The sequence below is a fragment of the Indicator indicator genome, chromosome 1, assembly GCF_027791375.1.
Source record: "Indicator indicator isolate 239-I01 chromosome 1, UM_Iind_1.1, whole genome shotgun sequence".
Taxonomy (NCBI): domain Eukaryota; kingdom Metazoa; phylum Chordata; class Aves; order Piciformes; family Indicatoridae; genus Indicator; species Indicator indicator.
This window is the reverse complement of record NC_072010.1, coordinates 93,220,168-93,364,346: the sequence shown is the minus strand read 5'-3', so window position 1 is coordinate 93,364,346 and position 144,179 is coordinate 93,220,168. Positions and strand designations below refer to the sequence as shown.

The window sequence follows — 144,179 nt, the reverse complement described above, 5'->3', positions numbered from 1 at the left end:
GTGGCAGGGTGCAGATACAAATGCATAACAAAGAGGCATTATTTGTCCTTCTTTCATGGACAGGCAAAATCAGGAACACAGTTTTCTTGAAGTCCTTCACACTGACTCAGAAAAAAAACCACAAATGTCCAGTAGCCTTACTCTCATCTCCTAATCCTGAACTTCTTTTGTATCATACTCCTAGTACATGGTCTTCTGCAAAAACAAGGTGGCATATAGTTCCATCTAGGGCTCTTCTGAGAATAACCAGAACCTTACCAGAGGATGCCTCAGGAAACATTGCTGCTATCTCCTTCTGACAGGTAATCACAATTTAAATAAATGTGTCTGGGTGGAAAACTGATATGGCTGGGAACACTTGTCTATGATCCTTGATAGAGTCCTTGGATGCTTCACTGATTAATTAATTTCAGTTTTAACTGAGTTGCTTTACTTATCTTGCTTAACTAACTTGCTGAAGTTAGTTAAGTTTCCAAATGGCCTGCAATTGGATCTTAATCATCCATCTCAAAGATATGGGGAGGCAATATGAGACAACCTGATGACTCACTGTCATGCTAAGCAGGTCACACTTGTCCAAAAGGGTTGTGTAAGGGTTGGGGGAGGGAGTTCTCCCTGATCTGTGTTGATCTCAGTCAGGCTTCTGTCCAGCAGTAAATTAGATCCTGTAACACAAGTAATCAAAATAGTAATCTGATGTGCAAATGTCTTTGTGAGTTGAAGACTGTTCCTTTCTTTAAACAGCAGATTGGTAAAATGATGCCTCATGTAAACCAAGGTGGAAACAGTTTTAGTAAGGCCTACTGTATCAAGTAGATTTTCTGTTCATAGTGAGAACATTAGAAGTACCACAGGAGTTACTTTGTTGTCAAGTCCTTACACAAGGAGTGCCAGCTCTCTTATGCATATTCTGAGAAAACCAAGAGCCCACGTTTTAGAAGAAATAAAGAGGAAATGAGAAAAGTTGACTGGGGTTCAGTTTGTGCTTTCTATATTTATAATGGGTTCTTGAGCACTGGATAAATAGGTTTTCAAAATCTGAATAAATAAACAGTCTCTCCTCCTAGAGGATGTTTTGCTACAATACCTTCTCCAGGAGCCTTCCTTGCTGCTCCACAAAATTCCACTCTCCATTCCCTATCAATTTACCAAGGTGAAGCTTTAAACAGGGCAAGTTTGGTGCCAGCTGCATAGCCTCATGTGATAGAAATGCTCTCCCTTTCCTCTTTTCCTGTCATGCAGTCAGATGCACAATCACTACATGACAAAAATGCCAGCATCCCGCACCATGTGAGGTACATACAATCACATAACAGGAAGTATCATTCAGCCATGTGGTCAGTGCACTCCTTGTCACCTGATGGAAACAAAGGCTGTGGGGGACTTACGAGGACAGCAAGGAAATAACAGAAAAATTAACCCAGACTGCAACACTTTCTCTCTCCAGTGACTTCCGAAAACAGTTTCAGGTGGCACTTCCTCTTACTGATGGGCAGCTGGAAATCTGTCTCTAGCAGAGAATGCCTTCGCCATGTAACAAGTGATAGGACAAAAGGAAATGGTCTGAAGTGAAGAAACTTCTTCACTGAAAGGGTTCTCAAACACTGGAATAGGCTTCAAAGTGAGGTGGTTGAAAATTTACATCTTTGACAATTCGTTCAGAATGATTCTTCCTTAGCAGTGTATGAGGACAAAGAGAGAAATCTAAGCACATACAACTTCCAGGTAATAAACAATTTCATCAGATAAGGCCCTTCTCCTCTCTCCAGCCTCTTGTCTGCATCATAACTTTACCTGGAAGGCAACAATTTTTTGTTCTCTCTTAGCATAGGGAGATCTTTGCCTCCTCCAGAGGCCTCTGAGGTAATAAGTACAATGATGACAGTGATATATATTGAATTAAATCTATTGTGCTGGTCCCATTACTTTGCATGCCCCTAGACAAGCAATGGGAGATGTCAGGGAGCTGCTGCTTTAGCAAATGCTGATGGAAAGATGGTTGTTCCTTTGGGGCCTTGTAATCAAAAACTTTTGCCACCTCAGTTTGGTAAATTTTTTATTGCTTTTCCCTATCAGATCAATGCTTCTTTCAGCTCACAAGTGTCTGTTCTATCACTTCCTGTGAGTCACCTTCCTCTTCTTGTGTCTGCTGTTCCTGTCACAAGAACACAGAACTGTTGGAGTGAGTCCAGAGGAGTGCCACAAAGATGACCTAAGGGCTGGAGGATAGACTAAGGGAGCTGAGATTGTTCAGTCTTGAGAAGAGTAGACTCCAGTGGGACCTTATAGCTGCCTTCCAATATCTGAAGGGATCCTAAAGGAAGGCTGGAAAGGGACTTTTCATAGGGGTGCCTAGCAATAGAACAAGAGGGAATGGTTTTCAGCTGAGGTAAAGTAGGTTTAGACTGGATCTTAGGAAGATATTCTTCAGTACAATGGTGATGAAACTCTGGAATAGGCTGCCCAGGGAGGCTGCGGATGCTTCCTCCCTGGGGGTGTTCATGCCAGGTTGGATGAGACCTTGAGCAGTCAAATCTAGTTGAGAAGCATCCCTGCCCATGGCAGGGAGGTTCAAGTAGGTGATCTCTAAGGTCCATTCCAACCTAAGCCACTCTATGATTCGTGTTACAGCATTTCGCTTCTGACCAAACACTGGCCACGGGTTCAGGTTGGCAGCTGCAATCCTGCCACTGATCCAGACTCAAGATTTGTGAGGCATCAGCCAAACAGTTCTCCAGACAACATGTGCTTGAGTGGGGAGAATTTGGCATAATACGGGTTGATGTTCCACAGACTGAACCACATTAGTTCAATGAAACAATGTAATCAGTTGAGGACATGTATCAAGCTATTCACTGGGTTTGACTCTTTTGTTTTTTTTTTTTTTCAAGAGAGGTTTTTGTGGTGTATGTTTTCATTTGGGAACAAAAATGAATGTTGAAATATAAGGATATCCCAGAATGTCATGCAATGTAGGTAATTCTGGTGATCACACAGAATCCAATTACTGTTCCTTCTAATGGTAACTAGTTGCTTGAAACCAGTTGATGAGCTCTGCTGAATTTTTCTGAAGTGGAAGAACAAGTTTTATGTCTGCTCCTACCATCCATTACAGCCAACAGCTGGCTGAACATGAGCCAAGGTGTACCCAGGTGACCAAGAATGCATCCTGGCCTGTATCAGGAATAGCATGACCAGCAGGATCAGGGATTGCATCCCTATGCTCAGCACTGGTAAGTGAGGCCACCTTGAGTACTGGGTTCAGTTTTGGGGCCTTCACTACAAGAAAGACACTGTGAAGGGTGTCCAGAGAAGTGCAACAAAGTTGGTGAAGGGTCTGAACCCTTATCACGAATAGCTGAGGGTACTGGGTGTGCTTAGTTTGGAGGAAAGAAAGCTGAATGAGATCTTCTCACTCTCTACAGCTCCCTGAAAGGAGGTTGGAGACAGGTCAGAGTTGGTCTCTTCTCTAGGAACAAGTGATAGGACAAGACAAATGGCTTGCAGGTTGCACCAGAGAGGTTTAGATTGGACATCAGAAGAAACTTCTTCACTGAAAGGGTCCTCAAACACTGGAACAGACTCCCCAGGGAGGTGGTCGAATCCCTATCCCTGGAATGTTTCAAAGGTGCAGAGATGTGGTGCTGAAGGATATGTGTTAGCACCAGACTTGGTCTTTTCCAACTGAAACAAATCTATGGGTCTGTGATCACAAGCTGGCTTTAAAGTTTATGGGCCAGTCTGCAGCACCATTCTGTGAACTGCAGCATTTAGGCACAGAGATGCTTCCTATCCTTCCACTGCTGCTAAAAAAGTGGTGTTTCCAAAAAAGGACCAAGGCAGAAATGCCAGAGAAAAGCAGTAGCTTTGGCCGTCTCAGCAGACATTTGGTGTACTTTATCACATGAAGTTCCTTTACTTGCTGTACTGGAGGACTTGCATTCCAGGAGAGGCATCTGATTCCCTCCAGTTAAAACAATTGCCAAGATATTTCTGTGGTTGGTCTTTGGCTTTGCAACACAGATGTCTTAGCCCTCTGCTGACCTGGCAGAGTGTGCCTTTTGTTCCCTGACATCTGGCAGAACTCTGTGATATGACTTTGCTATGGAAGACTAATAAAAGAGGAATTAGAGTTTGGGTTTATGTGCACATTCCAGTACTTAGCTTTTAATTTCTTCACAAGTGTATGGACTGAGTTGAAGTATGGTACTTTCAATATAAAAATAAAATATATCTGAAAAATTCTAAATAATTCACTAAAAATGGATTTTTTATTATTTAGAAGCCATCTGGATATGCTAAAGTGTTTATGTTAATAATCATTATCATATAAAATTAATTGAGCAGTCAGAGTTTTTATCAGTGCTGAAACACTTTTCTGTGTGGCACTTCGGGAACCACATATGTTTTCCTTAACTGATCATTCTTTTTCTCTTACTGTTATTTTTCACAAAGAAAGTGAAAAAATCTTGAAGAATACTCACATCTTAGCTGATCAATCATGACTACCAAAACCAACAAATGAGAAGCTCTATATTTTATCATTTCACTCCATTACATTTTTTTAAAATTTTCTTTTTTAAAAGTATTCACAAAAATAATTTTAGGGGGAAAGAAAAATGGGCTACTTCAAACTCATAAGCCATTTGCTATTAACATTTTCCAACTTGAAATCATACTTGTGAGATCTAATGTAGAATCTATTGAGATATCTTAAAGGACAAGCATGACAGAACAGCAATGTAAGATTTCTTTCCTAGTGGGACACTTAACCTCAAATTGTTTGAGTCCAAAGTATTCTCAATGAGCTGATCTTAGAACTGGGAATGAAACTTCAGGCTTCTGGCTTGAATTCCACCATTTGAACACTATTAAAATAATTAATACAAATAATGGAGCAATAAATAGGACTGCTCCTGTGCCAGGCATCCCCAGATGACACTTGCACTTAGAGCAAAAACCGAGACATTTAATCATATGAAGATTTTCTGCATTACGAATTTTGGTCCCTGATAGCATCAGCATCTGAAGACAGCAGCTGTGCAAGCAGCAGAAGAATTCACTCTCCGCCTCAATGTCTGATCAGAGAGAATTCTTGAAACTTTGTCTTTTGTGAACTATATAAAAGGCCGACATTCTCAAACAAACAATCATGTGTCCAGTGCTTGACAGCCAGCACCTGACCAGAGGAAGTGCCTAAAAAAGTGCATTGATATTGTGAAGAACCCTATGAATGAGAAAGTAGCACATGACTATAGTAAAACTTTACTTAATAGCATGAGTACTTAAATCTCTCTTTCTTCTGCAGTGTAACTGTTATTATCTGAACTCTTCATCTTGGTTCCAAATATCTGGATTTTCTCAAATTCACCAATTTTTGAGAAACTACAGAATAACAAAATCCATTGAGGAGAAGGCAAGGAATTAAATCCTTCAGGAAAGTAACATGAAATCCTTCAGGAAAGTGCCTTTAAAGACCTGGAAGGAGGCTCCAATCTGGAGTGCCAGATTGCAACAATGGCAAAGGAAAAAGCCATCAAGGAAAATGCTGACTTCATATCACACCTGATGGTAACAAAGCCAGCTGCAATTTCAGAACCATACTTCTCCCTCATCACTTTAAAGTCTGCTCTGTTTTAACGTTCCTCCTAAATCTGACAGTGAAGGGGCATTTAATGGAATTGCTCCTTGCACCCTGTGTTATGCTTTAACCCTGGAATAAAACTTGCCAGTTTTGTTGAAGTCATGCCAGGAGTGTGGCAATGTGTGCTATGCATGATCATCCATTTGGGACAGAAGCAAGATGGTCACTTGCTCAGACCTGAAGATCAAATGACCTGCTGTGGTTCTAATCAGGGCTCAGCTCTGCAGGAACTGCCAAAACGAAAAGGCCAAAGGAGACAGAGAATTCAAAGTTCACATCATAACAGCAATCAAGAGGGGCCATAGTTGCAGGCAAACCACAGAAATGAACAGAGAAAAATAATTATCAAGCTATCACAGCCACATTAAAGCTGGTCACATTCCAAAGCACTCATTACAGCACTCCAGTGTGGCTCCCTGTACAGCTGGTCAAATAATGCTCATCAAATAAATGATTTGACAAACTTTACAGAGTTTCAAAAATAAATTATTTCCCCTCTCTCCCCCCCCCCCCCAAAAAAAAAAGGTGTGCTTTTTTAATTATTCCCACAGCTGTAGTCTTGCAAGTCTAGAAATATGTTCAGACTCACCTCTTTCCCTCAGCCTGCTCACTCTCTACATATTCTTAATTCATGTTCCCCAGTTGCACTTTCTGAGCAACCCTGTTAAAATAAGTCTCTGGGCACACATTGAAGCCTTCCCAAGCAACTCAAAATAGCAACGCAGCATACTTTGTCCAGTTCTCCTGTGCACCCCTAACTTTCAGTAATAAATCAGCATGTCAGTACACTTGACAAAGCCCAGAACCTCGAGGGTTTCTCCCAGACAAGTTAGACATCCAGTTGTACTTCATCAACGCTTCACTGAAGTTAATGGCACCATGTTGATTTACACTGGGTGAGGATCTGTTCCATCATCACAGTGATTCAGGTTAATGCACTCTGGAGAAAGAGTACTGCTGAGCTGCTTGCTTGAGTTTGCTTCTTGGTTGTCTAGTACACTGGAGTTTGTAAACGAGTACAATCCTGTAAATTTATACTTTCCACTGATAACCCTGTTTGGAAAAATAAAAAAGGCAAAGCCATTCAAACCCAGAGCATATATTTATTGAATTTAATCATTTTTTTACCCTTCCATTAGTGGAGCCATCAAAATGGCTATTTATATGTATGTATCAGTGTATACTGAGTGCTTCTCCCAAATAACTGTAAAATAGTGCACAGCCAAGACCTGCAGTCATCTCTGGAATGCTAGAGCTGATTAATTCTGTTCTCCATAGCTCTTGCTTCCGACCAAAGCTTTCCTCTCTTGAACAGAGAAATTGTCAGTCAATAGAGGGAGGCTTCTGATCAAGGCAATTAGCAGCATAGCCAGGACCTGGAGCAGGCTGCAGAATTTTACTGTCTGGTGAAACAACAGTGAATGTTGAAAATGAAATGCAAAACTCACTTGTTTGGAGAGGTTTGGCTTTTGGTTTTTTTTTAATAATACCATTTGTGACACCAAACTTTGCATTATCTTATAGAAAGGAATGAGGATAAATGGGTTTTATCACTTGCTACAGTCATGAGAATGAGAGATATACAAGCATCAAATTTATCAGCAAAATCATATTTGAACTGCTGGAACATCATATTTAGATTCAGGATGAACCTAACTCTTCACTGCTGTCCACTGAAGAATGTGTATACTGCTGATAGAAAGCACACATTAAAATAAGCCTCTCAAAATTTCTCATCTCTTTTTGACTATTTTTCCAAACTCAATGAATTAACTGTGGCTAAAAAAGGACACTGCAGAGATAGGTAGGCATTATTTCTTTAAGCCCAGAGCAGGGAAAGTGACATGCAATAGTAAGGCCAGCAAGCTGCTTTGGAGACAGATAGATTTTCCTTAATCTAAGGAAGTCGAGGGGCAGGGAGAGGGTGCCTGTTCTGATCCATATCATTCCGGTAGTTCAAGGCCCTCACAAATCCTCTATCAAAATGGGTGTTAAGCAATGTTGCAGTCTCAGTGGGAAATTAAATTGTGGATTGTTTTTGAGATTAAGACAGGAAGAATGGTGTGTGCTGATGAAGGCCATGTGGGTGATTTTAGGCACATGGCCAATATATATGTGTTAGAAACTGGACAAAGATGTGCTAGTTCACTCCATAAAAAACTCCAGTGCTGTCAAAGCAGTTCAGTAATGTCAGTAGGAAATTAAGAAAAATGAAAAAAGCATAAGAATTCAGAAACAGAAATGAGTGGAAATGAAAATGTGTATCAAGAATAGAATCAAAATGTTAAAAGCAGAAGTAAGAAAAAGAAAAAATATCATTTTGACATGTCTGATTCTGCATGCACTGCAAAAATTCTTAAAACATAAAATCTTATACATTTTACCTTTCCTTCTCTTTCCTCATTTGTGTATATTTTTATCTTTTTATATCTTGCTACATGGGAGTGGATTCCAGCATCACTTTCATTATCCAAGAAGAAACTTCCAATTCTGTCAGAATATTCAGTCCTCAGAATATGGGAGAGGGAGGGGAAAGGAAAATGATCTAGGGCTGAGATGCCAGAAGGCACCAAACCATTTTTTCCAGATGCAGAACCACCATCTATTTTGATTTTTATAGGCCAGTCTTGAAACACAATGGATATACTTGCATTTTACAGGATTATAATTTGGGACTGTTAGATTTGTAAATCCAAAGTTTGCAAACATTTTGGGGGACTCCCTCCTCTTGTACATGAATTGGTTGGATGTGAGCTCAAGTGCAGCTGCCACATAATCTCATAAGTCTCCCTAGAAGCTGAGTGATGAGGAAACTGGACCTGATACGTGGCATTGATGCAGCAATTTTGATACATTGATGTAGCAATGTTTCTAGTAATTGTCTGGGTGGCAAGTCACTTCAGGTACACCAGCTGTTGCCACAGCTTCATGGGTGAGGAGAGCTGTGAAAACTTTTCCTTCCCCGGGCCACTTGTGTAAGTAGGACTCAGAAAACACACTTATTTGGGGCAAGAAAGGAGTGAGCAGAAAAAGGCAAAAAAATCATGTCAAAGGTAAAGAAAGCACAGATGCTAAAAAGGCTGTTAGGAAAGAAGATTCTAAAAGGGCTAAGAGACAAGAGAGGAAAAAAAGAAGGCAATGCTTCGCAGAAAATATGCCTTACAAGCAGCGACTGCGTCAGTAAGGACATTGGGCTAGCATGACGAGAATGAAAGCAAAACAAAATCTACACTCAGATGAAAACACCACTCACGAGACCAGTAAAATCATTCAACATAGACTGGGCATATAGGATGAGGGACAAAAGAGGTAGCTAGATAAAAACATATGGAGTGAAAAACCAGAGAAACTGGAAAAGGAACAGAGAAGGTTCATCAGCAACAAACAACCAGAATCATCAGGCCAGTTGTCGAGTCAGCCGTGTCAGCAGGAGAGGACTTGGTCTCAGTAACAAGAAGGTGGACCAAAGAGCCATTGCAAGTTCTAAATGGCCTATTTAACTGTCAAGCAGGGGGTTGAGAGAAAGCAAATGAAAGGAAAAGGCATAAAGCTAGAGAGACTATGTCAAGGAGAAGTGAAGGGTGTGGGGAAAGCCTGATATTCAGAACCCATGTATTTCTTCCTTGAAATGATGAGGCAATTTATTGTAGTGAGATTTATATTTTGTGGAAGAAAAAAGAGCTGTAAATGATTTGTCTTACGCAAGTTACGTTTGAGCCTTCGGTGTCAGGCAGCATGGTAAGGGTTAACTTCAAGTCCCACCAAGTGGTTGTACAGCTGGTGAAACGCATCTGTCAACAAAACTATTACTGTCATCCCCAGATCAGCACAATGTCCTTGACCCTGGAGGTCAACTGCGAGGCATTAGCTGTTACACTGACAGAGCTGTCATGCTCTGCTGGGAACAGAAAGGTTACAAGACCAATTGGATCAGCCCAAGAAGTAAAACTATTCCTCCTTAACCAACAGCAGCTTAGAGGTGCAGGTGAAGTTCAGTATGATCATCACCTTTTTCCCTTGGAAACCTAGTTTAAACATTCCCTTTCAAACAGGCAAGGAGAGAGACTCTGGTTATCGTCCTTCATAGTCCCCATTTATGTGGATTACAAAACCATTGTGTAGTCTGCTGGTGCAAAGCCTGCACTAGACTGGATGGCTGAAGGCTGGAAGTGGGTAGGAAGCAGATTTGGAGGGGAGGACCACAGGGGTGGCACAGCTGCGTGGGAGATAAGCAGTGTGGGATGGAGGTGTAGAACTATAAGAGTGAAGAACTGAAGGAGAGAACTAAGATGTTTGTGCTTTTAACCATAAGAAGATGAACACAGGGCTTAAAAATGCATTTTTTTAATAAATCAGTGGCACTCTCATTGACTTCAGCATTGGTTTTTATCATATTGTTTATAGCACAGTCACAGAAACAACTTCTCAGTCATAACAGGGGCAGAGGGCTCTTAATGTCACATTTATTTCTCTGAAGGGATGTGAAGTCTTAAAGCTAATATTTCATTAGTGAACAATTTTGTTAAACCTCCTCTGATGATATATATAGCCACCTAATCCAGCACTGTTCAGCTGCCAAGACTGGCAATTACATCCCAGCTTAGCTGTAATATTATCTAAATTACATTTTTAAATGGGTGATTGACAGTGGAATGGCAGCCTTTCCCTCAATACCAGAACATGGCAGTGTGGAAGGAAGATGAGCAAGCTATGGAGAAACGAGGATGCAGAAGACAGAACCAGAAAATGTGAAAGGATAAGAAAAATTAAACAGGTTCTCTGTTGGATTTTTTAGTAAACTGATTGTTAATCTGGTAACACATTGTCCAACTTGTAGAAGTGCCTTCCATCTTGCTCCTCTAATTTACCCTCCTGCTATGTCTGGGGTTGTTTTATTTTTGAGGCAACCTGCGTTAGCAAGACATTTTTGGGTTACTTAAGTCATTGCCAACCTCCCACTGCATGCCATGCAAGGAGAGGACTCCACCATTTTGTTCAACATCTCCAGGTTCTGCAAATCCTGCAGCATTTCTGAAGTCAGCTCAGTATTTGCAGCAGGTGGAAGCTCCCAGCCCCGCAGCAGCCGTGCACAGCCTTGATCTTCACGCTTTCACACAAGGTCTTCAAAATTCCTTGCCCCAAGCCTCTTTTCCCTTTTCTTTTTTTTTTTTTTTTTTTTTTTTGGTTTGTTGTTGTTTGTTGGTTTTTTGGTTGGTGGTGGGTTTTTGTTGGTTGGGTTTGGGTTTTGGTGGGATTTTTGTTGTTGTTGTTGGTTTTGATTCAGTTTGGTTTGGTTAGTCTTTTGGGGGTTTTTTTGTAATGTGAAAAGCAGTAACCCTCTGGCCTGGCTAGCCCCCCACTATCAGATTCCACAGGAGGAATTCTGGGCACGAAGGTTCACAGGGAAAACAGGTCTCTTGCTCTCTGTAAATGTCTTCACCTCCTTCCCTCTCTCTCTATGGGAGAACCCACCCTTATCCACTGCAGTGGGGAAGATATTTTTGAATTGTGTTTATTTGTTGGCACCCTGGCACCCTGAAAGCGTTTCCCATCAACTGCATATTAATCTTGTCAGCAGTTTGTGAACATTTTCCTCGCTCTCTGCCCTAACTAACTGATGACTTTTGGGTCTCTTGCTACCTTCCATCCTCACCTCTCACTGTAATTAGAGAGAAATTAATCTTCCTGATTTTTGTTAAAGTGACTCCAACCATGTCAAAATGGTAAGAAAGGCACTATTTTAGCTTTTTGAAGAGTGAAGTTAGGAAAGCTGTAAAGTGACTTTTAGAAAAGCATAGGTGGTGATACAGGTATCTAGCTATTGCACGTTCAGATGATCTTTAAAAGTCCTTGGTTATTTGTCCCTGTACTTTTCCATTATCCACAGTCTCTGATTGGAACCTATACTGTGTTTTCTTGAAAAACACAGGGACGCTGCAAACACCCAAAACTGTATCACCATTATCCTGAAATCTTTGAGACCACTAGCTATATTCATCAGTACAGCCTTTTAGTCACTATATCCATCCATACATCAATACTTCTGTTACTCAATTACCCAAACATGCCTGGGCATTTTTTGCAATTCCAGACTCACAGTCCCAATTTCTTGGGTAGACAGCCCACGATGATTTTAATTTCAGAGTGGTTTAGGGGAGCTGAGTTTAATTTATTAGCTCTGACCAGTGTTATTCAGGAAAAGGCACTATTAAAAGCTCCCTAGCTGGTGGAGGCCAGGCCAGATGGTGTGATGCTGTTAATGCACTGGGAACTTTGACTAGTTGCAATCCTTGAGGAGGTAACTGAGTGTTCCCAACACAGGGGAAGTGCACATCCCACCAACTACCACTTTCTTCAGTGAGGAAGGAGGTCCCTCCATCCCCTTGGCAGGATGAAACCACTGGAAACTTTGTTTCTCTTTTTAACTCATTTGATGGTTGCTTCTGATGAGACGTTCCAGCCTTTCACTTTCCTGAGCTAAGGAAAGTTTACATGTCCACATCAGTGTGGCCCCAGATGGGTCCTGGGCCCACTACCAAAACACTCAACTGTATCTAGGATGGATACTGCCAGTTCGAAAAAATCTCTAGATGATTAAAAGTGGAGCTGCATGCTTATATAGCGTCACAGGCTGTATTTACCATCGTATTTTCCCAGGAACCTGATTGAATAGCCCAACCAAATGCAGAGCTTCAGGTAACACCTTCTAGTTCCTCTATGGTAAGAGCCTCAGTTGACTGGAAAATTCAGCACATGCAGTCTCAGCCTTCCAGTTGTATAACACAGATGGGCATAATTCACAGAAGCCTCTGAATTATGCCCATCTGTGAGCTAACTAAATGTCTTCGGTAGCTGTTTGGCATTCATGCCATGATAGTAACTCTCAGCCTTTACCACCTACATCATGGTGTGACTTTTGCAGGAACCTAGCCACTGCACCATTCTGATTCATACTTTCATTACTTCAGAAAATCTCTGTTAAGTACTTGGGACAGGGTTATACTCCGAAAAAAATCTTCAGAGATGGGATTGTGAAGTGAGTACTTGCATTCTCAAGCAGCATCTTCCTGACTCCAAGTCCCCAGGGCTCTGGGATTTGTCCCACATGCCTATTAGACTTCAACTTTTCCCCTTTGATTCAAAATAGCCAGGACTAACCTGCACAAAGCATCCTCTCTTCACTGCATCCTGTTTCCACTGAAACCAGGGAATGTACTTTGACAAATCCAGACCCTTAGCATTCCTGGCCACAAGAACACATTGCTGACTCATGGTGAACAGGTTGTCCATCAAAATTCCTAGGTCCTTCTCCACAGAGCTGCTTTCTGGGAGGCCAACCCCTGACCTATACTGGTGCATGGGGTTATTCCTCTGCAGGTGCAGGGTTGAACACTTACCCTTGTTGAATTTCATGAGGTTCCCCTACACCAGACTCTTCAGCCTGTCCAGGTCACCACCATTCCAAACAGAAAGGCTGAAAAATTAAGAACTGGGGACTGAAAGTTTGATTTTTCTTTCTTGGCCAGGTTTTTCTACCACACAGTGGAGCTGTCTGCTTCAAGAAGGCTCTGCCTCAAGCAAGCTCTGCCTCCTTTAGAATATTAAGAGAAAGATCATTCTAAGCACTCAACAGTGCAGCAAGGTAGTTTTGTGCTAGTTGAAGACTAGAAATGCAACAGGCAAAGGACATGTGATGCTCTAGACACTTTAAATTGAGCTAATTCCATAACTTAGCCTCTTAATGCATAGATTTCATTTGCTTCTTGTCCAAATACTCATCTCTTCTTTCTGCTAACACCCCTAGCTTCCCATTCGGAGCTATGACAGTGTCTCTGCTACCAAATTTACACAAGTTGCAAGTGTGTCACTTTGTTATTTATGTCAGTATCATCCTGGCTGGGATTAATAAGGCTTTATGAACCCCAGGGCTGCAGCTATTTCTCTTATTTGCATTAATGAGTCCTGCATAAAATGCTTCGCCAAAGTCTAAAGTGTGAAATTGATGACATAATCATGGGAGAGTCTACAGGAATATTAAGAAGGATTAGGGTACTATCAACAAATCAGGTTTTAAGTATTGTTCCACTGGGCAAGGAGTGTTTTCAATTAATTTGTAATTAAATAAGGGAAGCAATTTACTGAACTCAGAGAGATATTCCAGCAAACGGTTTATCTCATCAGTCTGAACCTCACATTCCTCCAGACCAGGATCATTGTTTAGATCTTGGGCATGTTACATGATCCAACCTATAGGAGTAATTTAATAAAACATCAATATTTTCCTTCTATTAACCCTCAGTGTCATGCTGAATGGAGAGAGCTCCCTCTGCCTCCCTTCACAGTCCCCATTAGATCTGTACCCTCTCCAACTAGTTGGACAGGTGTTATCACTAAGCCACTTGGGGCTTTCAAACACAGACAAACCAGACACATTCTCCAGCAAATGTGTAGCATAGCCATAAGATATGGAGGAATGGAGATGAAGTAACAGACAGACATATAGAAAGGACAGGGAAGATTGAAGGGAACACACCCTGCTTCCACAGTGGAAAACATAATGTCAGTTGTAGAGATTTCCAACTAAGATGATGGGATTTGCTCATATTTTCTCAAAATATCTCTATAAAATCCTTTCTTCAATTAAACCCAGAAGCAGTTTAAGAGTACCCGAGGTGGAAGATGAGCAATTCCAGATGGGATTCTATGCATAAATATATTAGGGCAGGCAGAGCAGGGATTTGTTGATTGCTTGAAGGGCTTAGTGCAACAGCTGGGTACATTTTGTGTATCACTGAAAATAAGAGCACAAATGAATGTTGATGTCCAGACATCTGTTATTGTAGCTATTGTCTTTTGCTTTTTTCTTTTTCATAGCCACAGTTACTCCATTGAGCAGATTGAGGAGGGAATAAGAGGAATGGAATGAGGGAGAATGAGCCAAGAGAAGAGACGTAGGAGATAATTAAAAGGTAGAATAGGAAAGAAAAACAAAAGAATATAAAGAGTGGGAGATGAAATGAGTACAGACCTGAAGAACAAAAATGTTTGGACAAGGAATTAGAGAAGGAATTGAATCAAGTAGGAGGAGAAAAGAAGCAAAGGGGTAAAGAGAGTATCATAACAAACATGTTATAGACTTACTGCAACCACTGATAAAGAAGGAAAGACATGGATACCTTTGGTATAAATTTCTCCTTTTTCAAGTCTCTATTCACTTTAGCTTCTCCTCTCCCTCACTGTCCCTAGCCTGCACTGGTCACTCTCATATTCCTGATAAGACACTTGACTGGAAAAATCAACTTAAAAACCTGAAAATTTAAATTATGGACTTTCTTTTTTCCGTTCTTTTATTGAACATGTTCTGATAAACTTGTTTATTTTAGAAGCTGTAGTGTTCTTCTTTCTCTTCTTGTGAAAGCTTCAAAAGCCTGGGTAAGTTGGAAAGGCCACATTTTGATATGTGCAGGCCAAAGCCTTGCAGGTGATGTCACGAAAGACTTTGCGCATGCTCTGCATACGTAAGTCAATTAGGTTGCTTTTAACAGACACTGCTCCTAAAGTTAATAGTGGTAGGGCAAACTCCCACAGAATTGTGATGACTTGCAAATGGCACTCAGGAAACATGGTGAGGAGAACCTGTTGAATGAAAGTGGATGTGGATGAGAGAAGGTAGAAGTAAAAACTAATTGATACAGATCAGGAAATTGACTGGAGTGTAGAAATTGCAAACAGGAGTTGTTTGGATAATGCTTAGGGCAGGGATCTGAGGAAAAGGGAAGGCCACAGTCAGAAGAAAAGAGGAGAAATCTGAGGAAGAAGACTAAGTTTGGGGAGAAGGCTGGAGCTATAAGGTATATTGGAAACCTGTCAGATGAAGAGGCGTGGCAGGAGAGAAATTAGTTCCAGTAGTTGTGTTCAAGGTAAAAGAGTTGGTCTAGACAAACCTAGGGGATGGAGAGGGAGCAGAGACTATGGAAAGAAAAAAAAAGGTGAATGTCAAGGGTGAATAGAGTCTGAAGAGCTGGAGCAGTACAGAGCAACAGAGATTGAGAGAAATGCAGGTAGGGAGAAATTATTGTAAATTGTGAGTGGCACAGAAACATTGACCAGGGAACTAGTCAATGCTGGTGACATAACCCAGGGAAAGGAGTTAAGGACAAGCTGAACCAAGAAACTGAGGCAGGTATGGAGAGAAGTGATTGAACTACAACATGTATTTAACAATGGGGAAAAGACAGAACTGCAGCAAGAACCAGGAACAGAGGTGGGGCACAAGGATCATAGCATGTTTAGAGCTGGCAGAGAAGATCCCTTTTGATCACAGTCCCCACATCTCACCATTCCCTGCCACGGAGTCTCTCTAAAAGCCAATAGTATGTGGTAGTACACATTGTATGACCTTACCTCTTTTTAATGCTCGCTCACCTACTAAATAGCAAACCTCTGCTGTTACCAGTTATTCCCATTAGCTCAAGTGACAGAGGCTGCTGAAAGTGATCTTAAGTTATCAGTTGTGGAGTTCAGGATGTCAGCATGATCCTACATTGCTGGCTTATTTTTCCTTGAGTTCACCTTTCCTCTTTGAGGTCTAAGAACATAAACTCAGAAAAATATTTTAAGAGAATACTATCAAGCTGTTAAGGTCAAAGACTTTAAGTTGCTTAAAATAAGGTCAGCATTGTGAGGCGTGGATCAGGTCAAAAGTATGAGATTATGCTACTGTAAGAATTTTACTCTGTTTTTCTTATGATTTCTCTGTATTAATTTCTACTTTCTATCTACAGTGAACTAAATGTCCTCTCTGACTTTCAGAACCCTGAGACAAAGCATTCAGCATATCTGGAAATGGTTAAAAAAAATTTGTCTGTGCCCTTCTTCAAATACACATCCTGTAAGAAGAAAACGCCTACGACAAGAAACATGTGATATAGCTTTTGGAAGTTCTCTAGAAACCCCTCCTTTCCCACTCCAGCAGCTGTTGTTCACCCTGTCCCTCTCAAGCTCCTAGAAGTAGGTTCCTGTAAGCTATACAGTGGCCTGGGTACTTTAAATACAGTTTAAAGAACTGGATCATATTGGCCAGTTGCCCAGTTCCTTATCTGAATGTGGTTCAGGTTCTGTGCCCATAGCTGAAACAACCATGTCCTGCTATGTATAATTTGCCTCAGAAACATGGCTTTCCTTCTGGAGAGACCAGGCAGAACTGGATACCAGAGCAACATAAAACTGACCAACATAAAACTTCAGGCACATAAGAATTGCTTTGGTTGTGGCACTACACTTTGGTATTTATATTCTTCCCAACCCCAGACACTGAATTCAGCCACAGACTTGGCTTGTTTTATCACTTGGCTTGTTTTATCTTTGTTTTAGTTGCACCAACACCTGCAAAGGAAACAGAAACCCCAGAAAAGGGTTTCTGAGCTTAACCACTGCTGAGCTTTTGCCCAGATGTACAACCTCTGGCTTTCCCTCAGATAATTATGGAAGGACCAGAGGCTTGAGCCTCAGTCACATATGAATTTTCTCCTCTGCAGAAGGAGAATAAATAGTTCTTAAGAGGAGCCAAACAAGACCAGATGATTAGCCATAGGAAATAACAATGCATGGAGCCTAAGTTAGGGGTTAGGCAGGGCCTTGCTGGCATCATTTGTTTCCATTACAGAAGATAAAGCCAGGACAAGCCATTGTAATCATCTGCTCCAGTGTCCCGCATAACACAAGGCATAGGACTTGCCTAAACTAGCTTATCTTTGAGCTATAGCATCTGTTACAGGAGGAAAAAAACATCTAATCTTGCCTGGAGGCTTTCCAGAGAAGAGCTAATTTTCCCCAGTGATTAGCTGTGTTCCACATTAAATACGTGAGGCCTTGTTTCCAGTTGGAACCAGTTGGTCTTCAGCTTCACCCACTGGTACCACCATGCTTTTGTTTGAAGAGGTCCAGTCCTCACTCTGCCTTTCTCGTACCTCTTAAATGATAGGATAGCTCCACTGAATGGAGTCATCCCTGCAGTGCAGCTCCATGAAAGATCAGGGACTTGAATACCGGTCATGAATGACACCCCCCCATCTCCTTACCAAGGGTTGTAGAGCATCGTTGTGAAAGCTCATTTCTTTTAAAGTCCATGGGGCTCCTAGTGGGAAAGACATGATGACTTTCAAAACACCGAAAATTGTTTATAATTGAGGTGGTCACTTATAAATAGCTCTGTCTGGTTATCATGTGGGCAGCTTAATAAAGTAGCGCAGAGTGTGTGCGGTCACTCACCTCAGCAGAAAAATCTGTATTGGGTCTTTGCCCTAATGTGAATTTCCTGACCTGACAGATGGGGATTGAGTGTCTGTTCATGCCAAGAGGAGTTTGCTAACATTTTTCCTCTAATTACTAATTATACCAGTGAAAGGGGCTTTACCGCCAGAGTCCTGGAAATGTGAAACTTGATCATCACAGATTTGCAGGAAAGATGGAAGATTGATGGGTGACATCAAACAGCTGACAAGGAGGCCAGGGCAGCCAGACGGACAGCAGCTGCTCCAAGGAGCTTCAGAGGTGGCAGGCAGTACAGCTGCTCAGGGGAAATAGGGGTCTGTGGGGGAGCAGCACTGAAGGGGTTGAGCTGTTTTAACAGTTTGGTCTGCCTAATCATTTCAGATACAAATGAGTCTACTCTCTCTGGGCTGCCTGTGAGAGTGCATCTACCAACAGGTGGCAAGGGGAAGGCAGCTGCCACGACAGAGGGACACCAGCTCCAGCTGGTGGCAGAAGGCTCTACAGGGTACTTCAAACACACAACCAAGGAAGAGGAGCTGGAGGATGTAAATCAGCTCCTCTGGGCCTCAGGCTTCCTAGAGTCAAGCCTAAGGAAATGGCCTCAAGTTGCTCCAGGGGAGATTTAAGTTGGACATTAGAAGAAACTTTTTCCCTGAAAGAGTTCTCAAAGGCTCTCCATCCTGGTGGTTGAATCCCCATCCCTGGAGGTGTTTCAAAGATGCAGAGATGTGGTGCTGAGGGACAGGGTTTAGCACCAGACTTGGACTCAATGATCTTAAAAGTCTTTTCCAACAAAACAATTCTATGATTCTATGTAGATAAAGAGTGAGCTGTTCTTATGAAAACTGCTTTTTGCTGTACATGAGAGCACAGCAGTAGTAGCATAGAGGTAAGCTGATCTGTGACACAGGAACTTTTTTCAACAATCAGTGATCTGCATTTCAAAATTATATGAAAAGTGGTGCACATGTATATTAATACATTATTCCATAAATAACCACTACTGCCACCTAGCCAATAATCATATAATCAATCATTAAGTTTGGAAAAGACCTCTAAAATCATCAAGTCCAACTATGAACCAAACATCACCACACCCACTAAGCCATGTCCCAAAGTGTCATGTTTACATGTTTTTTGAACACCTCCAGGGATGGTGACTCCACTACCTCCCTGGGCAGCCTGTTCTAATCCCTGACCACTCTTTCAGGAAACTGATGTTTTCAAATATCCAGCCTAAACCTCTGTGCTGGTTTGAGGCCAGACAGATCCTCTCTTGCCCCGAGAGGGACAAAAGAATGACACTCACACAAACGGATTGGAGAGTGATGGAAAGTTTAAACGGAAAAGTGATTGGTGAAGCTACAGAAAACTACAAAGCATAGCAGCAAAAAACATTCCAAAGAATGCAGAGCCCCTCACATAATCCCAAAAGCTTCCCAATCCTTCCCTTCTCCCACCTGAGGGTCTATCCAAAACCCCCAGGGTTCTTTCTTCCCCCCCCTCCCATTGCTAGGCAAGTCTCAGGCTGGCCAGGTCTGAGACTGCCCCCCCCTCCATTCTCCTCCTGGCATTAGGCCTAGACAGGCCCAAGAGGTCTTGAGGATACTCCCCCGGCATTACCCGATAAGAGAGGACATCTCCCATGGGAGCAGAGAGGGAAGAAAGAGGAAGAGAATGACTTTGCAGATGGATTTATAGGGCGCAGGATTTATGGGTAGAAATACGCCGTTTCCTGTGTCCACCCCTATTGGGTGGGCACCCAGGACACCGGAGGTGTAATTTATGTGGCAGTAGGAGGAGGCACCCAGCCTAAACTGCCACAACCTCTCATCCTAATTCTAATTACCTGGGAGAAGAGACAGACTCCCACCTCACTACAACCTCCTTTCAGGGAATTGTAGAGAGTGGGAAGGTTACCCCCCAGCCTCCTTTTCTCCAAGATAAACAACCCCAGTCCTCTCAGGTGCTCCTCATGAGAACAAGTGTTCTCCAGACTCTTCATCAGCTTCGATGCTCTTCTCTGGACCCACTCTTGCACCCCAACATCCTTCTTGTAGTGAGTGGCTGTGGTGGTAGGCCATGACACATGGCCGAGTACGAATCCAGACAGGCCTCAAGATTTCTAGACAGGTCCTTTCTCTCCCCTCCTTCCTGCCACAACAACAGGGCAACGCAGGAAAAGGAACAAAGGGGACAGGACCTTGCCTGTCTGTAAGCAAGATGCCTATCTGGGGTCAGAGCAGGTAAACTCCCCCAGATACGAGGTCCTGGCCTCTGCTTTTTATGGTCATAACCTGGCAGAAGGCTTTCCATTGGGTGGCTACATGTTAGCTTTATTGCCCCATTGGAACAAGTGACCTCTGGCATTTTGTATATATACAAGTGGATAGGGAGCCTCGGGCCCACCATGCTCACATCCACCTTGCTCAGATCTGCCTTGCTCAAGCCTTGCTCACATCTGCTGAAGCCTCGCCTCACTTCAAGCCTCGTCGTCTCGAGTGTCCTGCCTAGCTTTGAGCGTCTGTTCCATAGCCCTGGGATAAAGCCTGAGCCTCGAACTGGATTACAAACCAACAGTTTCTGGAGCCTGTCAGCAGAGAGAGCGAATTAGGTACCATCTCCAAATTCCCACTCTAATCCTCGTAAGTAAACCCTGGCCTGCTCATATTTTCCTAAGGGTTACTGGTTGGCCTTTGGTTTATAAGTGAGTGAAGCTATTTGTGTCATAGCTTTTTCCAGTCTCTGAACTCTCTGAATTGTGTCAAAATTACCATAAGCATCCTGGAAGAATTCACAACCAAATAGAATCTGTAAATAATTCTATCAGCTTTGTACATAGTTTTGGGGTGGCATTTTGGGAAAAATAAAAATAACTAAATTTTATAATTCCCACCTCATTAATTTAACCCAAACTAATACAGTGGCCTGCAACTGAACCCAGTACTCAAGGTGTGGCCTCACCAGTGCTGAGTACAGGAGCAAAACCCGTGTCTTTAGGGCTTTCTCACCCTTCACCACACAGCTGCATGGATTGTTTGTTTGTGTGTAGCAACAGCAATGCATGGTGGCCTGGGGTTCTGAGATCTGTACCTCCTTTGTTCTCTCCCTGCCTTCACATCCCCTCCGTAGATAAAATCAGGAATAGGAATGCATATTCTTTCAGAAAACCACGCTGTTCCTAGTTAGTTGATGAAAAAATCAATGATAGTATAAATGCAGCCTTGAGGAATGCCTCCCAAAGGCCATGTTGCATCATCAATAGCCATTCCTCATGAATACTTGGGCAAAGAATTTGGTTTGCAGCCCTGTGAAGCTTCCCATAATTTTGCCATATTTCTAAAAAAGCAAAAAGTATAGAGATTACTATAGGGAGCTCCACTGTGCTTGGCAGTAAAGATGTGCAAATCTCTGATTTGAACAGCATCCTAGTATGTATAGTAGCTTAAGTGACTGTTTCACTAAAATCTATTAGAACCACTGGATGAAAAGTGCTGCCAATTGTACCTACGTCATGTTGCTAGTCCACTCATGCTGAGCAGAAAAGATGGGTCAGTCAGCTCATTCTGCCCCGTTTTGCCCTAATAGACAGCCCTCTAATTAGATGTGTGTATACCTCCATTGACCCAGGATGTGTGGTCAAAGGTGTGTCAGCCAGGAACGCAAGCTTAGACTGTTCAAGGTATCTGGGGAGATAACTGCCTGCAGATCTGGGGCTCAGTCTGTTGTGTGAAGGATCTAGAATTACTCAAACTCTGATGGCAAGGTCTGAATGAGGTAAGTGTTTATAGCTTTAGTAGTCATTATTTTCATTGCTTCAGGACTGATCAGCTTCTCCCACAGTTAGTTTACTGCCCTGAAACAGCAAGTGATATATCAACACCAGCTTGCGCCAATTGAACTTTCTGTGCAAAAGCTATGCTAGTTTTTTTTTTTTTAATTTAGAAGTTTTGCATCTTGCATATGTTAGATTTTGATAAAAAATTAAACCAGACAACCTGCACTTCATTCATTTACTGGTAGTAATGGTACTCAAGGTTCACTGATAGGATGTGCAGTAAAAATGACTAATGCATCAGTACTTTCTTTAAATTGGTATTGCTTAATCATCATTGGATTTTGTGGAATGATGAAGAAAATTAAAGGTAATTCAAGGCAAATGCAAGATGTGTTCACCACAAAGACCTTTCTATTGGCATTTAAATATATATATTTTAAAGTAAGCTAAGAAATTTTGCTTGCTTTCATTTTGCTCACAGCCTGACTTTGTCATACCCAATGGCAGACAGTCAAATGACTTTATGATGGTAACTAGTATACCTTCTCCATTGATGGTTTTACCATTGATGGTTTTAACACAATAAATGTTTAGCTTTGTCTGAAGTAGTGAGATGGAGAAAGATGGAATCATGGAATGGTAAGGGTTGGAAGGGACCTCTGGAGATTACCTAGTCCAACCCTCCTGCTAAAGCAGGTTCACCTAGAGCAGGTTGCACAGGAATGAGTCCAGGCACATTCTGAAAGGCTTCAAAGAAGGAGACTCCACAACCTCTCTGGGCAGTCTGGTCCAGTGTTCTGACACCCTCACAGCAAAGAAGATTTTCCTTATGTTCAAGAGAAACCTCCTGTTTTATAGTTTGTGTCTGTTGCCACTTGTCCTATCACTGGGCACCACTGAAAATAGCCCAGCCCCACCCTCTTGACCTCTAACTTTTAGATATTTTTATGGAAAAGGGCCTGATCTTTCATTCTAACTGCTGCTAATGTGAATTCAGAAATTTGGGTTATTAATTAAGTGCTAATTATAAATCCTTTTAAACTTGATCTCTGTTATTCTCTGTATTGACACAATGTAAACACTTGCAGCATTTTATTTGCTTAGAGCTTACTAAATCCATAGGAATCATGAGAGAAGCTGCTCTGTGTTGATGGCAAGGTGTTACTGATTCTCCTTTGCAACTTTTATTTCATATGGAACACCCATCAGTAGTATGTGGAGCTTTACATTAAAGCAAGTGTTAATGCCTGATAGGGATGAAAATATTGTTTACCTTTCCTAAGATGATTTCATTTGCTCTTTGAATAAAGAACTAGTTTCCTGAGAATTTTAAATTAAATCTGCTCTCCCTCAAATAGGTAATTTAAGAAATGCAGAAAAGCTGTCAGAGCCTTGGTTTTGCTGTCACTTGCAGAAAAAAAGACAGCACAAATACTTTTAACTTCCCATATTGTTAAGACTAACGAGAGTCTTGCACATAGGATACATATGTAGACTTTGGTGGGGAGCAAACTGTCTTTGTTACTTTGCGTAACTGCATCATGTCCATTCAAAGAAGATGAAAAATTATTCTATTACAGATAATTCCACAAAAGTGAGTCACATTTCATAATGCTTTCCATCTCTCACACATCTCAGTAGGAAGGTGCAAGGAGGCTGCTCACAGAGTTCTTGTCTCCACCACCTGGTTCTTGCTGTGCTTTTCATAATACTAGCTGGGGCTACAGCACTTGCAGGATGTACTGTATAGGTTCAGGGCTAGATCATGATGCCTTTGGGAATAAGCAAAATCATAGATTCATTTTGGTTGGAAGAGAAGTAAATTCCCCAATTATCTATAGGAATACCTACAGGATAGGTAGGGAGCTCATCTCATTAACTATCACAGTATCCAGTCTTCTCATATTTTTTTATTTCATATGTTGCCTGGGAAATTATGCCAGGATGTTGAATGAAGTGTGAGGAGCCACCACAGTGAACAATGGGGAAGGGAGAGGACTACATCTGTGTAAATGCTTTGGATGGAGCACTGTGCCAGAAGCTTGCAGGCTGGCATGCTTGGCAGGTGTGTTACAGATCACACACACCAGCTCCATCTAGAAGCAATGACTGGCAAGAGAGAGGTGCGGGTCCTTCAAATGTGAAAGATCTGCTCCTGCTGCTGCTGGGAGATTCTGGCTTTGAATCTTTACAGTGACACATTCTGCTGACACAGGCAGGGCTATGTGGGGTCCAGGGCAAGTATTTGAGCAGATTGGTGGCCAGGTTGTATTATGGTGGTGCAGAGTAAGAAAAAGTTGTGAAGTAGGACTGATGTAAGTTGGAAAGAGAGAAGCACAGGGTGCCATTCCAGTCTGAAGTAAGGAGATGATAGACCAGATTTATGGAAGATTAAAGGATTTATTGGATGACAAGGTAAGGGATGGTGGTGTTTTGGGATACAGTTTTAAGTCTGGGAAGTTTAACCATAGCTTTTCTATGAAGCAGGTTTTAGCATAAGCATGACCAAGAGAGACAGGTGCAAAACAGGGCAGGCAATAGTCATCACTCCACATACTTCCTTACAAAACCTACTCATTGAATTAGATCTACTGGGGAGTGTATGTGCCCAGGGAAATAGACTGGGAAGAAGGAGGGGAAAGTAAACTTAAAACAACAGCTTCAGAACAATCTATATTGTTGCAGTTTAGTTACTCTGCAATTAGCCCCTTCAGAAAATTCAATTTAAAAATATCCAAATAGGAGTTCACAATATGAGGTTCTCAAGGCCAAAGAATTATAGTTCTAACCATTTAATTACTTCAACTCCAGTTCAGATTGCATGTATTTTTACAAATAATCTTTCCCCCTTTGAAAATAAACAAATACGCCATGTCTTTCCACTGCTTATTATCAATATTTTCAGTGTAAACTCTGGCATAAATCTCAGGTCTGTTGACCCTCCATGGTGTTAATGCTTGTTTTTAATGGATTAGAAACATTTTTATTTTTGCACCAGCAACAGTATAATGTTTCAAATTCCACTTATTTAGGCCTTGCTTTGTTTGGCTGTTGAAAAAGGTTAGCGATTGGTACTCAGTACTACTGTGTAAGACTCCCTTTCTTGATGGTGGTAGGAGCAAGGAGTGCTACAGAAGCAGATTCCCAGGGAGCACCCTCTAGCCTTAGAGAAACTACTCCTTTTGTGCCAGAATAAAACAGGCAATGATACAGGATTTGAAAGTGGGGGAGAATGGGGTGGAGGTGGGGAGTTTGCTTTCTGGAAAGGTGGGAAAATGTTTTCTTTGGAATTATTTCTTTAGGGAGAAGATCTTGTGATCTGTTTTGGAAAGGGGCAGGAGTAAGGCCTGAGATACCTGAAATTTTACTTTTATTCTGATTGGCAGCACTGAACTGCTTCTAAAATTCAGTTACCTAGAGACAGTAGAACTACAATACCAAATGCAGAGGGAGTCTTTCTTTAAAGAGACTGTTACGCAGTATTCAGCTGGAATTTGGAAGTCATTTTACTGACAGATGATAATGGATTTCATTGTGAGCTTTGCCAGGAATCCCTGTAACATTTGCTTCAGGGAGAAACAAACATTCTCTTCACATATGCATGCACATGGGAGATTCCCAAAGCATCTCTTCTCAAATTAAATGCAGGGCCTTGTAAGGTTAGGTTTTTTCCCAGTAAACAAAATGAAACAAAAAAAAGTTGGTGCAGACTCTTAAATCTAAACTTATTTGCATGTATTAAAGGAAGTTTCATCTGTTATGCATGTTATGCTTGTGATAAACAAAAGAAGCTACGTACATTTGTAACTCAGCTTGACAGGAAATATTTGAGTAAAGAAAAAACAATGACTTTCCAGGCCAATGCTAAATGCTAGAGCTGGAGGGAGAAGGGAATATCTACAACTTGCTTTGACTCTGGCCACATTACTATGCAGGAAGGCTTAAATAGGTTAGGTCTATTGATCTGTGCATATACTGGCCCAGAATCAGAGGGCAGGCGTTGCCATGTGGCAGATGGACTGGGCTGAATCACAGAATCAGAGAATGGTAGGGGTCGGAAGGGACTTCTGAAGATCATCTTGTCCAACCCCCCTGCTAGAGCAGGATCACCTAGAGTAAATCACACAGGAATACATCTAGGTGGGTTTGGAATGCCTCGAGGGACACAGACTTCATAACCTCTCTGGACAGTCTGTTCCAGTGCTCTGCCACCCTCAAAGGGAAGTTTTCCTGATGCTTATGTGGAACCTCCTATGTTCCAGTTTGTGTCCACTGGCCTATGCCCAGTCACTGGACACCACTGAGAAGAGTCTGGCTCCATCCTTGTGACGCTTGACCTTTAGATATCGATAAGCACTAATGAGATCCCCTCTCAGTCTCCTCCAGGCTGAAGAGCCCCAAGTCTCCCAGCCTTTCTTCATTAAGATAAATGATCCATTCCCCTCACCATTTAAGTGTCTTTCCACTGGACTCTCTCCAGTAGTTTCTTGAACTGGGGAGCCCAGTATTGGATGCAATATTCCAGATGAGGCCTCACCAGAGCAATGTAGAGAGAGAGAACTTCTCTCAACCTGCTGGCTACACTCTTCTTCATGCACCCCAAGATGCCACTGGCCTTCTTGGACATGAATTGCATTTTCTTTATAATTTGGCTGTTCCCTTTCCCTCTAGAACCATACTTTTATGTTCCCAAAATTCAGCAACCCTTATCTTATTAAAAAGGCCCATAACAATATGAGGAGGAGAGTTTTAGTTTCATTATGGTTACAATTTTAAGTCTAATTCAGAAATTACTGACCTCTGTTGAAAGAAAAAAATTAAGTGCATCATTCAGAAGAGGAGTGTATTAATATATTTATACTTCAGCTTTAACCTTTGTCCCCTTCAGGGCACATGCATTTATATTTTACTGATGTAGAAATAAGCTTTCTAGGTCCTAAAGCTAACCCACCTCCACAAAGCCAATGCAGTCCATGTGGGAAGCTTTATGCAAATTATACAAACACATTTAGAGACTGAGAAACAAATCTAAAGGAATCACTTCGTGGCCAGAGCAGCAACTGTAGGCAAAGACTACCTACATCCACACTGGTATGTGAGAGTTGAGGGAGGCTGTGGAAACACACACCATAGCTGCCAAATCTGTGTAGCTTGTGAGATGGTTGTGTCCTGCAGAGTTGCCAAACTTCAAGAAAAAGCTGCTCCTAGACCAGATTCTGAAGTGCTATGAAGCTGGAAAGGAAAGCAAAATGAGTTTAATGTTTTTTCCCTTCTTCGTTTTTGAGGGAAAAGGGACTGCTGTCTTTAAAAAAAAAAAAAAAAAAAAAAAGTTTGGTTGCTTGTATTTTTTTCAATATACCTTTCTTCTTCTTTTAAGAAATAGAAGTAACATGAAGGACTGTTTTCCTAAACAGTGCTGAAGGCTATGTTAGTTGTTCTGGAAAGTTTTCTAAAGCAAACACAGCTTTCTGAAGCCATAATTCAGGAATCCTCCCCATTTAAGAAACACATAAATTTCATGAAAGCAATATAAAGCAATTAAGGGTGTTCTTAAGGACTCAAGCAGAGGACTTTTTGCTCACTCCTCAGTTGAAGGTGAGAAGGTGATTCTTACTGAAATGATCATTTTTTCCAAATATTTGTCAAGCACTTAAGCACTTTAAAAGAAAAAAACAAACACACAAAACCGAAAACCAAGCATGATTAAAATTAATTCCCCTCTCAGTCTATCAGGCTTTAATTATTTTAAATACAAAACCTTTACTAGTTCTTTAGTTAACCATCATCTCCTAGGAAATCAAGTAGTGAAGACAAGAGTTTTACAACTACCAATGTCTTTCCACTCCCAACACTTTACTGGAGAACAAGTAAGTGCAAATGTTCTTTAAGTCACCCTAAAATAAAAGGCAACCAATGTTTCTTCTTCCTGGAGGAAGAAAAAAATATACCTAATTTTTAAATATTCCTTCTATATATTATCAAAAGTGTGGGCACAGGAACATGCTATTGCATCCACCTATTTTGCAGAACTAACTGTGCATGTTTTGTTAACCTTCTGTGTAAATTACAGAATCACAGACAGGTTGGAAGGGACCTCCAGAGATCACCTACTCCAACCCCCATGCTAGAGTAGGTTAGCCTAGAGCAGATTGCACAAGAACACAACCAGGAGTGTTTTGAAAGTCTCCAGAGAAGACGACTCCACAATGTCTCTGGGCAGCCTGGTTCACTGCTCTGGCACTCTCACAGGAAAGAAGTTTTTCTTGATGTTTAAATGAAAACTTGTGTGCTCTAGGTTGTGGCTGTTGCCCCTTGTCCTATCACTGGACACCACTGAAAAGAACCCAGCCCCATCCTCTTGACCTCTACCCTTTAAATAGTGATAAGCAATGGTAAGATCCACTCTCAGTCTTATCTTTTGCAGGCTAAACAGCCCAGGTCTCTCAGGTGCTCCTTGTAAAAGAGATACTCCAGCCTTCTCACCATCCTCATGGCCCTCTGTCGGACTTTCCTTAGTAGTTCCATCTCTCTTGAACTGGGGAGGCCAGAACTGGGCACAAAACTCCAGGTGTGGCCTCACCGGGGCAGAGTAGAGGGGTAGAAGAATCTCCTTTGACCTGCTGGCCATGTCTACTTAATGCACCATTGCCCTTCTTGGCCACAAGAGCGCGCTTCTGGCTCATGGTGAATTTATACACCAAACCTCCTATGTCCTCCACCACAGAGCTGCTCTCCAGCAGGTCAACCCCACAACATGTACTGGTGTATGGGGTTATTCCTCCCCAGGTGCAGAACTTGCCCTTGCTGAAATTTCATGAGGTTCCCCTCTGTCAAAAGCTCCGGCCTGTCCAGGTATCACTGAATGGCAGCACAGCCTGACTGAGGGCTGCAGGCACTCCTCCCAATTTTGTATCACCAGCTGACTTGAATACACAGGCTTGTTAACCCATCTCCCAGGGAAACACAAGCTACCTTTTATTTCCACAGAGGATTGGTATTGCAAGAGTATTGTAAATTCATGGCTTTGGTTACTCATGTCCACAATGTTTTTTAAAAACACAGAAAATAAAAACCTTACTTTGTGTTTTCTGCATCACCAGTCTCCCTGAAAATCTCACAAAAAATGTTCCTGCCATACACAAAGTCATCACGGATAGGCCCATTAAACTCTTTCACAAATGGTAGACCAAATTTTGCTACATGGAAATGCCAGGCTTACATCTGGACATCCCTCTTCTGTCCAGCAGGTACCCCCAGCCTGCATATAGTCTCCTAGGTTCTTAGTTTTCCTATTCCTCTCATCTGTAGCTTGCCAGTATAGTTGAGTTACGTTCAGTTTTGCTAACAGTAGTTTTGAGATTGCTGCAGCTTCATTTTTCAGTTATCAGAAGGAAGATGAAGTTTTTCTGATAGCTCAGTGACAACTGGGTGTTTTGCAACCCAGGCCATTTAGAGGGAACAAAGACCGTGGTTTGTCTCTTTGATTTGTCTCTTTTCTCTGTTGGAGGATTTAACCAGAAGAGTTTCAGTGATCTGGTTTACAATTTGGCCTACAAGCATCTCTAGCAGCACAACCAAATGGGCACGGACAGACAGCCAAAAAGGAGACATCTTTAGCTGACTTCACTATTGGAGAACTTATTTTAGGTTATACTGGGGTTCTTTGTAATAGAGAATATACCTAATTTCCTTCTCTTCTCTGATAAATAGTATAACCTCCCAGTGATTTGCTGTCCTACTTCAGCTTGACTTGCCACCTGCTGCAGCATCCAACCACAATAAACAACTTATCCAGATGTGCTTACTAAGATGGTAATCAGCAGAACAAAATAATTTCTTTCAAATAATCCTTACACATCCAAGCAAACACACAACGAACAGGCCAGCTCACAGTTCTCACAGCTATTATCCATGTTCTCAGTGCCGTTTCCAGGCTGACATCAATCTTGCTGGTTTTCAACCTTTGTAACAATCCTGACCATAGAGATCCAGGTGTGAGCATAATGAAGCTGTTGCCGTCTCCCACAGACATCACAGTAGTGCACATTTGTAACCATACCATCACAGGATACAGGTGCACAACCCACTCCCATTGGTCCTGCTGAAGCTTACATCTAGCCCTGAAAACTGAGCCCTCAAAAATCAGGCAGGTTGTTTGTTATAAGGATATTTAGCATTGTTGTCTGTGCATTCTGCCCCGTATCTTTGTTCTGTTCTGCTGCATCAACTGCCCCATTCTTCATTCCTATGCTCTCTCTGTGCTCCTCAGCAGGCACAAGCTGCACATCCATGACTTTAATGCAGAGCAAGAGTATGATGGAAATGTCACACTGCCTGTTTCTGTGAACAATTGAAAACTGATAGTATTTTTTTTCTGGACAACCAAACCTCAATAAGAGAAAATGGACACCAGCCATGAAACAGGGTGGGTGGGGGATAATGCCTATGGGTACTGGCAAATATACCGTGCAGATTTCCTGTGTTATAAACTACATCACTGTCTGCAAACCCAGGGAAGATACTCTTCTGCAAACAGAGATAAGAGACTTGCCTGTTATACCCCCTATGAACCTGAATTCTTACTTCTCCACTAAACCATTAAAGATCTTTTATTCAGCACACACACTAGGCCAGTATCATCCCAGGATGAAAATGTGGCTAAAGCAGTAGCACAGCAGGGCTTTAAGGCTCTGACGAAACTAAAATAAAGATTTGGACACTCCAAGCAATGCTGGTCGGTACAGGGAGATGGGGGGAGGGCAGCATGTGGTTTGGGCTATTTTCACCAAACGTTAAATCACAGAATATTTCACTCGTCTCCAGTGTGAGATCACAACATGACTCCTCCGTAATGAATTCTTTATCTTGGCAGCTCTCCTGCTTTCTCCCAACTGTGCCTCCGTCTCCCCTTCTGGTTCCAGTGCAGTAACATATGGTAGTATTTGGGGAGCGATTTGGGGCTGGGAGCAGGCCTGGTCGCCCACACCTGTGCATTCCCCTGCCTCAGGCAACAGCCAGCACCGCGGCCTGAGCTCACTCCTTCGTCCGGGCACACAGGAGACTGCTTTCGTGTAGCTTTTGGGCTGACATTTAATTTGATGGTCTGTGTGACCCTGCAAGGCCCGCTGCCGTTCCCCCCGAACAGTCCGAATGCCCATCATGGGCAGCCCTGCCAAAGCCCTCTCTCCTTTGGAGGCGGCTTCAGGTAGCGGCAGCAGTCCGCCCGCCCGCGTCGCAAGCGATGCGCAAAACCAGCAAAGCTCCTGCCGACCCACCAGGCGCCCCTTGCTAGCACGCTGCGGCTGCGGCGAGGCGACGCGAGATGGCCGCCGACAGCCCTGGAGAGCCTCCGCCGAGCACAAAGGCGCCCCTGGGCAGGCACGGAGTCCCCCAACGGAAACGCCGCGCCGCAGCGGGCGGGCTGGAGGAGGCCCGTACGGCATGAACCGCCCCGCCGCTTGGCGCCGCCGGAAGGCGTCGGCCTCGCGGGAGCCGGTCGCCACGGCGACGCTTGGTGCCTGCCTGCCTGCCTGCCCGCCGGCCGGCACCGCCATGGGCCCGAAGCGGCGCAAGCCCAGCGGGGTCGCCTCGGCGGGGGCCGAGGTCAAGAGCTGGGAGGCTGCGCTGGTGGCCGCCCCCTTCGAGGAGGTGAAGGCAGCCGAGGGGCAGGGCAGAGATTGTCCGGGGCGCAGCGGGGCGGGAGACCCTGGGGCGGCCTGAATACGGAGGCGACTGGCCTCGAGCCGGGCCCGGCCGCTCGTCTCGCCCGGTCGGTTGGCTAAGTGTCTTTGTTGGGGGACACCCAGGATCGGGATTCAGGACGGTGAATCGTCCCGACGGGCGGTGGTGTTGCCCCTTCTTTGCCCCTCTTTCGCCATTAAGCAGTTGCTCGGCGAGTTTCTTGCTTTTCTTCCTCGGCACCTTTCTGGGGCTCTGGGTGCCAAGTTCCAGCTGGTTGTGAACTTTTTACAAACTGCTGAGCAGCGAGGTTTGGTGGAGGTGCTGACACAGCATTAACTGCAGCGTTGAAAATGTGAGGCTGTAATTTTCCCGCTTGAGTCTGTGCAGTTAAAAGGCACTTTTTTCTTTTTTTTTTCCTTTCATTTATTATTTTTTTTCTTTTAATCCTTTCACAGAGTGTTATGATCTGAAGGCATATTTAGGTTGCTATGTTCTGTATACACAATGTAATTCTAATAAATCTTAACTTGCAAGAGACAATTTGGTTTTAAAATAGGGTAGTAATTTAGAAAACAACAATATTTATCTAGTGTGTGTTTATCTAGCACTGCTTCTGCAAGTGAGACGAATTACTTCCTTGGCTTCCTTGTTCAGTGGGTTCCTGTTGTGCCCTGTTAAACCCAAAAAACCAGGGTGCTTTTTCTTGTTACTGCTTTGTTTTGCGTTGTGTCGTTTTGTTGTGTTGTGGTTTTTTAACATGCCAGCTCTTCTGGTTAAGTATGAGGACTTGAATTCAGGAAGAAGCTTTTAAACTGACTACACGATTTTCCAAAAAATGCCACGGATGTTCAGAAATCTTTTAATACTTTTATTGTAATCATGTAGTACAAATTTAGCCAAACAACCAGTAAGCTCCTCAGCTAATGTAGTTGCTACCCATTTTTCCCTGGAATGTTGATTTATTTTTTTTTTCAGTAGAGTTTAAAGGAGCTTGAGCCATTTCTTGCTTGTGAATCTTGCCCCAAGTCTAGGAGAATCTCTGAAGCATGGGAAAGGGGTTGGAGATTCAACCTTCATCACCTACTCAGTTCCTGATGTTTCTCGTGTGCTTACTAGTAAGGTGCCAATTAGAGTTTTTTTTTTTTATGGTAGTGTTTATTATGGTGGTGGATATTGTCCAGTGAATTCAGTGAACAAAGTGCTTTATTTCCTCTGCTGCTTCTACCTGCAGTTTATTATATTTGTTAAATGCAAACTATTATATTGAAATATTTTTAAAGGTAAGAAATAAAATTTAGGAAATGCCAGAATTAGGATTATTCAGGACCACACATTGAGACAGATGGAAAGAAATGTCGAGTATGTTCACTGAATGGGGCAGGAGTTCTGTAGGAAAAAATAAGAAATCACCTAATTAAAGGTTGTAATGCCTATACCCATAGGGGCTGAATTAAGATTCCATGGTTCCTTAATTCTGGTGTTGTCCAACTGTTTTCTGTTCCAGTTAAACTAATTCCACTTTTTCTGTCTTGCTGTTAGTGGGCAGAGCCTTGGGAGCATGAGGAAAAGCTGCCTGCCTGCTGTGGTCAGCTTGAACTCAGGCTTCTGTGATGCTGGGCAGCTGCTAAAATTTCTTACTGCAAGAAAATTTTTATTCGGCTCTTATGGGCAGGAACATACTCAGTGCAAACAGATGCGGACAATTTTTTTCTGAGCATGTGTGAATCAAGATTCATCAAGTATGGCCAAATGTATACGTAATGTAAATAAACATGCTCTGTAATAGCACATCTTTGACACAGCTATGACTGTGGTCCCAAATTTAGTTCCTTTCTCTTAAATGTAGAGGGGATTGAGTATCTTAATTACTTAATCACATAAGATTTTTTGCTAAAGCACAAACATAGTATTTAAAAATCAGATCTCATTCTGTAAACAGTCTAACCAGACTATCCCTCCCTCCTTCTCTCAGCCCAGTAATTTCATAGCAGGCAGGATTTAAATTCAAATGCATAAAGGTCAGGAACTGAAAGCAGCCTGTAAGAGGAAATGTTGAGCAACTTTAAATGTAGATGTCATCAGACACAATGCACAAAATTATTTCTTACTACTCATCAATATTATATGTGATGTGCCATAAGAATCTGAAATTACTGGAGAGATGACAGGAACTCCTATCAATTAAATTTCCTCATAACTAATGTATAAGGAGTTTTTATGTCTTTTACTTGTGTCGGTTTAGAGAATATTCTTTCCCTTTAGTGGAGTCAAAGAGAATTTACTAGAACTGGTTTTAAATTGTACCAGGTAGACTGAGCAATTAAATTTACATTTTAACGTGTGTTTATGACTTAGAATATTTTATTAGTTTGATCTAATAAAAGGAGTCATTTTAGCCATGGTGTTAAGATTTTATGGATGGCTATGCTCACTGAAATATTTAAATGGTATTTACTAACCAAATAATTGCCTTTACTACATACACTGTAAAAACTGGCAAACAGACAATTTAAAAACATGTACAGAGGATACAGGGATTTTTGCAGAGCCTCTCATTATACTTTCTATACATCTCTTTGTTTTCTGATGTGCTACACAGAAGAAATGGAACTGCAAGTCATATTTACATTCAGATGTCAAGATATTTTGATTGGGTTCACTGCAGAATTAAATTCCAAAATATAAATTAAGATTCTTAGTTTTAAACTTTGCATGCTTTAAGTGGATAAATGGCAACATTTGCTAAGTGAAAGGACAAACAAAGCCCTTAATTGAAATAACTTATTATATGCTCTAATTAGCTAGTATAAATAAATGTGGCAACTGGAAGCCATGTTGTACTGTGACTTCACATCTAGGGGGGGTGACATCTATTGTCATTTTAGGGCCTGAAAACCGAACTGAAATGAAACATAAACGAATTAAAAATGTTCTCAATAGGATGGCTACACTTTAGATTACTATTCACACTGCTTCCTCTTCAGAGAGGAAATAACATTCAGTTGATCTTTGATACTCTTTAACCTGCCCAGATTATACAGCAGAAGCTCAGAATCCATAAGTAATCAATTGGCAAATAATGCAAGTGGGCTTGCAGATTTCTTAGCAGCGATGCCCTGCACATTCAGTACTTTCAGCTACAAAAAATTGCTGATGAGCAGCCATTCCAAGTAATTACTGATTTACAGGCTTCCTCATTGTTGAAAGCAAAGAGTGCTAGAGGTAATATCACACTGAGTGTTCATAAATCACTAATAAACCTCATTATTTCTGAGGCATTACTTAAAAATCAGGAGATTAAGGAACTCTTGCTGTTTGATGTTCAGATGTTAGGAGTTTAAGTTGTGAAATGTTTCTCATCAGCCATTACAGTTAAATTTTAAATAGTGCTGTAATTAAATGAACCTGCTAGTTCTGGCTCTAAGAAAAAAAAACACTGCCACCAACAAACCAAAAAATTCCTGGCAAAATCCACAAACATACAACCCCCATTATATACCACAAAAATAAGTAATGATGCAAAATGGCTGATACTTATATTGCCTGGATGAGAGGCAGTGTGTATGAGATGGCTGCTTCATGTTTTTCATGGCCAAGAAGTTCTACAGGCTGGTATTGCAAAAATAAACAATATACCTGACTTGTTCAGATGTCTTCTGTGAACAGCTGCCCTGTTGTGCCTAGGAAATGAAGCAGAGAAAATAAGTTATGTTTAAAAAGGAAACAAAAATTTGAGAGCTACATCTGCTTTTCCCTTCAATCTGAATTGAAGGTAGGGATTTTTAAAAAATCTTTTCTTTAACATACCTATGCTATTCCAATACTACTGTGCCAAACAAGTTATGTAGTCTGTGTGTGGTGGGTTTTAGCAGTTGGTAAAGATCACTTTGCTGAGGGACACAGTAGATGCTTTAGAACAAAATCAGGAGAAGATGAGACACCTTCTATGTTTTGTAGAAAGAAGGGGGTTGGAAAATTGCAAGGTGCTTACATGGAGTTTTTAGAGTTGTATGGATCTTGCTGAGATTGGAGCCTCTTCACCTCCAGGATCTACAAGCATCCCACATAGATGGTTATTTTGAACATGGAGAAGACTGGTTCATTTCAAGTCTTGATGTGGCCAAGATGGCAGGGACAACAGTGTCATTTTTGACAGTGTTTTCCAGAGATAGTGGTCTGACCTTCCCCTCTTTCTGATTGTTTATGGAGTATTCAGTTACCAATGCCACATTTCCATCTTTTTTTTTTTTTCCCTTCCTTCATAAACGTTGAAATTATCATTGTTGATTCTGGGAACTATCTGCTCCATGCACATTGGCTATCTTTATTCACAGTATGTAGTGCTTGTTTTACACTCCCAATGGTAGCCTCTCTAGCCTGTTTCCATACTTTTCCAGTAGTTACTTTTATGGTTTTCTCTACCCTGTTCTTTAAGCTTGGAACTTTGTTTGAGGTAGCCTTAGGGGCACTAACCTATCTTCTTTCAGATCCTTTCTCAAGTCTCACTTCTACAATAATATTTGAAAGAATTAAACTAAGTAGAGGAGCAGTTGTATATTGAGGGAGAAAATATTTTTAAAGTAACCATAGACATTTTACTACATTTCCTTCTCATTTTTAAGTTGTGATTTTAGGTGGTGAGCTGTAGAAGCAGGGTCTGGTTCTTCTCTATCCTTTCAGTGCCTTGAACATTAAGGATACTGTTACAGTATTGATAATATAAGGGCAATAATGCAAAAAAAAAAAATAAGGTCAGAAAAGAGCATAATCAGTTAAACACCTTAAACCATATACTCACACTGCACATTTGCTGTCCTTACTGACTTCAATTGCTGTTCTTCGTGTTCAGCTTTTCTGAAAAACAATCTTTGAAGGCTTCAAAGTTGGTCAGTTTAGAAATAGATGGCATGATATTACTTTGGGAATTTTGGATCACTATTCCCTGTCAAAGTGTATGGATCTATTTCTGGTATTTATGTAGCTTCAATTCTGAGTCATTGCAACTTTTTTACACATTTTTTTCTTCCTTTTGCAGCTAGGGAGGTATGGATTATCTCTAATACTGTTTACATTTCTACACAAAAGACCTTGTATCAAGTTGCACATAATTCTGTAGAATTAAGCTAGGCAAGGTTATTATTTTCCCTACAAGTTATCTTGTAGAGACTCATTCCATGTATTTTATAATGCATTAGCCAGTGTTTTGCCTGTGCTATAAATATTCTCGTAGTTATTCTGTGGAGAAGCTTTAACAGCTTGTTTCTTTGTAGCAGAGAATTTAGGGGAAGAGAAGATGTGGCACACTGACGTCAAGTGCATACTTCTTGCTGAGGGCATATACTTTTCCGAGAATGTGTTTGGATAAATCCCAAGCTGTTTGGGTTTTTGTTTTTTTTTTTTTTTTGCATAATTCATTTTTCACAAGTAGGATTTACCTTTGGTTTTGCTTTGGTGCTTTGTTAGATGTTTTGAAGGTGGGAACCACAGTAGAAATCAGGAAAATTGTTTCCCCTATTACTTATGTATTGCTTCCCTATTCTTTTCCAAGGAATGCCTAAGTATCATGAACAAGAGTCTCATTGCTCAAATGTAACCCTGAAGATGCCAGAGAGAGAAGTGTTAGAGGAGTATTAAGAGTTTGGAGTAGGAATCTAAGGATGGAGAAAGCTGGAGGTGGGATCACACAATGAAACTAGAGACTACCTGGACAAGGAAGAGCTAGAGGAGCAAGTAACAGATTTGAGAATCATTAGAAGTGGTGGAAATTGGATAAGGAAAAGAGAGTGGGAATGGAAGGAGAAATTAGCTGGGGGCAGTTATGAACAAAGGATGGAAAGATCAAGAAGAGAAAGAACTATTAGGAAGACAGATTTCAAAGGTATCGTTGTTGTATGTTAATGTGGGCATGAAGATCCTAGCATGTTTTTAGGAGGAACTGAAGAAGACATAAGGCAGAGGTTTTAGGATTCTGTCAGAACTTTCTTCATGAATCTGGAGAACTGCAGGAATCTGTGGGAACAGGCTGTCCAGAGAAGTTGTGGAGTCTCCTTCTCTAGAGACTTTCAAGACCCATGTCGATGTGTCCTGTGTGACCTGCCCTAGGTGATCCTGCTTTGGCAGCAGGGTTGGACTTCATGATCTGCAGAGGTCCTTTCTAACCCCTACCATTCTATGATTTTATGTTGCTGCTGGACTGTGATTCCCCTGGTATCAAGAATAGAACCTGACATTTCCTGAGTCTTCTTGTGCTGTCAGCATCTGTCTGTGATACTTACTGGGCCTTCTTCCCCTCTGAAGTGGACAGCGTAGTGATTATCAGTTGCTCTATTAGCTCATGCCCTAGGTGGATGGTTGTTCTCAAGGCTCAGTTTCTGCTGGGAAGCCTTGGGAACGCTAAGGTACTGCCATATGAGGGCATTTTAATCTCAATTCTGAAGGCCTAGAAAATGATGCCTTTTCATCCAAGAATGGACATCTAAATATACTCTCTGTTCAAAGAATAGTAAAGTTTTTGTGTCCAACTCTTGGCAGCTGTACAATGACAACTTGAATGCAAGTTAACCCCAACTCCTGTGCACACGTCTTGATAGTGTTGGAATATCTAGCTCTCCACAGTGCTGTGCGCTATACTGGCAACTTTAGGCAGGAGGAGTTACCGTCCCACGTCCCCTCCCCTCCCAACTAGAAAGGGGAGGAGGGGAAAAAAAAAAATCGGTGTACTTAGTCCACTCCCCACACAAGCCATTGCTGCCACCTGCTGCCCCAGGTCAGTTGGGCACTCATAAATTCCATCGTGTTTGCATACTCCTAGAGCATCAATGATATGTTTGTGCTTCCTGCATCTTGCATTTTTTAAAAAAGCATAACGCTTATTTTGTGCTGCTATGAAACAAAGTTTATGGATACTGTATCTGCTCTGTAGCTACTTGCAGTTTTGGAAGATGACAGTGACCTAGGTAATATTTCTGTCTCTTTTGTTTCTCTGAATATTGTGTTTTAAAAATGGCATGTGTGTGTAGTCATGGTCAGCTGTTGCTTTCTCACATCCCAAATCATCAGATAGTCAAATTGCAAACTTTTACATAGGCTTTTGTTGGTTGGTTGGTTTAGGTTGTTGTTTGTTGTGATAAAAATATTTTACTGCAAATATTTGAAAGCTGCTAGTGTTTTTCATTTGGCAATATTGCAGTGAAATGTAACTTACCATTGAGAAATAATTTTTATTAGCTCAGAATACTTAGTGAAACCATGTAAGAACCGTGGTATGCGTAAACATGCCATCATAAAACATAATACCAATAATACTACAATTTTCCGAAAACAGTGTCTGGGCGTTATCTAGTTCCCAGGGTGAGGAAACTGAAATTTGTTCTGGTTTGGTTGTTTGTTTTTTTTTTTTTTCTAGAGCAAATAATCATAGTAATACATATATTCAGTGATAGTAATACATATATTCAAAATCCACTTCTTGTGTGCTTACTGAAATGTCAGATCTGCAAATGGCATTTAAAAGTTACTTTACCTTTTTATAATGCTAATGCAGTGTATGCCTGCCAGAAGGTTTGTAGAGGTTCCTAGTAGGCATTTGCATTTCCCATAGTATAATGCTGCCATCTGATGGCAGAAAAAATTGGAACAAAGTAGAATGTGCTTTTTTTGGGGTTGGATACAATTTATTTCTGTGTGATTAATGCAGTCATGTTTAATATGCCTTAAGAGGAGTAACCACATCTACAGCAATGCTCATTGAAACTGCAGGGAAGCACTTTTGTTTGCTGGAGTTTAAATACTTTAAATGCTTTCTTTTGGAAAGTAGGATGACTGGAAGCCAAGCATTGCTTTCGTTGTTGGGAATAAACCTGAGGATGAAATCCACACCAAGGCTCTGTCTCTGGCTGTGCAGGTGCCACTGCGGAAGCTCTTCAGTGTGGTAACACGTGATGACATTTTCAGACAGGTATTCCAGGAAAGGAACTTTTAATAACAAACCAAACACTAGATCTCACTTCTAGATACTAAGTTGTCTGTGGTAACTATAAATTTCATATTCAGTTTAATTACTCTGTAGAGTTTTTAAAAATTGCACTAACTCATAGGAGTGAAAAATGGAAAAAAGAAAAACTTGCTGTATAAGTTGTTCTGCTCCCTGTAAATAGTTACGGTTCATTACAGACTTGTCTTTAATGTGCTGATCACAAAAGCTCCCTCCCTAAAATACAGGGGTACCATAAAATGCTACCTCAATCTCTTGGATTGTGAACATAGTATTTGCAAAAGGAAATAGTGTGTAAAATAATTGGTGTAAGCTTAAAATCCTCTCACTGTAGAATGCTCTATTTCTTGCAGATCAGAGAATCAGGGAATCAAAAGGGAAAAAAGGTTAAGGATGTGCCTATGTACTATGAGGTAAGTTGAAATCTATTGCAGAGCCAGTGCCCTTTTAGGCTGAAGTAAATACAGCTGTGTGATTGTGTTATGCATACCTGGGTAAATGCAAATCTGTTGGATGTAGCTGGTAAAAACTTAACTATCAAGACATGTAAACTGCTTTCTTTTTGTGATAAGAACAGTGTTCTGTTAATTAAATGAGGGCCAAGATGTCTTTATAGGAATATGAATTTTATTATGTCAAGCATATATTATGTGGTCATGTTTTGAGGGTAGTGTCACGAGTTACAGAAAAGCTGTGAGACACTGCTCTCTTAGATTGTCCCACTAATTAAGTCTTATACCTTTGCTTATGGGAGTGCCGTTCCATAAATGAAACGCATCTCCATGTGCTAGTATCCATTCTAATTCAGCGTGATGTTAGATTCTAACCTGGTTCACCTGGTGTGGTACGTCAGCAGGGTTAGAAATCATGCTTAGTACAAAAGGTACTTCCTCCTGCCTTGTTAATGTTTTACTTACAGCTTGTGAGTGGTTATAAAATCCTGTGATTAATTAGAAGATTGTTTAAAATTTTCTCGGGTAGAGTTTTATGACTCTACAGACCTGGAGCATAAAGAATTCTGTATCCCTCTAAAAAAATCTTGTTTGCATTTTAGTTCTGCAATGGCTAATAAACTTTTTATGTGTCTCAGGGTTTGGTGGACTTTATAACAGGTCTTTTTAGTTGCAGTCTGTTTTTCTGTAATGCCAGACTACTATCTGAACAAGTCCCTTTGGTGTTATTTACCACTGACACGACTGTGAATTTTATGCAATTAACCTTGTTCATTTAGGACTAGCCTCCCAGGCAAACTCACCCTTATATTCCCTGCTTTGTAAAACTGCTTCAGTCCTACTGACAGTACGATTTTGAAGTCTAGCTCTAAGCAGAAGCTTTGTATGATACCTGTATTTAATTACTAAGAGCAATTTTCCTTGTGAAGTAGATACTTATTAAATTCCAGCTGTCAGTGCTGTGTCTCATTAGCTACTTACTTTACTCCTCAAAGGCATTTTTTTTGCTTCCCAACTTGAACAGAGAATAGAAAATGCCTATTCTGACCTTTTGCTTAGACTCGGTTTCCGTTCTGTCCGTAGCAAATTAAGCGATCGATCGTGTTGCCACAAGCAGTAAGATCCTGCCTCTCTGGGCAGAATTTGCTCTTGAGCATTCACTTAAAGCTTTACGTGCAGTTTGTGCATTCAAAGCTTTCACTGCAGTAGGGATAAACAAGTACAATGTTAGCACAGAGCTCAGGGTTGTGAAATATTTTTCTGAAAGGAGCATTTCTGTCTTCACTGCATACAGTTCCTTTCTCTGTGGTGGGATTCAACACACTATCATTTCCACAAACACGTATTCATTTCTAGGGAGACTGTGAATGAAATTCCTGACATTTAACGGCCTTTGAACATATGACATATACATGTGTTTCAGTTTGGGACTGGTGACATACATAATAATGTGATTGTTAATGGTCTTAATAGTGACATTTTTACCCATTTCATTGGTCTTGCACATTGCATCTGCTGACATGCAGGGATTTTGAATACACTTCCATGTAGCAGTCCATGATGCCTACATGTCAAACTTTCACATGGTATATTGGAAGATAATTATAGATCGTATTAAAATAATACCAGTTGCCTAGATTATTTCCCTTCAGAGTTTCTATTTTCTTACTGTACTGAATTTCATATCACTCTTATTGTACAGAGTGAGAGTATCAGGGTAGGGTTTGTGAATACATAGCTAAAAGATTTCCAAATCAAGAATTAGGTGTCAAGCACCTTCACTCTCTTGAGTAACTTTAACAGGAGTCCTGACAGGTAATTCTGTGCTAATTCCAGCACTTAATTGAATGGTTTTAGGCTGAGTATCTCTTAAAGATGCTGTGGAAATTTATTTTTCTTCTTTGTATATGGAAAGGAAAATATAAAATACCAACAGATTTCATAATGAATCAAATTAATCTTGCACAATTATTCCAAAGGACAAGACCTAAACCTACAGTATGTTTGAACAAAATACATGCATTATATAAGCTACGTATGTATCTTTCCTTGTTTCTGTATGTATTTGTTTTGTCAGCTTTCTGTTAAGGTTGATAATGTTGTATGTAATTAAGTGGCTTAATTTTCAGACTTTGAATTTTGAAAACTTACACAAGCCTAAATTTAGTGTAATGGATTTATTCACGAGGCTGATTTTTCTTTTTCTTCTTTCTTTTTTCCTTGAAAAGTCTGGTGACATTGAGTTCAGAACCTATGTGGATGGAAGGACTTTTTTTTTTTTTTGTAAGAGTTGTTTTCCAGTTTTGGACTTGTTGGGGCAGGATCAGCAAAGTTGCCTTTATGTTACCCAGGAAACTGAGAAGGAATCTTGTTGGATCCGCAGGAGGGAGCTGGATAGTAGTACCATGGTGAGAAAAGATTGATAAAAAAGATGGAGCCCATTGTGGCCCTTTCATATGAGAAGGCTGGAAGCAGATAGATGGACATTGCTGGAAATGAACAGCTGAATAAAGGATGTGGCTATGAGAGAGAGAGGGAAGGAAAGGAGAGAGATGAGGAAAAATTTTGTGGTTGTCTCAGGTAGGCTGAGATGCATGGGATAAATTGTTGTAGAAAGATGAAAAAGACACAAGTGGCAGAGACCAGAACAGTTTTTTTTGGAAGTGGATACAAGAACACTGCCTTCAAAATGTGTCCATGTGATTTTGAAGCCATCAAAACTGAAGTCTTGTAACAGCAGCATCCTTCACACTACTCTGACTCATCTTCAGGAAAAGCTATCCTGTGTAACCAAAACAGCTTAATTGCAACAAAAATTATAAATTTTCATTCAACTTCCTATCAAGAATGAATATACTCATTCTGGTTTCTGACAGCAATGCTCCTACCTGTAGCTGTCAAACTGAAAAATGGAATTGGATCAGGTGCCAAATCCAAATTGTGGCTCATTCTCATCCTGGAATTCTGTGAGTCTATAGCAGTTGAAAATAAATACTTCACTGGGTAGACTGGTTAACTTTACTGACATCTGAATTTGGAGGATGGGAGGCAGCATGAGCAGTGGACATAGTGCTCCAGAAATCCTTGCTAGGCTTGTGGTTCCTTGAGGACAGAAATATGTGATTACACATTAGAAAAGCTTGTAGACATGTCAGAATTAAATATATATACAAAAAAAACAAACCTAAGGATAAATTAATCTTCTTTTTGGCTCTGTATTGCATACTGTTGCAGAGTAGAAGCTTTAAGTAGAAAAAAATGGGCACAACCCAGGGAAAGAGGCCATTGCACAAGTGGAATGAAGTCTGTGGTAGCAGCAAATACCATAAGTGGCAGAGGGTGGGAAGAGGAGGTGGTTGGAGAAATTCATATTGGGAACAAAAAGGCGAATGGACTATCTGGACTTTAGACCTCAAATGTGTAAGTATTTGGCCTAATTTAAAGGAAAGGTGATTTAATTTATTTACCTTTATCCTGTGCCTTGTCTTTAATGATGCCTGTGTTTCCACTCTTCATCTTTCCCTTACCTGCAAGAGACAGAGCTTTGGAAAGAAGAGTTTTCCTTCCCCCTTCATCTCTGACTCAGTGCTCTCTGTTCTTCTCAGCCTAGGCTGGGAAGGGCTTGGTGAATGCCTAATAGTTTAGGTTTACATCGTTATGGTTTGTACTGTTCTGGTTCACAAGAGAATTACAAAGGGTGTAACATTGCTTCTTGGAGAGCTAACTTTTCTGGTCAGGTGTGAAAAATTCACATGTTTTTCAAGAGTAAATATGGTCTGGTGTCCCAAGAGACTGTAGCGAATGCTACAGAAAGAAATAAATGTGTGTGTGTATATATATATATGTATATATATATGTGTATATATATATCACACACACAAAATATGACCACTAAATTGTTTGATTCTTCTGATTTTGTGAGAAAATTTCTAAACACTATGGCCTAAGAGTTCAATTTCTTGCCAGTGTTCCTATCAACAGTTTGGTTTGTGTTGTGTGAAACAAGAGAATAGATAGGACTGATTGGCAGAAGATATTTCTGTGACTTGTAGCACAAGTTTGTTTGTTTTTTTATTTCAAAAATTGTCTGTTTTGAATTTTTTTAAATCAAGGTTGTGTGGGTTTTTTTCTAAACGATTGAAGACAATCAAGAATCTGCTACAAATTAATTTCTGAGGAGGACCTTTCCTGATAAAAGTTGCTTCTAGTTTCAGTGTGTGGCTTACAGACATAATTACTAAATTGAATAAAATCTTGCAATTATTCCTCTCTGTGTAGAAAATCTGAGATTGTGTTCAAATTGTCCCTTAATTATTTTCTTTATTTAGCAATGTGTAATGAATTCCTCTGTGAGTTTTTTTTTTTTTTTTGGGGGGGTGTGGTTGTTTGGTTTTTGTGGTTTTTTTTAATTCATTAATAATTTCTGTGAATCTTCTCTAACAAACATTTACAATTCACAATTTTTATTTGTGGACACTGAATGGACTTAGTGTTTTTGTTGGCAGCATATCATACGCAAGCATAACATAATGCATGTACTCCTATTTGATAGCTCATTGTATACAAATCTGCAGACTGTCTAAGTTGTCTTGGCTGTTGCCTTCCAGTGACAGCTTATTTTGAATTGATTGGTACACCTTCAACGTATGAGTCCTTCCCAAATTTACCACTTTAAAGGTTTTTCCATCCTATAAATTTAGCCTTTTTTCTTTGAGATGTAATTCTTGTAATTTAACAAAATCAAATCATTCAGCTTTCTTATGCTATATTACACTGTCCAAATTTCTTGGTATGAATGAATTTTCCACTACATTATTTATATTTCCTGTGGTTCTTGTGCCTTCTTGATAACTCGGTTTGCAATTCCGTTTTTACATCCATCAGCTAATGAGTTTTAGTCTTTATCACTGCTTTACTAACTATAGAGTGCTTGTTTCTAAATCATTAGTCAAAGAATGCTTACAGAATTCTCCTTATCACTACATCAGAGGCACTGTTTCAACTAGAATTTCAGTCTTACTGAAGAAAGCTATTCTCTTTAGGAAAAGACCATATTCTTTTTTTCTCCAAAAAGAACCACAGTGAACAAGTAATTATCTTACCCTCCTTTCATTTGTTGTTCAGTGAATCTTCTATTAGTACATCAAGGAAGTAATGTGTCAGCCGCTCTGTTGTTTTGCAGAATTACATTGACAGTACTTAAAATTACATATTCTGTTCTAGTTTTCCTTTTTTTAACTGTTGGTGTGACATTAACTTTCATTCATTTAGTTTAAAACTGACCTTGTCCAAGAGTTGCTTAAAGTCAGTATTCATCATATGCAGAGCTCCTCAGCTGCCTATACTTTTTAATGCTTCTTTGCATATGTTGTCCTGGTCTACCAGTTTTGGGGTTGCCTAGCTTCAAAAACTGCCTTTTTTGAAATTTTCCATTGATACATTTGGAAATAACTGCTTATTAATTAAGTGATACAACCATCTTGGTTTTCTGCATTTGGAATTTAGGCTCATGCCTGCTTTTCATTCACCTTTATTCTACTGTTTCCATTTAATAGGTAGACAAATGTCATGTTAAAGATATTTTTCCTGATGTTTTTAGAAACAAGTAAATCTGTTATTGTCCTTACCACTGCTGACACACATTGTCTTTCTGTTGTTTTTCTGCTTTTCATCTGAAATGGTGAGAAGTTTTAAATCAAGCTGTCCAGGTTTCTGTTACCCATCTGATTGTGCTGAATTATCGCTCTGATTCTTGCGTGTGACAAGCAAGGAAACATCAGCGTGCATGGCATATGCAGGAACTGTTAATGTTTAAACAGAAGAGAATACAGAACGTACAGAATTTTGATTACAAATTGTTCTGCTTCTTGTTATTGCTGGCTGAACTCAGGACCTGTTTGATTCACCTGTCAACTTGCTTCCAGAGCTGCACAGTGAATGGTTGAAAGCCTCACTTGATTCTACCTCCTTGCTAACAGGGGGGGAGTGTCACCTCAGATACTTCAAACTTCAGTGCTGGTAAAAGCAGAAGTGTTTTACTGTGTGAGTCAATGTACATTACAGCCAATCCGTATCACCAGCCATACTGAGATACCAGTCTAGTTGTTCTGTTTCAACAAGCAAACCAAAGATGCTCCCAGATTAAATCAGTCTATTGCCAAGCATAATACACACAGTTTTTCCATTAAAGTCCAGTTCAATTGACTGCTTGCAGATAAATCTTAATTAGTTCATGCTTCATACCGCTTATTTTAAGGACTAAAAGGTTATTGGTTATAAATAGAATCCTGTATTGTTTTGAAAGTATTTATATAGTACATGAGCTTATTTTCTTTAGGTTTTGTTTGTTGCTCTCAGAGTCCTTGTTCACTGTACTTTTTGCCTTAATAGGCAATAGGCTGTAGAAGGGGCAGAAGGATCATCACGTTTTCTAGGTGTAAATAAACCAGATTCCTCAGACAAAATATATAACCCAAGATACTAAAAACTCATGTAGGATTGTGAAACATAGCATTGAACAAGCTGAATTGGAAAATTTTTAATTAATTTAGCCATGAGATAAGGAATTTAAACTAGTCTTTAAGCATTGCTGTGAATTAGTGCTTTGCGAGAAGTGTGTGGAAGGTAAACTTAAGAAGTGAAGGCTGCTGCTGGAAAGACTATTTGAAGTGCTGGTCATGGCATGACATAAAGAGAAGGTCTACTTCAGACTAAACTGAGTGTGTAGTTTCATTTCAGAGTAGAAACCCTTCTTCATAATCCTAGTTGTAGGATTCTAGAAGCAATGCCTTCTGTGTGTATTATTATTTTAGTCTCGTTAGTTGCAATTATTTGGCCTGAGGCCATTCATGAAAATCAAAATTGATGATGATTTGTTTTCTAGGAAAGAAACTTGATATCTTTTGAAATTTACCTAGTTATTTAAAACCTGCTCTAGAACATATTAAGAGAACCTGCTTGAGACCTTGTTTTAGCTTCCTAGATGACAGTTTCCTGCATGCATGCAACTAGGTATATATTTCCCTGCTTTTCTGTGCAGATCTTATTGAAACCTCTGTGTAACTAGAGCAAACAGCAATGATGTCTGTAAGAATGTAATCTGTAAATTGGTGAGGGACCCTCTGGAGTAGCCAAAGGAAATGCTGTTCTCTGTTTTCTTGCTTTAAAAAAGTATAAGTCACTGTATTTAGTTCATTAAGAACAATGAAGTGTAAGATATTTTTCTCAAGTACAGCAACTGATCTCAGAGCCTTTTGTCACCAAAGAGAAGGGACAAAAAAATGCCAAAAGTGCTGTTGCAAACCTGGACCAAGGTGGAAAGATCCTGCCTAGGAATTTCATCAAGCCTACAAGGCAAGTGGGGCTTCCTGGCCCATGAGTTCAGAGGCAACTTAAGAAACTCTGGCAAGATGTAACTAGATGGGTTCTGCCAGCACAAGGGTTGATGAGATAACTTTCCTCCTTAAATCTTACTGTTCCATTTATGGCTGGATTCTCTTCCTAGCCAGATGCAGAGAAGCTGCCTAAGTCCTTTAGTTCTGCAATGTCCAGTTGGCTGGAATCACTGGAGACAATTTACTTCCCAGAAGCATAAAATACTCTACTCCACAATGCAAAGACTTGCTTGGCAGGTGATATTACACAGAAATGTAAACATTTAAAGATTTGATGAAAGCTATGTATCTCTTCCTCTGTGCGGAGATCACAGCAGACTGGCCAGTCCCCTCTTGTCAAAAAAAAAAGTCTGCATTCAATTCTTCAGAAATCACTTAAGTGCTATTTCCACTGTCTGCCCCCAGTCAGAGTGTTAAAGGCAAAACAAATACCTGAGGCGTCACATGAGAAAACTCTCCCTATGGCTAGAACTCCTTCCTTCTAAGATAGCAATGCTAATGACTGATCTTTGGAATACACATATCTTGTGATTGGATTTTTGTCTTCATTAAAGCACTTCATTTTGGTAGCAGTTAGATGTCCAGGATGCCATGGGAGGTGCATGTTGTAGACAGTATGAGCTCTTTAAAGCCAAGGTGAAAAGTCTTCCTTATTTTTGTGTGAGCTATTTTCTTATTTTTACTTAAATTAGGTTATTCACCTCATTGTATTTCACTTAAAACATTATTTAAGTACTTGTACACTAAGATATATACACTGTACAGACATCTCAGCTCTCGTTCTGCATTGCTGGGATTAAACCAGTTTAGGTATGCCCTCAGGATGTACATTTTCAGTAGAAAGAAGTTTAAAGAATAGACCTTCCTACCTTCTTTTAACTAGATTTCTGCTAACCAGATCAAGCTGTGCTGTGATTTGGCAAAACCCAGAGTCACTCACGTGGGTGACAATGTATTTTATAGGGCACAAGTAGCTATTGCTGCTGCTTTGAGAATGTTCTCACAATACAAAGGCAGATATTTAGTATGTAAACAGGATAGGTATTTTCTCAGTATGGCTCAGTAGTCAAAGTGTCATGGTTTTTTAGTAGATTTGTTTGAAAAGGACTCAGAGGGGCAGAAGGAGTCATGAATCCACTTTAATTCTTTTACTTTTCTGGAAGACACATTAATTAGAGTCTTCTCTGATTACAAACTACCTTGTGGATACATAAGCTCTATATGGAGCTCTGTACATGTGCAATATACATACACAAAGCTCAGATATACAATTGATCTGTTGATTTACATGAGTCCTTAAGCTCAGGTTGGGTTGCGAGTCTTTAATTTCCCAGTGAAGGCTAATGATTAGGCAAGTCATCTTTTGACATCAAAGTAGGGAAGAGGTTCTGAGAGGAAAAATTAAATTAGGTGAATGGTCTAATAGTAGTGACTAAATTGCCTTCCAACACTGCACGTATTATCTGAAAGAAATTGTTTCAGTTAGACCAGTGCATTCCTGGGGTTCTTTCAAGATGATTGATTGTAGTATATTCTAGTCGATGAAATGACATTAGCAGATTTGGGAATATTTAGCAGTATGTGTAAAGAAGCCTTCTTTGGCAACACAAATATAACAGTATGACACACGCAGCTTTTCTTCCCTAGTGTGTCTTGAAAGTTGTTTGTGAGTGATTGACAATACAGATTGTAATAAGACTGCTTTCCTCCGCCTCCCTGCATTTATTAGGTTGCTTAGTAAAATACAGAAATACATTTGAACAGTAAACAATAACTTGGTTGGTGTATGTTAATCCATAGAGCCTCTTGACCAATATATCTTCTGCTACAAATTGACTTGAACTTTGTCAGCTACCAAGGGACTTGAATTACTGAGGAGTTCTAGGAGCCACTATGTTTCCTTTAGGAAAACACAGGGTCTGAGGTATTTGTGATGGCCTGGATTTCTTACAGTTTCAAGAACAAGAGGGAAGACAGGGTATTAGGAAGCTCACCCTGGATATGGCAGAACTAGACTATGAAATGGATTAACCACTGTTCATAGTAAATGGTGCTACTTCTTCCAACTGGTGATAAAGCTGTGAAGGTGGATAATTAACTTTCTCACTTTAAAAGCTTTTCTGATTATGATTTGGCAGCTGCAATTGTTCTGTGTATTGCAAAGGAGGCATTTCAAGGAAAGATACCATAAAGATTCTGGCTTTAAGTGTTTCCTTAATTTTTAAGACCAATCTCTTTCTCAACAGCACTAGCATCTGCCAATGGTATAGTGTCTCTTACAAGCACTCATGGCTTGAAATACATACCCTTATGCACTGTGCAGCTAAATCTCTGCATGGTTCATACTGCCCCCATGTGAGATCAAATACTGCATTACTGAAGCCTTTCTGCACTTCACAAATATAACCCCTGCTGTGTGAGGAATGCTAAGTTTCCTCTTTCTTTAAAAGGAAAGAGGCCCTACCTAACCGAGTTTGTCCATCCAAGTTTCCATGGTTTCTCACATCAGAAGGAGGTCATCACTGGTAGGATGAAGTCGAGTCAATCTGAAAAAAATCGCCTTCATAGTATAGCATTCCAAAAAATTCCTTCTATGCTCTTACAAAGTCTTTCTCTTCAGCTTTTTTGACTTTTTTTTGTTTGGTTGGTTTGTTTTGTTTTCTCTTTTTTTTTTTTTTTTTTAATTTGAGGCTCTGAATTCTTAACCATTTATGCTGGGTGTCTGCATAGTTCACAGTACCACAGGAAAAGTAAACGTGCATAAGTGTAACAAATTGTTAATTTCTTTTATCTACTGCACATGGATTGATTTATGTTCTGTCTTTAAACAAGCAGTGATGGAGGATTGTTTTTTATTTGCTTATGCATAAAGCAGATTTTACATTACTGTATGAAAAGCTGTTTGGTTTCTTTGTATTGCCAAATGCAATGTGCTCATTTTATCTTATTTGTATGACCTCCCTCTACAGTTTGAATATAGTCCTGCTAAATAGTTTGGTTTAGCTTCTCTAATGCCTCACATAAGGAAGTTTGTCCTTCTCACCCACTCAGAGCTGTCCCACTCACTATAGACCTCAGAGAAGTCTGTTAGTTTCTGTATTCTCTACCTGTAAGACAGGAATATTCCTGTTGTGTTGCTATTGACTGGTAAAATGCTTTGAACTTGTCAGGAAGAACAGGTTATAAGTGTTCCTTCCGTCTTCCATGAACAATAAATCAGCAACTGCCATAAAGCCAGGTTACTATATATACATGTTTCAGGATTCCTTTCACAATCCCTCCTTTTCTGCTCAATTGTGTTTTAAGAAATGTGCAACTCATTGAGATGAGGTGACTGGAAAGCACCCCATTCTGTAGGCTGTAAACACCACTTCTGCAAAAAATCTGTTTGAAAGTTTTTTTTTTCTCTAAGGGAAATTACTATGCTATTTCAGAGCTTAGATTTGTGTAGCTAGCTCTCAGTGACCCTTTTTTTGTTGGGGTAGCTTGTAGTTTCTAGGGTGCCTATAGTCTGAGGCAGTTTGAGTCTATTCTTCACATATCCTTGATTTTCTGCTATGACTCTTGGAGTCAGTCAGTGTCTTTCCAGAAGCCTTCTGTGGTTGGTTTGTTGAGACCTTGGACAGAAAGCAGTCTTACTCTGAATACAAGAGATGTGAGGCAGAACTGATTTTAACCATATTGTCTTCTCTTATATGTATGTTAAGGATATTGTCAGATTTATTAGCATTGGAGGTGCATGTTTCTTTTAGGAGGTTTTATAAATGGAAGTATTTTGTTTTCTCTCCCTGTTACATGCTTCAGAAAAATCTGGATTTTAAAAGATTTGTTTTTCTGTACTTTATTTGCATTTGTATGAAAGGATAGTTCAGTATGCAATAATTTGGATCCCATTTTTGGTTTTGTTTTATATAGCGAAGCATTTTTGGTGACTGTGTTTGCTTACCTCTGTTTTACTTGAGAAGTGAAAACTTCTAAGCTGGGCAAGAAGCTATGAAAGCTCAAAGCTAATGGTGGTGTTTGCATTAGACAAGACACAGTTCAGTGGGATGCAGTGTGCACCTTCATTGTTTGAATGTTAGCAAGCAAAATTGACACCATATGTGCCCAACTGTAATTGCTCCAAGAGGGGAAAAGAGAAACATGTCAGAACATTTAAGTAACACCTAATTCAGCCCATGGTTATAAATAAAGCTGATGGTTGCTTAAAAACAAAAGTAGAAAAATATTATGGTTGTATTATTCCTCAGCAGTGCTTCCTACATAGGTGAACTTTATTACAGAGACAGCACAAGTGAAAAGAAACATATAACAACTTTTTATGGTATTTTTATGTTATTTTATTTTTTTCGCAGTAAATAAAGTGGTTATGAGGCTCCAAGGAAAATGGCCCAGATGTTAGTGAGTTGTATGAAATTTAGTGGAAACAAGCTGTAAAAAACATAGTCATAAAACAGCCTGTCAATGCCACACATCTGGACAATGCAGCTGTATGTTCCTGCTGCTGTCATCACCCTAAGAAAACTCAATAGCCTTATTTCACCCCAATTAGGCTGCATACCAACAGAATCAGAATTACACAGGGAAGGGGTGTATTTTCACCAAGACAGACCCTCTCAAATTCCCTTCAAGAAGTTTTTATCTTTCATTCAGGGCTAGTGCCTCAGACACTAGTAACTTTGTAAACAGTACTCTAAACTATTCCCCTTGATTGCTACCTGTTAAACGCTTTTTAGCTTTTTACTTTATGATAAATAGTTGCATAATGTTACTTCTCTGTTTAAAACCTAAAAAAAAAAATGCATTTTGTTTGGGTAACTGGGGGAGTCTTTACTCATTTTTTTTTCCATTTTAGTTCTATCTCATACTAGAGCAGATATAGTATGTCTTAGGTCTTAGGAACCAGAGAGTAGTTATGCATCTTACTGAAATACTGTTTTACTGAAAGCATGGCAATTTTGACTCATGCACTGTGCAGTGTGAGATTGCACTTCCTCATATCAGTGTGTAAAATACGTGTCAAATGTAATATTAAAACTATACAAGTAATGATTACTTTGTGGTGGTGTTGGTTGGTTGGGTGGGTTGGGGTTTTGTTTGTTTTTATTTGTTTGGTTGGTTTGGATTTTTTCCTCTGCAGGTGATAGAAGTAGCCAAAGCCATTCTGGATGGTGGTGAAGAAATTCCTGTAACACTAACTGGAAAGCTGTTGAAATTTCAACTGCTTTGCCTCAAACAGAAGGACTTTCAGAGAAGAGAAGCTGAAAAGAAGGTACTACAGTATTCCTTAGAGAGGATGCTTAATTAACTTTATGAAGACACTTCTATTCCAGTGCTTTTTCCATAAATTCAGCTTTCTTTTCATATATAACTTTCTAGATCTATATTTGAAGAGAAATGTGAATAGAAATCTATCTTAAGTTAATTAGGTTTGGGGGAAGAAGCTGTCAATTTTTCAAATGCAGGTAAAACGGGGCAGGGAGGGGAAGAGAACAAAAATATATTTATACAAGAACTGTTTGCTAGAGTTAGAAGTAGTAATGTCTTAACTAAGTCTTAGAACCAATAGCAAACCGCTAGAAACTGGTTTCAGCTGAATATATCTGTGCTGAAGTAAAGGTAAGAGAGTTTATTACTTGAGAGGTATCAATGATAGATGCAGAGCAGTATTATGAAAAGATTATTATCATGAATCATCTCTCTCGAGGAAATTTGGAGGTGTTATCTGTTCCATCCTCTGAGACTAAGACAGGATAACATTCACATGAAATAATTCCTGGCAGATTTTTGTTGAACCTCTTCTTAAAACCTTCACCTCTGTGCTTTTGCTTTTCTACAGCAATCAGTGTTACTGCTCAGCTATCTCTGCAACACAGGCATTTGGAAAAGGTTTCTAATATTATCAACCCTACTTTAAACCTGTTACACAGTGAGAAGCAAAGCAGTATGAAGACCAATGTCCTTACTCTCTATTCTGCAGAAATATGTTACATATTTAACTAAACAACCCCAAGCATATGTCATAGTTTCTAGTTCATTAGGCTTGTTCTCCTCATGAACTATTTGCAGAGTTCAATCTTAAAGTCTGCTTCTCAGAACCAGGTACAAAAATTTTGCAGTGTTCCCAAAACTCACTCACACGTATTCTCCAAGATCATCACTACTGCTTCTGAGATGGCCTTATGTATTCTAGGAATTTCACCAAGCTTGCACAGAATCACAATCAGGTCAGACCTCTGATTGCTTTCTAATACCTATAATTAAGGCCAAAAAAAATTTGTCATGGTTATATTTCAACCAACTTACTGAACAGAATGTCTTTCATATTGTCTTCTTTCAGAAAACATTCATGCAGTTGAAGATCATTAATAAGTCATATAATTGTTGCAATAGTTTACCTGGTTAATTGATCAAAAACTGTAATGTCAAATGTGATGGAGACTTGAGCAGTCTATGCATATAAAAGATGCAAGAAGAAAATGCTTCGTGGATTTTGTGTGATTGAAAAGTCTGTAAATTTGTACACAAGCACAAGATTGTTAAATGCTAGGTGGTAGATTAAAGTTGTGTCCTGTTCCCACAGAAGTCAGTTGCAAAGCTGATTAGCAAATGGTAATGTAAGCCATAGAAATATATATTAAAAATATGAGAGAAAAATATGTTTTCAATCTGAAGAGAAATTGAGAGGCTGAATCTACCAGATTTTTTTTTTTTTATAGTGGGGCTTTTTCTCTTAGATCAGTCAGTGCTGATAAGTAAACTGTAAAACAAATTAAATTGGAGTTTGAAGATTAGGCACTTCAATATTAAAATAGAACCCTTAGCTTTGATATGGGAAGATTACTCTAGTAACTATAATTTTATCACCCCAGAGAATCTGAGGATAGTCAGTATTGAAAGTTGAAGAATCTCTGAAATTTACAACTTCTTTTCTATTTTAGCCAAGCAATCTGGACAAATTTGTCCCCTCCTCTGGATTACATCTCTATTAAAGCATGACAGGCAATCATGAGAGCAGTAGTTGCAGAACGAAGACAGAATCAAGAACTGTGAGGGTTCTCGGCAATGAGGGTGTTTTCCAGTACAGAATAGGCAGAAACTGTTTTTTAATTTAGAACTCTAACTCTAAATTTTCTGCCATAAAATTTTTAATCCTTCCCAACTGGCCTGTACAGTACAAGTTCCACTGCCGACAAATTGGTAATTGAAACCAGGAATCTGCTAGCAGATCAGTTCTCAGAAAGCCAACATAACTGTCCATTTTTTTTAGAATAACACCAGTTAGTAGAATGGTTTGGCAGAAGAAAAACAGCAAGTGAATAAACAAAAATAAACGATTATGAAACTTCTGTATTTCATTAAGAGCAGAAGCTTTTAATAAAGTGACAGATGAATGCATTTCTGTTAATATGAAAAAGAGAAGAAGCATCTCCAAATACTGTTTGAGGTAGTAAGATTCTGTTATATGAAGCTTAAAATAACAATTGTAGAACATAAAGCCAATTGAAGGTTAGAAACTTCACCAAAAGCTGCATCATGTGGGGAAGGAGAAATATGATATTGAGAGGAAAAGGAAAGAGTCCTAGAAAGGAGAGAATTTAATTCCTGATGTATTAAGTTCGACTTACATTCTTTGTTGGAATCTTGGCGAGTTCAGAAATGTCTCTGCTTATTTGAAACTCAATTATATAAACTGATGTAATAGATAAAGCTGACTGTGACTTTTGTAGCCTAATGACTGTGTTGTCTGTTTTGATGTAGCCATCAGATAAGAATTCAAGTCTAACTGTTAAAATCTTTGGTTTGAAATGTCCAAAGTGGAAGAAAATTGAAAATAAATGTAAGCATCCAAATCAGTCATTTCAGTCATTTCACAGCTTAAATAGTTTTAATCATAGAATTGTTAAAGGTTGGAAAAGTCCTTAAAGGTCATTGAGTCCAACCATTCTCTAACTCTACCAAGGCTGGTGCTGAACCACGTCCCTCAGCACCACATCTCTGCATATTTAAAACACCTCCATGTCTCTGGGGAGCCCATTCCAGTCTGAGAACCCTTTCAGAAAAGAAGTTGCTTCTAATAGCCAATTTGAACCTCCACTGATACAGCTTGAAGCCATTTCCTCATCTTATTGTCTTCTCCTTCCTCTCATCTTCTTAAGAATCTCTTGAAGACATTTCTGAATTTTACACAAAAGGAATGCATGAAGAAAGGAAAAGGAGGAAAAGATTTTCTGCTTAGGTTTTGAGATTGAACTAAACACAACTTCCACAGCTGGAAAGGCTGCTTTTCCAGCTGGATTTAGGGAAAGCAACTGCACAGAATCAACTGCCCCATGTCATTTGCATGAGCAGCTTTTCTCATTGCTTTACTGGCTTTTAAAGTGACACCAGCAGGATAGTGACAGCACATTAATACTGGTTTATTGTATTAAATTTAGCTTTACAATACTTAAATGTAATTTTTGCATCATTAGAGTGTGGTACTGTTGCTGGGTAGAAATAAGGTGGAGGCTTTCTTGTTCTTGCAGCACTTTGCTTTACCCTAATATATTTGAATTATTTTAATTTTAGACAGACTCTGAGCTTTCTGAATTTATAGTGTGAGGCTTTGGGATTCTTACAAAATCTTTTTTCATTCTTACTCTTAAATTACTGAGCAGAACTTTATGTAGGTGTTTTTGTTTGAAAGTAATGAGAGTGGCTGAGTAATATCCTGTGTGAAATGAGTGCAAGGCTCTTGGTTCTGGCTGATAGTAGACATATTTACATCAAAGAAAAATAGTGCTGGTACCATTTTACACCATGCTCTGAAGTGTTAACAGAGATGCTAAAGACTTAACAGAAATTTTTTGTCTTATTGCCCTTCAGTCCAGGGAAGGTTTCTGACTGATTCAAGTGCTGTAGTTTAACTGAAGCAGTGTTTCAGGCCTTTAATTAGTTTCGTAGGTATAATGTCTGCCTACCTCTCACAGTTCCTACTTAATGTGTAGTCTTAACATTATGATTTAATAAGAATATAATAAACTGAATGATGTGTTTGAGAATGATAAAGCAGAGTGTCCAAGACAGCTTCACCACATCAGCATTATAGTGGATGAAAAGAGAACCACTGACGTTTTACAGCAGTCCACCCTTTGTTCTGCACAAAGGCTACAGTGACAACTTAGTTTATTCATCTTGTCAGGCAGAAGAGGAGAAACAGAAAGAAAAAGATGGAGGAAAAGAGAAAGCTAAATCTGCTGGCAAGAAGAACCTCCCTAATGGAAAGACAGCTGAGAAAGAAAGGAAAGGAACAAAGGCAGAAGCAGGCCCTTCAATACCAGTCACTATTAAAAAGGACACGGAACTGAAGCGACGTGGAGAAGTGGAAGAGGAAGCCAAATATATTGGTATGCAAAAAATGCATAGCAACCATGGGTACAAATATCACTGGAACAAATATTAGAGTATGCACAGCCTCTCCTCTTTAGACCACAGTTCTATTTAATTTGAACAATAATACGTTTAAGCTATAGCAATATGAACAGGATTTCTCCTGATGGAGAAGCACTTGCTGAGTTTTGGTTGCATTATATGTACCTGCTATTACCTAGTTGAACTGTTGCAGGCTTTTCTCACTCTTTAGTCAGACCTTCATCTGTATCTCATGCAAGATCAATGTCACGCTTTAAGCATCTAAAAAGCCTCTGTCCAGGTCTTTAGAACAAGTTTAAATCTTAGTGAATCTGGCAAATTTTCACAAGAACAGAACAGTAGCTGTCTGCACATAGCTTCTCATTGTTTCAGATAAGATGTTGTTATAACATCATTCCTTTGATGAATTTTAAGGTTTTCCAGGGCATGATAGAAGTGTTCAAAGAACACTGTGGTAGCAAATGGAATTAAATCCAGTTGGCAGTCAGTCACAAGTGGTGTTCTTCAGGGTTCAGTTTTGGGGCCAGTTCTCTTTAATGTCTTTATCAATGGGCTGAATGAGGGGATTGAGTGCACCCTCAATAAGTATGCAGATGATACTAAGCTTGGAGGGAATGTTAATCTGCTTGAGGGTAGAAAGGCTCTGCAGAGGGACTTGGATAGGCCGGGTCGATGGGCTGAAGCCAATTGTATGAGATTCAACAAGGCTAAGGGCTGGGTCCTGAACTAGGGTCACAACAGCCCCATGAAATGCTCCAGGCTTGGGGCAGAGTGGCTAGAAAGATGCCCAGCAGAGAAAGACCTGGGGGTGGTGATGGTCAGCCAGCTGAAGGCACACACTGGCTTGCCCAGGTGGCCAAGAAGGCCAACAGCATCCTGACATGTGTGAGAAGTAATGTGGCCAGCAGGACCAGAGAAGGGATTGTTCCTCTGTACTCAGCACTGGTGAGGCCACCTTGAGTACCGTGTTTAATTGTTGTGGCCCTCACTACAAGAAAGACAATGAGGTTCTGTAGCAGGTCCAGCACTCCACTCTTGTGAGAATCATAGAATTGTTTACATTGGAAGAGATCCTTAAAAGCATCGAGTCCAGCTGTAAGGCTAACACTGCCAAATCCTCCACTAAACCATACCACTAAGCAGCACATCTCCACATCTTTTAAATACCTCCAGGGATGGTAGCTGTTATGAATGTATGGTTATTATTAATGTTTAATAGGTGAAACAATTAATAAAAATATTAATAACTTAATTTTTAAAAATCCCACAGAAAATACTACTAAAACCTATTTACTGGTTCAAAATACTCGGTTGTGGAACAGGTACCTCACCAGCAGGAATATGTAACAATTTAAACAATATTAGCAAAAACCCAGAAAAAAACAAACAGAAATTTAAACTGTAAAGAAAAAGCATCGGCAACGTGCTGGCTTTGCCCACAAGGCAGGGGGAACTTTAGAATTCTTTAGGGCAACAGACCTTTTAACAGATGCTTATAAAAATCAAATTTCTTAGATTACTCACTGCAAATCACTTTAGTCCAGTACATTCAATCGCCACATTTATAATCCACAGATCACGACACCACACGGCATGTGCAGGGATTTAAGGAAAACCAAAACGGCGTCAGACAGGTGAAAGCTGCAGGAATGCAGTTTGGCTTTCTGTTGGCTTCTGCAGCTTGTTACTGTAGCACATCCAGGGTTTATCTCCGAAGGCTTTGTAGCTGAAAGCTTTGTAGCTGAAAGCTTTGTAGAAAAGCGGTTGCTGCCGAGGCTTGCAGGGCTTGTCAGCTTTGTAGCTTTGCCTCTTATGGAGAGGCTCTTCCAGCTGCAATCTTCGCAGCGGTTCTTGTTGCTTCTTCCAATAAAACAGTATGGCCCTGGGGCTCTTGGCTCCTCCAGGGTTCGTCTCTCGGCCCGGCAAGACTGCTCTAGGGCTTTACACCGCGTTACTGCGAGGGGCACTTAGAGTCTTTCTGGGTAAACTGAAGCACAGCTCGGATTCCAAATTGCAAGGTGAGCAAGGCTTGGCTTCTCGGGCTTGCACGGTTAAGGCTTGTGTCTTCTCCCAGATCTTGGACAAGGCGAGGCACTCACTCTTTGGGCTAGTATTTATAGATTTCCCGAGACAATGATGGCCACTGACAACAAAGATTAAGAGAGAGAAACCTGATACTTTAACCTATAGAATCAGTTTTCTGCAAACGTGGCCAAAGACACAGGGGCCTGGCCCACTTGGACCTCAGGGCATGTTCAGACAAGCCCATTGTCTGGTTCAGGGCATTTTTGAGGCTTTTGTCCCTTCAGGACAGTAGTCCAGCCACTTCTGTGGGCAGCCTATTCCACTACTTCATAGCTCTTTCAGTGAAGAACTTCCTAATATCCAGTCTAAACCTCCCCTGTATCCTGATTCTACAGGCCAATAGCTGTTTCAAGGAAAAAGAAAAAAAATGGAGGGGGGGAGAAAAATGCCACAATTTTTACATGAGTACTCTGAGCTGTTGTTTATGTATGACCATTCCTTGAGCTCAGAGAGTATCTGTAGGTATTTCTGATAGCTAGCATTTTATCATTCATCCCTAGTATTCATGACATGGAACGTCTCTGCTTTTGAGTAATCTTGGGATTACCTCCATTGTCTGTCATAATGTGAGTATGAACTAGTCACTGATTATTAGAGCTGACTGATTATTAAGTTGTCATGCATATTAGCATAATCTTAGTTAAAACTGTTGAATGGCAGGCAGTCTTCAGCATACACTAGAAGATTTGGATCTCTGTAAGTCACTGTGCAGGCACCTTTTTTGTTAGAAAGCATTAGTGCTCACTAATTGTATGACCTCATTCTTTTTCTTCTGACAGCAATTAAAGCATCAAATTCAGTTTTAGTACTAGCAGTTATATAATAGGCTACTTTTATCTTCTGGTTTTGATTTTGCTTTAGAAGTGCATGTATGTAGTGACTGCTTCCTCAGTCAAGCTTTCTCCAAATTTTTATATTCTTTTTTGTCTGCTTAATGCTACAAGAAAAAGAGAGACAACCATATTGCTAGCCTGCTGCTCCAGGTGGTAGCAGCATTTACACAGCCCTGGCCCTATCCCTGAGCACAGGCAGTTGTCAGTGCCAGACTACCTTTTCTTCTGACCTTTTTTAACCCCTTAGATGAATGAGTCCCATAAGCTGGGGAATGCCTAAAGGACTTTTAAGTGTGTTGTGTTGGTGGGCATGAAAAAGAATTTTTATACTAAACAGAAGGCAAAACTGTGGCTTGTTGTTACTGCAGAATAGTCTGCACTAATTGTATGTGTTCCATATTTGATGAAGAGCTACAGGGACCTCGAGCAGGCTGTTTCTGTTGTCTTAGGATAAATAACCATGCTGAATGAATTAAACCATTTGATACCTGTCTGAACACCAGTATTTCTCCATGAGCCATAAAAGGAATTTATGCAATTAACTTAGGCTAGAGTCAAGCTTCTAGAGGGCTCATTTTCGCTTACATAATGTTTAACCATTTGCTTTGGTACTGAAATGTTGCTATGCCTATTGATACAGAACTAATAAGCCCAAACAGAGCAGGCACTCTGAAACTGCTCAGCTGCACTTTAAGATGAATTTGGATCTGCACCTTACCAACTAAAAGGATTAGCATGAGCTGCTATTACCAGCTGCTGAGGATTTTGACTTGGAGTCCATCTAGTAAATATGACCATGTTGGGTAAGGAGCAGTTAGCAGTGAGTCAGCTCACACCTGCAGCTCGTCCTTCAGAGTTTTTACAGCTAATGTAATCTCTCATCTAAGACACAGTAACTCAGTCTGAGTGTTTTCCCTACCAGCTTCTGCAGGATGAAATAGGATATCTTAAACTACCACTAGAGCATAGGACTACATTGTGATACTAAACTCCTCCTAAAGAGGAACAATTTTAGAAATACTGGCGCAGCTAGCATTCTGGTTATAATCAGTTTCTTTGTATTTTCTCCTGGTGCTTTTTCAAACAAGTACTCCTTCTGACTTATATCCTTTCAGCTGAGTTAAACACTGGAATAGGTTCCCCAGAAAGGTGGTTGAATCCCCATCCCTGGAGGTATTTAGAAGAAGCAGAGATGTGGTGCTGAGAAACGTGGTTTAGCACCAGATTTGGTGGCGTTAGGTAATGGTTGGACTTGATGACCCTAAAGATCATTTCCAACCAACATGATTCTATGAGTTCCAGGTGGCTTGCTACAGAAGACTCCAGTCTGAAGCACATAATATTTTAAAACTTATGTGTACTTGTCCCAATGTTGTTATAAAAGAACTGTTTCTCTGACCTTAATTTGTAGTATTCCCCTATAGTCAAGAAAAAAAATAATTTTGTTGAGCTTGTTCATCATCCTTGTACTAACTTGGTTTTGTTGTGTTTCGAACAGATGATGAACCAGATGATGGTGCCCATCATTACTTCATAATTTTGGGTTTCCACAACCCTCAGATGTTGCCTGTGATGTCTGAACTTGGGATTAACATTTTGAGTGTAATTAGAATTTCTTCTGAGAATTATAAACCCTTGGAGACATACTTGGAAACAACTACACTTCAAGAAGCATCTTTGCTTTCACCCGAAGGTAATTTGGTCATAAAACAGAATTTGGGTAGAAAGGAGACTATTTTTTTTAATCTGAGTAAAGACTGTTCCTTCTGTGTTTTTCTCCCTCTCTATGCTTTGTGTTTGTGCAGGTTACCTGTGAGCAGCTCTGTTTGCAATGCAAAAATTGTATTGCCCATGGTTGATCACCAAATCAAATGATCTGCCAGTGCAAAAGCTTGCCTTAGCTGGACAGTAGAAGGAGGGGCTGACTGAGCAGGCAGTAGTTACAGCCACGTTTTTTTGTAGCAGCCACCAAGGAACATTTGCTAAAATGTTTCCTTCTGAATTGTTATCCAGGAAGCTGTGTTGCTAGGCAAGCTTGGCTCATTTAGTAATTTCAGGGGAATTGCCCAGCTGGCCACTGTAGACTGTGGCCTCAGCCAGAGAAGAATATGCCACAGAATAACATCCTGCAACTGTACTCAACTGTCTCCAGTTGGGGGAGTGTTTTTTGTACTTGTTGGCATGTGTGTTGATGTGGAGAGAGAATCTATTTTCACAACAAATGCTATTGCAGACAGGTGACAGTTACAATCAGTGCTAGTAGCAGAAAAATCCAACTTCAAATTGTGGAGATTCAGGTAAAATCATAGAATCACAGAATGTGAGCGGCTGGAAGGGACCTCAAGAGATCTTCCAGTCCAACCCCCCTGCCAAAGCAGGATCACCTATACCAGGTCACACAGGAACACATCCAGGCAGGTCTTGAATGTCTCCAGAGAGGGAGACTCCACAACCCCCCTGGGCAGCCTGTTCCAGTGTTCTGTCACCCTCACAGTGGAATAATTCTTCCTCCTGTTTCCATGGAACTTCCTATGCCTCAACTTCCACCCATTGCCCTTGTCCTGTCATTGGGCATCATCAAGAAGAGCCTGGCTTCATCCTCTTGTCACTCACCCTTTACATATTTATAAAGATCAATGAGGTCACCCCTTAGTCTCTTCTTCTCCAAGCTAAAGAGCCCCAGCTGCATCAGTCCCTCCTTGTAAGGAAGATGTTCTACTCCCTTAATCATCTTTGTGGCTCTGTGCTGGACTCTCTCAAGCAGTTCCTTGTCCTTCTTGAACTGAGGGGCCCAGAACTGGTCACAATATTCCAGATGTGGCTTCACCAGGGCAGAATAGAGAGGGAGGAGAACCTCTCTCGACCGACTGACTGCACTCGTTCTAATACACCCTGGGATACCATTGGCCTTCTTGGCCACAAGAGCACATTGCTGGCTCATGGTCACCCTTCCATCCACTAGGACCCCCAGGGCCTTTTCCCCTTGCCCTTGTTGAACTTCATTAAATTTCTCCCTGCCCAGCTCTCCAGCCTGTCCAAGTCTCGCTGAATGGCTGCACAACCCTTTGGTGTCATAGCAAAGTTGCTGACAGTGCATTCTGTTCCCTCATCCAGGTTGTTGATGAATCTATTGAAACAGTACTGGTCCTAGTACTGACCCCTGAGGGACTCCCCTAGTTACAGGCCCCCAACTAGACTCTGTCCCATTGTCCACAACTCTCTGACTTCTCCCCTTCAACCAGTTCTCAATCCACTTCACTCCCTGATCATCCAGACCATACTACCTCTGCATAGCTGCAAGGATGCTGTGGGAGACAGTGTCAAATGCCTTACTGAAATCAAGATAAACCACATCCAGTGCTCTACCATCATCTATCCACCTGGTTATGTCATCATAAAGGGCGATCAGGTTGGTCAGACATGACTTCCCCTTGGTAAAACCATGTTGACTGCTCCTAATGACCCTCTTGCCCTTGATATGCCTATGGACAGTGCTGAGGATAAGTTGCTCCATCACCTTTCCAGGGATGGAGGTGAGGCTGACCAGTCTATAGTTACCTGGGTCTTCCTTCTTACCCTTTTTGAAGACTGGAGTGACATTTGCCCTCCTCCAGTCCCCAGGCACCTCTCCCATCCACCATGACTTAAGAAAGATGATGGAAAGTAGTCTGGCAGTGACCTCCGCCAGCTCCCTCAGCACCCTTGGGTGCATCCCATCAGGACCCATGGATTTATGGATGTCCAGATTACTTAACTGTTCTCTAACCCAGTCCTCATCAACCAAGGAAAATTTCTCCTCTGTTCTGTCTCTCTCTGGGGCCTCAGGCTCCGGAGGACAGCCTCCAACAGTATAGACAGAGACAAAGAAGGCATTTAGCAATTCTGCCTTCTCTGTGTCCTCTGTCACCAAGGCACCCACCTCATTCAGCAGGGGGCCTACGTTGCCTCTGGTCTTAGCTTTTCTTGCAATGTATTTGAAGAAGCCTTTTCTGTTGTGGTTGACCTCCCTCGCAAGGTTGAATTCCAAGGAGGCCTTAGCCTTCCTAGTAGCCTCCCTATATTCTCTGACAACTGTCTTTTATTCCTCTCACGTGGCCAGTCCCTCCTTCCATGATCTGTGGACTCTCTTCTTCCACCTGAGTTTGCCTAGCAGTTCTCTACTTAACCATGCAGTTCTCCTGGCTTCCCTTCTTGATTTCCTACTTTTTGTGATGCTCTGATCTTGAGCTTGGAAGAAGAGGTCCTTGAATGTTAACCAACTGTCTTGGGCCCCTTTGCCTTCTGGTACCCTGTCCCATGAGATTTCCCTTAGCAATTGCCTGAAAAGGCCAAAGTTGGTCCTGCTGAAATCCAATGTTGTAATTCTGCTTGATACTTTCTTCCTACCACACAAGATCCTAAACTCAACCATCTTGTGGTCACTGCAGCCAAGGCTGCCCTCAGCCTTCACTGCTTCAACCAGTCCCTCCTTGTTTGTGAGTATCAGGTCCAGTAATGCTCCTCTCCTAATTGGTTCCTCCACCATTTGCATTAAGAAATTATCATCAATGCACTGGAGGAACCTCCTGGACTGTGGCTGGCTGAGTAGTTAAAGTCCCCCATGAGAACCAGGGCCTGTGATTGTAAGGCTGATGTCAACTGTTTATAGAAGGCCTCGTCGACTTCATCATCCTGATCAGGTGGTCTGTAATAAACACCCACAACAGTGTCTCCCATGCCAGCCTGACCCTTAATCTGCACACGCAAACTCTCAACTCGCTCCTCATCCACCCCTAGGCTGAACTCAACACATTCTAGTTGCTCTCTCACATAGAGAGCAACACCACCACCTTGCTTAGCTGATCTCTCTTTCCTAAAAAAGACATAGCCATCCATGACCACATTCCAGTCATGTGGGCTGTCCCACCACATCTCTGTAATTGCCACTAGATCACAACCTCTTGGCTGCACAGGGATTTCTAACTCCTCCTGTTTGTTCCCCATGCTGTGTGCATTGGTGTACAGACAGCACAGGGAGCCAGCTGAGCACACTGATTCCATGCTGGGGGGTGGGAGGCCTTCTGGTCCACATTAATACTAGAACACTGCCCCACTGGTGCAAGCCCAGCAGCAACCCCATCCACCTTGAACTGTAGTTTAAAGCTCTGTGAATTAGCCCTGCTAGTTCTTGTCCTAGAATCCTCTTCCCCCTGTGAGATAAGCATCTCCCATGTACTCCCATCCATCCTGGTGTCCTACAAACCCAGTCATTATCAAAGAACCCAAAGACCTGCCTGTAGCACCAGTCTCAGAGCCAGGTGTTTACAGACTGGATTCTTCTAGTGCCTTGCATATGGTGGCTGGGTACTGGAAGTAGAGAAGAGAAAATCACTTGAGCCTCAAACTCTTTCACCAATCATCCCAAGGCCTTGAAGTCTCTCTTCATCCCCCTCAGACTACAGGATGCAGCTTCCTCCCCACCTGTCTGGAAAATCAGCAATGGGTAATAGTCTGGTGGCTGCACCATGTTGAGGAGTTCTTTAGTGACATCCCTGATTTGGGCTGCAGGGAGACTGCAGATTTCCCTATGGTGAGGGTCAACCCTGCATATCAGGCCCTCTGTTCCTGCCAGGAGTGAGTCTCCCACAACAAACACTCTTCTCCTCTTCCTTGTAGAAGAGGTTGCTACGTGCACTCGTCCCCTGCCATAGCCATGAACCCTCCACCCCTCACCCCCTCCGTTGAAGCTTCTGTCTTCCACCTGACAGGTGTAGGACACAGGGGCCTCTCAATCTGGGCTCTCAACTTCCAGTGCTCCAGATCTGTTGTGTAGGGGCAACTGGGAAGGTGAGGGAGGCAGGGAAGGGGTTTGTCTACCTCCCCAAGCAGGGACCGGTATCTACTCCCCTCCTTTTCTTAGGCCACTTCCTTCTGCCTGGTGACCTCCTCCTTCTGCCTGATGTGTAGCATGGGTGCACTTAGGTAAGGTAAAGAACTGGTCAGATGAGCTGAATCAAATTCATTTAAATTGCGTTCTGTAGAAAGATTTTCCTGCCACTCTCATTTATATTTGAGAACTCATAAAGAGCAAGTGAGATAGTGGAAAAAAAGATCTGTGAGGAAGAGGGGAAGAAGCATGAATAGCCAAGGCATTGTAATCTGTTTGATTTCTGTTTCTGGAAAAATACTGGAATGAGTAAGTTATAACCACTTAAAAAAAGAATGAGGATGTACATACCAGCTAGTGTATGCTATTCAAAAGCAAATCCTGTCAGGCAGGGTTCATTTACTTACAAAATTAAGTTCCGGCCTTCTAAGCAGAGCAGTTGTCTGTTTTGGATATTTGGATTTCAATAAGGCTGTTCAATAATAGTAAGGCTCTTCAGTAAGGTGGATAACGAATTGGCTGGATGGTCACATCCAGAGGGTAGTGGTCAGTGGCTTGATGTCCAGATGGAGATGGGTGACAAGTTGTGTACCTCAGGGATCTGTACTGGGACCAGTGCTGTTTAATATCTTCATCAATGGTATAGACAATGGGATCAAGTGCACCCTCAGCAAGTTTGCTGATAACGCTGAGCTAAGCAGTGCAGTTGATATGTCAGAGGGACAGGATGTCATCCAGAGGAACCTGGTGGACAAGCTGGAGAAGTAGGCCCAGGTGAACCTCATGAGGTTCAACAAGGCCAAGTGCAAGGTCCTGCACCTGGGTCAGGACAATCCTCACTGTCAATACAGGCTGGGGAATGATGTGAAAGCAGATAGATGATGTGGAAAAGGACTTGGGGGTATTGGTGGATGAAAAGCTGGACATGAGCTACCAATATGCACTTGCAGCCCAGAAAGCAAATTGCATCCTGGGCTTCATCAAAAAAAACATGGACAGCAGATCCAGAGAGGTGATTCTGCCCTTCTACTCTGCTCTGGTGAGACCTCACCTGGAGTACCATGTCCAGCTCTGGGGCCCTGAACACAAGAACGGTATGGACCTGCTGCAGTGGGTCCAGAGGAGGGCTGCAAAGATGATCAGAGGGCTGGAGCACCTCACCTACAAAGACAGGCTGAGGGAGTTGGGGACTTGTTCATTTGGGGTTGATGCAGTATCATTAAAAAAATCTTTACCTCTGTAGAGTAACTGTTAAAAGTTTTCTATAAAATAGAAGGGTGCATGGAGCAGACTCAGTTTTTGGTGGGTCTGGTATTATTTGCTATTTTTGAAGGAATTGGAATAAGGAGATGTGATTCAAATGCAAAATATTCTGGACAGAATAGGGAATAATAATCTGGAAAAAAACTCCTTCTGTTTAATATGGACAGTATAGTGTGCTTATACAGGAATAATTAAATGTACGAGATTTAAATATACAATTAAAAGATAATGCTTGGACTTGCTGATCTGAAAGGTTCTTTTCTAATGAAAATGAACCTATTCTATGATTCTACAATTCAAGGCTAGAAAACACATGGCTAGATGACAGATCTGAAAGACAAGCTGTCATGTTGACTTCACAAATTAACATGTCAGAAATATCACTATTCTACTAAAACCAAATACCATCTACAAGTTATAAATGAGAATATGTCCTAAAAAATATGTGAAGTAATCTTACCATACAGATCAACATTGAGGTAAGACCTTGTAAGAAATGTGTGCCAATCAGAAAAATTCCAAATGATGGAAATTATTAGGGATCTGTAAAATTTTACCTACAAGGAAAAATTCAGAATAGTTATCCTTAAATTTTGAAGGTCGAATGATGGAGAAATAATAAAAGTTTTTGAGTTTGTAACAGTCTAGGACAGCAAACGAAGAGTTTAAATTTCAATAGGGAAAACAGAATGTAGCAGGGAAAAAAATTCCACTGCTGAGGTTAGTGAAGTAATGAAGTAGACTTAGGAATATTATTGAGTCTTTTCAAGGTTATATTAAGGCAAGTATCTGTCAGCAGTGACAGAAGTATAAGTTAATTGTGCTTTGGAGCAGGCATTAAGTATTCTGTAGATGAATGGCTTGCGAAATAGATCATGGCTGATCTTTTCAGTAACGTACAGAGAAATGTTTAGATGGAGAGACATTAAGCTGTAAATGCAGTTATGTTACTGTATTTCAGTTGTTCTTGGCATGAACACACATGAATCATGGATTAGGGATCACAGGTTTCACAGTCTTTTCCTTCCTAGATACTTGCATCCCCTGATGACTTTCGTTTTATGATGTTACCAAGTCAAGCACTGTTAGTAGCCTTTCATATGTTTAGTTTTCTGTTCCTCTAATTCAGCTTTTCTGAGAGCTTATGAGAGAACTCAGACCAATCACTCAGCCTGAAAAAATGGAATTAATTTTTCTCCACTTATGCTGGGAAATTGTAACCAGACACATCCTAGTGATTCTAGGATTTCTGTTTTCACCGTGATGGTTCAACATCACCATGCATTGTATTAGAATATCTTTCATCTACTGTTATATGATGGTAACAGATTTTCTTTTTTTTTTTTTTTGGTGGTGCTTTTCCAAATTCATGTAGTGTACTGCTGAATACTGTCTCATTTCTATTACTGAAGACTTCAATTTAAATCACTTCCTCTGTTGGGTTGTGCAAAATCTTTTCTGTATCAACAGTTTCTCCCAATTGTTGCACCTTATTTTGCGCCCATATGTCCAAATGAATGCAAGTCATTTCAAGTTTAGCAGTGATCTTAGTTTCCAGATTATGATTGTAAGGTTAACATTAAGAGAAAACTTTTTTTTTTTCTCTTCAGCTAGTGGATCTTTGAGGATCAATCACTACTGTGCAGTAAAAATGGAAACCGTGTGACTTCCAGACTTGCTAGTCACAGTCATACCTTCATCCTCTTTTGCACCAGTTTCCATGCACCAATAAAATTGTGGTGATAAGCCTTGTTTAACCCTATACCTAAAGAACAAGTTCACCAAGATATGTGGTGTCAGCTTTGGAAAAGTACAACCTGGGAGTTTCACATTTCCTAGCTTTAAAACATTCACTGCTCTCATTTAGTTTGCAGAGAGAAGTCAGGGTGTAATTTTCATTTGGTTTGGTTTTCTTTTGTTTCTGAAAGAACTAACTCTTACTGAGACTTTATCTTTCTTCCTGGAGTTTTTTAATCCTGAAGTTGAGAGTCAGATTTTCAGAGATTCTGAGGATGGCATTATTTTAACACTGCTTACAGAAGTCTAGTATACGATTTGTGCTGTGTGGAAAAGGGACATCGTACCACGATTTACCTAATACTTATGATCTTTAGTTGTAGAAGCAGAGAAAAGAAAGAAAGATGGAGCTATCAAGGAACTGGAAACATTTTGGAAATACCTGGAGCCAATTTTGAGCAGTGGAAAGCATGGATCAAGTCTCTTTAATGTTGCCAGGCTTCATCACCTAGTTAAGGAGAGTGTCTTCCCCCCTGACTGGTCTGACAGAAAAATGCTGGTCAGTAGATTCTGCTTTCAAAAATCATGCCATACTTTGGGGTTTATAATATTGAAGACCAATTTAGAAATAACAGGATTTTTAGCTTAGTCTTCTAAGAAACAGAACCAAAGTAGTTAGTGTATTTGTAATCTTGAACCAAAGTTATTGCCTATGAATCCAACAAGTTTATTCAGCTTATGTATATTCACAAGGAGGTCTTTGAATAGAAATAACTGATTTGGAGTTTCTTAATATAGTAGGCCACAGCAGCAGTTTTTAAATAGTTTGAGGTATTTGAGGGATTTTGCCCTGTACTCAGCACTGGTGAGGCCATACGTTGAGTACTGGGTTTAGTTTTGGGGCCCTCACTACAAGAAAGACATTGAAGTGCTGGAGCGTATCCAGAGAAGGGCAACAAAGCTGGTGAAGGATCTGGAGAACAGGTCTTGTAAGGAGTAGCTGAGAGAACTGGGGTTGCTCTCCCATAGGGAAGAGGAGGCTGAGGGGAGACCTTCTCTCCCTCTACAGCTCCCTGAAAAGAGGTTGTAGTGAGGTGGGCCAGTCTCTTCTCCCTAGTACAAGTAACAGAGTGAAAGGAAATGGCCTCAGGTTACACCAGGGGAGGCTTAGGTTGGCTGTTAGAAGAGCCTTCATAGCTGAAAGGGTTCTCAAACAATGGTTTAGGCTCCCCAGGGACATGATTGAATCCCTATCCCTGGAGATGTTTCATAGATGCAGAGATGTGATGCTAAGGGGCATGGTTTAGCATCAGACTTGGTATGGTTAGGTAATGGTGGGACTTGATGATCTTAAAGGCCTTTTCAAACCATTAATGATTCTATGATTAAATTTATTCAGCATCTTTTTATGTACCCATTTTGGATCTCGTTAGAGAGTTAGATTTCTGTATGAAATAACAGAAGTTGTATTTTTGTCCTCATAAGAGCAGGTCTACTTACTGTATTTCAGAACAGTCACATGAGAACAAATCAAAATTAAGGCAATCTTGCTTTGGATCTGTTGTTTTACCATACCCAGTACAGTAAAGTAAAGCAAGATGTTATAGTTTAGCCTGCTTTATTTGTGGCCCGTATTGTTAGGGTAAGAGGACAGACTACATCCTCCTTACGCATATTTATAGTGCACTAAATCCTCTATATAAACAGTCTAGTGAGCTAGGAAGTATCCTTGATCCTGAAGGGATCAGAACTTAGTTTAGCTAAATCCACACTGGTTTTCCAAGGCATTCACTAAAACTGCCTCAATTGTGGAAACATGTAGGCTTGCTACTTACAGAATTACTTGTAATTAAACTCTTGATCTAAACTCAAAATATGAAGCCTATTTTGGAAAATATTTTTTTTATCTCATATATCATCCCCATAATCACATCTTACTATGGATGATTGCTACCTGTGAAATCCTGTGAGCAGCTATATTACAGCTGAAATAAAAGGAAAATGACCTGTCACAGAAAGTGTTCCAACAGATTGTAGTTGTAATTTCACAGTCATCTGTATCTCAAAATTCATCAGAAGTAAAAGCATTTGTGAAGTTTTAGAGAAACAGATGGCAAGAATATAAGTAGTGAAATCATGGATGGATAGAGTGAGTCTCTTCTGGTGAACTTGCTGGAGAGTCTTCAGGTTCTAGCTTGGTGCATCTCTGAAGTTCAAGATAAACAGAAGGAAAACTCTTGTGACAAATTGTTAGACATTGATATATAAATTTTAGAGTATTATATAGAGCAGGTACTCTCTGCTTTCAGATTTCAACAGGAAGGAAAATATTTCAAAAAAATTTTTCTTTGTTTGAGAGTCAGTAATGGTTAGACTCAGAAAACTTTGGGCAAGTATCTGTGTCTGTTCCTGAATAGAGAGCAAGCAAACCAAATAAAAAAATTTGTATTCACACTAAATTTTGCATGTGTCCCTTTGAGTAGTACCAGGCTTTGTTGCTTGAAACTTTGAAAACAAAATCTGTTTGTTTTTTTGTTTGTTTTTAATTTTTTTTTAAAGATCATGCATTCAATACACTCCAGTATTTTAATTTAAATCTTCCTGTGCTCTAGTGATCTCTTCTAAGGTACATGTGAGTAGAAGGTTTTTATATGAAGCCATTCTTCAGAAGAGGGTTGAATAGGAAGAACAAAAGTTCAAGAATATTAACTCTGACAGTTCTGTTTTCACAAACAGAACTTCTCTCCCAAATATCTCCTCTAGTCTTTAAATGTTATGAAAACTGAGACTAGCATGCCATAACTGATCAGTGTTTTGGGGTGCTTGTTTTGAAGTGCCATAAAGAAGGTGTGAGTTGAAGAGAGCAGATGCTTGATACTTCGTTAGGGTCAGTTAATATATTTAGTGCTTTAGGAAACTTAAAATTGAGACATTCACATCTTAGCCACCTATTAGAGTCAAGTATCTTAATGCAAGAGATTTCTCCTAGTTCCAGAAAGATGAAGTAGTTGCTCAGAAAGTAACTGACAGGAATTGCATAAAAATTGTAAAAATTTATCTTTTCCATGATGTCTAGCACGTACAGGGGAAGAATATGTCCATTAAAGCCACAGAAACTTGAGTGTGGCACGTAATCTCAGGGTTTTGGAATTTGTACAAAAGCATTTAATATTTAAAATAGCAGTTGGTATTATTCTTTTTATTGCTTCCAAGGTTCAGTGAAAACCCCTATGTATCACCTTAAGAACCTTGCTTCTATGAACCTTGTCAAGTTTTTGCAGATACAGCCTTCTCCCTTTGGCCATTCATCTGGTATGCTGACATTCTTTTGCTTGCACTCTGGAATTCAGAGTTCAGTTCATGATGAAAAGAAAGAAAATAATGAGATGATACTGATTAGTTGGGGTTTCATTTATTTATTTCTTTCTAGGGCAGGTGAATCACCAGTAGAAACATTCACATGCAGTATAAAAGGATTATTCTAAATTACCTCTCTTTTCACAGAATCACAGAGTAGTGGGGGCTGAAAGGGACCTCTGAAAATCACCTACTCCAACCCCCCTGCTAAAGCAGGTTCTCCTAGACCAGGTTGCAGAGGAACATGTCCAGGCGGGTTTTGAAATTCTCCACAGAAGGAGATTCCACAAATAAATATCCCATCCCTATTAAAAAAAAAATCAATAAACAACCCAAAAGAAAAAAAAAACAAACAAGCAAACAGAACAACCTAAATTCTAGTTGCAAGAAACCAGACCTGTTAAACTACCAGTTAAACAGTTACTTGGACAAGTATCTGTCAGTTAGGCTCTGTGACAACTGAAGCAAATGGGCAATACTCAGTCCATACTGAGTGTGGCAGCCCATGTGATGTGGCAGTGTTGATGCAAATAAAGATGAGGCCTGGTTTTCTTAGAATAATTCTATAAACATTTTGAATTAGTAAAGAAAAAAAAATCTCTTAGATGATTTTTAAACACTTGCAGATCTGCTAGGTAGAGAGGTAATGACTCATCTGGCTGAGTTTATGTGATGGTTTGATATGCAAACTTTTATTTGATTTTTCTGTCCTAGCTTGAATTTGGCACTGTGCTGTTTGAAAGTATTGCTTGTTTGATGTATGACTGCCTGGACTGGAGAAGACAGCATCGCAACTACTTGGAAAACACCAAGTTTATTAATGTGCCTGTAATATCAGAGAGCAAATCCGCACAACCAAGTAGAACAGAGGCAAGGATTCTTTGTACTTCACCATGCTTCTTGTAGAGAATAACTAGCCATAGGCTATCACCCTGTATTTAATTCTGCACTCAAGAATCCATCTTGGACCATCACTCCGTGTGTATTTTCCTGTGAATGAAATGGGGATTTTTGTCTTCAGCATTTAAAACCTGCAAAATGGGGGGGGAAAGGCAGTTGATCCCTGAGGAAACAGAAAATCTGAAGGCTCATACAAGTATAAAGTATCATAAGTGTAAAATCTCCTTAAAGAGCTTGTGTCTGAAAAATCAATATGCCTGCAAAGAGCTACTGTGTCTTGTTGTAGATCTGTGAACTATCAATAAAATATCATTAGTACTGTGCAAGATCAGTTCTTTGTTTATAGTAGACAATAGCTTAAGTGGGCAGAAGAAAGTTACTTACAGTGGCAGGGGAAAAATGGGCTTACTCCATCTCTTACTCATTCAAAGCATTCATCAAACTACATTTGGACTATCTTGTTCCATTCTGAGTTAAGCTGAATTTGCCTTCCCTCATTCCAGCCATTTAAAAGATTTGCTTCAAGTCTAGGATGAATAATCAAAGATAAAGGAAAGTAATTTCTCCCACATTTTTGTGCAATCCTCATGTTCCATTATTTCTGAGGGGGTTTTATCTTTGGTTTTTGTTCCTTTAGGTGGAACCTTCATTACTTGCAAAGAAAAAAGGACAAGCAGAAGAAATTCTGACAGCAGTAACTTTGTCACAGGGTACGTCCAAGGAATGAAAATACTACCTGTAGCTCTTCAACCTGTCATATGATTCATTCATCTCTCAGCACAAATCCTTGAAATTATTTGCACAGTTCTGAAGATGTGATTTGATGTTCTGAGAGTAGTTTCTTGGTGATTACACTGGAAGTTTCTGGAAATTGGCATGGCAGTATCTCCATTCTTTAGAAAATTACTTCAGCTGTTCCTAGTCACAGTCAGATTTCTAAGAGTTCTGTGGTAATGGATGTACTGGCCTTAGGGATATGCCTTTTTAAAATTTTTCACAGATCTTGAGCAGAAAGTAGTAAGAACGTAAATAAATCACTATTGGGTATAAAAAGAAAAAATAATGATCATTCTGAATGATTCAATTGGAGAGATAGCACCCTTAAGATTTAGTTCTCAAAACAAAGTTCAGTCTGTTCTGTTCAGCAGTCTAGCTGGTTGTTTTCTTCTTTTCTTGCCTTCTACGCTAGCAGATAACAACCTTGCTGACCTTGGCAAGTTCTAACATAATCTCTGCTTCTCTCTTTCTTCCCTTTAGACGGTGGGGGGGAAGAGGCAAAGAGCCAGCTTTCCTGGCTTTGACCTGGAAGGTTTCTGTGCTGTTTCAGTTAATTGTACATACCTGTAAATATTGTAAATACTGTGCATTTTTTATATATTTATTGCATTCCATTGTAGATTGTAGTGTTGCTTGTAAATACAGCCTCATTTGCTTCCAAACTGAGCTAGTCTGGTGAAGTTAATGTTGGGGGCAATTTCAACCCACCACAATGGACTTTGTTATCTCCTTTAAGAATAATTTTCTGGAGTTTGAAGTGGTTGGTAATGTAAATTGGCATTTCTGAAGAAATAGATCTTAATGTTTTATTTATTACTAAAACAGAGGAAGAAGCTTCTTTTTTCACTCCTTCTGTGGACATGAGATACTACAATGACTTACTAAGTCAAATTCCCGAGGAATACTTTTCTGTACCCTTAATGCTGAACTGCATGTTGGAACAGGTCTGAATATTCTCTTTATAATTCCAGTGGCTGATTTGGCTTAGACTTGTTAGATTGAATTGATCAAAGATCAGCAAACCTATTTCAGCTTAAAATAAGAGACTTTGCATGGGAACATTGACCAAGGGAGCTCAATGCAAAGGAAACACAACTCAAAAGTGTCTTAATTGGTTTTCTTTCCTGTTGTGCACTTCTCCTGTATATAGAGCATATTATTCCAAAAACACTTTTTCTGTGTTGCAAATACAATATAATCAAATGAGGAAGAAGGTTTAATTTCCTAGCTGAGTAAACTACAGGTTTTCATGTTTTGCCACAATATTACTGATGCTGAACTTTTACTGTTTTATGCAGTACAAAGGTCTTGTTGGGGCAAGCCTAACATGGAAGTGGGATATGTCAGTGCTAGACAAATCTGACTTCTCTTGAGTTCAGGTTCAATCTGAGTTACCTAAGACTTGCAATATAATCTGGACATCTTCGTTCTTTTGGAAATAAAATTTTAGCACAATCTTATTTTTTTTTACTTCTGCAATGTGGACTGAAAACAGACTCAGGCAAAAATACTTAAAATAAGGTCCAACAACTGAGACGGGATCAGTTTTTAATTTTCTGTGCTCGTCAACAATTCTTAACATTTCAAGTTGGAACTGTTCTTTTTCTCAGCCTTCCAAAAGTGAATAATAGGAGAAAACATTTTATTCAGTTTCCCATAATCTTTGTTTTGGGCAGGAGCTAACATGAGGAATTGAAATTTTACTAGTAGAAAAAAAAAGTTTGGTTTTTTTACTGACAAAACTTATGGCTGTGTGTTTAGCTTATAGCAGGATCTGCCTGATAGTTCTCAGAAAGTTAAGCAGCAGTCATACTGTAACGAAAGCTAACATATCATGTTTGCCAGGTGATTGCGAGTGAAGAAGACCTTACACCACCTAGTCTGGTGGTACCAGAGCCTCGGGCAGATGGGCTACATCATGCCATTGCAGATCATATAGCCTCCATCCTTCCTTCTCTTACACTTTCCAAGAGTGAAAAAGAGGTTTGTGTTGCTTTTTGTTTGTATCCTAAAATGACAAATATATCTGATTGTTTGGGGTTAATCTGCCTTTCTTTTTCAACAGAATCTCTATGACTACTTTTCTCCTAAATACAATGAAAAACAGACTGTTACCCCCAAGTACCCTCTCTTATTTAACTACCATGATACCCGGGCTCAACGATTGCACATGCTAAAGGTACAGTGCTACCTGTCTATATATAAACAGTTCTAAAGTTGACAGGCATTGAATACTCAATGCACTAAAGAGGATGGAGAGGTGTTTTCACAAAGCAGAACAGTATAGCCTAGATTTTTCCTGCTGAGATAGACATACTAATGTGTTTAGTCTGGTTAAGAAGCAATGAGGTAGTCCCACGGGCAGACAAACACAGAGCATTATATTAATTTCAGTGATCTGTTTGCATAATTAATAAGAATGTTTACCCTTTGGCATAAATGAGATTACAGAAGTCTGTTTTACTGTAGTCAAACACTGATGAAACTGCAGAAAATGAGTTACTAACTTTATTGCAGTGATTTAGCATGCAGACTAGATTAAATACTAAGATGTAGAAAAGTATAAGAGATACAGAGGTTGATAATGAACAAAAGAAGCATGTTCACGTTGGCTAAATAATTGGAGCATAGTGTATAACCAAGATATTGCTATATTCTAACAAAGCAGAAAGGTTCAGAAACTGCAAGGTTTGGGATTATTGCAATGAAACAGTTTCCAGACTTTCAGCAGCAAATTAAAAAACAAAGCACATCACTTTGAATTTCTCTATTTTTCACAAAGCCAAGTTGTAGTTTTACTATTGAAAATACTGTGAAGATAATATAATTGATATTACAGTTCTAGATTTCACAGCTGAGGTCCATCTGTCTTAAGGAATTACAAATTGGTTGTGAAATACTTTGACAACCATTGATTAAAACAGCATTCAGAAACAAATCAAGCTTGACACATTGTAAGTATTCAAGCAGAAGACAGGAGTGATTAATCACTGAGAGAGATGGTCTTAGCAGACATATGCTTGATGTACTCGCTGAAGAGGAAGTTCAGGTTATAGCACAATGTTTGAAGAATAGATAGAGCAAAAGGTTTGAAAGGTATAATCCAAGAAAAAGGTATTGTAAATGTGTAATACTAAAAAGGGCAAAACTGAAAGATGTCAGGAAGTCTCAAAAGATTAGTCCTTGGATATGTAGTATGGATGGTACTGTCACAGACAGATCAATGAGTTTGCAGACTTCATTTCTGTGAGAAGTAGTATGGATTAGCTGAAAGACACATGGAAGGTACCTGCTGCTGCCTCTCTGAATAGATCAGTACACATTTCTGTACTCCATAATTTGAGTCTAGCTAGCACAGGCAAATAGGTTCTAACAAGTGTCTGTTGTTATGCTGATGGTTATTCTCTTCTATATTCCATTTTTTCTGCCTAAAATTTCTGACACCATGATTCAATAACACATTATGAGCACATGCTCAGAGTCTGTGTCTAACCAACTTAACCATGACACACATATTTTGCTATAAAAAGACTTCTTTATTCAGATATCATTCTTAGAATTTTCACTGGTATGAAATTTTACTTCACCTCTAGTGCTTGGGGTTTTATTCCAGGTCCAGGGTAACTTAAATCCAGAGAAGATTGAACATGAAATGATGGATAAACTGCCTCTTACAGAACTTATCCATTTCACTTGTCCTTCAGCTGAAAACAACTCTAAGCACTTGGCAAGAGCTCACGAGCTCAAGTATTATTGTACCAATGGTAAGCTGATTTTCTTTGTCATTGACATAACTTTCTTTCTTTAATTCTGGTTGATCGTCCTACTAAGTAGGAGGAATTTTGAGAGGCTTTTTCATCTCTCTAAAACCTTTGCAGAATTTCCCATACTACACAATTTCCCTACTATACAAGTTGGGGCTGACTTTAGACTTCAGTTTCATGGTTAATGGGCTAGGCTATATGAGTATTAAATATTGTATGACTGAAAACTGTAAGTTTGTTAGAACTCTTATTATATTCACAAACATAAGAAACACTAAATCTGAGGAAGGGAAAAAAAAGCCACTAACAGTGGTCAATATTGCTAGGACACACAAAGCGTTTTGGGAGACACAAACTGGATGTTTATTTACCAACACTGTTTTGGTGGAGGAGCATATATATCTTAGAAATTTTTTACTGGACAGTAAATGGTTTTCAGAATGTGTTCTATGTAAGCTGTTGGTGATAATAATGAAATGACTTCTATAATAGTTCCTTGATCAAACCAAGAATATGTTAATTTCTTCAACCATAATCACTTCTGCCGTTACTTTTTCTTGGACTGTGTGTTCCACCATGATGTATACTGTGAAACAGTCCCAAAGACTCTATTAATACCCTTAGGTAGTTTCAGAAGTTAGACTATTAAGAAATGTAAACTTCCAAATCCCTTTAGTTACATTTATGCTATCATGTAAAGCCCAGGATTTGAATGTACTTTCCTAGCTATTCAGTCCTGAAATCCTTTCTGCATTGTTTCTAGTTGTTGGCATGTTCATTTTGGACATTAAGCTATAAAGGTGTTCTGTATTGCTGTATCATTCCAGATAATGAGTACCAAATTTAGTGGTCTTCACTGGACCATACAAATACTGCCAAACTCTCCAACTGTTTACTTAGCCAGCAATGTCTTCACTTGCATCAAGAAGGTGATTGATTTGAACAGGAGATGAGATACCCAGCATTTTAAAGATGTGTGACATGTTTTGCTGTTTATCTCCCATAAAGAGAAAACGTTTCAAACTGAAGATACTCTTTGTGTGATTTGGGCACTAAACTACTGTCTTAAAATTCAGTCCTTCTCATGATTATCACCAAAACATATAACAATAAATAAGATTTGTTCTCGCCTTTGCACCTGGCTTGCTTCTAGGTAAATTATGTGTAAAATCTTATGCAAAGAGAAAAAAATGATAGTTGGTTAAGAAGCTATGGAGAATAAAGAAAGTTTGTGATAAGGAAGTCTTTTCATGAACTGAAAATAACTAGTTCTTAACTGGTTTGATAAAGTCTACTCACTATTTTTAAATCAACATCATTTATATAAAGGTAATGAGCCAAGAGGTATTCAGATGTGGGAAACACTTCATTTAAGATGGATGAACAGTTATGATGGATGAAATTAGTTTTGCAATTTGGAAGCATTGAACTTGGAATGCAGTGTAAAGTGTAGCTCACAGAATTTGATCCAGAACCATTAAGGAAATTGTTGTTGGCTTTTGCAGAGTTGCCAAGAACAATACATTTACATAGTCTTCTATTTATCTTCTGCTGGGCCATAAGGACATTTTCACTTAATGATTGTAATTCTTTTTATAGAACTTCTGAGTTGGGCTGAAGTAGAAAGAGCCTTCATAGTGTTTACTTTTGAAAGCCTGATGCTGACTGAGGTGAATGAGACTGCTTTCCTGGAGAGCTCTGGATCAATGGTGGGAGGTGATTCTGAAGTAGCTGATATCCCTTGGGATAATCCGGCCAGGTTTGCAAAACACCTGAGACAACTTTTCCCCAGTGGGAAATCTCCAAGAAGCTCTGGTAAAAACCTCTCTGTTTACATTACTCCTAAAGAATTTAAATCTACTGTTTATTCTGCCATATCTTTTGCTATTTCAGGGCTGTGATTTTTTTCATACTTGAACAGCTCACTGAATTTCAAGTATTGTAGAGTCTGTACATTGAGTATCTATGTAGGACTACTAGATAAAGACAAAAAACAGCTATATTGCATGACAACATTGACGGTTTATTTAAGCAACTCTTTAAAATGATAGCTGTAGAAAAGTGTTTACTAGATAACTGTTTTATTTATTATGACACCAAATATATCTGACAGACATAAAATACTGCTTAAATAGCTTCCTGAATATAGGTTCTTGTGTGTTACAGTGACAACAAGAACTTTACAAAGTCAGTAGCAACCACAGAGTGAAATCAAAATTTATGTACAAGGTTAATTCATTGATTATTAGTGAATCATAGAATTACAGAATGTTTTGGGTTGGACCTTAAAGGTCATGTAGTCCAATCACCCTGGAGTGAACAAAGAAATCTTTAACTGTATCACGTGAGTTTAGGAAGTAGAAAGTATATATAACTTACATATGAGAACTCAAGAAGACAACATAAAAAGGTAAAAATAAATACAAAAAGCTGTGCTATGCATTGTAATTATACATGTATGCTTTTTGCCCTGTAATTTTTTCTTTTTTCTGTACTTCATATGCAGTTTATGCAATTAGTATTTCTTCAGAAAGCTTCTATGTGACATTTTATCAATTTAGATAGAAGGATCAGAGATGCAGATCACTTCTAGACAATGTAGAGTGAATTTTCTGCAAGTTCTACATCTGCAGATTTGAACATAATGAAAATCTGTTGGTCTGGAACAGTGTTGGAGCAGTGTTGTTCAAGAAGCAACATTAAAAACAAGAGGTTATTTTTCTCTGATGTGAGAAAAAGGAAAATTAGATCAATTTATGCTGTTATACCTTTAGATTCATGATGTTTTCCATGCCTTCTCACTATAGATGCTTAGGCATCTTATATGGGATCTTTAGAAGGTCAGAGGAGACAAAATGACTCCTGCTTATCCACCTCTTCCAAATCTCAGTAGTCTTTGTTGGGTTTGTTTTACTTTTATGCTAGTAACATTGCTAAATACTGCAGTTGCAAACATAGCATCCAATATTCTTAAATGTTCTAAAGGCAATCAGTAAATAAGGAAGCAAAGCCTTCCTATCTGGAACTGAGCTGTTTATGAGACACTTACGAAAAAATACTTTCTGGAGTGTTTTATCCCTGGAAGAGTGTTTTTCACGTATGTATGAATTTTTATCAACTGTTAGTAACCTCTGCTCTAACTCTGGGCATAAATAACTCATAGAATCATAGAATCACTTTGGAAATGATGCTAGCACAGTGGTGACTGGAAGTACCATTTATTAGACCCCAGAAAAATCATGACTACTTTCAGAAGGGCAGACAAGAAACATCTAATCTGTGAAATGGATGTAGTTTTCTGTTCAGGCAGCCTACAACTACATCACTAGCAGCAGTTGAAACCAAGGACAGGAGCAAGAGTAGGATGCTTTCTAGTGCTGATGAAGAGCTAACACATCTAACAGAAGTTCTACTTTTTCCAACACTCCTCAGTTCAGTGAGAGCAATTCCATAGGGTTTTTGACATATACACTCCTTGTTGCAGGTTGTTTTCCTTCTTGGAAATATTCTCACCTCAGTTGTGAAAGGATTTGGATTCATAGAATCATAGAATTGTTTTGGTTGGAAAAGACTTTTAAGATCATAAGGTCCAGCCATTATCTAACTCTATCATGTCTGGTGCTAAACCATATCCCTCAACACCACATCTCTGCATCTTTGAAACAACTCCAGGGATTGGAATTCAACCATCTAACTGGGGAGTGTGTTCCAGTGTTTGAGACCATTTTCAGTGAAGAAGTTCCAATAGCCAACCTTAACCTCCCCTGGTGCAACTTAAGGCCATTTCCTCTTGTCATCCACCTCACTATAACCTCATTTCAGGTAGTTGTAAAGAGTGAGAATGAATCCCCTCAGCCTCCCTTCTTCCAGACTGAACAATCTCAGTTGCCACTCTTAACAATCTTAGATGCCACTCAAAAGACCTGTTCTCCAGACACTAAAATTAATTCTACTGAAAGGAAATATTTTTTTTAATTTTTGAGAATATTAAAGTTAGAAGTCCCTATGTTCATATCAGGTGTTCTTGATAGTTTCTGAAGAACAATTGGTCAGATCCTCAGGCAGAGAAACATTCTGTCATTACCTTATAGATTCCCATGGATTCAAGTTTAAAATTTGGCATTTTTCAAAAACATATGACTATATCAGAATAAGTGATTCTGCCTCTTCATGTATTGGTCTTGAAATACGGTCTAGCACTTGTTGTCCCTGGATTTGAAAGTGCTTTTTTTAGGAGAGAAGTGTAGCAGAGCTGATCATGTACTTATTGGGCTAGTTGTCAATAAAAGAAAGCTTCAACTTGATGGTAATCTGATCAGGGAGGCTAAGAAAATTGTATCACACCAATCTTAGTGCTTAGGGATAACGTTTCTGGAACGCTTCTTAAAATTCTGCTTTCAATTTCCAGGGCATACAGAAACAAATGGCAAAGATGGAAGAGAAGGTCTCGCTGATCCTGTTTGGAACAAAGAATTGCATCTCTCTACTTCTGATATGGCAAGTGTGAGGAAAGGAATAAGCAGTGCAGCATGTAACAACAGAAAATAACCATTCAGTGCTAGGATGTGTTACTGGGGCTTCTTTGCAATGCTGCATGCAGATGTTAGTTTTGTGGTGTTTGGCAAAAAGCACTGCAAGCACTATGAAGTTACTTTCTTTGAGTTCTAAGGTCTTGGTAAAGCTACTAATGACAATTCTTTACTGGTTTTACTGAATACCAGGGGTCAAATACTGGCTTGAGAGATTGAGAGAAATTGCCAGACTATGTCACATGAATAGACTGTGTAGTTTGGCACCTTCAGAAACACCTGCCTGACATAGAGTCTTGGATAAATACAGCAATTTTAAGATTACTCTATAGGCCATTTTTAAATATTCATAATTGCTTACAGAACACAAAAACATATAACCTAATAGTAAAAATATTTAGATTGTGTTTTCCTTAAAAAAAGCTAAGACAAAAAACCTTTGGGAGTAATTGTGGGCTTTATTAAATAGTCCCATACAGGTCTACACATGTGCAACATTATACTGTTAGCTGTGGGATGCTGTATATTAAGTCACAAGGTTACAGTTAATTTACACAACTGACACTGAAATGTTGATATTCATGGTTTTGTTTTGATGTATTTTGAGGTGAGTCTGGAAAATTATGGCTTAGGACTGAACTTAGAAGAAATTAAAAAGACACAGAGGCGTTGTTTGACAGATTGGAATTTTGTCGAGCATTTTCAACCACATGTTCTTCTTCAGGTAACTGTGAAGTGACAATCTTATACATAGAGTCATCTTTCAGAATGCTGTACAAAGAAGTCATAGCAGAATATAGGGTATTTCCTTGCTAGGCAGAATCATAGAATTGTTTTTGTTAGAAAAGGCCTTTAAGATCATTTAGTCCAGACATTATCTAACTCTTCCAAGACTGGTGTTAAACCATGTCCTGCAGCACCACATCTCTATGTTTTTGAAACACCTCGAGGGGTGGGAATTCAACCACATCTCTGGGAAGCTTGTCCCAGTCTTTGAGAACAATTTCAGTGAAGAAGTTTCTTCTAATAGCCAAGCTAAACCTCTCCTGGCACGACTTGAGGCTATTTGCTCTCATCCTATCACTTGTTAGTAGGGAGAAGGGACCAACACCTACCTAATTCCAACCTCCTTTCAGAGAATTGTAAAGAGCGAGGTCTTTCCTCAGCCTCCGTTTCTCCAGACTAAATAGCCCCAATTCCCTTATCTGCTTCTCAGAAGACCTCTTCTCCAGACCCTTCATCAGCTTCGTTGCCCTTCAGCACCTCAATGTCTGTATTGTAATGATGACCCCAAAACTGAACCCAGTATTCGAGGTGTGGCCTCACCAGTGCTGAGTAGAGTGGAGAAATTCACTTCCCTGGTCCTGGTGGTTACACTATTCCTTATAGAGGCCAGGATGTTGTTGTCCTCCTTTGCTACCTAGGCACACAGCTGGCTGATATTCAGCCAGCTGAATATGTTAAGATGTGACATGCAGTGTAAATACAAGATTGCTGGAATTCAAGTGTTTCACATACATCTTGTAGGGGAATGAAATTCTAAAGCACCTTTTGCTAAATCTGTGCTCTCTAGCATCTGTGCGTATACTGATGTCTACAGGGAGGATGCACCTTTATTTCTTTCCTTTCCAGGTTCTTCATACTGCATCCCAAGAATACAGATGTATCGATTCCTTTTATTATGCTCAAGATAATTCTCTGCTAATGGTTCTTCACAATCCTAGGAATCAGTATCATTTGTGCCAACAGACTTGGGATACTGCATTGCACTCCAATGTTGGATTCAGGTAATGATTTTATCATTGTCATGGATTGAGTTGAATCTGCTGCTGTTATTCATACCATGCTGCAGTCATGCCAGCTTCAAAAATGGAAGTATTGGCTGGAGCAAAGTATTACAAAGCATGAAGTTCAGATTGCAACATGGGAGGTTTCCTATTCCAGTTGCTGCTTCTGGGTTCCAGGTTCTTGGGTGTTGGTCTTTTTCCACTGGGATGGCAGCGGGACAAGAAGGGATGGGGGAGTAATTTTCTGGCTTTGGATTTTGGCTTGCTTGCTTCTGCTAGCTGCAGCTTTGCACCATGCTTTCTCTGCAAATAGGCTAAGGTAATTATGCTCAGTAAACTCTATTCTTATCTCACTTTTTTGTGTCTCAATCCTGAGTTTTTCTGTGTTACTTTTTCCCTCACTTCTGTGTTGGGAGAACAGAAATAGGCAGGTTAATCCACTGGTTTGGTCTGACCTGTTTTGTTTTGATTTAAACCATTACAGTCATTCATGTGTCACTCAGTCGTTTTCAATTACAGCCTGTATGTCTGTGCTTGGGACAATGCTGTGAAATTAAAAGCTCCAAAACTTTTAAATTAAATGTTTCAAAAAGCACTGGATTGTGGCCAAGAGGTCAAGGGAGGTTGTCCTTCTCCTCTACTATGCACTAATGAGGCCTCATCTGGAATACTATGTCCAATTCTGGGTCCCCCAGTTCAAGAAGGATAAGAAACTACTGGAGAGAGTCCAGTAGAGAGTCACAAAGATTATTAGGGGACTAGAGCATCTACCTTATGAGGAAAGGCTAAGAGAGCCAGGGCACTTTAGCCTGGAGGAGGCTGACAGAGGGTCTCATTAATGCTTATCTATATCTAAAGGGTGAGTGGCCAGAGGCTGGAGCCAGCACCTTTTCAATGGTGTTCAGTGACAGGACAAGAGGCAGTGGGCACAAACTGGAACACAGGAGGTTCCACCTAAACATTAGGAAAAAATTCCTCCCTTTGAGGGTGACAGAGCACTGAAACAGGCTGCCCAAAGAGATTGTGAAGTCTCTGTCTCTGGAGGCATTCCAAATCCACCTGGATGTGTTCCTGTGTGATCCTGTCTAGCAGGGGGGTTGGACTAGATGATCTTCAGAGGTTCCTTCCAACCCCTACCATTCTGTGATTTTGTGAATAGATATCACAATGTAACACATCTGTGAGAAAGCAAATCATACAGGTGGAAAAGTGTTGTATCAGAAGAACTCCGCTGAGAGAAAGCTTTTCTGATCAAGGAGACCCATGCAGTAAGTGTATGTGACCCCTTATCACAAGCCATAAACTGTCTGTGATGCACACCTACATGCCAAGTCATATGAGGAATAAACACATGAAGGAAATTATGTTGAAGAGACTTTGGGTAAGGGAGGTTGAAAATTCTGTCTAAGAACATAATCATGATGTTTTTCAACTGTGTATACATAAGTCATGTAAGTGTCACTGAGAAAATTTTTCACTAAAAGGCCTTTATTAGAAATTTTTTTTCCACAGAAAATAAAGCACTTTCTTTGGTAGGTGCATTATAATTCATTTGTTGAGGACGGAGTAGTATCTATATGCTTCCTCCTTATTATTCTTCCACATACTCTGGAAATATAGCTTAAACGTTAAAGATAGCTTCTGCCTGGGACATGCCATCTTTGTTCCGTGACACTTCATCAGGTTCAAAGCAGGAAGGAGTTCCTAGAGAAAGTGGAATAAAAGTTAACAAGAAGTTTTGTCATTCCTTGTTTCATCCAAATATGTTACTGTTATGTATGCTGCTTAGCATCTTTGAAGAGCTATGGGCTCTCATTTGACTCTGTTAGGTGGTGTCACATTAAGGTCAAGACCACAATGTTTGCTGTCTCAGAGCCCAGGAGTCTTGCTGGAACTATTTGGCAAAATAAACATTTGCCTCCATTTTTCAGTGCCTCAATAAGGACTTGCTCTCACACAGCCCAGAAAGTTAAAACAATCAAATGGTTTAATTGTTCAAAGTGACAGATGCAGCAGATTTAATATTGCTGGTGATAAATGCACTGACTACAAGACGGTCTCAGGTTAATAAATCCTGGGTAACATTTGACACAGTCAGTGGTGCAAACCTTTGCAGTGGCTCTAACAGAAATGCAGCAAAAGTTCAGCCATGTATTGAAGGCACAATTCTCTCCAAGTGTTCTTGTCTTGGGTGGAGGCAAAGGAGCACAGACTGTCAACTGTCCTTGTCTCTTGTCTTCTTCCCCAGTCTCATCTGCTGGTGTTGGCCTATGCTGCACCTCACCTTGCTGACCCTGGTACCAGGGCCAACAGCATACACACTCCCTCATGCCAGAGATGTCCCTCATTGATTTTATAGCCCAGCCCAGGTTGTCCTTGCCCGTTAGGTGATGTTTTGCATGATTTGGGAGGAAAGTTGAGTAACATAGTCATGTAAGTTTAGCTTGTACTTGGTTTTCCTCATTTGCATATTGAGAAGTAGTGCTACTAGTTTTTACATTTGTATGAAATATCTGGCTCCTGAAGAATTCAGTAACAATTTATTGATCTTCCTTTTATTAGAATTACTGTAATTCTAATTTGGGGGATGTTTTTTAAGAGCCACACTTGCACCACAGGAGAGTTACAAAGACACAACAGATGACTGCTCCTCTTTGTTAGGAACTCTTTACCTGTGTTTACTTCCTACTTCTGTATTATGACATCTTATAGGCTACAGATCCACTTAGTAGGATTGTTCCATAGTTGCTGTCTGGAATACACTTCTATTACCTGCTAATCAGCTGGTTACAGTGGGCCCTGTTACAGCAAATTCTCATGCAAGGGGGAAATTAAATTTCTTATATTGCAGCAGGTTTTGCACCTGCAGATCCCAGTTACTCTTCCTTCTCTACAGATATCAGGTCTTGTGATTCATGTAGAACAGTCAAAAATTCAGGAATTGTGTTGTTCGAAGGGTGGGCAGCAGGAGACTCTGTGTGAAATCCAATGGATGCTACTGGTCCAAAGGCATGGGCCTTCAGTGATTCATGTGTATAAAACATTTCGACTGTAGTTAGGGTAAAGGGCCACTCTGTCAGAAAGCTCACTTATTTCAGATGTTATCAAAACTCTTCTTTTGCTCAAAGTTAATCTTAATGACATTTGTGTACTGTTTCATAATAAATGCATGACACAAGTTACTGGAAAAGATTAATCCTTTCTGAGAAATGATTCTGAGTCAGACATTGGCAGTAGTGACATCAGAATACATATTAATAGAACATGTATTTTTGACTTTGAATGACTGTTTCATTGCGCTAAAATATTTTCCACATGAATAATCACTTTTTGTATATATAATGTATATTCCTCTTCAAGTTATTCCAGTACTGGCAGCTCTAGGTTCCAGCCTGGTTTTGCCTTTTGTTTTCAGCACCTTTGTTTTTATAGCCTGTACACTTTTCTTCAGATACAAGCAAAGTAATCTTGTCCTTACTGAATATGCAATCAACAGTTTCTCCACACAAGTTTTCTAAGAGCAGGCTCCCCAAACATTTTAGGAGCTGGGATAGACTCGAGTATCTTTTAGTTGTGCATAAACTATAGATAGCCCCAGTCTGTGTAGATAGCCTACGTATTCTCTTTCTTGAACAAACAACTTTATACTGCAGTAAGAGCTTTAAAACAGCCACCTCCATGTTCACAAGCAGAAGCTGTAATGCATACACAGCTTTTGAATATCATGGAATCGTAGAATAATTTCTGTTGAAAATTACCTTTAAGATCATGAAATCCAACCATTATCTAACTCTACCAAGTCTGGTGCTAAACCATGTCCCTGAGCACCACATTCCTGCATCTTTTAAACACCTCCAGTGATGACGAGGTTAGGCATTCTTTGGAAGAAAAGTTTCTAATATCTCTTTGCAGAAAGAATAACCAAAATATCAAATTTATGGTATATTAAGTGAATACCAGACAGGGAAAAATACCAGCTCCTTTGAAACCTGAGTGAAACCCTGTCAAAGGCAAGCTTTCTTTCAAAAGTTGTAGAACAACATATGTATAAAAAAGTGAGAAGCCAAGAGATCTTGTTTGGCCTAAAATCGTATTAGTAAAAACTGTGTTATGGTAAATTGAGAATGTTTTGCTCTTTAGGAACTATCTTGAGATGGTGGCCAACTCAGTTGAAGACTGGGTGAAAGAGGAAGAAATCAAATACCAGGAAGAAAAGATGGCTAAGGAGCTAGAATCTGTTAAATTGGGAAAAGCCACAGCAGAAGGACCTTTACAATTGTCTGCAGGTACTGGCAAAAAACCTGACTTCCCTAAGAAAGCCAAAACTGAGTATATTTTTTGTTACTATATCATAGAAAATTCATTTTTTATGGTGAGTGCTGAGACCCAAAGTTGTTCAGGGCAGAATTGCTTGTATTTTAACATATTCCATATTTTATCATTGGTTTGTCATGTTGTGAGATGAGTTAAATACATATATGGAAATATTTGGCATCATCCTCTGTTCTGAAAACAGAGAGCTTTAATGTCAATTTACATTTACAGTAGCTGTGTTTAATGGAATTACTTAAGGACTGCATAGAGAATCTTTGTTTAGGTGATTGAACATATGAAGAGATGAGCAGTAGTGAAAAATGGAAATACAGATCAGGAAAAATCCTTCTTAAAAAAGGGCAGGATGAAAGCTGAAAGTCAGGATCTGTGGACTAGAAGCTAAAACTGGAAACTGGAGCTGAACAGACTGTAGAGCAAACTTTAATTACAAGCAACATTCTGGGTAGTGAGAATTGTAAGCAGTTCATACAGTAGCAGCTGAGCAAGCAGCAAAACCTGAAAATCCTATCTGACAAAGGGGAACTTTTGTCCAAATTGTCTGTTTGTGTATTTAAGTGATATTAACAATGATTTGCTGATACTTAGCCTTTGCTTTGTTCCACCACCTTTGAGACTGCACTTAGAAACCTTCTGGTACTAGCAGTTAGCATTTGCAAATGTAGGAATTTTATTTCCCAACCCAATTAACACATGTGATTATACGTTAGTAACCAAAATGATGGTTAGAACTTCTAAATCATACTTTGCACTTATCTAGCCATCACAGGAGCTAGATAGAATCTTGCCCATATGGTCTTCTTGACAGATATGACTCATAAAGAATTTAGGGGACTTCAATTTCATTGGCATTAATACACAGTGATTACTTAGAAGTTTCTGTCAGTGTACTTTTATTTATCTTTTATAGAATCATAGAATCAGTCATTTTCCTTGTATTTATGACATCATTTATTTCCCTTTCATTTCGCAAAGGCAACACATCAGGACCTGAAACCATAACAGAGACCATTCCAGAATCTCAGTCTGACAGTGAAAAGAAACCTTTTATCAGAGAAAGTTCTCTAAAGGTAAGGCAAAAATATGTATGTTTCTGAAATGGGCTAAATAACACTGCTTTCCCACAAAGATAGGTCTTCATCTTTACATATGCTTGACTCAGTCCTCTTAGTTTTATTGCTTTTGAATGTTTCTTGTATTTTTTATTTCTTGGTTCCTTTAATTTAATCTTTATTGGTTCAGTTATATTCTTAAGGGAGGACAGTGGATAAAATTGCAGTGGATAATATCTCTCATTGTATAATACTTCTCATTGGAGTTTTCTGGTTACAAAGTTATGAAAATATAAGATCCAGATTCATGGAAATACTTACATACCCATCTCCTACTTTCTCTATCTCTTTGAAATTAAGGAGTGTAAATATGGTACCTCAGAGTTCCCTTATGACAGAGAATCCCATTTTAGGGATGTAGATTAGACGATGGTCATGCATTACACATGAGTCGTGGTGCCATTCAACATGACCTGGACAGGGCAAAGAGTTGGGTGGGTAGAAACCTCATGAAATTCAACAAGGGCAAGCGTAGAGTCCTGCAACTGGGGAGGATTAACTCCCTCCACCAGTAAAGGTTGGGCAATGACTTGCTGGAGAGCAGATCTGGTGAAAACGACCTGGGAGTGCTGGTGGATAGCAGGCTGACCATGCCAACCAATGGCATTCTGGGATGCATTCAGAAGAATGTGGTCACCAGGTCGAGGAATGTTCTCCCTCCCCTCTACTCTGTGTTGCTGAGGCATCATCTGGAACATTGCATCCAGTTTTGTGCTCCACAGTTCAAGGACAAGGAACTACTGGAGAGAGCCCAGAGGAGAGCCACAAAGATGATGAGGGGACTGGAACATCTGCCTTATGAGGAAAGGCTGAGAGAACTGGGGCTGTTTTGCCTGGGGAAGACCAAAGAGAAATCTGAATTCATTCTTATCAAAATCTAAAGGTTGAGCATCAGAAGGATGGAGCCAGACTCTTCTCCGTGGTATCTAGTGACAGGAAAGGGGCAATGGACACAAACCGGAACACAGAAGGTTCCACATAAACAGCAAGAAGAAATTCTTCCCTTTTAGAGTGGCAGAGCACTGGAACAGGCTGCCAAGACATGTTATGGAGTTTGTGTCTCTGGAAGCATTCCAAATCCACCTGGATGAGTTCCTGTGCAGTTTACCCTAAGTGACCCTGCTCTACCTGGGGGTTGGGCTAGATGGTCTTCAGAGGTCCTTTTCAACACCTACCATTTTGTGATTATGTAACTGACTTGCACATCATAACATTGTGTCTGAGCTAGGAATTAAGCACATATTTTTTAAGCCAGCATCATCACTCCATTAACCTACACAAATCTTTTGACTCCTCGTAAACAGTATGTATCATCCTCAACTCTGCTTATGGAAGGTTGAATGTGAAATTGTGTTAAGCAATTTCTGAGTACTCAACTTGAGCTGGCATGGCTTAAGTTAGGCTGATGGCAAACTTTTCCCTGGGAATGCATTTCTTCCACAGAAATTCTTGTTCTATTGGATACTTGGAATATGAAATTTTACAAAGCCCTAAATACTCTGGAAAATCTCAGATGTCTTCCTGAAACAAATTGATAATTTTGTCATTGAGACCTCATTCCTCTTTCTGCAAGAGAGTAAAATCATTTTATATCACAGTTGCATTTCAGGAATAAACTAACACCAGTGATGCATTTTGATTTGGTGATAAGTATTGTGTATAAGTGCACAACAGCATGATTATTTTATGATTGAATGTGTCATCAAATATGTCTCCTGTGGCCAAGAATGACTGATCATGGGGATTGAATGAGTCAGTGATTTTGTGCAAAACAAATATTGTAATAATGTAAGTATTCTGCAATATTGTAAAGCTGTAGGCACTTTTGGAAAATGTGTCTTAGAGTGACCTAGAGCATTGGTTCCATTGAAATTTGCTTGTACTGTTTTCAACCTGCACTCATGAAATATCTTGTAATACAAAGAAAACCACAGTCTTTTGAATTCCTAACATTTAATGTAGGCTTGGAAAGAGGAGCAGGACCGATTACTAAAGGAAGAACAACTTAAGGAAGAGAAAAAAGGCAAAAAAGAGAATTTGGAAGGTAAAAAGAAAAAACGGGAGATGATAGTACATGAAGAAAGTAAAGATCCCAACAAGAAACCTTTTGAAGAGAGGTTTAAAGATGAGCCAGCAAAAGCCCCTGAACTTGAGGAGGATCCCAGCATACCAGAGCCACAGTCTGAGAAAGTTTATAAGGTAGGTAGTTGTGTTGTTGTACCATGGTAGGAAAGTGCAAGCCCAGAGCAGCTCGTAGAGGGGAGCTCCTCTCCTTGCCCCTGTGTCCCTCTGCCTCTGTGGTTGCACTTGCTCTGTGCCATGTTTCCAAAATTGCACTGCCCAACTCTACTCTGGGAGAGGAGAGTAGATCTGGGGGGATCGTAGGTGTGTCCAGGGCTGGGTGTTTTGGTACTGTTGTTCCAGCAACAGCGTAGTCTCCAATGCCCTTGTGTGTTTCTGTCCCAGTCTTGGGCTTTCAGGCTTCTGTGGCACAGCCCAGGCTAGAGATGTGGGATGAAAGATTGGAGTCCTTGAGGTCCCTTCCAACCTGTGTGATTCCATGATGTATGTGTAGAGTCAAGATTACAGCAAAACTACTATCCATTGTGAAATTGGAGTTCAGGGCAAATTAGGCCTAACTAGGTCTTGTATAACTCTACCACTTTAGCAGCAGATCCTTTCCTAAAAGTTTGGGAAAAAAGTTTCTGTTTAAGAGTATTCTACATGAAACTATTTAATTAACTTGAATAGTGCATATGAGATGAACACAAATGTAAGTTGATCATGTTTTTGTGCCCATGGAAAGTATATTTATGGATTAATTTTGCCTAAAAATGGGATTTTCATGGGAGAGAGGGGGAAAGAGGAACATAAAAACCTGATCCATCTCTCAGTGCTAGACCTAACTGAAGTTTGGCTGTCCACATTGAAAATCAAGTAAAAGGAATTCACTCTTTTTTCCATTTTCTTTTTCAACAATCATGTTCTTGTTTGCCCTAATACAAACTCTTCTGCCTGTTCTGTTAACAGAGGAGCATTTCTTGCAGAGGGTACTCTCCATTGGTTTTGTCCAAACAGTATTTAGGCAATTTGCACTGCTTTGTATTTGCAGAGTCTAAGCCTTGCATCCAATGTTTCCCTGAGTTAATATATTTTATTCTAAACTTGCTTGAGTACACACTTCAAACTCAGAAACATATAGCATTTAATTCTGAACTTACTTGAGTACACTCACCTATTTTTTGTCAGTTTGTGGCTCTTTGGAAGGCACAGCAATCTAAGAATTACATTTACAGTGTTTGAATTCTAAAATCTAGAATGTGGAAAGCTGAATTTTCCTCTGCCATTTATCTGATCCCATGGGATTATACTTTGTCTCTTTGTACTTTTTCCAGAATTTTTCTTTCACTCCCTTGTATGTTAAGCCACCATCTACTTGCTATTCTTCAGTTTCCATAATGGCTCCATATCTCTGAAGAGCCAGATTCTGCTGTCATGGCCAGGTGTCCTGAGCTGGCAGGGGAGATCATACTAAAATTAAAAAATTCCCTTGGATTAAATTAAAGCAAACCAACACCAAATGGCTGATGAGTTGGATTTGTTAGAGCCAGTGAAAACTCTCAGTAATGGACTGGAGCAGTGGGAAAATGGGAAGAAAAAGGAGAGGGAAAAGAGTTAAGATGTCAGCGAAAAAGAAAGGTATAACCACTCCTTGGATCCGGTGACGTTTCCAACAGTCATGGGCCAAGTTCTTGGTGGCAGGTGTACATCCCAGCAGGGTCTTCTGTGATAGATGAAACGTGGACCCTGGAAGTTGTGGTCCTTTTATGTCCTGCTGGAATGGGGGGGAGGAATCATCAGGGGTGGTCTTCCAAATCACAAAGAGGTGCACAGAGAGGTGAGCACTCCAGTGCAATGTCTTCAATTGGCCTTTCTGTGGTGCTGTTGTAGTGGTTTTAAAATAAGGAAAGAAGGAATTTGTGAAGCAGAAATTACCTCTTCTCATTGTTATGCCGTTCTGCCAGGCCAACAGCTCTCCTGGAGGCGTATGAAGGGCTGTCAAAGCCATCACCCAGTCTACTCAGACCAGGTCACCCTTTGTTTTGAGAAAATAAAGTCGTTGGGCTCTCACCTCTGCTCTCACATGTAACAAGTTACTTCACTTAGTAACTGAGAAATTATCCAGATATTATAATACCATGTTACATATATACTGAAGTGGCTTTTACATAAGTTATATATCTAAGCAAAAAAAAAAAGTTGACCAGAACAGTGATGTTTGTCCTTCATTTATCTCTTTCATGGCTTCTGCCTTTTCTCATTTATGCATAATTTAAAACTTGGTTTTCCAGTTTCTTGGCTACAATATGGGGGAGAATCTCATTAAAGTGTCAGGAACCGATCAATATCTTTTCCCATCTGATGGAGGACAGATTCAAGTAGAGAAGATAGAGTTTGTAAAAGGTGATTATTTAATTATGCTTTGCTTTGCTAACTGATGGCATTGTTTCTTAATCTATAAATGTTTTTCATGTCTCATAGTAGAAAATAAATTAAGGACACTGTGAGAGTACCATGTAATTCCATATTAGCCTCTATAACTACTAATGTTTACGTTTTATGTAGTATGTTAACAATTCATAGATAAATAAGAGTACAAAAAGGTAGAAGTGGATAAAAGCCATTTCATATTTATCCATTTAATGGCAACCAACGGTATTTCAAGAGTGCATGTTCCTGTATTTTGTGCCATCAAATGCAAATATCTAAGCAACAGGATTATTCTATGGCCTCTCAGATGTAATTGTCTGGAAATTTTTCAATATTTATTCTAAATTCAGCTAAACTGAGCTTAATTTTGTGTTCTTACTACTAAGCAGTTCTGTCCACTTCTTAGCAATTTTTTTCTGTGCTTTATAGTTGCAGGTGCAGATGTTTTTGGATATGGGGCAGTTCTGAAATCTGATGGCAGCAATAATAGTATTGTGTTGCTTTGCAGGTTTAACCTTGGTAAAGGTGAAAGTGGCAAAAGACCACCACAATTTCTTCATTCATATCACAGACCCCAAGGAAAACCTCAAAGAAATTGATGTGCAAGAAATCAGTGAAGAACAGAAAACTGAATCAGGTTAGTGGATGATACCACTGATATAAAAAGTAACCATTTGACATTTATAATTGGATGCCAACCTTATAAACTAATAGAAAATAACTTTGTACTAGTTGTAGAGAGTAAATAAGATCAGTGTTCTGTAAACAGAAGTAAAAATCCAGTTGGCTGTCTTAAGCATTATGATCTTAGCAAGATGTAGAAACACCATACAGGTCAGCAGATGCACACCAGTCTCTCACAAGGAAATCAATGGAATGAGTCACCGTTCCTTACAAAAAGATCTAATGTGTCCTGGGAATGCCAAAGAAGATGCAAACTGAATCATGTCCATTAAGACTAGAATAAATATCTGCCCTTGAAAGGGAAGATTTCCCCTTTGAACTGGGCTTTCTTTTGTTGGTCAGATGACCACAGTGCCTCTTCAAGACATTTGCTGTGGAAACTGATCTTTCTGCAGTTCAGCAGTTTCTACTGCTGGATGTCGTGTTGCCATTGAATGAGTAGTTTAGCACTCTTGTCAGCCAAGTAGGGAACAGAAATAAGGATCCTTGACTCCAGATTTAGGTTCTTTTGCTGTTTTAGTTCACAAAGACTTTTCAGTGGTTGTGGTTATTAAACCCATATTTGCACACTTAGCTAATTAGAATGCAATTTCTAGCTGAAAAATCAGATACGTTACACAAAACTGACTATTATATAATACTCTATGAATGGAATGGTAAAGTTCTCCCCATCCTATATTCATCTATTTTACAGGTTAGTCATCCACATTGAGGTACCACTGTTCATACCAGTCATTGTGTTGCATGTTGGGTGGTTCTGGTATGTGTTGCTATCTTTAAAATTCATTCTGATTTTTGTTTGTTTGGGGGTTTTGTTTGTTTGTTTTTAAAGGAAAATTAAAAAATCAGAAGAAAGCCGTGAGCAAGTTTGGATCTTTTTCAGCCACCTTGGAAAATGGAATCCAGCTGTCACTGAGCTATTATGGACCTACAGGGAAGACAGAAGGTAAAGTAAGCAAATAGAAGATGATATTTGAGAACCATAGGGGGAATTTTTTTTTCCCTTCATACACTTCTTAACCCAATAATTTGTTGGATGCAATTCTTGCCTTTCTCAGCAGCTGTTACTACATGGTGGGGAATTTTCAGCAAGGCTCAAGATGAGATTACATTGTTAAGAATACTCTGTGATTTCAGTTTCAGAATGGAGGGAGGTCTCCATGTTTTTTACTTAGTATGAAAACAGAGTAGTGCAAGGAGAAACTTGCAAGTATTGTTATTAAGTAGCCCAGCAAAAATCAGCTAATTAATTTGCGGCAAAGAAAATGTGATTTGCTGGAAAGTCTCCTTGGTTTTCGAAGAAATAATATTTTTATATACTTAGGTGATTACAAAACATTTGTGTTAGGAGTTGAACTTTAAGTTACAGTTATGCAGACTTATTGAAAGATTTCTCCATGCCTGTCGGTAAACACATTCACCAACTGGAAGCAATTGCTTCATAAAACCACAGTGGAAATAGTGTCTGCTTTTACCAAGAGCTTTTTGTTTCCATTGCATTTGAAAAGCCACTGAAACCATCATATAGATGGAAGTAAAACCATCTTCTGATAAAAAAAAAAATCTCAGCATTTTTCAGTTCTTAAAATATAAAACATTTAATTGAATGCATCTTTGTGTGGACTGTGGTAAAACCATTCAACTGTTTTCTCAGTTATAATTATTCAATACTTTTTACAAATTAATTGTTAAAAAAAGGACTTTTTAAACATGGGCCTAGAGAGCATGCATAATGTAGTGGACTGTGAAAACTTGTATTTTGGCATAAAAGAGAGGCATGTCTACGTAAACACCCATGTGTCAGCTGTGATGTTCAGACTTTTTCACATCTACCATAATCATCCTATTGTACACTACAATAATCCTTGCCACACTGAGTGACACTGCTGACTGGTGTTCTTTGATTGTTTGCAGTTTTTCTAAAATCACTTCCTTATGCCCAATTCCCCTTGTGAGTGTTCGTATTGTATGTGCTCAGAAAAATCCTCACCAGAAATATTATGGTTTAGGTTGTTGTCATAAGCCATCCATCCCTGATGTAGAACAGTGTAATTGTGTAGCACAAGGGCTAAACTCCCTGCTCCCACAATAGTGGTAGCTCACAAAAGTGAGAAGAAAAGTAACACACAAAACTCAGGGTTGAGATAAAGAGATAAGAGTTTAATATATCATAATCACAATGCATAATTACCTAATCTAATAATCTAATTAATCTAATAATACAATGCATGATTGCATTAGCTTAGCCTATTTGCAGAAACAGCATAGTGAAATACAGGAAAAAAAAATCCAGCATAAAACAGAAAACCAAAACCAGCAGCTACCCAACTCCCACCCCTTCCACTGCCATGCCTGCAGAAAAGAGCCAACACCGAAGAAGCCAGAACCCAGAAGCAGCACCTGGAACAGGAAGCTTTCCATGTTACAATCTGAAATTCAAACCCCATAATACTTTGCTCCAGCTAGCACTTTCACTTTTTGAAGCTGGCATGACTGCAGCATGGTATGAATAACAGCAGCAGGTTCAACTCAATCCATGACAAACAGTATGCCATGTAATCCACGGTGTCTGTTCACTGATTGATTAAACAGGGTGCAAATTACTTATTTTCCTTTGCATTACTGAAATAATTTTTTGGAACATCTCTACTTCTCATTTTTCTTATTTTCTCTCTTCCATCTCCCTTTTAGATTGTAAGATTACAAAAGGCCTCAGGCTTTTGCCACCTTTATGCATATTTTTAAGTGTTCTGTTAAATGTTAATTAGGTTTTGAATTATTTATTTTCTCTAGTGTGACCAAAATCTAACTTCAGACCACCATACAGCCAGGCTTTCAAATAAGCTCCTTATCACTTTCTGAACCTGGCACTGCTTGAGCACCTGTAGCACTTTCACCTCTGGGTATTACAGAACCTTTGCACTTGATGAAATTATGAAAGTACAACTCCTGAGTGCTAGCAATCTGTATGTGTGTATAAGAGGAGGGAAATATTCCTTAATTTGATGGTCCTCTGGAATTTCCCATCTCTAAGATTTTGCAAGGCATTTTCCACTCTTTTTCATTGTTGTCCTCAGACACTGTTCTCATTTTTCAGGGCAGCCAGAGCAAAGGGGTAGGTGAAATTCCTTAGGGGTCAAAAGCCTGTTACAGCTTCTATTGCTAAATTCAACATTCTGGAAAGTAGTAGCTCTCTGAAACTGAGCATACTGCACTTCACAGCATGGGTAACTATGAAGGATAGTTCCCTCATGATACATAAGAACTTGCTTATAGCCACTTTGCAGCATTCATACAATATTTATACTCACCTCACATGACAGATTACATTCACAGATGATTCTCTTGGACAGTTGCCTCAGAGTCCTTCATTTCATCTGTCATTTCATCTGTCCTACTTCTCTGCGGAGCACTAGCTCTGTCAAAGTATATCAGCTGCTTATTTTCACCATCCACCTGGAGATGAGGCTCAGGGGAGACCTCATTGCTGTCTACAACTACCTGAAGGGAGGTTGTAGCCAGGAGGGGGTTGGTCTCTTCTCCCAGGCAACCAGCACCAGAACAAAAGGACACAGTCTCAAGCTGCGCCAGGGGAGGTTTAGGCTGGAGGTGAGGAGAAAGTTCTTCACAGAGAGAGTGGTTGGCCATTGGAATGTGCTGCCCAGGGAGGTGGTGGAGTCACCATCCCTGGAGGTGTTCAAGAGGGGATTGGACGTGGCACTTGGTGCCATGGTTTAGATAGGCATGAGGTGTAGGGTGACAGGTTGGACTCGATGATCCTTGAGGTCTCTTCCAACCTTCTTGATTCTATTCTATTCTATTCTATTCTATTCTATTCTATTCTATTCTATTCTATTCTATTCTATTCTATTCTATTCTATTCTATTCTATTCTATTCTATTCTATTCTATTCTATTCTATTCTATTCTATTCTATTCTATTCTATTCTACTCTATTCTATTTGCTTATTCCATGACTGTGATGTCTAATAAATGTGTATCAGGGCGGATCTCATGGAGAATTTGAAACTGCTATTTTATATGATTAGCCAAGAATTTATCTTAGAATCATTTTGGCTGGAAAAGATCTTTAAGATCATTAAGTCCACTATCTATCTATACCAACCCTTCCAGTGAAGATGTTTTTTTTAAAATCCAACCCAAACCTCCCCTGATGTAAACCTCCCCTCTTCTCCCATCAGTTTTTACTAGGCCTTTCTGGTAGAAAGGGCCCCAAAACTGGAACCAGGACTCAAGGTCTGGCCTCACCAGTGTTTGGAAGTCTTCTTATCAAGTCTAGATCATCAGAATCTCTCTGATTTGTGCTTTCAGTCCATGCTGGATCAGTTCATGATAAAGCACAGCAACAGTGATCATTTCCTAAATGCTAGACTCAGAATGTCTCCACCTATCTAAGTTTTACAGTTGGAAACTATATATTCTATTTTTGGGAGATAGGTGACTGCCTGAGGGAAATTCTATGGAAAGATTTTCTGAATAGTTTTGTATATTCAAAATAATAGATTCCCCTGCCAAGGTTATTATTGCTAAAGTTAAATTTAGTGTACAAAATCTTGTTAAAAATAAAATGGGGCCATCTACAATTACGAAACCTAGTTGCATTTAAAATACTGCTTTTCTCTTCCTTAGATGATGAAACCGATCCTGTCTTAGGAAAAATTCTGAACATCCCTTCTGTTCATATTCCGACTATAATTCGTCCAGCTACACCTGCTTCAGGAAAAAAAGATAAGATTGTCAAACAAAAATCAAAAAAATCTCTGCCATCTGCAAAAGCAAGCCATGGCAAAATGGGCTTTCCACCACCTGATGACCTGGTAAAGCAAGAAGAAAAGGTGAGTGAGTAGACATTATCCAATGAACCCAGAAAAGAAAAAACAAAAATTCAAATACATAAACTTACGTAACAGAAACCATATATCCTTCTCAGAGGGCTTTGAACTGTGCCTTAAAAAATCCTAACATTTTGTGGTGATTTTAAGCATGTGTTGTACTCTTTCTTTTGTTCTCAGATGTACATATTGGGAACTGTTAATGAAGCCTTTGTGAGTCCAGGATTTAAATCTTCCATGACCCACATAGTTTTGCCAATTTGGGCTTTACAGTTACACCTGTTGCATTATTAAAAAGACTGCTCTAGAAATTAAATTTTTAGTTTAACCAAGTAGGAGAACTTTTCTGAGCTTTCCAAAACCTGTATTGGAAACCAAGTAAACTAGCCAACCAGTAAATTAGTGGGGACAGTTTTGCAAATGTTTGTTCTGCAGTTTGATCTTTCCAGCTGATCACAAACTGGGGACCAGCAACTGGCAGAAGTTACTTTTGCCTCTAACTGAAGTGCTTCTATCACAAGGCAGGTCTTTAGAAAGGATGGAAGACGTTTCAATGCCAGATTCTGAATTTCCCATACAGAATACTTAGCACAGAGTAATACAGGAAATACAGGACCTTGTGCCTCAGAAATGCACAATATTTATTTTGAACATCTTCTGCACAGCTCTGTGAGAAACATTTTTGCTTTAAAATGTGAGTGGGGTGGCCATATCAGTTCAGAAATGGGTCACAGTTCCCCTTTGCTATATTACTAACTTAGATTATTTCAGGTCATTAGCTAACTATTGGCAACATATTGTAGGCAACCACAGGAAGTTTCTTTGCCCAGTGATCTCACAGATCATCCAAAGAGTAAGTTACATGAAAAGTTCTCAAAGAAATATGAACAGGATGGCTGAAGAGGATGCAGGAGTTTTATGTTAGAGATATTTTATCCTCTTTTATTTCTTGAAACTGTTCCATCCAACCAGAAGTGTCTCAAAAATTAACACAAGTAAAATAAAAAGCAAACTCTGAGAGAAGGACAGAAATGAACATGAGTTGTGTTGAAAACCAATTTAGCCATCACCTTCTGTTTAGGAAAGGACAGTCTTCTGAAAACAGATGTAATCAGAATACGAAATAATGAGGTCCACAAACAGTCTCATGTTACACTAATGTTCAAAAATATGCTGCCTGGGAGAATTCTTTAATGATAGTTAGGATTAAAATATGTCCCTTTTAAGCCAATCAAGTTACAAAAGAGTAGCTTTTCTAGATAAGGTGCTTGTAAATGTGGTTCTTAGTCTCTTTCAGACTAAGTGCAAGAATATTTAAAGTATATAGAAGTACTGATAATTTCTACCCTACTTGATTCTATCTTTAATCAAGTATGGCTGAAAATCATGCAGGAAGAACAGCTAATAGAATGTCCCAGTTCTCACCATGATCAAAATTTAAGTCCATATATACTGCATGTAATACTTTCCATGACTCATTATTTTCTATTAATCTTGTCATTCCTTCCTCTTCTGTTCTGCTTCTTTCATAGGCTGTTGAGTGATATGTAAGGAACATTAGTGACACCACGTATGCCATATTTTCCTGCACTGTTTTGTTTTTTTTTTTTTTTTTTTTTGTCCTGTTTCTTAGAATTTCTCTGTAGAAAATTAACACTAGCTCATTCAACTGTGATGGCTTCCAATTCCAGAGGCATTTCATGAAACTCTGCTGCAGATCTTGTTACCATTTCCTAGGGTACCCTCCTCAAAAGGTTTACCACCTTCTGGTCTGAAGATCTGAACATTTCTTTTTCAGAACTATGTCTTGGGAAGCTGGTCTTTTGTCAACTCTGGTTACTTTTGGCCACTTCTCAAAATCACTTTTTCTGTGGCCTCACCAGAGGCCTTGTGAGTTATCATCTCAGCTCCCTTGGGAAGAGAGTTTGAATGGAGTTCACAATTAAACATCTGGGATAAGCTGTTCAAAGAGGTAGAATAGGCAATATGGAAATAAAGGGTTTATTAGTGCAGGTTCATTAGAAACAGGAGATAGCTTCCATTACAAAACAATTGAGAGGATAGGGTAAAAAGACACAGGTTGGGAGTTGTAAGAATAACCTTGGAAGAACACAATGTAGTTGTGCTGTTTCCGTGGTGCCTAGTGGATGAAGTAATGCTATGGCTCTTGTTTCAACATGGATTCTGTCCATATCCACAAAATTTCCTGCTGACCTAATCTCAGCAAGTTTAGCTAGGTATTTAAAGACCACGAGCATGGAAAGTGGTGTAGGGAGTTGCCAAACAGCACTCACATAACATAGAGTAATTGTTTGGCACAAACAAACCCCTATACAAATACCCCTAGCATTAAGATTCCATCAGGAGGACATGTAAATTCCTCCTGTTCTTCCAAAGGATTTTTGCTATTTTAGAATGTCTTCAGACAGAGTATCCATAATAGTGCATACAGCACCTGACTGTGTGAGGCTGCAAGTGTTTTGGAGGACAGGATTAGAATCCAAAGTGAACTTGTCAAATTCACATGGATATGGTCTGTAAAGTAGGATGCAATTCACTAAGACTAAGTGCTAGGTTCAGCAATTACCTTTAAATGCATGTTACATAGATACCTATTGATTAACAGTTCTATCAATAACAGTTCTACAGAGAAGGGTCTGAAGACTTGCAGTGGATCACAAGCTATACACAAGACAACAATGCCATCTTGCTGTGAGAAGGGCAAAGACCACATTGAGGTGAATAAACAGGAGTGTCCCTGCTAAATATGGGAAGTCATTTTTCATTCAGGGCTGGTAGGATCTCATTTGAAGTACTGTGAACAGTCCTGAATACTGCACTGCAAGAAAAACATGATCTACACTGGAGAGTTCTCAGGAATGCACCAGGAAAGATCAGAAGTCTTGAAAATTTAACCAGTGGAGAAAGATTAAAAGACTTGTCTTAAGTTTGTTTGATCTCAAGTGGGGAGACAGAATTAGCCTTCTGTAAAGAGATAAAGGGACAACATAGTCTCTTGTGCTAGCCCATATAATCAGAATCAAACTAATCTTCTGTGAGAGATTCAGACTTAACGAATGGGGAAGTGCAGTAAAGGTTAGTCAAGGAACAGGTTGCCAGGAAACCTCCAGCGCTGGAAATTTTAGAATAGGTTATATTAACAGTTTTAATTAATGGTATAGGCATACTTGACAGAAATAGATGACAACTAAGGGTTATTTCTGCCCCAGGATCCTGTGACTACAATCACGGTGTCTTGATTGCCCAGTAATATTTTATAAAGTAACTATAAAATGTATAGCATCCTTTATGTCAAGAAAACAACAGATGGCAAAACAGCATCGAAATTTCCCCTACGTTTCTATTCCTAAAAATTAAGAATATGGACTAATACCAGGACAAGTTCTCTCTGTTACTTCTGCCTGCAACATAAAACTGTTTTCTTCTTATGACTACTGGCATAATGTAGGTTAGTGTTACATAGGGTTTTGGAAGGGTGACATCAAAGGGTCCACTGTTGTATTTTTTTGAAATGTTCCAGGATCTTCAGACATTCCTTAGGTCAACCTCATCTTTTCTAGGCATCCAAAGAGTTTCCACTGCAGAGCAGTGCAAAGACGATTACACATTTTGACTGTGAAACCTTTCCTCTCACCTTCTGAAGTGTTTGCAGCAGACTGCCAGCATACTGCTTCACTCATCTTTTGTACTTTTAGTGATTATTTATAAAACAACTGATGTGCAACTTCAAGAATTACTCTTTTGCTTCACATTATCCATTTGTTGTCATCTTGATGCGCACAAGATAGCATAGTGACTCAGCAAAATTAGTAAAGTTAGGAAGGGTTGTTTTTTAAGGATTAATAAAGAGAAATGAAAGAAAATAAGCTAATGTTTCCATTTCAGAGTCCATAAACTCTCAAAATGTTAAAAATCACTGATAGGAAGCACAATTTTTAAAAAAAAATATTCTCCTTAGAACTGAAATCTATAATTTCTTCTTTATTCTTTTAAAATATGGAATAAAACTAATTCATTTTTCATTCCATAGATGGAAATGGAAGAATCAGCTCCCCGAACACAAGTGATGTCAGAGCCTCACAATTTCCCAGGGCTGAACGTCTCATGTCCCAGTGGACTAGTATTAACTTTCCTTGGTGAAAGTGTTGAAGGTTAGTGTTCCGAGCCACTGCAAACTAGGGAATTTAAAAGAAGTTAAAATTGCAAAAGAGAATTATTTCTGCCTTGATGGGTTTAGATGTAACAATGTGATCTTTTTTTTTTTCTTTTTTAAGACTTTGATTGCTGAGTCTGTCATAATGTCTACTTAATACTATTTGTGACATAAATAATGTGTTCCAACAAATGTGAAATCTAGACTTGTGGGCTGTTAGGCATAACAGATTGGTGGCAAGTAAGCAGCAACCCTAAAAAAAAGCACTCAGGAGTCACGTTGAATAATCAGTTGAATATGCATGTATATTGGAATATGAAAGTGTAGTGTTTTGAACCACATAATATTCCCCACTATCAGAGTCATGAATTTACTGCATTTACAGCATTTACGGCTGTGGGGCATTGCCACCCTGGACAGGAGAGTCTCAGTCTCTCTCTTGCTTTTCTGGTCCTTGAGCAGGCAGATGCATTTTCATCTGTTATGGGATTCAGACAGACATTCCTTTCCCTTTTTCTTTTGTTCTCTACATATACTGGTGTAATCTGATATCTTTGCAGCAAAGGAGTAAACTATTCTGTGTAAATCAACTGAAAACTCGTTTGTAACTCTTGCTTGTAAACATTCTATACAAAGGTATTACAAATAGGTATTCTATACAAAGGTATTACAAATTTCAGGGGATTTAAACTGAAAAGTAGTACTTTATTCTAGATTTAAGTCACACTCTTTTTAATGGTAAGAAAGATTAACAAAATTAACCCACGCTGTGATGAAATTTCTGCTACTGGTTATTTAACAATCAGGTTTTTTAGCCTTTCTAAAAGATACTGTGAGTTTCAAATATAAGTCCTTTGGTCTATGCCATGCAATACACTACAGAGAGGACTGTTGTAGTAAGCATTTCTGCCCTTATCATTGTGTTTCCTTTAGTAAACTGATAGGATATAATAGATACTTAGACGTTTCTGTGCTTGATATACTCTTCTGTAAGGACTCTGTTTCCCAGTGTTTTTGTAAACCAGCATGAGATTTATCACTGCGTGCTCTAAACTGTAGGAAATCTCAGGGTTTTGTAGTCATGCCATTAGTTTTTAAGCAGACAAATGTGAATTTTGTTGTTGTCATGTGGTCATTTTTAAAAAGAGACACCTACAGATATGTTTTAAAACCTACATAAAACAAATCTGTCTAGCCCAGGCTGTATGGGAGATATTGGTTATGTGAAAATAGCTCAGCACAACCGCAGTTCTCTATATCCCAGGAATAAACCGGATTTATCACACACCAAGTGTGTGCTAGCAGTAACTTCAATACATCCTATGCATGAAAAATGATGAAACAACATAGCTCTTAGAAACTAGCCAACTGTATGTAAATTAATAACAATTAAGAAATTTGTGTTAAATAACATTCAGAAATGTAACATGGTACTCAAGGATCCAGCACAAATTTGTGGTCTCATGGGAGAGGAATGTCTTGATTTTATTAATTTTTTTTTTCTTGTCAAACTTCTCTTTTCATATCAAAATATCAGAATCACTGAACAGCCTGGGTTGAAAGGGACCTTGAAAACTCATTAGTTGAATCTTTTGTGAGAAAGCCTAAATTAAATTCTCAAGCACCCTATCAAATCACATCTTGAAAGCCTCCAGCTATGAAGTCTCTGCTATTCCCCTGGGGAGGGGAATTTGTTCCAGTAAATGATTGTTTTCTTCATTAAAAAAATTAAAACATTTAAAAAATCCCTTTCTTATATTGAGATGAAACTTCTTCCCAGTGCAACTTGTACCCATTGTCCCTTATCTGTTCCTTGTGAAGGGAGAGCCTCAGTCGCCTTTGTAGCCACCCTTTGAGTACTGAACAGTGTGATGAGGTCCCGCCTGAGCCTTCTTCAGGCAAAAGAGACCTAACTCCTTCAGTCTTCTCTCACAGGACTGGCTCTCCATCTCTGTGTCCCTCCTTTGGACTCTCTCCAGTCTGTCTGCATCTTTCTTAAATTGAAGGAACCAGAACTGGACACAGTACTCCAAGTATAGCCTGAAAAGCGCTGAGTGGGATTGCCACGTCTCTGTCTCTGCTAGTATTGCCTCTGCAGATACAGCCAATTTGGTAGATTTTGCTAGTTAGGATCAATGTTCTCTTAATGAATCTGGTATGAAGAGGATGCAGATGGTTTTCAAACATACATAGTTTGGAAGCAGCTTAAATTGGAGTGCTGAATAGCTGAGATGGACAGGGCAATTACACACACACATGTAGACTCTTGACACATCTAACATATTTGTATAAATATTACAATACTCAATACAGTGCTGTAATTTAATCTAAAACCCTCACTAAAGTAGACAAAATATCCAACTTCAGTTCCTAGATAACCTCAAACTTGGTGAAACGTAACTTTTTTCACTTTCATGGGAAGTTAGGAAGTTATTCTCACTTTATGTCAGTCTTCCAAAAGTTCAGCATCCAGAAAAAATCCATCTTCAAATTCTCCTATATTCATTTGGAAAGACAGACACCTCCACAGGAGGATGCAGAGTTTCTGAGTAGATGACTGCTTTGAATTGTTCTCTGAAAAAAATGGAGGTTCTGTGGATTACGGAGGAAGCCAAGGAGGATTAGTTTTACTCAAAGTTGCATACCTTTTGTGGACACCATAGTGCTGGGTGTTTAGTGCTGTTTGAATGGGTGCTACATGCTATTAAGTAATTCAGAATTTGTTTTCAGATTTGAAAGGTAAAGCCACTACAGATGAAGCTGAGAAAGAATTGGTAAAGAGAAGTGAGGATGAAGCAGACAAAGCCAAGAAAGAGGAATCTGAGAATGGTGAAGCCAAAGCAAATGAAGCAAAGGAGGAAGAGGATATGGAAAATGGAGAGAAGGCACATGAGGTTACAGAAGGTGACATAAAGCACAAAGACACCAAAAGAGAACAGGCCAAGCAGGCTACTCTGGAAATTCTGGTCAGGCAGAGTTATCCCCAAAAGGTAAAGAACGCTCGTCTATATGCATCTGTGGCAAGATGGTCAGAGCAGGAAGTGTCAAGAGTTATCACCAGTCAAGGAACTGTCATAAAGTATATGATGGATGGTTCTACCCAGGTATGTTTAGCAGAATTCATTGAAAGCCACCTGCCTGTGTGGTGACCCTTGAACTTGTGCTTGTCAACTGAGATAGAAAAGTATCCAGGTTGTAGATGGAGTTAAGTAACCTAAACATGGTTTAGGCAGCCATGTCAAGACTAAAATGCTCTTAGCTTTGTTTGGAATCAGAACTTAAGTTGCATACGTAGCTTTAATGATGAAAATTTTAGGCATGTGAAGATCTTAGGTGATTTTGAGATTAAGAAATAGCCAAATATGGTTTTGAGAACAATATTGCTGGACTTAAACATCTGAAGTGTGAATAGTTGGGCTTTGGGTATTTTGGGGAATACAGAAGCATCCATGTATTTTTTAAGTCATCTAAACAGTTATCTGGGATCCAGAAAAGACCTGAACTGTTCTTCAGTCCTGCAAACACCTTAAGGTATCCTAGATTTTCAGCAAAAGGCTTTATATTCCTAAATAGCTTTTTGTTTGCACATATTCAGGTTGCTCAGGACGCTAGTTCCTTTTAGGTGCTATAGGATAGATACCGTCTTTGCAGATATTGTAATCAATCTACAGGCAACTGTCTTTTTAAAGTCTAAGACTCTCTTTGTAGTTGGGAAACAGGTGACAAGTCACCAGGTTTGACTCAAACTGCCAAAAGAATTCCTTATTTCCTCAAGGTGTTTTTTTCTAAGTAGACCATAACTCCTAGTACAATTTCTTTGCTTTCATTCATTACATTAGATCTTAAATCATTTAGCCAGGATTTTAGAGAAACATCAGTTTCAGAAGGATACAGACAAACTAGCTGCTCTATGTCTATATATTCTCAACATACTGTCTGCTGACAGAAGAATATAGCTCTTGTACGTCTAGCATGATTGTATCACAGGTTTTGTATAAGCAGATTGTATGTCCTTGATATTTATTTTGTGTTTATGACTCATCAAGAAACTTACTGCTCCCACACTAAGTTTGCAGATGACAGTAAGCTGTGAGGGAGTATTGATTTGCTTGAGAGTTGGAAGGCTCTAGAGGGGCACCTGAGCAGGCTGGATTGACGGGCCAAGGCCAATTGTATGAAATTCAACAAGGCCAAGTTCTGTGTACTGCACTTGGGTCGCAACATCCCCATGAACACTCAGCAGTAAGAGTCCTGGGGGCATTGATCCACAACCAGCTGAACATGAGCCAGCAATGTGTTCAGGTAGTCAAGAAGGCCAATAGCACCCTGGCATCTATCAAGAATCGTGTGACCAGCAGGACAAGAGAAATAATTGTTTCCCTGTACTCAGTACTGGTGAGGCCATGTCTTAACTCCAGTGTTCAGTTATGGGGCCTTCACTACAAGGAAGATATAGAGGTGGTGGAGCAGGTCCAGAGAAGGGCAGCAAAGATGGTGAAGGGTCTGGAGAACAGGTCTTGTGAGGAGTGGCTCAGGAAACTGGAATTTTTTAATCTGGAGAAAATGAGGCCAAGGGGAGACCTTCTCACTCTCTACATTTCCCTGTCAGGAGGTTGTAGTGATGTGGGTGTTGGTCTCTTCTCCATAGTATCAAGTGATGCAATGAGAGGAAATGGCCAAGCTACGCCAGGGGAAGTTTAGATTGGTTATTAGGAAAAAAAACCCGTTTCACTGAAAGGATTCTCAGAGACCAGAATAGGTTCCCCAGGGAGGTGATTGGATCCCCATCCCTGGCGGTGTTTCAAAGATACAGTAATGTGGTGCTGAGGGATGTGGTTTAGCATCAGCCTTAGCAGAGTTAGGTCTTTTCCAACCAAAATGATTCTATAAGAATGTATTGCATATAAATAAGCATTCGGAAAAGAAAAGGTAGCTAACTAGCTTACAGTAGCTGTAACTCTGAAGATGTTCCTTTATGTTGTCCCTTTGTTTTCCACTTTGCACCATCTTTTCACTAGAACTTTAGAGCCATATTTGTAAATTAATTGGGGGATGATTGTTCCTTGCCACACAGGGAATGTGTGTATCAAGAGTTGAGTGTAATGGACAACAGATTTCAGAAACCAGCTATAAGAAGATAGATAACCATGAGAGCTTGTTGTTAGCTCTCTTGATGTCTAGGACATTAGCTGCAATCCCAGACACGTGGAATACCTGAATATAGTTCAGTATAGTCATACAGATCTATTACCACTGCTACAAAAAATAAGTCACCCACCTTTAAGACAAAGAATAATCTTTACTGTTTATTTTATAGTGCCTGTTTGTTACTAAATAGTCCCCATTATATGAATGAACAGCAGTAGTTAGGAGTTCTTTCTTTTTGAGATAGTTTCTTTATTTCTTGTATTCATTCTGAGAATCTTCTACTTTTTTTCCCCACAGTATTCTAGCAACTACTGCATTTGTGACACACTCTTCAGGGACTTTCTCTTAGTGTTTGAAATTATTTTATTCTCTAATGTGTCATTTATTGCTGTAGATTCTGTTTGCTGATGGCACAGTGAGTAGGAGTCCTGATTCTGGCCCAGTTCTACCACCACCTGCAGTTTCAGGTAAACAGTTACCAGAATTGGAGTTTTCACCTGAGACCAGCACTAAGAAAGGTAACATTTTCATTGTTTTGTGCCTATTTGAAGTTAGCACGGCTGATTACACTTAAATAAAATCCATATTTCTTTAATCTGAAAATTCTACCAGTGTGAAAATGCAGTTTTATCTGTATTCAGTGGTGATTTGTTACTTGTAAATCGAATAATTTCTCCTCTACTCCATATTTTGTTTTCCTTCCAGCATGCTAGGACTCTAGTAAGTAAATGGGTATGTGAGAACTACATCAGTAGCAGAGTGATTCAGAAGAAAGTATTTAAAAGAAATCCTTTACAGTAGTGTAAAATCCTTACTATAGTTTTTAGTTTTGATAGTTTTGATAGATTTGATAGATTTGAGAAATGCTTCTTTCACAGAGGACTGACTATATTTTTCTTTCCATTCCAAGGCACCTACTGTTGGTCATTATTAATTGGTTGTATGGAACTTTTGTTCTGTCCCAGTATAAGCATTCTTAACATTGTTTTGTATCTCTGAGAACCAAATAAATGTTTTCTTCGTTCCTCAGAGTGCAGTCTGAGATCACTGTCAGTGCTCCTTAATGCAAATAATAATTATAATCAGTCGTCATAATATGTTATAATTTATTGGAGGTATGTACATAAAAATTGCTGCTAAAGAGGAAAACCTCTCAGAGAATTTCGAGTCATCAAGTCCAGTCCTTGTTCTGAAGGTATTCCTTAGGATGACTGGAAGGGTATTGGAGAACTTACCTGGCAAACTATCTTCTAATTTTTCAGTTTCAGTGTCTGTGGACAGTGTATGTCCTTTATTCCTTATCCTTTATTTAGAATCACCTTTCCCCCAACCTCTCCTCTCTACACCTTAGTCTTGACAAACTAATTGTGAAAAGTTTGTTTGGTTGGGTTTTTTCCTAGGACATATATGTTGTTAGCTTTTTTAAACTCCTCTCTGGACCATGCTGTTGTCTTTTGCGTATGCTTAGTCTAAGTTCCTTTTCTTGGCTATGGAAGACCAGAGTTTTCTATCCCATTCTTAGTAAGATCTCTCCATTAGCTTTCACAGTGGATCTCCATCCCTTTTCTTCCAGTGCACCAGGAGAATTTCTCATCACATTTTCACACTGGTAACTTATAGTCATTCCGCATGGATGATACCTCCAGGTCTGTCTTCTACCCTTGAAAATTTGTCTGAAGCATAAATGATTTTTATTCCTCTTTGCATTAAAAATACTATTCTTATAAATATATATTTTATATTTTTTAATATATAAAATTATATAAATAAATTATATTCTAATAGGCTGTTTCTATTTCCTAGTACTTTCATCTTCAAGCTCTTGGGACAGTTTTGGATGCTTTTATTCTGTAACCATTCAGATTTTCTTTTGCATTACAGTCTCTTCCAAAGTCATGTCATAATCAGCTGTCATTAGCATGCTTTTTACTTCTTCTGTGTCATCAATGAACACCTTAAATAAGATTAGTTCAAGGGCACACTTTTGAGTAACAGCACTTGCAATTGTCCTGTAGCCTGATAAGTAGTTTTTCTTTCAATTCTGTCAAAAACAATACTTGCAGAAACTCTTAACTTTATTGGTCTTTTTGTCTTTTGCCTTAGAGGATACCAAGTTTGATACAGAAATGTTTGTTTTTGCAGGAAAAGGCAACAGCAGAACCAGTACATCACACCCAAGCAAGGATGAATTATTTGAGAATACTGTGAAGAGTCTAGTTGATTCTGAGCAACATCAGGAGAACCAGGCAGGAACCTGGATAACAACAACTCCATCAGGCTTTCAAGTGGGCACTGAGGGAGCAAAGAGAATGGATCTGAAGCCACTGTTAATCTACCAGGCAACTGACCCAGCTGATGGAACAGTATTACCCTTTTTCTGTTATTATAGCAGTCTGCTAAAGCTAAGAGACAGAGCTGCCATCATATAAGTTGTAGGATTTGATCTTTGATCACAAATCCTACAGTTCATATCATCACAATGTTACTAATACAGAAGCTTTAGATTTCAAAGAAAACACAAGTCCCCGGTCTCCAAAGTAGAATTTGCAGTAGTGCAGTTTCATTAGTTTCAGTAAATAATGATTTGTTTTTCTGTTGTTGCCATTACAAGTGTCACAGAGCTAATATGAATGAGTATTCCTTCATTGTTTCAGTTTATGACAGTACGAGAAGATGAAGTGGTAATTGTTGAGAAGCTGGATGGCAGCAGAGTAGTAGATCATGCTGATGGTACTAGGATCACAACTTTTTATCAAAGCTGTGAAGAGGTTTTTGTACCAGAAGATGGAGAGGAAACAGGTAAAATCGAGAGGGAAGCACTTACCTCTGCTATATCTTGTGAAGCAGATAATCATTAAAATACACTAAAGAAGGCTCACATCAATAGCCTAGATAATGAATCCACTCCTGCAGACTGGGCTTAGTTTGTCTGCTTGGTATCTTTTTTCACCAGTATTCAGTGCAAAAGGTACATTGTAACAAACAAGCAAATTTCCTTCTTCCCATATATATCTTTACATGACCCACCTTCACCATGAGACTGCAGTGCCTGAGTTCTAATATGTTCATTCCTGCTCTCCACCTACCCTGATGAGGAAGCTGACTTGAGTCTTAACGGAATAGGTATATAAGGACCAGGGCATCTTCATATTCCCCAGAGAGGCCATGGACTCACCAACCTTGGAGGTGTTCATCATTTGATTGATTTGTGGAAAATGCCATGCCTAGCAGAAGTGAAATTACCTTTGCCTGAAACTACAGGGCTAATGGTCACCTGTGTTTCTTCTGTCCAGCAGTATATTCTGTGTGTGTGTGTTGCTGGATAAGTTCTGTAATTAACATGAAGTGTATATTTACTGTGCAGGTGGCAGGAGTATTGTGTTCAAACACAGCAGAAAGTTCTAGTTGTGGAACAGAGCTCCCTGTGAGGTCTTAAGAATGAAAATGATGGCCTTGAACTGGTCTGTCTATTCAATGATAAGGCAATGGCCAGATTAACATACTATTTTGATTTGTTTTCCCTGACTTCTGCTGCTGAAAGAAATTTTTTCACATCTTAGAGCTTGTATCATAGGCATAGAAATTTTCAGTGGTCCAAATTATGTTAGATATATCCAGATCATTATGGTTAGTACTGTATGTGATAAATTAGAGAGTAACCTCCTGACTCTACCATCCACATTGGGTTAGAGACATTTTTTGCTGTTGGATTTTTATATGTTCAGTGTACAGTCCCAAAACTTCAAGATTGCATTTTTCTACCTAAAATAAAATTATGTGATAAAGGATGTTATCAAGTCTGAGGGTCTATTGCTGAGGACATAAAGGTCCAGTCCTATGAGAGAAAAAAGCAAATTAAATCCTAGGACTTTTCTATAGTTCATGTGCTCCCATCCTGTTCTATATTATTTCTTAGATAAACCCTTGGAAGTCATCAAAAGGAAGGTGAAATATATCCAAGTAGAGAATCCTGAGTTTGCTACTATTAAAACAAATTGTGAGGACGGTACCTGCTGTACCATCTTTGGTGATGGGACATCTATTATAGCAAAGCCACAAGGAACATATCAGGTGGGAATTATTTTCACTTTGGGACAGCAAAATCTAACTTCGTATTCCAAGTTCTCTGCCAGCAGTGTCTATCACCTTGATTATTTGCACTCCCTTCTCAAATCTATGATTCCCTCTCTTTTGTACTCCACCAGTATTTAGATTTTAGAGGTCCTAGTGACTGGAAGCTGGCAAATGTCCCAATTTTCAAGAAAGGCAAGACTCAAGACCCTGGTAATTATGGTCTCACTTCAGTGCCTGGTAAAATTATGGAAAGGGTTATTCTGAGAGTTACTGAAGAACACTTGAGAGAGAGTGCAATCATTGGTCATTGCCAGCACAGTTTCACAATGGGAAAGTCCTGATTAACCAACTTAATTTCTTTTTATGACAAGGTCACCCGTCTAGTGACCAAGGGAAGCCAGTAGATGCTTGGTGGGTTTGGATTTTAGCAAAGCTTTCAGTACTGTTTTTCACAGTATTCTTCTGGATAAAATGACCAGCACACAGTTAGACAAGCCCATAATACTTTGGGTGAGCAATTGGCTTACAGATCAGGCTCAAAGGGTTGTAGTAAATGGACTTACACCAGGCTGATGGCCAGTGGGATTCCCCAGGTCTCAATTTTCATGCTAGTGTTCTTTAATGTTATGAATTATCTGGATGCAGAAATTGAATGTAAATTCAGTAAGTTTGGTGGTGATACAAAACTTGGAGGAGCTGTGGACTCCCTTGAGGGTAGGGAGGCCTTACAGAGAGATCTGGACAGACTCGAGAGCTGGGCAGTAGCTATCCATATGAAATTTAACAAGAGCAAGTGTCAGATTCTCTGCCTGGGACAGGGTAATCCTGGTGCTAATCTCTTCTCTCTGGTGACTGGTGATAGGACAGGAGGAAATGGAATGAAGCTGTGTTAGGGGAAGTTCAGCTTGGACACTAGGAAAAGGTTCTTTACTGAAAGGGTGGCTGATCACTGAAACAACCTCCCAGGGAAATGGTCATGGCAACAAGCCTATTGGAGTTCAAGGAGCATCTGAACATTCTCAGTCATATGGTTTATTTTTAGGTAACCCTCCAAGCAGTAGAGAGTTGGACTCGATGATCCTTATGGATCCTTCCAACTTGAAATATTTGAGATTGAGATAGCTGAGATTTTTGTCTGTTTTTCATTTTTCTGGTACCTATAAACTGAAGATTTCACCTTTCAGAACTGAACCTCTTCCCTTCTTCCCACGATAGGTTTTGCCCATCAAAACAGGCTCTCTTTTCATTGATGAAGATTGCTCAGCAATTTATACCCATGAAGTTTACAATTTCATCAGCAAGAATGAAGAGAAACAAGCAGGGAGATACATTATGAAACACACTTCGGATACTATTTGTGAGATGATGGATCCTGAAGGAAATCTTTTCAAGGTAAAATACATGGAAGGAAATAAGATTTTGCTCATAGCCTTGTAGTGCTTATTCTTAATATAGTCTAACTAGCCAGAAGGAACAGCTCCTGAATCATGTCTCTGATATGTTCTTGCGGATGTGATGGGTTTCTTCTTTTTGGTGTTTCCCTCTTTTAGAGAGATTGAAGTGAAACACATGGGCTAAGGTTTGCCTGACCTGTAAAGTTAGTTACCTTAATTAGCATGACTTGTCTTATAGCAAAAAATTATCTCTGCAAATGAGGATTAAAAATGAGAAAGGATTCTGGCTTTTCAGAAGATCCATAGAAACACTCTAATCTGCCAAGTAAGGCAAATGCTGTTGTAAAAGGAACAATTCAGTGTAAAGCCATACTGATTGTGCTGTGATTCTAAGAGAGATTTTTAAGCTAGGTTAGTACTTAGCTTTGAGTTCAGGAAACACCACCAAAATATCTGTGACCTACATACTGTACTGTGATGTTTTTAAGACTGTGTCTTTAATTTCTTCTCACAAAGTTTGAGCAGAAAAGTGAAAGAATGTAAATAAATCACTACTGGGTGTAAGAAAGCAAAATAATGATTATTCTAAACACTTCCATTGGAGAGAGAGAAATGTTTGAATCCTTACTCAAAACAAGGTACAGTCTCGCAGTCACTCTCAGTTTGTCTGCCTGCTTCTTTTCTCTTCTGTCTGAAGATAACACACACCCACATACTGACCTTGACAAGCTAAGTCTAACAAACCTCTCGGCTTCTTGGTTTTTCTTTCCCTTTGCATGCCAGGTCTGGGAAGAGGGGGAGAAAAAAAAGAAGCGGGGGGAAGAAGCACGACCCCTCCCTTTTGGGGGGCCAGAGGGCTTTGTTGTGTTTTTTTCTGTTAATTGTACATATTTGTAAATGTTGTGAATAGTGTATATTTGTACATATTTCATTGCGTTTCATCATAGATTGTAGTTTTGCCTGTAAATACAGCTTCATTTGCTTCTGAACTGAGTTAGCCTGGTCATTGTCAGTTGTAGGAGGGGGTTTCCAACCTACCACACTGCAACATGTACATACTTAAAGATTATAAACATGACATCCTTAGAGCATACTTTCTATTGTTGCAATTGTAATAGTTACCATTTTCCCAGATTACTATGAAACAGCACTGGAGTTCCACTGAACATATATGTAACAATAGAGTTTTCAATGTGGTGTCCTAGGCTGAAGAACCAGTGTGTGTTTACATCTCTGCTCGCTGTCAGTCTCAAAGATAGAAAATTCGTACTAAATAAATGCAATTCAAAACAACACAGAAGTTGCTTGGCATCAGCATCAGGAAAGCCTACTTTTTCTCAGATGGGGCTTGGAGAACAACGGAAGGGACAGCTGAAAGTATTGTGGGAGCAGTGATCACAGGGGATGTTGGAGGGTGTGGCAAGAAAGGTGAAATTTGTGATTGGAGGTGTGATTGTGATTACACCTGCAACCACATGCAGATGTAATAGGATTGTTTGTTTCTTCCTCTGCCCTAGTCACACCTTAATAGCTGGTGAAGGTATGAATAGCAGGTCTTCTGAGGAGCAGCTGAGGGAACTGTGGTTGTTTAGTCTGGAAAAAAGGAGGCTGAGCAGAGACTCAATGATCTTAAAGGTCTTTTCCAGCCAAGCAATTCTGATTCCATGAGTCTAAAAAAGGACTTCTCTATATGTATATACATATGTGTATATATATGTATATGTACACAGATATATAATTTGTATCTATATCTATCTCCATATATCAATATATAGTTCTCTATATATTTATACATACATATGTAAAGATAGATAAATATGTATCATGTGTGTATATATATATATATGTATGTATATAAAAATCATATCTCCTCATATGTCAACATGTATACAGAGGTATATATTTATACATTGACATGTATACCTAATTTTAGGTAAATATACAAGCACATGTATCAATATATTTATTTGTATATATGCACCTGTATGAGTAGATATATGTACATACTATGTAATTATTAACATATTAGTGTATAGATACACTAATAGCATATATAGTGTATAGGTACACTAATAGAGTATATACAATTATGTATATGTTTGTGTGTGTGTATAGATCCATATATACCCACTGAGGTACATGAGTATAGTTACCAGACTTGACCAGCAAGTGAGTCTTTCTGTGTGAAGTTGCCTATTGATGCCTACATATATAGGTGTTGAATATGGATACTCCCATTTGACAACTAACAATCCTTAAGCATTTATTAAATATTAGCAATGTGATTTTAGCATTTATGATACAGCATGCTTTTCTAGAAATGTTCTTTCTGCCTTTTTTCACTCTTTTGAGTTTTCTTCTTTTATTCTTCTTGTGAGTTCCAATGTTGTTCAACCTGAAATAATTTGTTGGTTTGGTTTTTATTTTCTGTCTCTTTGCCTGGGCTAGGTCATGTTACAGTTCAGCAAAAAAGTTACTGATTTAAATGTATCATGTAATTCAAGTATCTTTTATGTAATTTCTATTATAGGTCATGGCTGATGGCAGCACATCTGTGTGTGTTCCTGGCATTGACTCTGATGACCAGAAAGACAGAAGTTCAGCATCATCACTCTCAGATAAAGCTATCACTGATGATGAGCATGTCCCAAGGTAAACTGCTCTGGATTCATAGGTTTAGACTTTTCTTTCTTCATTGTGCTGTATTGTACTTCCTTGTACACAGCTCTTGGGTATTTGTGTTTCCTTTGTTCAGTACTGGAACAGTGAAACAAGCTGCACAGGGAAGTTGTTCAGCCTTGGAGGCGTTCAAAAAATGTGTAGACATGGTACTTTGAGATATGGTTTAGTGGGCATGGTTGTGTTGGGTCGACAGTTTGACTTAAGGTCTTTTCCAACCTTAGTGATTCTATGATTCTACTCTGTAGAATGACATTTGATGACTTTTAATGACATTTGATGGCTTTTGATGACATTCGACAACATCATCTTGCAGTTAGATTTTCTTGTCATGTCAACACAGCATTTTATCATTTTTGCTCTCTAGAAAGAATGCAAAATGAAAGCTAGTGTGGTGGGTTGACCTCAGCCAGGTGCCAAACACCCACTTTCTTGGTCTCCTACCTCAAAAGTACAAGGGGGAAAATAAGACAATAGACTCAACTTGAGGATTTTTTTTTTGCCAATTAAAATAGATTTGGATGATGTGAAACAAAGACATCACTGCCTTATTCCAGCCCTCTCTGCTTCCTCCCCACCTCAGCAATGTAGGGAATGGGAGGTTGTGATCAATCTATAACTCCTTTCTGCTGCTCCTTTCTCCTCATGCTTTTCCCCTGTTCTATCATGGGTCCTTCCATGGGCTGCAGTTCTTTTGATTAAACCTGCTCCAGCATGAGCTCTCCATGGGCTGCAGTTCCTTCAGGAAACTGCCTACACTGGCATGGTCCTGTCCACAAGCTGCAGGGGAGTACCTGTTCCAGCATAGTCTTCTCCACAAATGCAGCATGGGTATCTGCTCCACCATTGTCCTCCCCACAGGCTTCAGGGGAAACTCTGGCACCAGCAGCAACTTGCCCTTCTCCTTCTCTGACCTTGATCTCTGCAGGATAGTTGCTTGGACTTTTTTTCTCACTCATTACTGCCTGTGTGGCACTTTGCCATTTCATACATACATTTACCTTGAGGTGCCACCCTCTTGACTGAGGCACTCAGCTGTGCCCTGCAGGGGGCCTATTGGAGCCAGCTGAAAGTGTCTGTTTCGAGCTCAGGGGAACCCCCAGCCCCTCCTCACAGAGGCCACCCTGCAGACCCCTGCTACCTATGCCTTGCTTGCTATGCTTGATACAATCCCATGCGTGTGCTGGCTGTGCAGGTTCTTCATCATCTACGCAGATGGTTCTGGAACTGAGCTCCTGCGGAGCAGGGATGTACACAAGTATCTTGCTGAAGCCTGTAGTGACCCTACTGTTGCAGTCTTGCAAGATCCTGTACAAGAACATCCAGGTAGGAAAATTTTATTTCTTTTCCAACAAACTAATAACAGAAATAATTGCAAAGGTGGAGTCAGAGAACACCAGTCATGAATAGTGTTCACCAGGCCTCAGGTTTGGGGAAAATCATGTTTAATATCTTTATCAATGCTCTGATGAGGGGTACAAGTGCACCCTCAGTAACTTTGAAGATGACACTAGATTGGATGGGAATGTTGATCTGCTCCAAGGTGGAAGGCTTTGCAGAGGGATCTGGACAGGCTGGATTAATGGGCCAAGGTCAGCTGTATGAGATTTAACAAAGCCAGATGCCAGGTCCTGTACTTGGGTCACAACAACCCCGTGAATGCACCAGGCTGGGGCAGAGTGACTGGAAAGCTACCCAGCAGAGAAAGATGTGGGGGTATTGATGAGTAGTCTGCTAAAGATGAGCTGACAGTGTGCTTAGGTGGCCAAAGTGGCCAACAGCATCCTGGCCTGTATCAGGAATAGTGTGAGCAGCTGGACCTGGGAGGTCTGGAGAGTTTCCAAAGCCTCCTGGATGTGTTCCTGTGTGATTTATTCCAGGTAATCCTGCTCTAGCAGGGAGGTTGAACTGAATGATCTTCAGAGGTCCCTTCCAAACTCTACTATTCTGTGATACGTACACAGTGAAATCACAGCCAAGAAAACCTGCTCACAACCAGTTGTCATTTCTAAAAGTAGCACATCTGCTTTTCCAGAACTTCATACTCCATTTCTCAGTACTGGCTCTATTTGCCTTGACATCAAGGCTCTACAATTTTGTGTCACTGTGACAAAGTACCTTAGTGATCATATCCATTTTGAAGGCCAACTATGGAGTAAATAGTAGTAGATTAAGTATATTTTGGGGTTGGGTTGGAAAAAATATTTTTAAGAACATTTAAATTAATTAGAACAATTAAAACAGATAATAAATAATCTGTAATGGAATCCATCCAGTGAAGTATAAAATGAAGTGAATAATTATGCATGTTCTGAATATGATGTACTTCTGAGGTTAGTGTTCAGTCAACATGGGTCAAAGGCTCTTCCCTGTTTGGGATACTCCACATACTCTGCAGCTGAGCTGTTACTCAAGACTCAAAGCAAGTAGCATTAGACAGTCTGTGGTTAAACATGGTCTGAGTAATCTGAACTTGTCCAATATTTATAATCACCTCAGTGGTCCAGCATTGCCTGTAGCCACAATTACCTCATTTTCACATTGAGTTTTGCCCTTTGATAATAAGGTTTGAGACACTTGTCCATCACTTTTTGATTTGAACTGATCCTTAGCAAAATGTGTCTTTGCACCAGGTGTTTTATGTATTACTATCCTCCACCCTTTGGCTGAAGCCTCGCCCTGGGTAATGAAGAAAGAACCAGAGAGTATTGTTCCTCCAAATCTTCAGTCAAAGACTCAGGATACATCTTCTCCTCCTGAGGTATAACTGTTTCAAAATTGTCCTTTGCTGCTTAAGCAATAGATGTTTGTCACAGGGAGGGGAACAGAGCTCTGAACAATATGACATTGTTAAGTCCTGTTGATTAAGCATGGCAAAGCAAGAGGCAGGCTGTGTCAGGGAAAATGTAATCACTTCAGGCTTCTACTCTTAGTAAGGTAATACATCAATTTTTAGGGGAGTTCGTCTTGCCAGTTGAAAAAGTTTGAGATTTTTTTTTTTTTGTGCCTAAGAATGTACTGACTGCCTAGATCTCTGATGCTATAAGAAGAGTATGTGCTTTTTAGCTAAGACACACAGTGGCAATATCTGCATTTTAGTTTAAGTAGCCTCTTGCTCTTCTTGTTTGTTTGCTCTTGTCTATGTTCAGAGAAAGATTGCAGGTCCCTCAGTCAGAACATGGGGTTGGAAGGGTCTCTGCATTGGATCCAAAGAGCAGACAAGCTTGCCAGTACCTGTGCAAAGATGTCCTAATAAACTGCAGATCCGTCAGCTGTTCCAGTACAAGCCACTTAGCGATGAGCTAAGAGAAAAGCTGCAGCTTTCCCTCAAGGTAATGTAGTCCCATGCATTCATTCTTCCAGTGAGCAATAGAGAAAAAATTGGGTGATGCTATATGCCTGACACAAAAATTCTACATTAGAAGAACAATCAGCATTTCATACATAGACAGGTGCTGCAAGAAAAGTGTATTTCTGAAGCAGCTCTTGTGGAACCTACTTTTCTGTTCAAATATGTGAGATCCAGTCCAGTACATATCACAGATAGTAGATTAACAAATAGTTTGGTTTCTGTAAATATTGATGATTGTTACTTTGCTTTTACTTTCTATAGGGCTTTATTTCCTTCAGACATCCACCTCATTCCAACCACCTTTCAGTAAGTTCTAGAGAGCAAGAAGGTCTCTTCTCAGTCTCCTTTTCTTCAGGCTAAATAACCTCAGTTCCCTCAATCACTCCTCACAAGACCTGTTCTCCAGACCCTTCACCAACTTTGTTGCCCTTCTCTAGACCTCCTCCAGCACCTCAATGCCTTTCTTGCAGTGAGGGTCCCAAAACAGAACCCAGGAGTCAAGGTGTGGCCTCACCAGTGCTGAACACAGGGAGACAATCGCTTCCCTGGTCCGGCTTGTCACACTATTCCTGGTAGAGGCCAAGATCCTGTTGGCCTTCTTGGCCACCTGGGCACACTGCTAGGTAATATTTGGGACGTGCCAGTCTATCAAAATTAAATGTTACCCTTTTACAGTCTATAAATGTATAACAATTATTTAATTTGCATACTGATCTTTCAAAGGTAGTGCTATAATAAAAGAACCCACACCAAAATCCCAAGGTGAGTCTCTCCATTGATCCAGATCTGTTGTTGATTTTAGAGAAGGAATGCTGTTTATTACATTGGGAAGGAGGAATCACAGTTACTGGCACTGAGAAAACAGTGCCGTGTCTAAGTGCTGGGTTCTACACATTGGCCACAACGACCCCAGGCAGTGCTTTCAAGCTGGGGACAGAGTGGCTGGAGAGTGGCCAGACAGAAAGGGACGTGGGGGTACTGGTTGACAGTAGGCTGAACATGAGCCTGCAGTGTGCCCAGGTGGTCAAGAAGGCCAATGGCATCTTGTGTGTGCCAGCAGAAGCAGGGAAGTCATTCTGCCCCTGTACTCAGTACTGGTATCTTAAATATTTAGCTAAATATTCACTTTCTCAGAACTAAATCAATATCTAAAGAAAGAGGAATTCTTCATTTCTCTATCTCCTTGGAGACTTGAGAAATATAAAGGAAAGAAAAAGAACTGGAAAAATCTTGCTTGTGCAAACTTTGTCTGTTCGTAAAACTCAGTACTGCGTGTAGTTTTCTAAAAGAGTGGTGAATTAGGACAACCTTCTGTAGGGATCCTTTTTTTCCATGCAGCTGATCTTCTCAAGTATAAAGCAGTGTGGGAAAATTAAAAATGTTCTTTTCTGTAGCACTTAATTCGATTCTGACAGAGTAAATATCTGTCTAAAAAGAGAGCATCAGAGTTTTTTCTGAGCTTACTTTTTCAATTCCAATGCTGTAAATTTCCTTTGTCCTAATAGGAGATCAAACAGGAGGGAGATAAAGATCACAAATAGTGTTTGTTAGAACACCTTTTTTTGTTAAGCCAATCTTAATAATGTAATTGATTATTATTAATAGCTATTTACTCACCACATACCTTTCATCACTCGTGTAGCTTGCTCAAACGCTTGCATATGCACTCATACTTGCTAGGCTGGTGCAACAGTTGAGAAGACAAACCTACCTGTCTACTCAGAAGCAGGGTAAGTCACACTGGTGTACCAGAGGCATCTAGATAGTTGTTGGATGTGATCCAGGTTACACAGTTCATTGTGGAGGCCAGTGTGTGCTAGTGGCCTAGGAAAGCTTCTGTAGACTCTTGGTGTCCTTATTATATTAGTTCTTGTAGACTAAACAGTACTGCTAGTCTTCAGAGTCTTTGGTAAGCTTTCACCTGCTACCTTCTCAGCATGTAACTCTTCTCTTAGACCTGTTGGGTTTTAAAGAACTTTTTCTCCATGCAGACATTTAGATATGTATATAACCTGTTCAGAGACTTACAGAAGGGGTCTTTGTGACTTCAAGAAGTATGTCCATTACTTCTACAAACTTTTTTCTCTATGTATGTGAACCTTTAAGTCTACCTCTGCAAACAAAACTTCATCTTTCTTGTCCTTTCCCATTGTTCCACCAGGAATATATAGACAACCTTTTAAAACAAGAAAACGATCTGGAAAAGATGAATGTTAAAGAACCAAGAACAGAAGAGGAAAAGGAGAATGCTGCAAGGATCCTTGAATTGTTTAAAGTGAGAAAAATAGAACTCTAGACTACTTTTTCCAACAGAACCATAGTATTGCATTGAATGTATCAGCCTCAAAACAAATCATTGTCCATTAATAAAAAAGCAGGTGTTAGAACAGCACAGTGCCTGCTCTGCTGTGGTTTAATGGGAAAGCAGAGCCACACACGGCATTCATCTGGGCTGCTGAGTGGCACTAGTGCCGTTTTTGGGAAAGCAGTGCTCAAAACAGTTCAAGAGTTTGGCTCTACAGAGAGAAACATTCCCAAACACACAAGCCAAAATTACCGAAATTACTGCATACTGCCCAAACGTAGGATGAGACTGTTTCCAGTCTGTTGTCATTGCAGCTGGGAGATTTGTATTTCAAACACAGCCACCTCCATAGTGACACTTTAAGACCTGCTTTTGGGATAATGCAAAACCAATTTGGAATATTGTTATTACTGCTAAGCAGCATTTATTTTTCTTGGAAAATGTATTTTGCTGATTTGCACAGATAATTAAAGCATGAAAAAGGAGAATGGGCAATTGGAAGCTGAGTAAATAGGGTAAGAGGGACATGAGGTGGCAGTGAGGGTTAGTGAGAGAAGAGTAGTAAAAGAGAATCAGAAAAGTTCAAGAAGCAGAAATGGGTGAACTAGGATGAATGAGAGAAACACTGCTTGCATCTTGTGTAAAGAGTGATCAGCTTGTTCTGTTTTGGTTCTTCAAATAATTTGTTTCCTGCACCTTCCTTTAGATTTGACACCTTGCACGATGTAAATTCACATGCTGGACTTTTAAGCATTATTAAACAGTTTCCTTTTTTTAATCTCATTTAGGAAATACTTTTTTATTTCCATTTAATCAAATAACAGTCATGTATTGAATTCAAACATGCTGAATTAAAAAATTCTCTCATTTGAAAAATAAAAACTAGTCCTGGTAGTTTAAATATTCACTTCCAGATGATCTATTGACCTTTCAAAAGGGAGAGTATTCTTGCAAACAAACATGGTCTTAGCTTTAAGGTCTACCTTTTAAACCTTGTCTCAACATGTGAAAACATGAGGAATGAGATCTTTCTAGTTTTAAATGTTGTTGATTTCCTTTTCCTGTCTTTCTGTATAGATCTATAACTTTCCTTTTTCTATACAAGCTTAAATAAAACACCCATGTAAATCTAGAATTTGTCTCTGAAGTTTTAAACCAAGTTAACAATTTAATTTGCTGACACCAAGGCTATCTTTTGGTACTACAGCTTTCATATGTATTTTTTGCTCAGTAATTTCAAGTTATATACAAGTCTTAAAAAGAGAGCAGCAAAAAGAAGTATCTAGAGGAAAACCAGGAAGGAGTTCACAGCTTTTCTGTAAAGAGGAACATTGAGAAGTAACTCCATCTGCCTTTATCCTCCAGCCAAACATTTATTTGCTTTGATGAGATCAGGTGCTGATTCTCACACACTGCTCAGTTCCAATGAACTTGTCTAGTGACCTGCTGTGACTCAGAAATCAGTGTCACGCTCTGCCTCACTGTTCCACAACTCTGTTACAACCTAGACTGCCTGGTCACAGGAACTCTTGTTTCCAGTTAACTGCTTCAGGGACATCATGAGATTAAAGGAAACAGCTTAGTTTACAGTCTTTTAGCCCTCAAAGGCTTTACTGTAAACCAGCCACAGAGAGCTCCTCAGTAATGAAATCTACAAATTCCTGAACACATTTCCCCTTTGATTTCTTGTGACCATGACTTCTAGATATTCTTCAAAGCCTTTGCAGAAGGGTTTGAGCTTGATTATGAGTCAGCTTGGAGCTTGGTTATTGAGTTTACCTGCTTTAGCAAGAGCATTGGACTAGACAATCTTCAGGGGTCTCTTCCAACCCCTACATTTCTGTGATTCTGTGGCTTTGCTGATTTAATAAACAGCAACCGTATAAAGTACAAAGTCATCTGTGAAGCAGGTCATTAAGAAGGAAACAAATACCTTTTTAAACAAGGGATATTGTACTTCATTTCCTTTTTCACCAGCTCATGGTTTATAACACTGAAACACCTCCATTCTTGTAGCCAGATTCTGAGGCAACAAGATAACACTTGTTTAGGGTAGAAATCCTTTGAACAAGATGCTGTTGTTGTGAGGTCTGTTTCCCACATGATCACAGTTATTCCTTCTTCATTGCAGTCCTTCCCTGACTGGGAGAAGTCATCTGAAGATCTCAGTGCTAGAGGTAATAAAAATTGAATATCTATCTTTTAACATTGTAAAATACCATAGTAAACTATAAAGCACTATAGTATTATTTTTAAGGAAGGAACGTAAAAGTAAGTTTATCTATGTGCTGTTTATGTGCTTCTGTTTAATGTGCACAGGTCATTAGAACTTGTTAGCATCAGTGATTCAGTACCTCTGAAAAACAATTCCTTGGGCCTCTATGATGATGAGGGGACCAAAATATCTACCTTATGAGGAAAGACTGAGAGACCTGGGGCTGTTTAGCCTGGAGAAAAGCAGACTGAGCGGGGGGATCTGATTAATATTTATCAATATCTAAAGGGTGAGTGTCAGGAGGATGGAGCCAGGCTCTTCTCAGTAGTGTCCAGTGACAGGACAAGGGGTGATGGACACAAAGAGAAGGAAAATATCCTTCCCTTTGAGAGTGGCAGAGCACTGAAACAGGCTGCCCAGAGAAGCTGTAGAGTTTGCATCTCTGGAGTCATTCCTGTTCTTGTGGGATTTACACAACAGGATCATTGTGATGATTCTTTAGCGGGGTGTGGAGGTAGGGGTGGACTTAGATGATCTCCAGAGGTCCCTTCCAGCCCCTACCATTGTGTGTGCTTAGGCATGTGCACTTGGCCTTTTGACTCACATTTCCAAATATACTGCGTTGTCTTGGGTATAAGAACTATGGCAATATTTGGATACTTTTATACAAGTATCAACTTTTTACACAAGTTTTTCAAAGCAACTAGATAAATCCTGGTTATTTAATGCACTTGAAAATCCAATCATATGTTTTGGCTACATTAACCTTGCCTAAAGGAAAAAATGGAACAATGTGTCAGCTTTCCCTTGTGAATTTCTGATATTTTTCCTAAGTTATTTGTTAACATTTATGAATGTTTTCAGTATGTACAAATAAAAATTAAGATGTTTGTTTCTTTTAATAATCTGTAAACCTTTCCTGTAGAAAAATCCATAGTATTCAATCCCATAGTGATGCAAGCCTTTTAAGTGTTATTTTTCTGTCCTTTCTGCCTAATCAAGAGTATTTCTGCTTGTTGAAAAGAAAATACTGTGCAAATTAAATGGAAACTGCTGCAACAAACACTTGTTAAGTTGTCAGATTTAAATGGAAGTGCAACTTTAACATAACCATTATTAACAAAGAAGATTGTGGGAAAGAAGGGCTCTTTAAATGAGATAGATAGAAAAAAACCCAGAAATATAAAACTATATGATGAAAAAGCTGACCTAAAACCCCCCAATTTTGAAGTTTGCAATTGCATCATTCCCAAAACACTCAGAGATATTGTTGTAGTCAGGTAAGTTCATATCTCAAATAGTCAAATCTCTTCAGTTTTGCCATAAAATTTTGTTGTAAAGGAATAAAACTTCTTTAGACTCACAGTTTAAATCCAAGCCATGAAGTAAATAAGATGTTAAATATGTCAGAGGAGAAGGAAACACTTTACTAATGCCCCAGAGCTGGTTACAATCTTAAATATGGAAAGGCTGGATTTTCTCTGCTATACATACTGAACTAGAACTTCTTTCCATGAGAATGTTGATTATGGCTGCTTCACAGCCACAGTTAAGCACAACTCAAGCTGAAAGTAATGAAGGTCCTGAAAACCCACATTAGTTATTTCATCTGGATATAGAGACTTGGAATGTTGCCTTCCAGTCAGAAAGTGGCTGAATCGCAGTATCATTTTGGTTGGAAAAGATCTTTAAGATCGTCAAGTCTCCAAGCATTACCTAACTCCACCATGTCTGGAGCTAAACCATGCCCCTAGCACCACATTTCTGCATCTTTTAAATATCTCCAGGAATGGGGATTCAACCAAGTCCCTGGGGAGCCTGTTCCAGTCTCTGAGAGTCCTTTCAGTGAAAATGTTTTTGGGTTTTTTTTTAATATCCAACCTAAATCTCCCCTGGGGCAACTTGAGGCCATTTCCTCTCCTTCTATCACTTGTTACTAGGGAGAAGAGAGTGACCCCCCACCTTGACCCAGCCTCTGTTGAGGGAGTTGTAGAGCACAAGAAAGTCTCCCCTCAGCCTCCTTTTCTCCAGACTAAACAGCCTCAATTCCCTCATCTGCTGCTCACAAAATCTGTTCTCCCGAGCTTTCACCAGCTTTGTTGCCCTTGTCTCGACCTCCTCCACCACCTCAATATGTGTCTTGTAGTGAGGGCCCTAAAACTGAACCCAGTATTCAATGAGTGGCCCCACCAGTGCTGAGTACAGGGGGACAATCATTTCTATGGTCCTGCAAGCCACACTGTTCCTGATAGAGGCCAGGATTCTGTTGGCTTTCTTGACCACCTGAGTACACTCCTGGCTCAAATTCAGCCAGCTCTCAGTGTCAGCAACTTTACCTATTTGCATGTATTTGATTTGTATCTTGAAAGAACATAGAGATATTTTAAGAAATACAGGGTGGTGTTATGAACTTAATCTGCTTCTGTTGCTTTCTACATTGAATTAACAGGTAGGAAATGTTCTGAACTTGATTTTGGAATCAAGTTCTTTTTGCCTCTTCCCTCAAAAGTGAAAAAGAATCTGTTGATTTTTCATCAAGTGACAGAAAGATTAAAATTATTAATTTTAAATTAAATTAATTTATAAATAAAAATAAATATAAATAATAAATAAAAATTAAAAAAAAACATTAAAAATATGTCCTTTTATGCTTCTTATTCATAACACTTAGCAGTGCTTAGCAAAGCATGCAGATTCGATAACACTTTTTGCATTGCAGCTCACATAACTGAACTGTATGAGCAGGCAGTGGCTTCTCATCCCCAGTGTCACACAGTGAAGACCCCCCTCACAGAAGACCAACAGGAGAGCTTCAGGTAGGATAGAGCAGTGAGAACTGATACAAATGTAACTAACAGACAGGATGGAACCAAGCACGCATATCACACATGCAAGGCAGCGTACTGACTGCTACTGAGGACCAGGCCATGCATCTCTAGATGCATACCACAATGTCTTACTAGTGTTTCCTATGATTATTTTGTCCCTCTGTTCCTCGTTTCCCTTATCTGAGAAATACTCTTGGAAAAGTATTTTGAGGCTTTCTTCAATTGAATAATACAATAAAAATGCAGGTACAAGCAAACAATTTTGTGAGATTGTTATGTTGACATCTCAGGTGACTCCTGACTTGCACAAAGAGCATTTTCTTTCCAGGGTTATCTTGTAAATGTTTTTGTACTTATAAAACAATGTTTTGTCATTTGCACTCCTGTTTTTTTTTTTTTCCCCTTTCCTTATCATTCAGCCCAGAAGGAGTAACACCGATTTCCAAGTGGCAGAGCAGACTAGAAGAGCACAGGTAATAATATTAGTAGGACAGAAAGTTATTTATTTTATGATCCAACTTAAGTCTGCTTTTGGAAAGACTTTTACTGATTTCACCAGGTTTTATATAGTGGTCCAGTGGTTTGCTAGCAGATAACAGGGTGCTCTTTGCACTAGAAATGCTAAATGGATGTTTTGAGGTGCTCCAATTCTTAAAACCCAGCAGCACTACTGTTAGCTTATGCTATTTAAAACAAGACTGAAGTCAGATGTCCTGTGTTCTCTTTTTCTGGTTCTGCCACCAGCATGGAAAATAATTTATATTAATATTTTCAAATGCTGATGCTTTAGGCTAAGATTCCAGTATTTCACAAATCTCAGATGATTTTTCAACTAAAACTCCAGCCATGTGTTCTCTTCTACTCTGCCCTGGTGAAGCCACATCTGGATTGTTGTGTCCAGTTCTAGGCTCCACAGTTCAAGAGAGACAAGGAACTATGGGAGAGAGAAGACTTAGAGGGGATCTTATCAATATCTGAAGGGTGAAGGTCAAGAGGATGGGGGTGGGCTCTTCTAAGTGGTGCCCAGTGATTGATAGGGCAGTAGGTACAAACTAGAACACAGGATGTTTCATCTGAACTTAAGGAGAAACTTTCTTCCTGTGAGGGTACCGGAATACAGGACCAGGCTACCCACAGAGGTTGCAGAATCTCCTTCTCTGGAGACTTTCAAAACCCATCTGGTTGGACTAGATGATATCCAGAGATCATTCCCAAACCCTAACAGTCTGTGATTATGTGAGCTCTGGAACAGGTGCTATAATCTTCAGATGAGAAGTGTTTTTACAGGACGAGATGCTTGTGTGCATGGATGTATACACATAAAAATTAAAATCTTTTTAACACCAAGAATAGGATTTAAGACTAATCTTCAATTTTAAAACTACTCCCCTTGATTTCACCGGCTCTCAGATTTTCTGTTTAACACTTGCCAATGCTTGGTGAAGCTGTTTCAGGAGTTTAAAAAAAAAAAATCTACGTGCTTTCAAATGGCATATTTTGCTAAAAATGTCCATTCCACAATCAGATTAATTTCGTGATGATTTCTGCTCAAGTGTAAATTGAAGGTCATTAGATTTCAATCTGCAGGTATGGTAAATCACAAAAGTATTGGGGAAAAAAAAAATAATAATCTCAAAGCAACCACTAATTGAGAGAAAATTACTTTTGAAAGTAAACTGACAGTCTCTTACTCTATGGAGAGACATGTTGGTGTATTACAGAGCTCTTTAGTACAACACAAAACCTTTCTCATGCAAGCATTATGCATTAAAAGCAATATAATTTTCAGTTCTAGAGAAAGGCCTTTATGAATCTGGCAGAATTGTGAATCCAAGCTGGACTTTTTAAAGAATTAAAAACATGCATTTAACTTATGTTGAAATCAAAAACCTGATACATGAACTAAGACTAACATAGAGAAAATGATCAGTATCATACAGCTACTTAGGTCATTCACTATTTCTTAGACAAAACAGAGAAACTTGAAATGGTGATAAACTAATGCTATGATCAGAAACTTGATTTTTCTTTCTTTATGTTTGTGAAATCACAGAATTGTCAGGGTTGGAGGGGACTCCAAGGATCATCTAGGTCCAACCCTGCTGCCATGGGCAGGGACACCCTCCACTAGATCAGGTTGCCCAGAGCCACATCCAGCCTGGCCTTGGAAAACGAAAACTAAGTTTCTTTTCCTATTACTTCTTAATTACTATCTGACTTGCATGAGATAAACTTCTGTGATTTCAGAGTTATATTTTAATACAGCATTTTACACTGGTTTGCATACCATTTAAAGACAAAGTAGTAATTAAAGTAATTAAATATCTGAGTAGCCAGCACTCCAAAAATCAGATGCTATTCTGGCTCTAAAGCCAGTGTCAAAACTCTCAACATGATTAAAAGTGATAATTTCATAGCTGGTATTAGACCCTGCAAGTCACTGAAACTGTAAGCAGCGTAAAACTAGACTACAGCAAGCTAAAAACGTCATTGGTCTTTACTTTGGTGAATCCTGCCTTCAGAAGTTTGACCAGCTGTGTCTGTATTCACAGAGCCATCACGATTTTCTCTGATAAGTTACAAATTTTAGCAATACATCTGAAATACCAATTCTCAGACTTAAATGTAGGTTGGAAAGACACTATGGGCAGTGCCAGATGTGTTCCACAAGATTCACAGAACTGGAACATATTTTGAGGAGGAGAAATTTGTAGCAGCCAACCACTTGTCCATATGCATTTTGATCAGCCCCTCTTGTATGATATCCTCAATATCTGAGGAGGACATTGTGCCTGCCAGACCAGCCCCTTCTTGATCCATCACTGAGAAAAATTGGCAATCACAAGAATATTGCTCAATGTAATTAGCCAGAAAAAAAAATCACCCCTTGCCTTTATCAGTTCCATTCTTCAACATTTTAAAGGTAACATTGAAAACCAGGCTGAACTCAATTATAATACATTTTTTCTTTCTTTACCTTATCAACAATGTTAACACTTGCTTAGGAAAGAACTTGCTGAAGAAAAGAAATCCCTAATGGCATTAAGAAACAAAATAATTCCTCCATATTTTGAATCAGAATTCAGCAAGGAGTTTTGCCTGAAAAAGGTATGTAGCTGAACTCTGGGTAATTTCTGTCATATTCCCACACAGACAGTTGTGGGTTTACTTCTCAGCCTCTCAATAAACCATTAGAGAGGACAGTCATGGCAGAATTAATACTGGGAATTATATGGTCTTGTCAAAATGTATCTTGGAGATGGGATATGTTTATTGAGTAAGAACACTTTAGATTCTTTACATAAACTCTGGAGTCTGAGAGCAGAAGCTGAAATCTCAAGTCTTTGCACTCACCCCTCAGAAACCTCTCTCAGCTATTAAGGGAATTAGTAGGACAAACCCTCCCACATTAAAGGTGGCCTTGGGAAATTTCTTGTTGTAATCTCATCAAATAAATGTTCTAAGTGCATAAAGCGAGGTGGGGGTCAGTCTCTTCTGCCTAGTAACAAGTGACAGAATGAGAGAAAATGGCCTCAAGTTGCACCAGGGGAGGTTTAGATTGGGTATTAGAAGAAACCTCATCACTGAAAGGACTCTCAAACACTAGAATAGCTTCCCTAGGGAAGTGGTTGAATCTCCATTGCTGGAGGTGTTTAAAAGCAGAATTGTGGTGCTAAGGTCCATGGCTTAGTATCAGACTCAGTAGACTGATACTGCTTGGATTTGGTGATCTTCAAGGTCTTTTCCAACCACAATTGTTCTGTGATGCTGTATCTTTTTTTATAGTTAACACTTTTGTTCTGCTTTTCTGCTTGTTTCCTTTGCACCTTTTTGTTTTTTCTTTTCCTTTAGGTGTGGGGCATGTCTGCTGTTGGCTTTTTTTGCCTAAGTGCTGAGTCAGGGAGAGGTAACCCCTCTTTCTTACTATTCTCTAGTTTCCTGATGTGGAAGCGCTGTCTATGGAACTTCCTCCAGTTCAAAAAAAAGAAAGTGGAGGTTTCCCTCCAGAGACAATCAGAAAACACAGCAGAGGTAACGTGATGTGAAGCAACATTTTAGTATCTTCTTCACTGTTTTACCCAGTTGTCTCATTTCATACTGGAGTTAAATTTAAAATTACATTATCTGATCCCATGTATGCCCAATCATTTGACACATGAACTACTTGGACCACAATGACTGTATCTCTTCTGATAGATGAAACATGTCCAGCAGCATTCCTTGACATGGAGATCCACCAATATGGAGTAGGCTGTGTAAACTCCCAAAACAAGATGGCCTTTTCCCTGACCAAAACTTGTGTACCCAAGAGTGTTTTGAGGGAGGCTGCTGAGTTGCAGAGTCAGCATCATACCAGTGTTCTAAGAAGTTAACAGTTATAGATCAGCATCTTTCACTATCTGGGAATGTTCCTGTTTAATCCACTATTACAAATGTAGGGTTCCTGTTTAATCCACTAATATAAATGTGGGCTATGTGACTTCAAAATTTAATGTGTTAAAGGAACCTTTGGGACATCACTGCATGTGGAAGCAGCACAGGCTTTGGCTGCAAAGCTGAAGAATTATGCTATGAATGAAGGATGGATGGATGCAAAATGCTCAGGAAATACTTAAGTGGAATAAATAATAGAGATGGATGAGCAAGAACAGGGGAGGACAGATTTAGCAAAAGACTGGAATGACTGCAGGGAATAGAAATGGAATTCTAAAACTAGGTGGTAGGAGTGGCACTTAATTACAGTGCCAAAGACTTTGGTTTTGTGTTTATGAAAATGATGTTGATCATGAAAAACTTGTTATGGTATTCCACTGTTTTCTTATTAGCATCTGAATGTCTCGGTTCCGTTAGTGATTCTTCACCTTCACCTGGCCTTCTGCTGCAAGCTCATTCCAAACAAAATGAAGGTTCCAGCAGCACAACAGGTAAAGCAGCCTTCCAGCAGGTAGATTCCAGCAGGTTAATTCTTCTTAGAACTCTTGACAAGATACCTACAATAGAAATGTAAATCCACCTGTTTCTGTTCAGCTTTCTGAATACTTCTGAAACAAGACTGGTAGAAATGGGGGGAACTCATGAATGCTTATCAATAAATAGAGACTGTTAAGAGGATAGAGACAGACTTTTAGTGTCCAGGGATAGGACAAGGGGCAATGGACACAAGCTGGAACACAGGAAGCTCCATGTAAACATCAAGACAAAATTTTTCCTTTTGAGGGTGGCAGAGCACCAGACAAGGCTGCCCAAAGAGGTTGTGGAGTTGCCTTCTCTGGAGGCATTCCAAACCCACCTGGACATGTTCCTGTGTGATTTACTCTAGGTGATCCTGCTCTAGTAGGGTGGTTGGACTAGATGATCTGCAGAGGTCCCTTCCAACCCCATAGGGGCCGGAATCATTCTGTGATTCTATGAAATGGAGAGAGGCATATAATTACTGGGAGAGATTCCTTCCTTCACCCTAGGAGACTGCTTAACAACATGGGGATGCTGGGGGGTGGTAGAGCTGCAGACAAAAACCCAAGAAGTAGTGCCTCTAGTTAAAAAAAAATTGCACAAGCCATACTTTTTCCTCCTCATTAAGGCCTGTAACAGAAGACTAGAACAGAGTGTGTGGTGGTTAAATGGCCTTTGCCATTTAAATATCCCCATTCAGTTTTGCTTTCCTTGCTGCATCTACTGTTGTTCACTCTATGAACCTGGTTGTATGACCACCACTGGAAAACCATCAGTCTGCTTTAATTAGCCCCAGCCTTTGGTTCTCACATAGCACCACACCAGCTGAGCTTTGGCAGTGCCTACTTTCAAAATCTATCCTTGAACTGCACAGCTTCCATCCTCCTCTTCCTTTCCCCTCCACACATACAGGTATCCTTTCTTAGTAGTGGGGCTCTGCAAGAGTTGTTGCCTTTAAACTTGATAAATATTCTCTGTTATTTATGCCTAAGGTCCACAGACCTTACTAATCCAGGATGAGAAGAAATGGCCTCAAGTGGCACCAGGGGAAGTTTAGTACATATACATATATATACACAACACACACACACACACCCCATGATGTGTGTGTATATATATATGTGTGTGTGTGTACAGAAAAAAAAAATATATATACAAGACCAAGTGCAAGGTCCTACATTTGGACTGGGGCAATCCCAAGCACTGATATAGGCTGGGCAGTGATTGGCTTGAGAGCAGCCCTGAAGAAAAGGACTTGGGGGTGCTGGTGGATGAGAAGCTCAACATGAGCCACCAGTGTGCACTTGCAGCCCAGAAAGCAAATCACATCCTGGGCTGCATCAAGAGAAGTGTGGCCAGCAGGTTGAGAGAGGTGATTCTCCCCCTCTACTCCACCCTGGTGAGACCCCACCTGGAGTACTACATCCAGTTCTGGAGCCCCTATTACAAGGATATGGACATGCTGGAACATGTCCAGAGAAGGGCCACAAGGATGATCAGAGGGCTGGAGCACCTCTCCTATGGAGACAGACTGAGAGAGTTAGGACTATTCAGTATGGAGAAGGCTCCAAGGAGACCTTATTGTAGGCCCCCTTAAGATATTGGAAGGCCACAAGAAACCTGGTGAGGGATTTTTAGGCTGTCAGGTAATGATAGGACTAGGGGGAATGGAGCAAAAGTAGAAGCAGATTCTTCACCATGAGGGTGGTGAGACACTGGAACAGGTTGCCCAGGAAGGTAGGAGAAGCCCCATCCCTGGAGGTTTTTAAGGTCAGGCTGGATGTGGCAAAAGCAACCTGATCTATTGTGAGGTGTCCCTGCCCATGGCAGGGATGTTGGAACTAGATGATCCTTGAGGTCCCTTCTAACCCTGAGACTTCTATGATTCTATGTTTAAAACATCACCCCTTGTCCTATCACCATATGCCCTTATGCCCTTACAAAAAGTCACTCTTCAGTTTTCCTTTAGGCCCCCCTTCAGGTACTGGAAGGCCACAAGAAGTCTCCCTGGAGCCTTCTCTCCAGGCTGAGCAGATCCAACTTCCTCAGCTTATCCTCATACCAGAGGTGCTCCAGCCCTCTAATCATCTTTGTGGCCCTCCTCTGACCCTTTCCAACAGATCCATGTCCTTTTTGTGTTAGGGGCTCCAGAGATGGACACAGTACTCCATGTGGGTTCTCACAAGAGCAGAATGGAGGGGCAGAATCACCTTCCTTGACCTGCTGACCATGCAACTTTTGATGCAGCCAGGGATCAGTCTCCCCTCAGCCTCCTTTTCTCCAGACTAAACCCCAGTTTCCTCAGCTGCTCCTCACAAGACCTGTTCTCCATATCCTTCACCAGCTTCCCTGTCCATCTCTGGAACTGCTACAGCAAATCAGTGTCTTTTCTGTAGTGAGATGCCTATTTTTTTGTGGTTTTAGAAATCTCCTTTTTAGACCTAAACAAGGCTGCAATGTCACAAGAGACACCCTTCCAGCATAAAGTTCAGAGTCTGCTGGTGAACGCTGCAGGACAACCACGAAAAGAGAAGGTGAACTTACCATCATGCCTTCAGGGAAGCAAACCAAACACCATACCAAATAAAAAGGTAAAATAGCATTCTTTTTTTGTTACTACTACTATCCTCTCAGTCATCTTTTTCACATAACATCTTCAGTCTGGAGCAATACTGCAAGGTATTTTGGATCTCTTTACTGAAACCTAGCATTTGCAGTCTATGTCTAAGGTTGCTGGCAATTCAGGAAGTACCTTTCCTCTCAACTGCTAGGACAAACTCCTACACTAAAAGCATAGTCCTGCACCAGGCACCTACAAATCTTCCCATTTTCCTTTGAGACATCTCAATGGCTTAACATGCCTGAAAACTCAAACCAGTATAAATTTGCAGACAACATTCAAAGTGTCTCTTCAGTTTTTACTCAGATTAGGATGTCTTTTTGTAATTGTTCAGGATGAGTGGACTGAAGTCAAATGTAGGGTAAGTAACTGTGAAGCTAATTTGATAGCCACCAACTTTCCCTATTATCTAATATTTTAATTTTGTTTGCAAAGATAGAAGATCCTGTCGCAGGAAAGGTCAACACATCTTCCCTTGCAACAAGACAGCAACTTAGTGACTTCCATCTCATTCCACCCAGAGTGACATTTGGAATACTAAAGGAAGGCTGCACCTATGCAGCAACTGTGATCTTGAAGAATGTTGGTGTGAACTTCTTAAGGTTAGTTTCAATACCTTTGGTTTTAACTGTCCAAATCACTATTGCTTGTTAATTGTCAGCTTTTGAATCTGATTATCATGAAATAACAAACGGTATTTTCGTATTTGGAATCACTGAATGATTTCTGACTGGACAGAGGAGAGGAGATATTAGAAATGCTTCAGCATTATTTGCCTATTAGTGTTATTATGAGAAAGGAATAAGGAAAAGCAGGTCCTGTACACATAGTCCTGGCCCACTACAATTGATTTCCTGTTTCTTATATACGTTCTCAGGTTCAGGAACCAAAGTCTTTCATGATAACCAGGATTACATTTGGCTTTGGAAAATGTTGATAGATGCTGCCAGTCAGACAATCTAAACCTGGAGAACAGGTCTTCTGAGGAGCAGATAAGGGAACTGGGGTTTTTTAGGCTGGAGAAAAGGAGGCTGAGGGGAGACCACCTTGTGCTCTACAACTCCCTGAAAGGAGGTTGGAATGAGGTGGGTGTTGGTCTTTTCTGCCCAGCAACAAGTGATAGGAGGAGAGGAAATGGCCTCAAGTTGCCCCAGGGGAAGTTTAGTTTGGCTATTAGAAGAAAATTCTTCACTGAAAGGGTTCTCAAACACTGAAATAGGCTCCCCATGGAGGTAGTTGAATCCCCATCCCGGGAGGTGTTTCAGAGATGCGGTGCTGAGTGACATGGTTTAGCACCAGACCTGGTAGGTAGTTAATGGTTGGACTGGATGATCTTAAACAATCTGAAACCATTCCAACTAAAACAATTCTGTGTTTCTGTGACAGTGGAATGTTTATTTCCATGCTTTCAGCCTGGATGAAGCTAACAAATTCTGCTGGTGGTTGCACGAGCAGGGTGCCTGCTTGCCCCGTAGGGCCTCTGCCTGCCAGCAGCAGTTTCCAGTAGCCTGATTCACTTCTCTTTCTGACAGGTTTCGTGTGAAGCAGCCACCTCCACACACAGGACTCAGAGTGATGTACACACCAGGACCTGTAAGTTACAGGAGATCTTTGGGGGTTCTGCATGCAATGTGCCAGGCTTGGAAGAGTGGCTGAAAAGCTACCCAGCAAAGAAAGACTTGGGATTGTTGACTGACAGATGGCTGAGCATGAGCCATCAGTGTGCCCAGGTGGCCAACAGCATCCTGGCCTCTATCAGGACTAGTGTGACCAGCAGGAGCAGGGAAGGGATTGTCCCCCTATACTCAGCACTGGTGAGGCCACACCTTGAATACTGGGTTCAGTTTTCAGCCCCTCCCTCCAAGAAGGACATTGAAATGCTGGAGCATGTCCAGAGAAGGACAACAAAGCTGGTAAAGGGTCTGGAGAACAGGTCTTGTGAGGAGCAGCTGAGGGAACTGGGGTTATTTAGTCTGGATAGAAAGAGGCTAGGGAAGACCTTATCCCAGTCTACAATGCCCTGAAAGGAGGTTGAGAGTAAGGAGGTCTCCATTCAGCCTCCTTTTCTCAAGACCAAATAACCCCAGCTCTCTCAGCCACTCCCCACAAGACTGTTCTCCAGACTCATCACCTTTGCTGCCCTTCTCTAGACACACACCAGCAGCTCAGTGTCCTTCAAACCATTGACTGCTACCCTCTAGCTGTGACCATCAATCAGTTCCTCATCCACCAAACAGTCCATCCATCAGTTCATCTCTCTCCCATTCAGAGAGAAAGATGTTGCAAAGAATTGTGTCAAAGGCCTTACAGAAGTCCACTTACATGGCTGGAATAATTTCCATTCTCTTTTCCCCTCCACATATCCATCCTTTTGTATCTCCCTTTCTTTCCCTACCTCTGTGTTCATTTTCAAATTGAAGAGACTGTTTCAGTTGGAAGGGACCTTTAACAATCATCTAGTCCAACTGCTCAACAACTTCAGGGCTGGCCAGAAGTTAAAGCACAGTATTAAGGACATCATCCAAATGCTTCTCAAACACTGACAGACATGGGACATTAACCAACTCTTTCTCATTCTCTCTCATCTGCCCCAGTTTCTCCATTCCCCCAGAATCTAAAAGGCGATTGCGAAGGAACAGAACTACAAACACCTTGCAGTTTTTCTTGCAAACTGCAATATGAAGAGACACTTGTGTGGAACAGATACTGGGTAACTGGCAAGCACCATTATATGTGCTGAGAACTGTCTTTAATTTCATCAGACAGTGTAGAACAAGAACAAACCATTCAGAAACTGCTGGAGGGAGCTATGTATGAAGTAATGAACCTTACCTGTAAGTAATCAATCCTCTGTGTCTCCTAGGTGGCAGCAGGCTTGCAGGTTGAACTGGAGATAGAAATTTTTGCCATGGTAATTGGAGGGGAAAATACTGGTGGCCTTGAAGATGTTTCCCATGATATTAAAATATTAACAGAAACAGCAACTCTTCTCCTGCCTGTGAGAGCAAATATCCTTTGTTGTCTTAATTCGCACACATACCATCTAGCATCAACCCTGGGGACCAACTACTTGTCAGGAGCCTTAAGCATCTTTTCCAGCATGGGCTGCTGAGCTGACAGGCTTCACAGGCCTTTACAGAAACACACAAATGGCTGTTTTCAGAAGCACAACAAATACACAATTGAAGAAACCAAAAGCAATTTCCATCAGAGTTACGAGGTTTTGAAGAGCAGGGAAAGGAGGAATGGTAAGCTCAGAAAGATGAGGCTTTTTTAAACAAATAAAAATAACAGGGACCCTTTCCCACCACCCCAGTCCTTTATGACATTTATGAATCTATGGCAGCATCTAATGGCACAAAATCCTGTATCAGCCCAGAAACTCTGTCAGCAGAGACACCAGCACAGAAGCTCAGGAATGGTGTCAGACGTTACCCAGTGTGGGTTCAGTGAGCTTTTCAACTGCTTAATTAAGGACAGACAGAGCTAGATTAAAAGAAAACAACCATGTCAAGAACCATTATTGCTCTTTCCCTCGTGTTACAGAAACTTTTAAACTAATGGCTCATTTTTTTTTAAGGGCAAGTTAAGAAGAAAGTGTCAAGTGCTGTTTGACTTTTAATCAAATTTACACTTAAAAGCTTGGGAAAAGAGGTCTTCTGGAAACCTGTAAAAGAAATAGTAAGGCAGGGAACATCCAAACACACCAGACATGCCATTCCTGATAAAAGGCCATTTGTACCAGAGAAAGAACTCATAAAGACCAGAGAACTAGCTAACAGCAACTCCACTGAGACTTTATATGCTCTGAAAGTGACATTGAAACTTCCCAAATTTACTTCTTAGTGACTTGATGAAGTCTTTCATAGCTGGGTGAACATAAGCCAGCAGCACACCCAGATGCCTGATAAAGCCAACAGCATCCTGGTCTCTATCAGAAATACTGTGAAAAGCTGAACTAGGAAAGTGATTGTGCCATCACTGCCACTCAGCAGTGGTGAGGCCAAACCTTGAGTACTTGGTTCAGTTTTGGGGCACTCACTACAAGAAAGACCTTGAGGTGCTGGAGTATGTCCAGAGAAGGGCAGCAAAGCTGGTGAAAGGCCTGGAGAACAGGTCTGGTGAGAAGTTGCTGAGGAAACTGGGGTTGTTTAGCCTGGGGAAGAGTAGGCTGAGGGAAGACCTTCTCACTCTACAACTCCCTGAAAGGGGGTTGGAGCAAGGTGGGTGTTTGTCTCTTCTCCTGAGTAACAAGTGATAGGAGGAGAGGAAATGGCCTCAAGCTTCACTGGGGGAGGTTCAGGTTGGCTATTAGAAGTAACTTCTTCACTGAAAGGGTTCTCAAACATCAAAACAGGCTCCCCAAGGAGGTGGTTGAACCTCCATCCCTGGAGGCATTTAAAAGATGCAGAGAAGTGGTGCTAAGGAACATGGTTTACCTTCAGACTTGGTAGAGTTAAATAGTGGTTGGAGTTGATGATCTTAAAGGTTTTTTTCCAGCTGAAATGACTATGTGATTCTATTGTGGAGCTGAGCTAGACAGGACTTGTGGTGTAGCAGCAAAACCAGCTACTGCTGTGTTCTCACTCACCCAGTCCTCAGACATGCAGTTTCGGACCAGCCTCCAAAATTTGCCTTTCCCAGTATTTGACCTGGTCTTTAATCTTTAAGGTGAGGCCAGTATCACAGAATTATAGACTGGCAGGGGTTGGAAGGGACCTCTAGAGATCATCTAGTCCAATCCCTCTGCTAAAACAGGTTCACCTACATCAGGCTGCACAGGAACATGTCCAGGCAGGTTTTGAAAGTCTCCAGAGATAGAGACTCCACAGCCTCTCTGGGCAGCCTGGCCCAGTGCTCAGGCACCCGCAAAGGAACGAAGTTTCTCCTAAAGTTCAAGTAAAATCTCCTGTGTTCTAGTTTGGGTCTGTTGCCCCTTGTCCTATCACTGTCCATCACTGAAAAGAGCCCAGCCCAATTCTCATGAGCTTCACCCTTTAGTATCGATAAGCATTGGTAAGATCCCCTCTTAGTCTTCTCCAGGCTAAAGAGCCCCAGCTCTCTCAGCCTTTCCTTGTAAAGGAGATGCTTCAGTCCCCTCACCATATTTGTGGCCCTCTGTTGGACTCTTTCCAGTAGTTCCCTGTCTCTATTGAACTGGGGAGCTCAGAATTTGACACAATACTCCACATGTGGCCTCACCAGGGCAGAGTAGATGGGGAAGGGGAAGAGGACCTCCTTTGACTTGCTGGCCACACTCAAGAATCCTTAAGTAGACCAGATTCAATTTTTTCACAGCCTTGTTTCCAGAATTCATTCCAGCCTCCATGCATATTAGTTTGGTTGCACAACTCTGCAGAAATGGTTAGCTCCTTAACCTGCCATTCCACCAGTGCTGACCAGTGACCTCTATGAGTGCCGCCCCCAAGGGTACCCCCAGGGTGGGATGGCAGCCATAGTCCGGGCAGTTCCCGTAAGCTCCACGCCACGGCTCAGGATTGCACTTCCACGAAAGCTTTCTGGTTAATATAAGTACTGGAGGGAGTGAGACCAGCTGCAAATGTACGTACAGCTGTTGGACCTGCTTTTGGCTTCTGATCCACATCATCATCAAACCTCACAGCAAAGTTGTCCCTCACACATCACGCAGGCATGGCAAGAACAGGGAAGCACCCGGTGACGTTAACAAGAGCACTCACTCACATGTTGCTACAACTGCTCAGGACAGTGGAAGCACACACAGCAGAGCCTCCCCAGTCCTGTCCCAAAGCCTTCACTTAACTGTCTCTATCTTGAACAAGTCATTGAGCCTCCTGGCAGCAGGAGGCTGGATTTATTGCAGCTAAAACTGAATAAATCAGCCTCTCTTTACCATTCTCCACTTGGTAAAACCAAGTCTTACTGCTGACTCTTTGACACTGACAGCAAGTCAGGACAGGAATCTTGCAGCTAGACAGGGCAATCTTATCATGACAAGTTTAAGCACACACAACCCTCTGCACACATTGGTTCACACAGCACAATCCTGTAACCTTGAAGAATGAGACTACATGGAGAATGGATTCCTTCACTGCCAACAGGAAAGCCTTGTTGGAAATTCCTCTTTAAACCGGGGTGGGGGAAGGAGAAACCTCTCTGTTGTGAGCAGATTGCCAGGGCTCAGTTGCCAGCTGAGTTAAAAGCAGGACAAAGAAATTCCAGCTGTATCTCATTTCTTTTCCTCTGGAGAAACTCTGTAGAGAAGCATACACCTTTGACTGCTGCATCTACTCTAGGATTACTCAGAGTGTATCAACCACAAACCTTTTTTTTCCCCATTTAAGTATTCTCTGACGTTTTCCAGTATGGAAATGTACCTGCAGAGTAACACAGAATTGTAGTCTAGAACAGCAAATTCAATGCCTTTCAGCTCAGAGGCTTACAACCTGGAGCTCATCAGTGAAGGCAATTCAGATAAACCTCTCACTTCATGCTGAAATGAAAGAGAAGTCAGTCAGTTCACACTGCAGTATGACACCTACCCTGTCCCCACAAAAATTCTCCTCAGTGGCCTCTTCCATTTAATGGTCCAAGTGGAGAGAAATTTCACTTCATGGTGTTCTCCTCCCATGTGGCTAATCCAGCTAAACGTAGTTACCGTGGCCAAACCTCCTTTCTGTTCTGACAAAGTTTTTTTTTTTAATTGATTGATAATTTCTACTGGACAGCTACCCCATGCTGCCCAAGCTACTCTATCAAATCCCTCACCACAAAATCTCCTGGACTCCAAACCATACCCATCTCAAACACATCAAGGAACCCTGAACTGAGTAAAATCCTGTATTTGGTTAAATAGTCTTGTTCAAGCATCCAGAATAGAAATAGTTAAGTCTTTGCAGAGGCAGAGACTCAGTTTTTTAAGTTCTTATCACCTTTCCCAGGTGACTATCACTCCACTGAAACTTGGAAAGTTAAGAGACCAACAAGCAAACAAACCCCAACAAAACAAATCACTGATGTAGCATCACCTGACCCAATGTAGTCATATGTTACTTCCATGCCCATAGAGTTATTCCTCTTTTATATTTAAAATATTTCACAGACTCTCTTATATTCAGAATTAAATACTGCATAGGAAGCTGCCCATGAAAGCCTTCCATATTCCTACATGGACTGCCCATCCTGGACTCATGGTCATGATATTTACGCCACTCAATTTATAAAAGCAAGGCAAAGCCCTTAATCTAGCTGAAGCCCATGTGAGAACCCTTCCCCACACTGATCCAACAGCAAGAGTAGAGGCCAGTCCTACTGAAGCCAGTCCACAACACTCGCAGTGCTCACCCACTTGCAAAGAATCCAGATGTAATTACTGGATTTGCTTCAAGTGTACCAAGGCAGAGTTGGGGTTTGGTTGGCATTTTTTTGTTGTTTGTTTTCTTCCCTTTCATGTTAATTTTCTGTCCTTTTTTCACTACAGCTCAGAGCCGTGGAAGAGTAACATGAAGATCAGCAATACTGAAATACCTAAATTTTAGTCTGACGTTATGGCAATGTCCCTAGTGTAGACTTTTAGTTTTATTTAATCAGATGAATGTGAATACTTTGTCTTGTCTCCTGTTAATGGGAAACATGGTTGCACAACCTTCTGACATGGCTGTTTGAAATGCAAACAGTGATTCAACCCCAATGTTCGATTCTCTGCACTTCAGAAGAGTGACAAATGGTTCCCCGTAGGTTTATTTTGGTTTGAGAAGGGGTTAGGTTTCTAGAACCTGTGCTGAGGCACCTAAAAATCATTTTTTAAATACTGAGCATGGAGCAGGTTTCACTGAAATCAACTGTGATTCTTCAAGAAAGAGCTGCTGGTTTGCTCTGGTCTTCCAAGTCAAAGAACCACAAAGTGGCAGGGGTTGGAAGAGACCTCTAGAGATCATTTAACCCCACCTGCTAGAGCAGCATCACCTAGAGTAAATCACACTGAAACACATTCAGGTGGGTTTTGAAAGCTTCAAGAGGTGGAGGCTCCACAATCTCTCTGGGCAGCCTGTTCCAGTGCTCTGCCATCCTCAAAGGGAAGAATTCTTTCCTTCTATTTACATGGAACTGCCTGTGTCCCACTTTGTGCCCACTGCCCCTTGTTCTGTCACTCAACACCTGGCTCCATCCTCCTAACACTCACCCTTTAGATACTGCTAAGCATTACTGAGATCCCCTCTCAGTTTCCTCCCCCATTTGATCCACTGAAGTGTCTTGGTCACTAGTGCCTCAAGGACATTTGCTGGGACTAGAGCAGAGGAAAAAGGGGAAGAAAAAGAGAAGGAAAAAAAAAAAACCAAAAAAAAAGAGGAAACCTGTCCCACCATACGAAGTTCAACCAAAACAGGCTGTCCCAGCACCATGCCAGAGGCTTCACCCTTCTGTTTGGGGCTAGAAATAAAGGAAAGGCCTTGAGGACAAAAAAGCACTCTGCTAGGGGCACCCATTTTTATCCCATCAGTCCTTAATCTGTTACTGCATCCCAAAGTTGATCTGCCCATCCTGGATCGTGGGGTTTCACAAGTGGCTTTCAAAGATCAGTAGCTCACTGAGCTATCCCATTCACCTGTGGGCAATACAGAGTATGGAACACCCATTAACTCCTTCAGACTTTGCCCAGTCCTGGACTCTTGCTATCAGACACCATCTTCAAATGCTCCTTTGCACATCTGTCTTCATAGTGGGAAACTGAACCACCTCCCCCTTTTGTTCCTACTTACACAGTAGTAACTAAGAGAAGTATCTCAGCCTTATGAGGCACCATACACCACAAACTAATAAGCTGCCACAGCAGCAGAGACTTGCTCACTTTGTCCTGCCCCACTGCAGAAATAAATCATTTTATCTGATACACCACAAGCACAACACGGCAAAAATTCAGTGCAGTTTTCTCAAAGCTGGAGCAAGCACAATGCAGGTGACTCATGCTTCTCATGCTCAGGCTTCCAAATCTACAGAACAGCACAGGCCTGGATAGCAGCCCTTTCATTTGCTCCCAGATTCTCTGGAAAAAAAATCCTTGGAGAAGAGACACACAGAGCAAGGCAGTTGAGGCTTTACTAGAGAAATATCACAACAAATGTCCATGAACAAAGCTGCCTCATACAGCCAATATAAATATGCCTTTAATGAGTGCAGCCACAGTTTTCCCTGTCCCACTAAAAAGTGAGTGGCTGCGGAGCAAGTTCTGACATGTTGGCAGAAGTCACTTGGCTTTGCCCAGAGGCTCTAAGCACCACCACAAAACAGCAGGTGTCCAACCATCATCAAATCTTGCCAGCTGCATAGGGCATGATCTCACCAGCTGCTCTATGTGCTGGATTCACTCCACTGAGTCAATGCTGCTAGAATGAGCCAACCTCCATTTCTAATGGGTATTCTGCTGGAAGAAAGCATATACCTTTGATAGCCACCTCAGAGA

At 40.0% G+C, this 144,179-nt stretch overlaps 1 protein-coding gene across 1 annotated transcript; it reads left to right on the top strand.

Moving 5' to 3' along the window:
* The first annotated feature begins 31,247 nt into the window (after positions 1-31,247).
* Positions 31,248-140,267, top strand: SPAG17 (sperm associated antigen 17). Its single transcript, XM_054388939.1, has 47 exons — positions 31,248-31,343; positions 39,193-39,333; positions 39,723-39,782; positions 52,356-52,487; positions 56,400-56,604; positions 61,046-61,240; positions 68,791-68,972; positions 72,485-72,640; positions 73,308-73,380; positions 74,273-74,391; positions 75,293-75,430; positions 75,513-75,626; positions 77,061-77,211; positions 78,811-79,026; positions 81,620-81,708; positions 82,348-82,464; positions 83,373-83,527; positions 87,668-87,867; positions 88,835-88,929; positions 90,934-91,170; positions 93,324-93,435; positions 93,971-94,099; positions 94,979-95,092; positions 98,796-99,001; positions 103,050-103,170; positions 105,903-106,276; positions 108,715-108,838; positions 110,463-110,683; positions 110,975-111,119; positions 112,237-112,391; positions 113,610-113,786; positions 116,319-116,440; positions 117,663-117,793; positions 119,101-119,228; positions 119,617-119,799; positions 121,981-122,094; positions 124,256-124,301; positions 127,059-127,155; positions 127,587-127,640; positions 130,173-130,275; positions 131,103-131,199; positions 131,994-132,092; positions 134,560-134,711; positions 135,176-135,342; positions 136,273-136,333; positions 137,604-137,748; positions 140,131-140,267. The coding sequence occupies exons 1-47, from the start codon at positions 31,248-31,250 to the stop codon at positions 140,265-140,267; spliced, it is 6,585 nt and encodes a 2,194-aa protein (XP_054244914.1).
* The last annotated feature ends 3,912 nt before the right edge of the window (positions 140,268-144,179 follow it).

Excerpts from the sequence above, each read along its gene's own strand:
- SPAG17 (XM_054388939.1), top strand. The coding sequence starts at position 31,248 with ATGGGCCCGAAGCGGCGCAAGCCCAGCGGGGTCGCCTCGGCGGGGGCC. Across the intron at positions 82,465-83,372 it reads AACCACATGTTCTTCTTCAG|GTTCTTCATACTGCATCCCA; the intron begins GTAACTGTGAAG and ends TTTCCTTTCCAG. Across the intron at positions 88,930-90,933 it reads TCAGAGAAAGTTCTCTAAAG|GCTTGGAAAGAGGAGCAGGA; the intron begins GTAAGGCAAAAA and ends CATTTAATGTAG.